At 42.4% G+C, this 117,586-nt stretch overlaps 15 protein-coding genes across 30 annotated transcripts; 9 read left to right on the forward strand and 6 right to left on the reverse strand.

The window, feature by feature from the left end:
- The first annotated feature begins 1,304 nt into the window (after positions 1-1,304).
- On the forward strand, positions 1,305-8,877 carry LOC143151829 (uncharacterized). The gene is made up of 15 exons (XM_076321271.1): positions 1,305-1,448; positions 1,490-1,743; positions 2,235-2,345; positions 2,607-2,807; positions 2,928-3,106; positions 3,210-3,273; positions 3,542-3,777; positions 4,545-4,646; positions 4,714-5,026; positions 5,140-5,272; positions 5,841-6,123; positions 7,106-7,159; positions 7,391-7,559; positions 7,635-7,741; positions 8,376-8,877. Exons 1-15 carry the CDS (start codon positions 1,305-1,307, stop codon positions 8,621-8,623), a joined length of 2,598 nt encoding a protein of 865 aa, XP_076177386.1. The 3' UTR covers positions 8,624-8,877.
- Positions 8,878-13,142: 4,265 nt separating this feature from the next.
- LOC143151830 (pickpocket protein 28-like) lies at positions 13,143-19,688 on the forward strand. Its single transcript, XM_076321272.1, is given in 11 exon segments — positions 13,143-13,179; positions 13,532-13,827; positions 14,381-14,523; positions 14,907-14,970; positions 15,545-15,716; positions 15,833-16,165; positions 17,350-17,612; positions 18,004-18,057; positions 18,101-18,334; positions 18,431-18,537; positions 19,420-19,688. Coding segments are annotated over 10 exon segments (1,827 nt in total). The 5' UTR covers positions 13,143-13,179; positions 13,532-13,612; the 3' UTR covers positions 19,662-19,688.
- A 2,080-nt stretch (positions 19,689-21,768) lies between these two features.
- LOC143152400 (cdc42 homolog) lies at positions 21,769-23,870 on the forward strand. Of its 5 annotated transcripts, none has more exons than XM_076322468.1 (5): positions 21,769-21,876; positions 22,438-22,640; positions 22,803-22,912; positions 22,998-23,195; positions 23,281-23,870. In XM_076322468.1, exons 2-5 carry the CDS (start codon positions 22,463-22,465, stop codon positions 23,368-23,370), a joined length of 576 nt encoding a protein of 191 aa, XP_076178583.1. In that variant the 5' UTR covers positions 21,769-21,876; positions 22,438-22,462; the 3' UTR covers positions 23,371-23,870. The 5 variants fall into 5 exon arrangements, with proteins under 5 accessions (XP_076178583.1, XP_076178582.1, XP_076178584.1 ...); XM_076322467.1 differs by lacking the exon at positions 21,769-21,876 and adding an exon at positions 21,891-22,368; XM_076322469.1 differs by lacking the exon at positions 21,769-21,876 and adding an exon at positions 21,891-22,358.
- Positions 23,871-24,241: 371 nt separating this feature from the next.
- LOC143152397 (uncharacterized) lies at positions 24,242-33,806 on the reverse strand. Of its 2 annotated transcripts, none has more exons than XM_076322456.1 (3): positions 31,166-33,806; positions 30,214-30,324; positions 24,242-29,970 (listed from the first exon to the last, which is right to left on the reverse strand). In XM_076322456.1, exons 1-3 carry the CDS (start codon positions 32,379-32,381, stop codon positions 25,877-25,879), a joined length of 5,421 nt encoding a protein of 1,806 aa, XP_076178571.1. In that variant the 5' UTR covers positions 32,382-33,806; the 3' UTR covers positions 24,242-25,876. The 2 variants fall into 2 exon arrangements, with proteins under 2 accessions (XP_076178571.1, XP_076178572.1); XM_076322457.1 differs by having other exon boundaries at positions 31,238-33,805.
- A 452-nt stretch (positions 33,807-34,258) lies between these two features.
- Positions 34,259-36,416, forward strand: Bwa (alkaline ceramidase). 3 transcript variants are annotated; one of them, XM_076322465.1, is made up of 5 exons: positions 34,259-34,403; positions 34,671-34,833; positions 35,053-35,209; positions 35,285-35,522; positions 35,602-36,416. In XM_076322465.1, exons 2-5 carry the CDS (start codon positions 34,741-34,743, stop codon positions 35,921-35,923), a joined length of 810 nt encoding a protein of 269 aa, XP_076178580.1. In that variant the 5' UTR covers positions 34,259-34,403; positions 34,671-34,740; the 3' UTR covers positions 35,924-36,416. The 3 variants fall into 3 exon arrangements, with proteins under 3 accessions (XP_076178580.1, XP_076178577.1, XP_076178578.1); XM_076322462.1 differs by having other exon boundaries at positions 34,262-34,403; positions 34,663-34,833; XM_076322463.1 differs by having other exon boundaries at positions 34,349-34,545; positions 34,663-34,833.
- Positions 36,417-36,770: 354 nt separating this feature from the next.
- On the reverse strand, positions 36,771-40,352 carry Purple (6-pyruvoyl tetrahydrobiopterin synthase purple). Its single transcript, XM_076322471.1, has 4 exons — positions 40,139-40,352; positions 37,427-37,574; positions 37,257-37,336; positions 36,771-37,198 (listed from the first exon to the last, which is right to left on the reverse strand). Exons 2-4 carry the CDS (start codon positions 37,489-37,491, stop codon positions 36,912-36,914), a joined length of 432 nt encoding a protein of 143 aa, XP_076178586.1. The 5' UTR covers positions 37,492-37,574; positions 40,139-40,352; the 3' UTR covers positions 36,771-36,911.
- On the forward strand, positions 37,465-41,601 carry Arp2 (Actin-related protein 2). 4 transcript variants are annotated; one of them, XM_076322459.1, is made up of 9 exons: positions 37,467-37,924; positions 38,002-38,233; positions 38,401-38,511; positions 38,736-38,753; positions 39,717-39,796; positions 39,864-39,999; positions 40,080-40,439; positions 40,512-40,790; positions 40,862-41,600. In XM_076322459.1, exons 2-9 carry the CDS (start codon positions 38,186-38,188, stop codon positions 41,039-41,041), a joined length of 1,212 nt encoding a protein of 403 aa, XP_076178574.1. In that variant the 5' UTR covers positions 37,467-37,924; positions 38,002-38,185; the 3' UTR covers positions 41,042-41,600. The 4 variants fall into 4 exon arrangements, with proteins under 4 accessions (XP_076178573.1, XP_076178574.1, XP_076178575.1 ...); XM_076322460.1 differs by having other exon boundaries at positions 37,467-37,899; XM_076322458.1 differs by lacking the exon at positions 38,736-38,753 and adding an exon at positions 39,227-39,244 and having other exon boundaries at positions 37,465-38,233; positions 40,862-41,601.
- A 1,449-nt stretch (positions 41,602-43,050) lies between these two features.
- Cert (ceramide transfer protein) lies at positions 43,051-47,110 on the reverse strand. Its single transcript, XM_076321724.1, has 8 exons — positions 46,309-47,110; positions 46,093-46,212; positions 45,745-45,982; positions 45,313-45,596; positions 44,481-44,648; positions 43,988-44,416; positions 43,785-43,917; positions 43,051-43,680 (listed from the first exon to the last, which is right to left on the reverse strand). Exons 1-8 carry the CDS (start codon positions 46,579-46,581, stop codon positions 43,553-43,555), a joined length of 1,773 nt encoding a protein of 590 aa, XP_076177839.1. The 5' UTR covers positions 46,582-47,110; the 3' UTR covers positions 43,051-43,552.
- A 2-nt stretch (positions 47,111-47,112) lies between these two features.
- On the forward strand, positions 47,113-54,791 carry Gp210 (nucleoporin 210). Its single transcript, XM_076321723.1, has 14 exons — positions 47,113-47,415; positions 47,714-47,985; positions 48,079-48,296; positions 48,371-48,511; positions 48,591-49,180; positions 49,258-52,015; positions 52,102-52,437; positions 52,524-52,742; positions 52,842-53,097; positions 53,176-53,417; positions 53,497-53,646; positions 53,727-53,853; positions 53,938-53,994; positions 54,081-54,791. Exons 1-14 carry the CDS (start codon positions 47,267-47,269, stop codon positions 54,266-54,268), a joined length of 5,703 nt encoding a protein of 1,900 aa, XP_076177838.1. The 5' UTR covers positions 47,113-47,266; the 3' UTR covers positions 54,269-54,791.
- Positions 54,792-55,364: 573 nt separating this feature from the next.
- Ssrbeta (signal sequence receptor beta) lies at positions 55,365-56,828 on the reverse strand. The gene is made up of 4 exons (XM_076322421.1): positions 56,572-56,828; positions 56,059-56,203; positions 55,674-55,988; positions 55,365-55,597 (listed from the first exon to the last, which is right to left on the reverse strand). The coding sequence occupies exons 1-4, from the start codon at positions 56,811-56,813 to the stop codon at positions 55,481-55,483; spliced, it is 819 nt and encodes a 272-aa protein (XP_076178536.1). The 5' UTR covers positions 56,814-56,828; the 3' UTR covers positions 55,365-55,480.
- LOC143152382 (BLOC-1-related complex subunit 8 homolog) lies at positions 56,714-57,812 on the forward strand. Its single transcript, XM_076322422.1, has 2 exons — positions 56,714-57,075; positions 57,207-57,812. The coding sequence occupies exons 1-2, from the start codon at positions 57,021-57,023 to the stop codon at positions 57,662-57,664; spliced, it is 513 nt and encodes a 170-aa protein (XP_076178537.1). The 5' UTR covers positions 56,714-57,020; the 3' UTR covers positions 57,665-57,812.
- A 349-nt stretch (positions 57,813-58,161) lies between these two features.
- Hmgcr (HMG coenzyme A reductase) lies at positions 58,162-74,064 on the forward strand. Of its 3 annotated transcripts, XM_076322416.1 has the most exons (10): positions 58,162-58,299; positions 58,512-58,665; positions 68,108-68,323; positions 68,440-68,551; positions 69,593-69,680; positions 69,766-70,063; positions 70,167-70,318; positions 71,435-71,999; positions 72,090-73,330; positions 73,412-74,064. In XM_076322416.1, the coding sequence occupies exons 3-10, from the start codon at positions 68,141-68,143 to the stop codon at positions 73,533-73,535; spliced, it is 2,763 nt and encodes a 920-aa protein (XP_076178531.1). In that variant the 5' UTR covers positions 58,162-58,299; positions 58,512-58,665; positions 68,108-68,140; the 3' UTR covers positions 73,536-74,064. The 3 variants fall into 3 exon arrangements, with proteins under 3 accessions (XP_076178531.1, XP_076178533.1, XP_076178532.1); XM_076322418.1 differs by lacking the exon at positions 58,512-58,665 and having other exon boundaries at positions 58,234-58,299; XM_076322417.1 differs by lacking the exons at positions 58,162-58,299; positions 58,512-58,665 and adding an exon at positions 62,898-64,493.
- Positions 74,065-74,245: 181 nt separating this feature from the next.
- On the reverse strand, positions 74,246-75,894 carry Xpac (DNA repair protein complementing XP-A cells homolog Xpac). The gene is made up of 5 exons (XM_076322420.1): positions 75,561-75,894; positions 75,204-75,315; positions 74,980-75,104; positions 74,631-74,907; positions 74,246-74,545 (listed from the first exon to the last, which is right to left on the reverse strand). Exons 1-5 carry the CDS (start codon positions 75,710-75,712, stop codon positions 74,384-74,386), a joined length of 828 nt encoding a protein of 275 aa, XP_076178535.1. The 5' UTR covers positions 75,713-75,894; the 3' UTR covers positions 74,246-74,383.
- An 814-nt stretch (positions 75,895-76,708) lies between these two features.
- Positions 76,709-84,542, reverse strand: LOC143152376 (NBAS subunit of NRZ tethering complex). Of its 4 annotated transcripts, none has more exons than XM_076322415.1 (19): positions 84,161-84,542; positions 83,829-84,063; positions 83,318-83,736; positions 82,857-83,240; positions 82,565-82,775; positions 82,274-82,494; positions 81,822-82,151; positions 81,513-81,718; positions 81,131-81,427; positions 80,700-81,036; positions 80,210-80,622; positions 79,804-80,103; positions 79,449-79,737; positions 79,034-79,351; positions 78,552-78,963; positions 78,083-78,478; positions 77,604-78,001; positions 77,390-77,512; positions 76,709-77,309 (listed from the first exon to the last, which is right to left on the reverse strand). In XM_076322415.1, exons 1-19 carry the CDS (start codon positions 84,245-84,247, stop codon positions 77,034-77,036), a joined length of 5,652 nt encoding a protein of 1,883 aa, XP_076178530.1. In that variant the 5' UTR covers positions 84,248-84,542; the 3' UTR covers positions 76,709-77,033. The 4 variants fall into 4 exon arrangements, with proteins under 4 accessions (XP_076178530.1, XP_076178527.1, XP_076178528.1 ...); XM_076322413.1 differs by having other exon boundaries at positions 76,712-77,309; positions 77,604-78,478; positions 80,700-80,884; positions 80,963-81,036; positions 84,161-84,541; XM_076322412.1 differs by having other exon boundaries at positions 76,711-77,309; positions 77,604-78,478; positions 82,274-82,491; positions 84,161-84,541.
- On the forward strand, positions 84,344-87,630 carry Alien (COP9 signalosome complex subunit 2 alien). Its single transcript, XM_076322419.1, has 10 exons — positions 84,344-84,412; positions 84,506-84,707; positions 85,074-85,268; positions 85,334-85,459; positions 85,541-85,708; positions 85,816-85,990; positions 86,086-86,224; positions 86,330-86,546; positions 87,154-87,294; positions 87,373-87,630. Exons 2-10 carry the CDS (start codon positions 84,654-84,656, stop codon positions 87,490-87,492), a joined length of 1,335 nt encoding a protein of 444 aa, XP_076178534.1. The 5' UTR covers positions 84,344-84,412; positions 84,506-84,653; the 3' UTR covers positions 87,493-87,630.
- The last annotated feature ends 29,956 nt before the right edge of the window (positions 87,631-117,586 follow it).

A 117,586-nucleotide genomic window follows, 5' to 3' on the forward strand; every position in this document is an offset into this window, starting at 1 on the left:
GCCGAGGCCGCCCGAGACCGCCGAAGCCAGGCACCCTTCCTTCTCGTGATACGTGGCCCGAGGTGGTAAAATCCAACCTCCGCGATGCGACACCGGGATCGTAATTGCGAGCGTTTAACGTTTTGGTAGCGAAATTATCGCGATGATCTTTCGCCGGGAGAAATATAGTACGATTCGGCCGTAAAGAGGAATACGCAAATCAAGCGGCTCGCAAATTACGAATGCCGAGAAAAGTGGTCGAAAAAAATGCCATAATGTTCCAGAAAATACGGCGCCCGCACAGAGATGCACCGTACCGTGTTACGATTTAATGCAACGTCGCGCGACAACGATACGAGGCTGCCGCGGTGATACGCGAATTCCGAAACGAACGAGCTACACCGTACCTGCGTATCTCGACGGAAGAAAAGTGGCAAACCCTTTCGCAAACTTTTCAACAATTTTTATCGACGCTGCGCGTTTAGCCGATCTGGCTCGATCCCGCACCGGTGATTCCCGAACATTTCGATCGATGTGTATTATTCAAGGGTTAGTTCGCTCGGTCGACTTTCTACCGATCGATCACCGTTCCGAGTTCGGGCTCGTTCTACGACAACCCGATCCGATTGTCGCGATAATTGTCGTTAATCACGCCGATACGCGCGTAAACGTAACGAAGGTCCATTCGCGCGGTCTAATTAACGACGGTGATACAGTTCCGGTCGCGGCTCGTTCAATAAAGCCCGAGTATTCGGAAATCTATCCGTTCGATCGTCAACCGGACCGAACTTTCTACTCTCGCGAAAGATAAATGCGTTAACGAAACTTGCTTCGCTCCGTTTCATTTCCTTTTTTTTCGTTCGATGATCGCTCGTCGATCGTCCCTCCCATTTTCATTTACGATCGAAAGCGCAACGAGACCTCGAAAACAATTCGAACAGGTTTTCAGTCTCCATCCGTCCATCTATTCGTCCATCTTCTTTCCGCGAGGCCCGCGAGGCCCGCGAGGCCCGCGAGGCACGCGAGGCACGCGATGCGATGGAAATGGAAATGAAAATGGGAATCAAATGTCCTTCAAAGTTGCGATAAATGTTTTACATCGTAGCTTCTGAATACTGTATTATTGTATTGTAATACCGACGAGAAAGACCCAGAACGGAGCCGTACACGGTGGCTCGTGTCGTTTATTCGAATTACGATCGAGCGTAAAGATAGGCATTCTAAATTCCCGATTTCGCGTCAACGATACGTTTGCCCCGAGAACCTACGCAAAAGAAAACTCGGCGAGAGAGAACGCGACTCGTCGCGACTAGAGATACGTATTTATGCACGTGGACGCTCTTGAGCTGTCGAAAGTTCTTACGCGGAAATGGCGAACGGGTCAAAACCGGATCAAATTTAATCGCATCGGAACCGTACTTCCGTACTTTGCGTTTACGCGCAGACGACGCGAGCACAAGCGACGAAACGTTCGAATAAATGCAATCTTCGGTCGGAACTTTATTCACAGACGGAGGAACAAGAGGGGAAACGGCGTCTGGTTGATCGCGGTGGATCCAAGTCGGTTCGAGCGTCGGCGTGTCGCACGGCAACCTCCCGCGGTATTTATTCGCAAACGGAGGCAAGAAAGTTGGGCCAAAGGGTTGAAATAAATTTCGCGAGCGCGCGTCTACACGGTATTTCCAGTTGGACGTGCGTGAAACGAGCGATGGCCATCGGTAACCGAACGATCCCGGAGATAGGCGTCGTCGCTTGCGAATCCCTGTACGTATCGCGAAAACGACACGTGCAACGGAGGAGAGGTATACGACGCGACGGGCATTTTACGAGGCCGAATGGAAAATTCGCAGACCGAATGCCGCTAGTCGCTAGTCGAGCGCGCAACCCTGCCGAGTCGAACAACGCAATCGGACCGCTCGAGTTTCCATTTTCTAGCTCTCGATTCTCCGTTCCGATAGCTTTTTCCAACGTTCCTCCATCGTTCGTTTCGCGTACACGTTCCTCGTGTCGGCGGAAAGAATACTTCCGAAGAAGCGTGCCTTCGAAGATCTATTCTCCGTAACCGAATTTCTAATCTCGTCTCTCCGCGATTCGATCGTAGTTTCGGGCAACTCGATAAAACTCGACGCCTCTTTCTCGAGATCGAGAATCGACGAAATGCGAACCTACGATCGAAACGAGGCCGCGAAACGCGAAACGAAGCTATCCCGCGTTCCCCGCCGTTGGCTCCCTCGCGATCATCGTAAACGTTCCAGCGAATCGTGGTTCGCTAAAACCTTGACGAAACACTTGAAACTTTACTGCAAGTACAGCAAGCTGGCCGGTTTCAAGTATTTCGTGGAGCCCGAAGCGTCGTGGTTCGACAGGTAAGTTGATTCCCGTGTGAACGGGAAATTCTCTACGAGCAAATTCTGTTCCGTTTGGAAGAAGGTAACGGATTTTAATTAGACGATTTACCGGTAAAACAACCTCGGACCTTTGCATCGTAGCTCCGCGTTTCACCGAGTTGGGTCTTCGAATTTACAATCGGGAAAACTCGTTGATTAAAACCTCTTCCACGCCGTTACCGATGCTTTCTTCCCTCGATCGGAAGCGTTCGTTCCAGCGAAATTTTTCGACATTTTTAGAGTTTTCTGGACATTGCTGTACGCGATCATCGTGCCCACGATGGTTTACACGATCTACCACGGGTATCTGGACTTTGTCGAGAATCCCTGCTCCGTGAACGTGGATACGGAATACTTTCCCACGCAGAACTTGACTTTTCCAGGTAAACAAGACTCGCTCTGTTCGACGACGAAGCTTTCGTTCAAAACTTTACAATCTTCGTAATTTTGGAACAGTGGTACAATTTTTAATCGCGAGGCGAACGCGAGCACGTTTCAAAACTCGCTAATCGCTAAAGCGGCTCCTTGATTCTTCGCGACTCGTATCCACGTACCGCGTAGGTACGTATACGGGTTCATCGAAAGGGCCGAGCGATTCGATCGAGCAACACGAGTAAACCCGACTTTGCTCGTTCTTTTGGTTCGATGGGAACGCTTGCGCGCGTGCGCGATGGATCGTGTGTCCGATATATATAGTAGTACGCGAGAAAAACAATGGAAACACAGATCGTTCGCAGGTGGTAGACGTTCCTAACGCAAAATCGATTCGCGTTAAGAATTAAGGTGCCGAAGGTTCGCGGCAACGTTAAGCCGCTTTACCATATTCGAAGGGTTCGTTTTCAGGCGTGGCTGTCTGCAGCATTAACCGAATCAGTCGGGAGGCCGTCCTGGAAATGGCGAACGAAGTGTGAGGAACTTCCGGTATTAAACGAGCACGTGGGTGGTATCGTGCACTCGTGCCATTCGCGAAGAGCGTATCGCGAGCACCGGTTCGTCGGTCGCTACCAAATTATAGTACACCGCACGGATAATTTCGATCGCGGTTGACGTTGCATCGCGTGCTAACCGCACCGATACTTCGCGTTAGACTCGAACGTTAGACACCGTTGAAAATTCCATTCGAAGAACGACATCGTGAAAAATCGAGAATAAACAGTTTTCTTCCGCTATCGCAGCCACGAACGAAAGAAAAAGGAGAAACAACTCCCGCACCGAAAGGTTCCGTTTTCCTCGAGCGACTTCGAAAAGAGCGAAAGAAGCGTTCGTTACCGTTCGATACGTAAAAGCTGCACGATCGACTCAACGATTTTCTACGAGAGCCGTACCCGTATCCGTCACTGTCCAGAAGCTTGCGGCGTGTGCGTGGCTGAGATCTCGAACGATCATTTTACCCTACAGCGAAGAGAAAATTGTTACTCGAAATACTTTTCTCGCGTGCATTCCGCTTAATCGTTGGAGGCGTACAACGCTGTCACCTAACGAGTATTATTCTCTCGAATGGTCGCGACAACGCGAACATGTTCCTCCGCATCGATAAAGAAAGGTGTTCGTTAAACGCGGCCCTAATTAGCTCAGCATCGGCGAGAACTTTCATTAATATTCGGTCCGCAAGACCTACTTTGAGTTCGCTTCGAAAAAATACTCCATTAACGTACAGTGTACACTCTCGCGGGTCTAAATAATTCCGGGCCGTTGATCGATATCGTCCATTGATATCGAAACCGTGAATCCGCGGTGAATCGCGATTCGTAACCGAGGGTGAGAATAAATATAGTATCTCGTTCGTTTCTGTAATTCTATCCGCGACGGACTCTCTCGGCGATATTGCGCTCGTCGCCGCAATCTCGTCAATTTTCGTTCTACGAAAAATCGAATCTTTAATCTCGTTTCTGGTCGAAACGTTTCGAAACTTGTATCGCGTCCCTCTGTCCGCGACTGCGTTTCATTCAACGTCCTTTATCGTTTACCCGGTTCGCTCGCTGTCCGAACCGATCGTTCGCGACAGAGGTTTTTTACCGGCTGGAAAAATACGGCAATACCAGCTTTCGTTTTCAAAAATTATCCTTCAATTTCCCACGCAATTCCGCTACACCGTCAAACTATTAGAAAGACGCGAAAACGCGCGTATCGCTCGCACAAAGGATCGAACGTTTTACGATCCAACGTCTTTCCGATCAGTTTCGAGCGAAACATCACTCGTCTCTCCGTCGAAGAAATTGTCGAAACCTTTTTGCAACTGGGCGAGCTTTACGAATCCCAGATTCGGATACCGAAACGGACGTATGGAATCGATCAGCTTCTGCTACAGTTTTATAACGGCTATTACGACATCACCGAATTGTTGAAGCGCGTGAGTATCGTTCTTCTCAAGACCGCTCGTCGTCCACTCGTTGGACGGTAATTAGCGTACCGACTGAAAAATTGATCTCGAAAGCATCGCAGTGCCTCGGCGATGGTCGGACGCTTAAAAGAAAAAGGAAAAAACGTCGATTAACGGGATCGAAGGGATTTCAGGTAACGCCGCGATGCTCGGCCATACTCTCGAGATGCCGGTTCCACGACGAGGAAAAGAACTGCTCGAAAGAGTTCGAGTTCCGCAAGACGCAGGACGGATTCTGCTGTACTTTCAATTACGCCGTCAAAATGAACGACGAGGTTTCGTGAGTTTCAAAAGCATTCTCAATTTACGTACTCGAGCTGTTTCGCGTCCGTTCCGGCTACGATTACTTTTACTCGTTTCTTTCCTGTTTGCACGGTGCGTTCTCTTTCGTAGGAACGATGGCGCCGATCGAAAACTAGACCCGATGAAAGTGGAAAACTTTGGCGAAGAGAACGGCTTACTGATGTTGCTGGAACCGCTTCTAAACGATTACTTTTATTCTAAATTTCCCATCACCGGTTGGAAGGTACGCGAATACGCAAGTGCGAGTGCAAGTGCGAGTGCGAACGAGATTACAGGGCGACGAGAAGCTTTTAACAGAAATTGCGAACCGATTCCAGCGACCGCGGAGCACCGCGAATCATCGTCTACCGTCGAGTCGAGCTTAGCCTATCTCCAACGGACTCCCCGAACTTTGTAAACACCCTTTGTATTACGGATAGTCACGGTATTGTCTCCGCTCGACGACTCGTCCGTGCAGCGAACTTTATCGCGTTCGATCGAAAATCGAACAAAGCACGCCGACGAGTTAATTACCCGTTAATTGTGCCTTCGTTGCGAATCGAACGGGCCGGTGATCTCCGGCGCGAATTAATATCGAATCGCGTCGACGGCTTTCAATATTACACCCGTAAAACCGTGGAAACGTGGAAACGTGGAAACGTATCCGGAGCATGTTCGACATTGAACGGGCTAGAGATTCGGAAGCGAGGATCGCGATCGCGATCGAGATCGATCGGATACGTTCGATAATTGGCCACTGGTTGTTATTCGCGCTTACCGAGATTCCGTTTCCCAAGGAGTTTTCTCGACAGGTAACGATTTTCAATCCGCACGATTATCCGGATATGACCAGCGGCGGAGTCATCGAGATTTTCGTGCCCACGGAAACGCAGATGAACATCGAGCTACAGGGGATCGTGTCTTACGGCACCAAGAACATTCTACGGTACTCGTTGAAGCATCGGCACTGCGTGTTTCCCGAGGAGATGATCTTGGCGCACGCCACTTACACGTACAGCGACTGCATCGTCGATTGCAGGATCCAGAATATATGGGAGATCTGCAGATGCATACCGTTCTACATGCCCAATCGAGGTGAGATCCACCACCGGGCGAAAATCCCACGTCCGTCCAACTCGTACAATTCCTTCTTAGGTTCCGAATTCGAATACCGATATCTCTTTCAACCGATTCGATTTCACCGCGCGACGAAATTGCACGCGCGAACCGTATACGTCCTAAATTACACGCGAGTGTGCTACAGTAGCGCGACGCGATATCAACCAGTGCGTACACCTTTTTCGACCTTTGACTAATTTCACGCGAGAGTCATTTACCGAATAAACGCCTTTGCCCTTTGCCCTTTGCCCTTTGCCCTTTGCCCTTTGCCCTTTGCCCTTTGCCCTTTGGCCTTTGGCCTTTGCCCGTTATATTTAATAAAATTCGAGAAGATCGTGGCGCGAGGCAACGTTCACCTACACCGGAAAACATCGAATACGGTTTTAGAGCTCTCCGCGTACGCGTACGTACTTGTGTGCATAGCTATGGTATATTTATAGACGAAACGCACGTCTCGCGAGCGGTCTCGTTGCTCGATCGTTGGACGCCTCGAACGGTAGAATGCCTCGCAAGCGATAGCGCAAGGCCAAGGTCGAGCCAAAACAGATTCTCAAAGCGTTTCCCGTTCTGTGTTTTTACTTTTACACGGACCGAGCCGCGCGCAGACGAGACGCGGAAGAAGCGAGCTTCGAGAAAATCCCCCGTCCCTCTTCTTCCTAGGATTAGGAGATACGGGATCCGGCAATCTTGGCAGGAATCGTACCGCGACGTGCCGTCGCGAGCTTTCCGACGAGAGTTGCCCGTTACAAAGGATCGCACCGGGCACGCGCGGAATTAGACCGAGGAAGAGGGACGCGGTAGATCGTTGCGCGAAACCGTTCTTTACGGGGAAACTCGGATAATTTCGAGTATCCTTCGAGCCATTGTATTTTCCCCTCTTCGAATAAATCCGTTCCATCGGTGATCGCTACAGCGATTCGAACGATTCAACGAATCCTCTTTGCTCGCTGCTTTTCAGATCGCAAGAGGGTCTGCAACTTGGAAGACGGGCCCTGCTTGGCGCTGCACGAATGTAAGCAATCCTTCCGGCGTATATTACGAAACACGCGAGCCACGCCCTACCAATTGACCCATCCGAGTCCGATTCTACGATAGTCGCGGGAATCGAATCTAAATCCGTTTAAATGAAAACGTAATAAAAATACGCGAACGAACCAACGTACCAAGTATCGTATGTCTATTTACGTACAACGAGTTGCTCGCGCTTTTTCCTCCGATTTTTCGACTCTTTTTTAAATTCCAGCCAAATGGTACTCGCCCACACCTTACGCGAATCTGCGCAGCGTCGATGTCGCGAACGTCACGGAAACGTTGGTTTGCAACGATTGCTATCCCGAGTGCAACGACGTGACCTACAATGCAAAGATATCCGAATCGCATCTGAGTCCTGGTCGCCACGAAACCAAGCTACTGTGAGTATCGCGCCAGAGAATTTAACATCCACGCTTCGTAAGTCGGCTAATTGGTCGTGTTCGAACGATTCCAAGGGACGGCGTCCCGCTTGCGAATCAAAGCACCGTGCACGTGTACTTCAGCCGTCCCGTTACGATAAAGTTGAAGCAAGACGTGGTCAATCATTGGTACGAACTTCTGAGTAAGTAAAGTGTAACATTTTCTCGGGTCCGTTCGACGAGATTCGAATTTTTTCGGCACTCGGTGAAAAACAACGATCGGGATGCAAAGGATTCCGTTGCGTAACGTAGGATTCGTAGCGTAAAGTTTCCGCGCGAATGTAATCTGTTGCCTCGAGCCAGAAGAAATAAAAGCGCAACGAAACTCCTCGCTACGAGTTGATCCATTATATTACGGACACACACGGCCCGGGTACGCGTTACAAGTGGTGTAATGCACTCGGGATAAAGGACTTACCATCTTTTGTTACGAGAATCCGTCTACACCGTGGAACGCACCAAAGCGGAACGTTTTTCCGACGCGACGCGACGCGACGCGACGCGACGATGTGCATAATTTTGCGTCTGCGTAACAGAAAAATACGAGCACTCTTCTTACGTGGTTAACAGCATTTTAGATACGCAAATTCGATGTAAATTGTAACGTTGAATAAAAAACGGGAGATTTCGCCTCCTCCTCCTTCGCGTCCGAGGGATTATAATTGTAAAAATGTTCGTCCAGGCGAGCGGTTCTCAGCTGCCCCGGACAACGCGAGTGGGAAAACGTTTTCCAAGTGCGGGAAGGTAAAAGTAAAATGTTCGTCTAATATTTTCCAGGCGAGGCTAGCGGCATCGGCGGCATCTTTATCGGTTTCAGCCTCATGGCCATCGTGGAGTTTGGTTATTTCGTCGGGCTTTTCGTCTTGGAGTTTTTAAAGGGACCAACTTCTTCCCCCGACGGCATCGGAGATCGAAACGAACGTAAACGGCCAACGCTGCGAACAATTTATTGGAACGAGTTGTATCCGAAGACGGAACCCGCCACGATGACGAACCAGCCCGATCGAATTCGCGGCAAATATTAACGTTATCCTAAACGTTTATTCGTGGAACGAAGATCGAAGAAACCCGTTCGTGTATTATTTTTCATTCACGACTCGTAACACGATCGAACACACCGTAGATGTACGATACGTACTATATACGCGTGCACGTACGCGTACGCGCGAAACGAGTACGTTTTCCCCTTGCGTAAAGAGCGCGTACCTATATTTTACTCGCCGACTCGGTCACCCTGTACACGGAAACGGATAATAACGATAATAATAATAATAATAATAATAATAATAATAATAATAATAATAATAATAATAATAATAATAATAATAATAACAACGTTGCGCGAAAATCGCGAATACGTGTAGAGATAGTTGGAAAAATCTATGTACGATATTGTAAAAAAAATTCGAGATCGATAATCGTATGGCCATTTGAATCGTTTGTCGGTTTACGTTGTAAATTTGGAGAAAAAGAACGAATACGCGACAAAGACACGAATACGTTGAAGGCGTATCTTCCAGAAATATGTATTAGCCGTCCTCGTCGTTTCTTTCCCTCGGGATACCGTAGAAGGAGATCCCGCAATCTGCGTGGAATGGTCGCGCACCGTGTTGCACCGTAAGCTCGCGAGCTTTCTAACGAGACTTTGCCACGGGTTAGCTTAAACCGTTAAAGCGGATCGCGCCAGGCGTGGCGCGGAAAAGCGAGAGAAAAGGACGCGGTCGACTGGAAACAATTTCTAATAAAAAATTTCTGTCTCGAACACGCGCGCGATCCACTCCGATGCAAAATGTTCGACGGTCGTTAAAATTTGCCACAATTTCTTAAAGATTCGACGAACCTTCTTAAGATTTAATGAAATCTCACGTATCTTAAAAATTTAATAAAGCACGTTAGTTAATATCGATGAAACTGGCCGACATGGCACCAGTTATGAAAGGAAAACTTTAATAAAACCCGTCGAGAAGAACGAGTTTAATCAAATTTCTTGGCACAAGGTGAAATATTAACGCGCGTTTCCCGAAGATGCGTTTACGAAAGAATCGTATCTACGAATTTCCACATTAATTTGTACGTACATAACCGTACATACATACGTGATCTATATTTTAGATTCGTCCCGGAAAGCGACGTCGCGCGCCCAAACTCCGATCTTTCAGGCAGCGTCCCTATCAACATCGTGTAGTCGTATCGATTAACGAAAAAAAAAATCGATATCGCGCATCAACGTTGATCGTAGCACGTGGGTGTAACGCGACTTGGAAACGTCTATCGCGTCGTAAAACTTAAAGGGACTGGAATTCTTAACAACGAACGAAATTGGAACAACTCGACGCGATTTCTTCCGTTTTATTTGTACACGTTGGCTGACGTTTCTTTACTCGATAAAGGACGTCTTATCAAAGGATCTCTAATTAATCCTGCACTCGTGCAACAAATCGAGGTAAATACTGCACAATTTATTAGCGCTTTGTTCACCCACGTTCTCGTGGGATCCACGACGAGTAATATATAATATAATCGGACGTTGAGTTATAGTTTTACGAACGCGTACATAAGTTTCGAAATCTCATCGCGCGAAGCTGTACGTTTCGTTTTGTCAAATTTGCATCCAACGCTCTCCGCTGTCGACGAAATAAAGTTTCCGCCTTCTCGAATCCATCGATTCGAATCGGTAACGCAGCTCTCGTTTAACGGTAGAGTTTCCAAGAACGTGTCGTCGAGCGAATACAATTGGGAAGATCAAAGTCGACACTCTTTCGAGTCTTGAATTTGTACCCTGAAAGTGGCGACAGGAAGAGAATGTATAACGTTTCCGTAGGATTCGCTGACGGTATTGTTATGAAACTCGATCGTTTCAACGCGGTCTCGAGGTTTCGAGAGGATCGGCTTGCAAGCCGAGAAGCGGACCAAGAGGAAATTCATCGCAAACGGGCGACCTACCGACGTGAATTATTGCCGCCTTCGAAACCCCGTGGAGAGTTTCGTGGAAATTGATATCGATATCTTCTAATTGTTGCTCGAGCATCAGGACGCGTCGTTCTCTTTCTCTCTCTCTCTCTCTCTCTCTCTCTCTCTCTCTCTCTCTCTCTCTCTCTCCCTTTATCCTTCCCTTTCTCTTTGAACGATATTCAATTTATCGAGGAAAAATTCGCGACGAACGCAACGTATCCTTCTTTCGCTACCGAGCAACGATTTCAATGTTCTCTCGGCCGAGTGGGACAATTTCGAGACTCTTTCGGTCGTTAATCGAGCACACGTCCTCTCGTTCCGCGTTACTCTCGTGTACGATAAACTATATAATTTTCAACCAGTCGTTATCGATTACGGTTGCGTTGTTCGATGTTCCCGTTTGGATACGGTCGGTTCACTGTCGACGGCTGACCAGTGACCGATCCGTTCTACCGAAGTTAACGCGACGCGACGCGTGCCTGCGTTTCGAAAAAAAAAAACAAACGAACGACACCTGCGGAACGCGCCGAAATGCTATAGCTTGTAACAGATTTATCGAGCAAGGTAGGCAGTTGGGTCGCTATTATTTCGAAACAGAACCGACAACGACTTCCCGGAATTTTTGTTCGGAAGGTTCCAGGTTGCGTTACCGCGTCGACGGACCGATCAAATCGATCCGTTTCCGTGACGTTAGTTCCATTCGATTCCCGACGATCCGCCGAATACCGCGGCCCGATATCCTTAAACGCGTGCTCGCGGCAAAAATAAAAGCGGCGCGTTCGCACGGACGAATTTGAAAAGAAAAAAGAAAACCGAAATTGTCGAAGCGCGTACACCCGGGACTCGTGGCGGTCCAATTTTCACCGTTGGCCTTCCGCGCGAATTAACGGGTTTCCGTTCGCGTTTCTCGTAACGATCGAAACGATTTCTCGGAAGAACGGTAGGTACGCGCAACACACGTGACTCGTTTCGAACCCTCGTACATCGAACGTGCCGTTCTTTCCTACGAATTTTGTAAATGCGTGTAAATGCGCCGAACAGTCCGCGTCGGATCGCTCCGCCGGCGCGGAAGGAAAACGAACGGTGGAGCGATACACGCGCGCAGTTACATCGATTTCCACAAAGCTGCACGGAACAACAAAGGGTTACGTGGAAACGTGCAGTTCCCGTTCCACGAATTATCGCTCGGTCCGATCTAATACCCAACCGACGTGGTTTCAGGAAACAAAGCCTTGACGGACCGTTGCTAATTATCGATTCGAGCTGGGCTTCGATTCGCCCAACGGCAAGTAGCACGAACACGGCTCGGTCGGACGATTCCGTTCTTCGATCTTTCGCACGAGTATCTTTCGAAGCGATACCGAGCGCGTCGGTGATCGTCGGTGATCGTCGGTGATCGTCGGCGATTGTTATTGTTCGCCACTCGCGACGATATTCGTTAATATTTAAATCGCGAAGGCGGCACGAGCCAGTCGGAGACGTTCGCGTATCGACGATAGAAGGGTCGAGTCTTCGATAGGAGGGAAAACGCTCGAGTCTCGAAGATTCGATTAACCTCGTGTAAACTTGATCCAATTTACGTGCACTCGGTCGTCCGTCCCTCTCGGCCGGCCAACCCCTGTCCGTGTTGCGAGGTTGCAGCCGACGCCCACTCCGCTCGTAACGGATTCCCTGGACGTCACGGACGACGAACAACGTATTTTCATAACGAGACGGACACGTGTACGCAACACGATGTGCGTCGTAGCGCGTTTCGAACGACCTACCGTGCGATACCGTCGGATTAGCGAGTAAAGAGATCATTCCAGTCACGAAGCTGCCACCTGACGAAGTTCTCAACATTTTACGAGCTCGATAACTGGCTACAGGGGAAGTTCAAGGCCAGTCGGTCGGCCCGATAATCCGCCTCGTCTACCGCTCGACTCGCTCCTTGAACAAACGTTCTCGTTTATCCCTATTTATTTCTTCCAATTGTGTTCCCTTTGCGACGAAACTGGACGAGGATAATTTAATTCTCGATCCGTTAACGGAGTAGGACGAGTTCACTCGGTCGTGTGAAAATGCAGCGACCGAAGAAACTTAACTCGTCGCGAAACTTTCGTAATTACATCGGTACAGGTAAGAGTCAACGCGTCGACGAAGATTAATGTTTTAAAACGAAGACGTCGCACTTGACAGGAGAATATATTCGATTGTTTCTCCGCGTACCTATGGAATAACGATAATTGGAAGAAGAAGAAGAAGAAGAAGAAGAAGAAGAGGAGGAGGAAGAAGCAGTAGCAACAACAGCAACAGCAACGACTCTATTCGTTTTCGTTTCGTTTCGTTTCGTTTCGTTTCTACAGTTTCGTGAAAATTCGCTATCGTTTTCGATACGAAAGTTTCGAAAGACGGGGTATACGTTTTGCATACGTATCCGCGATCGAAAGAAACCGTAACCTTCCAACGGTAGCGCAAATAGCCGACCGTGCGTGAGATAAACGAGTTTCAACGGTAATTGAACGATGCAAGATACGCGACCTTCTCGAAGTCGAATCGCGCATGCGACTCGTGCACCGAGAAACCTCGCTGCGCACAGTCGTCGAATTAATCCTGCCGGTGCATCGTCGCGTAACCGTAATCATCGAAGGTCCGTAATTCGTTCGTAGTGCGTTCGAAAGGGGGAGGGGACCGAGTCGAAAATATAATATCGAACCGAATCGTACGGGTTTCCGATTTCGAGAAGAAAGTCTTCGACGAAAAAAGTTGCGAGTCTCGAGCCCTTCTTTTCCGTTTCTCCCTTCCCGTTGTATATTTGTCGCGATTACGAGGAAAGTAATTTACCGAACGACATTGTGCACGATAAGTTGGAATTTCTAATTTTCTCGCATCGTTACCGTTGGAGCAACGCTTCGTTCGTTCCACGTTGCGCGAACCCATTGTACCTATTCCGAGTTGTTTCCGCGAACGATCGCGGCTAATTGAATTTGCGATTTTCCTAGGATTCGAAGCGTGTACGCAGTTATGCGAATACCTCCACGGAAATTTGACCTTTCGTTCCTCGCGATCTCGTTACACGGACGATGACTACAAGGAACGGAGAAACGTCGACCGTAAACCCGCAACAAAGAGGAAAACTCGCCGTTTCGTACGGATGGGTTTCACCGATTCAACGTAAACGTTCCGCGCGATCGAGCTGCCTCGGAACATTAATAAAATACTTCAAGCTGTATTGCAAACATTCCAGTTTGGTAGGCCTCAAGTGTTTCGCGGAAGATCGAGCAACGTGGTTCGACAGGTAAATTGAAATTCGCGGAGAGAAATTCACACGAACGACGTACGCGTTACGACCGATGGTTCTTCGATGCGCTATTCGCCGCGACGAATATTAGAAACGAGCCGAGGGAAAAGCCGACGAAACGCGATCGAGCGACTCTCGCAACGCGATTTCGGTAACGAACGGGTTTCTCGTTTCTCGTTTCTCGTTTCTCGTTTCTCGTTTCTCGTTTCTCGTTTCTCGTTTCTCGTTTCTCGTTTCTCGTTTCTCGTTTCTCGTTTCTCGTTTCCCGTTTCTCGTTTCCCGTTGAGGAAAGTAGTCGACTCATTTTACGACAACTTTTACCCATTACTTTTTAGAGGAGTTCGAACGCGTTCAACGACGCAAACGACCTAACGCGTTTTACGCTCTACGGATAAAGTCTCGCAAAGTTCGCCATTTCCACCCTCGAGCGAGATTCCTTTACGCGGTGCTAGACAGATTTGAAACGTTAACGTTCGATACCGTCGTAGACGAAACAGCCGCCAATCCGGCCGTCCAACCGTCGATCTACAATTTCGAGGAATATTTTCAGACTTTTGTGGACCATCGCGTACACGTGTACCATATTCCTGGTGGGACTTTTTTCTTTGATGAGTTACGTAGAGTACATCGATACGCCCGTAACGACCACAGCCGAGGCGGATCTTTACCCCACCGAACACTTGGAGTTCCCAGGTACGTGTTCGAATACGACGATTCAACTCCGCGAACGGCGGAACCTTCGTTAAACGAAATTACACGTATCGCGTACAACTTCTCTCGAAGTGAAAAATCCGAGGCCAGGGAAAAGATTTCGAGCTCACCGACGATAGGCCGGTTGATTTTCGAACGAAAAGAAATATTCTTCCATCGTACGATTCGAGCCGTATTCGACAACGACCGAACGTTGCGTCGCGTGGTCCGAACCCGACGAGAAGTCCAAATTTCGTTGCGACCTCGAAAAAACGGTCGTTTTATTTCGATTCGGAGATTCGTTTACGTCCAATCCGGTCAATTTAACGATTCGACCGCCGTTGAAGTCGAACCGTTCCGCGAGCTCTAATTTTCTGCACTTCCAGGCGTCGCTATCTGCAGCATTAACAGAATGAGTCTTCGAAAGGCGACGGAACTGGCGACAGAAATGTGAGGAACAGCCGGGAATTGAATAAACACGAGTTCGCGAACAGTGAGAAAGCACCACAGCTTTCAGGATTGCGGGAGATCGCAATTGAACGAGGCCGGTTTAACCCGTCGTTTTCACCGGCGATGCAGAAAATTGCACTACACGGATTATTTCGATAATTGCGCTTGAAAAGTGTGACCTCACCGTAGCCCAATCGCTTCGACGATCACCGCGAACGCGTTCGTTATCGGTTCACCGTGAACCCGTGTTCGTCGTTTGAGAATCGCGACGCGATAGTTAACGCGTACTTGTCGATTCGCGTGCACTATCAACGAACACCAACTTGTACAATTGGTTTCGAGCAATTCGATGGAGCATCGATCATCCATTCGCAAGGATTCGTTGATACGGCCGACTTAAAATTTCCTACGATCGAATACGTTTTTGCAGTTTCTTTTCGTCGAATTACGTACCTCGAATTCAAGCACACTTTTACGTCACGCTTGCTAAGATTATTTCGAAGAACTAGCTTTCTAAGAATCGATCGCAATCGAATCGAAAGCAATTCAGCGATTTTCTTTCGTTCGGAATCAGATACGACGCCAAGATTTCCAACTCGTCTCTCGACGAAACCCTCGGAACGCTTTGGATGCTCGGTGATTTTTACCAATCACCGTACGCAAAGACCGACGATTACACCGAAATAACTAAACTTCTCTCGAAGCTCTACGGTTACGATTACGATATCGTGAACGTTATGAAGCGCGTGAGTAGCGTTAAGCGTATATCGAGTAGTCGCATTCCTCGACTACCGAACGTTCCACGTTCTCGGATTGTTCGCGTTCGAGGTAAACCGAGTTAACGACGCGAACGAATTTTCAGTTGACGCCAGAATGCTCGGATATGCTTGTGTTCTGTTACTTTCTAAACGAGAAGCAAAACTGCTCGGACATATTTACGGTGAGCCAAACGGAGGATGGATTCTGTTGCACTTTCAATTACATCCCGGAAAGGAACGACGCGCTCGAGTAAGTTGCCGGTAAATCTCCACGAGACCGAACGATATTTAACTACTATTTTTAGTTACTCGTTTACCAATATTTCAACAGGGCGCGTCGTATACAAAATGTGGGCGAAACGAACGGGTTGAGATTGGTGATGGATCCAATTTTGGACGATTACTTTTACCCTATTCTGCCCACCATTGGCTGGAAGGTAATTCTCCCGACAATACGAGATATTGTTCGCGAAAATGATCCCCGATCGTTGTTCCTCGAACGTTCACCGATACCGTGTTCACCGTGTTCACCGTGTTCGCTTCCGTCGTTCGGGCAGAGCGATCGATTAAAATCGGTACCATCTCCGCAAATTCGTCGCTTCGCGAAACAACCGCGGAACGACCAATTTTCTTCTTCCCCAACGTATCGCTCGGAACCGCGCAATTCCGTGCCCCTAATCGCGTTCTTTTTTCGCCCTTGGTTATCAACGATTATCGCATTTTGTGGCGCGAACGTCTGCCGATAAAAAGCCAGCAAAAGTCATTAGCGGCACGGTACAACATTTCCCTGTGTATTGTAAAAACCGTGACCCAGCGTTGCAACCCGGTTAGACCGATGCTGCGTTTTTCTCGATTCTTTTTTCCTTTCTCCTTCTCTTTCTCTTTCTCTTTCTCTTTCTCGCGAATCAACTTTTGTCGAAAGATTCGGGAGATATACGAATACATAGTAGAAATACTATACGAGTATAGTAGAATAGAACGACGTACCGTTAAACGAATTCTCCTTCTCGGGGCTTCGTTTCGATAAACTCTTGCCGAGGATATTTGGAAACGGCAAGGAAAAAAGCAGCGGGATGCTTTATGCACCGTGTTCCCTTTCAAACACGGTACGCGAAAGATCCGTTACGTCTGACGAAATAAACGGTAATTGCGTTCTTCGTCAAAGGTTTTCGTTGCTCGCGCACACATTCCGTACGCGTAAATGCATTCGAAAAATCTTCGCGCGGCCCTCGAAACACGATTCGTTTCACCGTGCGTTCGTTGCCTTTCGAAACGGAGGAAAGCTGGCTACGCTCGTGTCTTTTCGTAGAAATATTTCACCCACCGATAGATTTTCTATACCGAATCTACCATTTTAATCCCCGTTAATTTCGTTGTTCGTTGTAATTTTTCAAACGAAAGAATCTATTTATTTTTTCTTTCTTTTCCTCGGGCGAGAAATATTGCCTGCATCGATGCGATCAGCGCCGCAATTGGGTCCGAATCGATATCGATCGGTACGAACGGAGTGTAAATCTGGTAACTCGACGAACTTGGCAAAGAGGAAAGAACACGACGCGTAGCGCGATACACCGCGTGCCACCAATGGTTGAAAATTTACTCGTTCGTACGTATTCGGCAGGTAATGATATTCGATCCCTACGATTTCCCTGAAACGAGCAGCGGCGGCGTGGTACAGTTTCTACTCTCCCCGTTGGTCGAAAAGTACGTGGAACTGGACACAGTTGGGCTGCGCAGTAGCGATAAAATTCGATCGTATCCCGTTGGAAAACGCGGATGCTATTTTCCAGACGAGAGACCATCGATTTACGCGACTTACACCATCAGCGATTGCATACTCGCCTGCAAGATGGACGATATATGGGAGAGCTGCAATTGCAGACCGTTTTTCTACCCCCGTTCACGGTCCACGCAACGTTAGTAAACAAACCGTGGCTCGAATTAGCGGTAGCTCGAAACCGAGCTTTCTTACCTCGAGACTACCAACAGAGACTACGCGGTAGTTGTTGCTAGTTTCGCGTTACACCAATGTCGGAACAATCCAAGAAACGAAACATTAGAGAAAGTCATTTTATAGAGATCAACGTTGGAAAAGGAACAAACGAACCGAGACAACGACCAACTTCGATGAAAATCTTTCGACGCGTTTTCGCTTACGCGAGTTTAACAATTTTACACGAAAAACAATTTAACGCTTCGCGGCACACCTTTCGCGTTACACTTTCGAGAGACCAAAGAATTCTACGATACAGTTTTCCTTTTCTTCGTTGTTTAGGCTCCAACAAGACTTGCACCACCGAGGACATACCATGTTTGACAAAATACACGCGTAAGCAACCGTTACCTTAATAATTACACTATCGATCATCGAGAAACGACAACCCGTTATCCCAATCTCGATACTCCGATGCTACAATATTCAACAACGGTATTCCAGATAAAAGACGTTACATCGTACCCTACCCGGAAAAAGCATTACACTCTTTGATAAATAATAGCCGAACGCTCTATTGTCGCAACTGTTATCCTTCGTGCGAGGACAACACTTATATAGCCAAAAGTTCAGTATCTCATCTGGAACCGGGTTATTTCGGAACGACCTTACTGTAAGCGAAACGTTTAATGATTTTGGAAGTCGAATTAAACCGTTAACCGAATTCTCTTCCTTCCGCCCCCCCCCCCCCCCCCCCCATAATCTCTAGCCACCACGTGAACGTAACGAACCACAGTATACTTCATATCTATTTCGGAAAAATTGGAACCGTTTATCTGAAGCAAGACGAAAGCTACCGATGGTACGAGTATTTGAGTGAGTATAGTTCGTTTCGTGGTAAAAAAAAAAAGCAATCTTGGTTTCTCTTATTCCCGTCTACGCGATTACGTTGATCCATAATAAAACGCAAAATATTTTCCCTTACTTGTTCGTGGTTCCGGACGCCATGTGCAATGATGGTCGATCCTCTCGATCGCATTTTCGATGAACAAACACTTCGAATGCTTCGAAAACTAAACACGGTTCGAGTATTCTTCGTCTCGTTGTTGCTTGCACAAAAATCACAAAAATCACAAAAATCACAAAAAGGCACGATATCGTGTACGCGTTTTCAATGTAACAGAAACGACGAAAAGAGATCGAGTGTTTTTTCCCGCGATTATCCTATTTATAGTGGTTAGGGACGAGATCGAGACAATACGAACGCCGAGACGAAAGACGGGTCTCGATTGGCGGGGAGCCGGAATCTTCCGACGGTCGTTCGTTCCTTCGAAGCTGGTACGATTGATGCTCGCAGGTTACACCCGATCGCGTTACTCGTCCGTTCCCGTACCGATCTAGACTCGCCTTTCTTTTTCATCGACGACCCAATCGGTGACTCGAAACGAAAATTAAGCGTCGCGAATCGCACGATACATCGACTTTCGATATCGATCGATACCAGTATCGCGCAATACCAACCGTATAAACGCGTGTATCTAGCTAATCGATTGTCGATACTTTCGCGTCGATCTCGAAACTATTTTATATAAAATGATATTTCTTTTTTATCTGGTAAATTATCCGGTATCGATAATATCGATACGTTATTAGTTTCGTTATTATCTTTGGCCAATACGTTCCTTTTCGTTCAATTTGATACGATTTCTAAGGAATCGTTGTACCGACTCGATTTTTTGAAAGAACGTTGCTTTACAGGCGACATCGGCGGCATATGCGGATTCTTTGTAGGCTTCAGCCTGATCAGCGTCATGGAAGTCGTTTATTTTAGTATGCTCTTTCTATCGGAGCTTTTGGAGCCTGAACGTGATCCCGTAACTATAAGGGAAGATGAAAGTCCCCGTGAGCAACCTTCGATACGAGCCGTCTACTGGAACGAATTATTTCCACGTTCGAGAATCGGTGCGGAAGAACTTAAACGAAACGATGATCTATTCTAAATGTTTCGCACTTACCCATAATTTTGCTTTTACATATATACCTATCTTGCCGATTACAATAAAAATTTTACGATTACAATTTTGATTTCTTCGCTACCGTCCAAATGTTCCCTACATTTTCCCAACAGAACTACTTCGTTCGCTCGAATATTATCTACGAATATCTCACAACTGACTTCTTTTATCAACGAACACACTTACGAAATTAACAAACTGACAAAATTTCTAACATTTTTCGCGTACGAACCGCAACTGCATCGTTTCACTTCGAAACCCAAAGATCTAACCTCATTTCCGTTGATAGAACTCTTGGTAATAAAAATCGCTGGACACGACGGAGTTTCCGATATTCGACAAATTTCAATTTCGCGGGAACAATTTGCCAAACTTGGACTCGAGCGTCCGATGGAAGATCGATATAACTTCGAACCGCAAGAAGAATGTAGTCCCAAAGTGTTTCCGTAACTTTTCCATCCGAAGGCGGGAAAGAAAGAAGACAATGCTTACGATGTCTTACGATCACGTCGAGAGGATAGAGGGTGTTATTATCGACCAAGTATAAGACGGCTCTTGCATCGAATGGAAGACGATGCCACCACGAACGAGATATAGGATAGACGGCACATTCAACGAAACTTTCTATTCTACGATTTTCTACGTTTTGCAGCTCACCGATCAATTTAGCGTCACATCCAACTTCTTCTTCGTTTCGAAACGTTGACTCCGCGAACTATTTTCGATCGAACCACCAAAGTCGGTACGAGTAGCGAACGTAGAGAACTCGTCCCGTGACCCATCGTTCGTAATCCTATTGTATTCTAACAAGTGCCTCCACCTGTCGGGACCCCCTCGAACCAACGAAGCGTAAAATACGACAGAAGTTAACCTCCACTTTATGAAAAATCGTCGATTCACGTTTGAAAACGTTTAATATTGGACCTAATAAAGAATGAAAAAATTACAAATTTTTCGAAATTTTTTAAAACTTTTCCAAACTTTTCGACCGCAAATGGTCTTAACGAGTGGCGATCGTACTACGAAACAATAATACTATAGACGAGTTTTCTACGTTTACTACCCTTACCGTTATCGGTGATTCGATTGAAAATAGTTCCTAGAATCACCATTCGTAAACGAAGAGGTCGCTTCGAAACCACTGATATTTTACGTGGTCGGTATTCCAGATCGTACGGCTGACAACATCTCTTGTAACACGAAACACGTCTATTCTGTATCTCGTTCTCTGATTAAAGTATTATTCGTTAAATATGTGCTTCGTTGCTTTATAAGAATAATTTTCGATTCGTCTGATCTACGTACGACGAATCGCACGATTAAACGTAAAATGTGAACATTTGGGCAATCACTTGGCGTTACTTAAAGTTTCAATATTTATTAAATATGTATCATAGTATTTTAAAAATAAATTTCGCTACGTGTATTCGAAAGTAATTTTATTATACTCTTATATAAGAAAAAATATTGCCAGCTTTACCACATTTTACCTTAATACGGAGAAATTTGTGTTATCGATTCAACGAATAAATTTTTATGAAATATACTTTAGTGATCGTAAAGAATATCATCTTTCTCGATCGCGTTTGAAAAGGCTAGGGAGAAAGATGTCGCTGCCTTGTTCTAATATCCCGCGTTAACGATAAGTTCAGTGCTGCCACACGTCTCGCTAACTCGATGCGCTCTCTAGCTTGGAAATTTTTGAACACACCACCACGTACGACCTCCCGTCCCGAATCTCAATGCATCTGTTACAAACGCGACCAATTCTTTGGTCCAAATACTAAATATTCAATATACCATTGTGTACTTTTTATAATTTCTTAATTTTTTAACGAATCTATACAAATATATCTAGTCAGTTGCGACAATACCAGAATCGATAATCAGTTTCGTTTCAGCTCGATCCGTTGAGCCCAATTTCTTGCGAAAAACGAACGAAACGATGTCGAAGACACAGTTTTGGTTTCGATAACAATCGTCATTATTTCAACTAGATTGAGTCGTCAGCGTATCGCTGGCAACGAATCGCGCAGGTAATGCGTTAATGATTGGACGCATCGATATTAGAAAACATAAAGAAAGGCACTGTTATAGGTGGCGGTTATATACAGCATCCTCGAATTGCCGAGCCGTCGGCTTTCTATAACAGTTCGAAAAATTTGTGACAGTAAAGTGTGTTGTCGACGCCCAGTTACTCGTGAGTGTTTCGGTTAAATTACATATATTACATTCTTCGATACGATACGCCTTTCACTGCGTCAAATCGTGAAAAATCCGATTGGATCTAACTGGCCATATATTTGGATGATATCGTTTCGGAAGAAAAACTGATATATTTGACGAAATATCTAAAATGGCGATCTGAAAAAACAATTATTTCATAGCAGACCTATGTGTGTAATCGACCTGACTCCCGTTGAAATTTGACAGACGCGTATTTGGTTTCTTGTGCAAAACAATTATTTTTTCGCGAACCTTGGGGAAACGCTGATGCTTTCGATTAACGTTTAGCAATTGTGACTCTTTACTCGGAAAGTATACGACAGAACGTTGCGGGACGTAATTGGACGTGACTGGATGTAATGGGACGTAACGAGACCTGACGGAACTCGGTGGGACTAGACAAGACCAAACGCGATGGAACGGAACGAGACAAAAATTCACCTGTGTCGCTGACAAGTAATCTCTTGTAAGAAAGCTTCCCGCGTATTAAATTAAGAATCGTCTATAGTAACATACTACTCACTTTTTTGCACAGAAAAATTAAAAGCTGAACAAGAAAAATGCAGACAATTAAGTGCGTCGTAGTGGGAGACGGTGCAGTAGGTAAAACTTGTCTGTTGATTTCGTATACTACCAACAAATTTCCATCCGAATATGTTCCAACAGTATTCGACAATTATGCGGTAACCGTTATGATCGGTGGGGAACCGTACACCTTAGGATTATTCGATACAGCTGGTAATTGTCAATTACATCGAACTTACAGCAATTCCGATTACTTTGTTCTATCTTCGAACGAGTTTGCGGATAACTGTGCCGCGATAGAATAATTTTTAATACGTTTAAACATCTTTTACCGTGCTTAAGTCGCCTGGATTACATAAAATTGTTTCTTCAAAGGTCAGGAGGATTACGATCGCCTACGTCCTTTAAGCTATCCTCAGACCGACGTGTTTCTTGTCTGCTTTTCCGTCGTATCGCCGTCGTCTTTCGAAAATGTCAAAGAGAAGGTACGTCTCTAAAATTTGGCACGCAGCCCGTCGATAGTTCTTTCGGCAAAACGTCCCAACGAATCAATTAGATATCTTTTGCCAGTGGGTTCCAGAAATAACGCATCATTGTCAAAAGACTCCGTTCTTATTGGTCGGTACTCAGATCGATTTACGAGACGATGCTGCAACTATTGAGAAACTTGCAAAAAATAAACAAAAACCTATATCGGCGGAACAAGGGGAAAAGCTCGCGAAAGAGTTGAAAGCGGTTAAATATGTCGAGTGCAGTGCTCTTACACAGGTATAATTGCGTTTTTACGGCAAACCTTGCTTAGAATAGCGAAGCACTTTCGAATAATTCGTGTATCGTTTCTTTCGCATTTCAGAAAGGTTTGAAAAATGTGTTCGACGAAGCGATCCTAGCAGCTTTAGAGCCTCCGGAGCCAGTTAGAAGAAGACGATGTATCGTCTTGTAGAGCACAACCGACATCCTTTTTAAGCTGTTAGCGCTATTCAGCCGAAGACTGTGAGTTCCATCGTACGGTGCATGCAAGAACATTTTCGACGATCGGTAGCTCCGATATCCGAGTATCGGTACGATTCATCTCTCGTTTCCGACGCATTCGACACGTGCTCGACTTAAACGAAAAATTCACACAAAAGGATGAAAACCTACATTTAATATGTAACGGAGATGCATATAAATGCACATGCATATGTATCTCCAGCTTTCATCGCCCTGTTCGTTAAAGACATATATTCAATGATCGGTTTTGCTTGAACCGACTCACGGCAGCGAGCATCGATACTTTCAGACGATCGCACGAAAGAAACGGCATAATCACCGAGACCTACAAACATCCATACGAGTTTCGTAAAAAAAAATTTGCAAAACATTCAACTATTTAATGTGTAAGACGTTTTTATTGATAAATTGGTAGTGTGAATTTTTTAATAAATCAGTTTTAAAAAACGATTCGAACCTGTGAATACATTTTTCACGATATCTACTTCGATAGTTTTGTTTCTTTTTCGTTTCGTGATGCAACACGACGCGATGGTAATTTCGCATACTAATTTTGATTTATTTCGCAAACAATGGCGAAATTTTCGAAACTTATCGTTAAATTTGTTTTCGATGGATTCAGATTCCATTGTACGTTTGCCCGTTTATCCCGAGTACGTACTCCGACCTTGTTAATTTACCTAGATCGCCGGAGAAGATGTTTTTGCGGATATTTGCGAAAAAGATTAACACAGTGGTGTGTGCTTAAAGCTTTATTTACATTCGCTTTTTTTCACGGTAATATCGTTGAATGATTAAGTAAACTATCGTACATGTAAAACTTGTTCTTAAATTTGGCCGTTTATTACCATGAATGTTTGGTACCTAACTTTGGATTGAAATTGATCGCATTCGAATATCGTTTACGATATCGAATTTGATCTTACATTCTACTCTAACACGTTGATACTTGACTTTAATATTTAAGTCGCTACAGTACCGATTGCGATACACTGTCGTTACACACGTATCCGGATAATGCACACGCCCAGATCGACTCTTTTGGCGAAACAATGCGTGTACGAGTACGGTTTCGCTTTCCACGAAAGACGAAGCGATACCACGAAACGTGTATCTCGATGTAAATATGCTTTGCGTACGCGTACACTATCCATACGTTCCTCGTCCAGGAAGGGCAAAGTAATACTAACTACGCGACGCGAAAAGTTCCTTTCGATCGTTTCTCGGATTTATCGTCTCGCGTTTGAACACTTGTATTATTTTCGTAATAGAAAAAATACGGAATACTGTTTTAACCGTGATCGATCGTCTATCTTTCGGATTATCTCTTGGTTTCGTTATCGCCATTCCGAGGCGGTTGCACCGTCGTTTACAACGATAGGTTTTTGAACATTAGTCTTTCTCTCGTAAGCACGAAACGAGGGGAGTGGGGTATGCAGCGCGATTAAAGAAAACGGAAGGAAGAGGTGACGGTAGAATATCGTTGCACGAAAAACGAAGCGAAAAATACGGTCCCCTTTTCCGAATACTCGGTCGTTTCGATCGTTTCTTTTTTACGAAGCAACAATATTATGGTAATCTATTTTGTACGAAACGTCGCGCAAATTGAAATAAAATATCTCTGGTTCGCGATAGATCGCACCTCTTCTTTTACGCCATGATATTCCTAATGATCGAATCGCGTATCAATTCCACCGCAAACATTGAATTCAATTGAAATTGTAAATAATCATCGTCGGCTATACTTACACGCATACATAAACATCGTTTGAACCTACTTTGGTTTATACTTCTGGTTAATAGCGTACGTATTTTACCGTGACTAGAATCGATGACAACGTACCTACGATGCACACGTTGTCGTTATGAGGTACGACGTACGACAAAACGTAGTTCACTTTGACTCTTTTTTTGGGCCCAATTTTTAAATGCGATAACGGGCGGTTCGTTGAGTCGCGTCATAATCGGTGGAGGAAAATCCAGGGAAGAGGGAAATTTTGATCGGTAATTTCGCGCATCTTATCTGTAACGAGTTTGTTCGATTCGTTTTTTCCGGGGAAAAATGTAGCCCGACGCGGATCCCTGGCGATATTGCGTAAATCGGCGCTGTCCGAGGTAAACTACGGAGCTTGGGGAGCTTCCCCCGTTCTCTGTCTCCGTTAGCACGGTACACAGAGTAACGCGTTACGTATGCGTCGCGCCTCATCGAACACATTACCGGCACGTAGAGGGGAATAAAGTCGCGCAAGAGTCGACTCCTCCGGTCGTGGACAGCGCAGACGTATGCGGACAGTTGTAAATTTACCGTAGGCTGCGTTTACCCGAGCGAAATGAACGGCCATACTTCGATATACGAACACGCGCTTAAGCTGTAGCCATTCATCCGCGTTTCGGGAAATACTTTGGTATACGAGAAATGTACGAAAACGTGGCTAGCTGCGTTCTAACGTAGATACTTAAACGTTCATCGCGTAATATACCGAATTTTGGGCATGAGTTGGCAAAGGCACGCCACTCGGATTGCGCGCAACGTAAGAGTTGGGCGCAAGTAGAATTGTTCCAGGTTGCGGAACATCGTGAGAAGTGGCGCTGGCCGCACCTTCCGGAACGCCGCGCTCTATCACCGCGTACGGGCCGAGAACTTGTTGTTGTTGTTGTTGTTGTTGTTGTTGCTGCAGTTTCGAAGGTGAACAAGGAATTTGCAACGAAGACGAGGACGAACAAGAGGAGGAGGACGAAGAGGAGAACGAGCAGGAGGAGGAAGACGAGGAGGAGGAGGAGGAGGAGTAGGAGGCGGACAAGGACAAGGAGGCAACGGAGGTGCAAGGCGCGGTGGGAACAGATTGGAGAGATCCGCGCGTAGATTCGGAAAAATGATTCGGAAGCACGAGGGTGGAGGTCTGTTGGGGCGGTACCGTGGCAGTGGATAAGGAAGAGGGAGAGTACGCGGTGGCGCAAGAAGCGACCGAGGTAGAGGAAGAAGAGAGAAACGTTTGAGCCGATTGTAATTCGGACGAAGGTGTGACCACCGTGCGTCCCAAATGCACTTGATAAAATCGATAAGAACTTTCGGTGGTCGCGACTCCGGTGCCGGTGTACGTAGCGCATCTCGAAGGTGCGATCACGGTGTACGAGGACGAAGAGGAGGGTGCTGGTGCGGTGATCGTCGACGGTAATCGATAGAAGGTGGGTTGATGATGGTGTCGATGATGTTGATGTTGGTGTTGGTGTTGGTGTTGGTGTTGATGCTGATGTTGATGCTGATGCTGATGATGGTGTACTTGCAACGAGTGATTCGCGGTTTGGGGAACCGGAGGAAAAGCAACCCCAGAAATTCGAAAATCGTCCGGCTGTTGTTGATGATGATGATGCAGATGGAGATGCAAAGTTTGTTGCGCGGGTTGCAACGCGATAGGATTAGGAGAGGCGGCGGTGGTCACCGAATGACCGATCGAACCAGAGGGAACGGGTGAAGCGAGATTGGTTTGCGCAAAACCCGATACCGGCGACAGCGAACGATTCCCCAAATGATAGTATCTCAATTGTTGTTGCGAGACGGGCAGTGATTGCGAGTGCGTTTGCGGTCGATGATCGTTCTTGTTCGAGCACGGGTAGGGATACCGTTCGATGCGACTCGCGTAACTAGGAGACGGATGAGCCGGTAGTATCCGCTGAATGTTCTGATAAGTTGGATCGGAGAGACCGTTGTACGGTACGAAATACATGGTGCGATAACACTTGCCGTTACCGGGTAACGCGGTACTCGCGGTGGGCATTACGTTGCAACGATAATTGGAGAGCGTGGTTGCAACGGGTTCTGCTCGACCGCGGCGGGCAGTGTTCGCGGCGTAATCTCGAGCAACGGTGATACCGTCGATGTCTTCGGCTCCCGCCGCGACGCCCCGCTGAGCTCGCGTGCTCCCACCGTTCGGCTGTTCTTGAAAATATTGTTGCCCGTTCCTTTGTTCTTGATAAAAACGGAACGCGGCATCGTTCGCCGATTGTTGCGCGTGCTGTTGCGCGTGCTGTTGCGCGTGCTGTTGCGCGTGCTGTCGCGCGAACACGTCCTCCGTACACGGGCCGTGTTCCAGGGAACTCTGACCGGCAACGTTCGTGTTCTCCACGATCGTTTGATAAATATCGTCGATTTGTTTCTGCATCGTGTTTATTCGATTGATCGTGTTCGCGTCTCGCTCGTCGGTAACCAATGTACCGATTATCGAACGCGGGACAGAATCGTCGATCGTTTCGTCGTACAAGGCGAATCGACCGTCGATTTTCAGACAGTTACTTTCTCGATAGTTCGGCAACGAAGACTGAAAGTTCGATCCGGGAACACTCGCGTCATCGTTTTCTAGAACCATTCGATGAAAAGTTTCCTCGGAAATATTGTTCGACGGTCGCTGTTTAATACCGGTTACCGATGGTCTTCGATTAAATCCATAATCGTTCAATTCGTCGTCGTCGTCGTGGTCCTCGTCGTCGTCGTTGTCCTCGTCGTCGTCGTCGTTCTCTTTGTCGTTGTCGTTGACGTTTTCGTTTTCATTGTCGTTGTTGTCGTTGCCATCGTCGCGGTCGTTGTCGTCGTCGTGGTCGTTGAGGTCGTTGAGGACGTTTCCCTCCTTCTTCCTTTCCGCGTCGTTGTTCTCGGTACCATCGTTTCGATCGTTTCGATCGTCTCTACCGTTATCGTATCGATGCTGGCCAACATTGCATCGTACCTCGCCGCGATTCTTCTTCTCGTTGTTAACGCGATTGCTGTTGACGTCGTCGCGGTGTACAATACCAAACTGCTGTCGAGCATCGTCGCCGTCGCTTTTTCCATCGACGATTCGATCGAGTCTGTTGTCACCGACGTAGCTGTTTATATTGTTCATCTTGGGCAAGTAATGATCTTCGACCTCGTTGTAACGACGCTTGATTCTCTCGGTTCTAAATTTGTCCTGTTCGACGAACGCGAGTAATTCGTCGGACATATTGTCCCCTATGTCGGGTCTGTTGCCGATCGTCGGTGTACCCTTGGTAACATCCGGCGGGCCAACGTAACTTTGATCGTCTTCGCGCAAAGCCGCTTCGATGTCTTCCAAACTGTACGGCGAAATCGTATTGTAACTAGCCGCTGAATCACGGTTCTCGCTGGCGACCATCGTTCTGGAATCGTGACGATAATAGTCTTCCTGCGTATCCGTACTGTTAACGGTTACGCACGACAACGGCGCCAAACTGGCCAAGAACTGTCTACGCGCGTCCGAGTTATTCGTTTTTATCACGGAATTTCTCGCTTGTTGACACTCTTTGCCAAAGTTGTTACTCTTCCCGTTATTGCCGAGACCAAGATCCGGCATGTTTGAATTTTTCTTGTGCACAAACAGATCCGTTAGCTTTCTGTAAGTCGATTGATTCTGCGGGTGCTCGTTAACGATGCACGAACCACCGGGACCACCGGGACCACCGGCACCACCGTTTTGCTTATGATAATTCGAGGCCGTGATCGTTGTCGCTACCGCGAACGACGCATTCGACGTAATCAAAGTGGTTGCAGTCGATGTTATCGTCGCCATAGTTGTACCGGATAACGCACCGAATCCTGTAGCCGGTGGTGCCATTGTCTGTAACGTCGAAGGCTTCGTCGGGATTTCGAGAATTTCGGAAAAAGGTTTCGTCGATGGTTTAAACGCGACCTCTTCTTGTCCCGACGGGGCACCGCGTGTCAATAATTCGACATCCGTTTCGGCAACCGTTACCGGAGCGCCGCCGATCTCCGTAGAATTCGTACACGGATCGTCCTCCTCCTGATCCACGCAGGTCAGCTGACGTATTCGTTCTTCCAGGGACAAGTTTTTCAACGGTGGATTCTTTTTTCGAGAACTCGACCGGTACTTATCGAGAAGACTTCTGCGAAGCGTGTTCCTCTCGATCGTTCTTCGAATTAAAGTCGAGTCCTCGTCGAAGGAATCGGCGCTACGACTCTCGGAAATTTTTGATCTTTTCACCGGGTCGAATAAACGCAAACTCTCCAAAGCGGCACGGTGTCCCGGACAGTTTTGCGCATCGTCGATGGAATTCGTCAGAGAGATCAGCTTGCTGGACGGTGCCGGAGGCGGCGAAACGAATTTCGGATTCGGGAACAATTGACTGACGGCGGAATTCGGCTTCGAACTGTTGCTCGGCAAGGAAGAGTTGCCGAGTTTAAATACAAGGGAGAGTTCCTTCGCCTCCGAGGGTGTTTCGTTTTGCGCGAGCCGATAGTCTTCGCCGGAGTCTTCTCCCGGAGCGGTGCTCGATTTGGTGGGCAAGGTTCGTTGCGAGTCACGGTTATCGGTGACGCAAACGCGTCGCCGAGGTTCCTCGTTCGCGTGGTTGATCGTGCCGTGGGTCGCGACGATCCTTTCGCCGGGACCGTTCCTCCTGTCGCCTCTCCTTTCGTTCGCCGAATCGATGTCTTCTCGTCGGACGAACCGTTCTTCTTCCTCGCTGATTTCGCGAACGATACGTCGCTCCGTGACCGTTGTCATAGTTATCGTCTCGACGAGATATCGATGACGTGCCTCTGCAAACAAAAAATAACAACGTGTGTGCGCGTACGTACGATATTCAACGATTCCCTTACTTTGCGTTTCGTTTCTCTATACTAGACGGTTCCACTTATTCGTCGTGGATCGATTCCGCGTTAATTATCGGCAAACGCACCGGACGGCTAAGGAGAAGAATGCCGATCGAACCGAAGCTACCGCGACGAACTACGAACAAAAGGATATCAACGAATAGACGAAAGAAAGAAGAGGAAATGTACCGGTAGATGTTGTCGGTCGTTGCAATTGTTCGCTCGATCTTTTCTTCCCACTTTCATCGTCGTTCTCCGTTACCTCCTGGTCGTACGGCGATTCTCCTTCGATCTTTGCATCTGTAAAATCGTACGAAAACGTCTTAATCTCACGCACGCGTGCATACAGACGCGTGGAAAAACACGGTACGTATACGGATCACGTTGGAAAGAAAATGAAAATATTTACAGACTTGGGACGCAAACGGTGAAAAATGCGTACGTGGTCGATTAAAATGCACGAATACGTCTGTACAAGTCTGTAAACGTTCGTTCCTCGGTACCCTGTATACGCGCATTTACGCGCATTTACGCGCATTTACGCGCATTTACGCGCATTTACGCGCATTTACACGCGCGAGAAGTACATCGAGCGAGAAGCAACAAGCTTATTCCACAAGACGGTGATCACTTTTTGTCAGGAATGCGCGCATTCGTCCTTGCTGCGTACCGTGAAAACACCGGAGTCACGCTACGTTGTACATACTTCCGATGAGCGTAGGCGCCGCGCGCGCGTTGCCGTTTCAACGTTCACGAACCTCGATGATCGTGCCGGATCAATGTTTACGTATACTATATACGCGTTACGTGAACACTGACCAAATTCCGCGGCGTACTTCTCTATTGCGAAATGCGAATAACGAAAACATCGTTAAAGTAGGATCGTCGTCGTACCGTCTCGTCTCGGTCGTTCAACAACTGGAAACACACGTGTCGTGGGAAAAATTACGTCGACTCTTTCGAGAAGCATCCATTATTAACCACCGCGCGTTCCATAGAAATCGGAGTCTATGGGAACGCGCGCTAGTTCTCTCGAGTTGCCACGTTGGAACTCGTCGCCGCGTTGGAAAGTGAACATTTTCTCGTTCGTATTTCTCGAATCGATCGTCGTAATTCTACGTAAACGATACGCGCGACTCACCTAATGTTCCTTGACAACGAAGATAATCTAACGACGATCGCGAGCAACACTTTGCTACGTCGGAGAGCTCACCGTTGGAGTAAACGTCTTTGTAACCCTCCGGTGGGCTGAGCGTCTCTTGCTGATGCTCTTGCCGCGAAAACGTCTCTAGCAGTTGCGACGATGGTGGTGTCGGTGGTGGTGGCGGCGGTGGCGGAGGTGGCGGAGGTGGCGGTGGTGGTGGTGGTGGTGGCGGTGGCGTAGGAGCTGGTGTTAGTGCCGATGATGGGGGTGCTGGTGGTGGTGGTGGTGGTGGTGGTGGTGGTGGTGGTGGTGGCGGTGGTGGTGGCGGCGGTGGCGGTGGCGGTGGCGGTGGCGACGGCGGCGGTGGCGTTGTCGAGGATATCGCGCTCGAGGGTGTTAGAAGAGCGGACACGCTCGTTTCGCGTCTATCGGATTCGACGGTTCGCTTTCGATTCCCATTCTCCGGCGCTCCATCGATTCTCTCTCGTCTCTTTTTCCCCCGTATTTCCGGCTTTCTCGTTCTCTCCGATTCCTCCGCTACCAATTGTTGCTCGTTCGTTTTTACTCTCTGCGATTCTTCGTTCCGGAGGGGCTTTTCCTCGACGTTCGGATCCAGGTCCAGATCCAGGTCCAGGTCCAGTTCCAGGTCCACGTCCGCGTCCACGTCCTCCGGTTCCTCGTCCTCCTCGTCGTCCTCCTCTTCCTCCTCTTCCTCCTCCTCCGGTTCCTCCCCCGCGTCGTCCAACTCCTCCTCTTCCTCTTCGTCCTCTTCTTCGTTGCTGTCAGTCGCTATCTCGTATTCTTTTTCCTCCTCGTCTTCCACGTGCAATTCCACGCAATCGAATCGTTGGCTGTCACAACCCCGTTCCCTCGCCGCTTTTCCGTGTATCTCTTCTTCTCTTTCCCCGTCGTGATATCGTCCGTTATCCGAAACACCGAAACGGAGGTTCCATTCGGCTCGACATTCTTTGCAATTACCCAGCCGTATCAGATCGTGTTCCTGGCAGCAACAATCGCAGTCTTCCTCGTAATCGGCGCAACATTCTTCTTTGATCAATATTATATAATCCGCCGCAAAGAACTCGTTCAGTTTCTCGTTTATCACGACTCGATTCTTCTGCGACCTGGCCTTGGATTGACCAGGCTTTTTCAACAGAGACTTGAGAATCTTCGCAGGCTGCTCCGCCGGAAGTTTGCTTCCGTGCTCCTTCATTATCGGGGCTTCTTTGCTCTCTCCTTTTCTCTCCGTGTATATCCCTCTGCGTCTAATATGGTACTCCTTTCTCCCTGTGGTTGCGTTATCCGTCCTTCTCCGCGTGCCGTTACCGCTCGGCCGTCTCGACGGACGGCCCGCTTGTGCCGAACAATTTCATTTTCGATGGAAAAAAAACAGAACACCGCGAGCACCGGTGCACACGCGCTCAGCGCCACTCTTAATCGATTACTTACGATCGATTAGGCGATCGCGTTAAACGATCGTATCGTGGAATTGGCGCACCATACTTTTCCGACGAGCGTTCGATCGACATCAATTCGAAACGATACAGCACGCGATACGTGCGTACAACTCGAATCTTATCGTCGAACGTGAACCAACGTGTTCAAAGAAACGAGTTACCGCGTCGTGAGAACCACCGTCGATCGGAATTATTCGTACGCTCGGGAGAAAAATCGACCCGCCGTTATCTCTTTTAACGGGGTAAACGAAGACGGGAGCACGTTCGGAAAACCCATCGTATACGAATCGATGGGTGCCGTGTCTTTTTCGCGGGGTTAACCTTATCAGCGGGGAATGCCGATGTTTCTACGAACGGACCGAAAACTCGAACAAGACCGCGATGCTTGCAAACGGAACACTGGAAGAGCGAAATTTTCCGCGGACACGCACACCGAGCTTTCGTACATTCGATGCACTGCAAATATCCGTGATAAACGACGCTTGAAAATATTATCACCGTTATCGCTGTCACCAACACCGGTACCGACACTCTTTACCGTCATCGACCGTACCACCGTCGCCACCGCCACCGTTCTCGACGCTATCGTTAACGTTGCGCCGTTGCTTCCATCACGGCCATTGTTTTCTTTTTCTAAAGAGATACAGTAGTTCGTTCCCGGTGCGCAAGCGAATGCTCGTTTCTAGTAACACTCTACCGTTTATCGATCTTGGACGGCGAACGTGGGCGCACTTCTAAACGACACGACGCGCCGTCATGGTTCTCGTTGCGATTCGTACTTTCACCGTAAATACACACATACGTGTGTACATTCCTCGCACGATCGAGGCAATACCTATAGCTTAACACTCGTGAATGTTAATTAAACGTTACCAGAGTTCCAAACGTTTCGATACTTTCTTCGATGGTCAAATCCAAAAGCGGAAACGATATTCGATTCTGTCGGGGGTGGCAGTGTCGGAACGCAAAATGTCACGTACGCGTACGGTTCGTTGATCAGGAGACCGGTAACGATCGTGCTATTCGCGGCGCGTTAACTGCGACTACCGTTGCGATGCAATGGTCAGAACCCGTGTCTGCACCGACGGCTTTCAATTCGAAACGAACATCGAACGAACTAGCTGTCGTCCAACCGTCTCAGCCTCGAGAGGACTCCACCGGGCAACCGTTCTATGGAAATGGAACGGTCTTCTATCGGTTTACCGTCGGTGGACTGCGGTCTTCGATCTGTACCACCACGGACGATACATAAATTCGACACCTTGCGCGATGTCGTTCGGCACAAGGGCCGAACACGCTTAAATCCACTCGTTTTATCGCGCACTTCGCGTTTCAACCGAGAGATCCCTACAACGCGAACCAGATATAAACGAACCGTTTCCTCTTACGGAAGTTGCTTTCCCACGATCTGAAATACCGACCTGGTGAAATATCAATGATCTCGAGGTGACCTCTTCGTTCCGGAACGGTGATTCTGCGAACTGTATTCGACCGAACTATCAAAGTCGGTAAGTATAGATTAGACCGTGGTATAGACTTTACCGAGTCGGTATTTCAGATCGTGCGAAACCAACTCTCCCAAGATGAAACGATTCGTCTATATTTCGTTTGCATCATGGATAAGGGTCGTACGAGGGGAAAATAATAAAGTCCAACTTCCCCTTCCTCTGTACGATATGTTTCTATTCTAAACTAATTTACACACATACGTGTATGTTTGTGTTGTGTTTTCTAGCTGTCATTATTCATCCTGCGATTCTAATAACACAAACAAGACGGTAACGTGCCATGCGAATAATATCTTTTCTTTGTTCTTTGTATAATACATTGTAATAGCTACCAGATACACTTTGTGTATGCAATAGTAATTCGTTAATGCCTGTAAAGCTATATTTAAACGACCGGATTCATTGTTGATTAGTAAGAAATGTCTCGAGTTTATACGACAAACGTTTCTTTGTTGTTCCAACATTGTTTGTTTTAAAACAAACAACACCGATCAATTTCACCTAATTGAATTTATTAAATTTCTTGAAGAATTCCAGGTTAAGGATTTTTACATTTCTACAATTTCGTACTCATAAAAATTAAGTGACATATTACGCACACTTTGACATGTGGAAACCATTTGAAGCTGGTAGTTCGCCAATCGATTGGTGCGAACGTAATTACAGCATTTCTTCTAATATCGCAGAGTTTATGAACACGGTTTGTATTTATTACAACGTTCGCAAGACGTACCAAAACTATTTATCTTAAGATCGAAGATCCAAGTAACGAATATTGTCTTTTTCAAAATGTTATCGCTACGGAGAGAACACGATCCTTAAGTACATAGCTTGTTCGAATCGTAATACCTGTTATTTATCGTTTCGGTGTGAAAGCGATGGTACACCGATAATGAAATAATCGAAATTTTGTTTGTAGCTGAGCAATCTGGTATTTTTGTTACTTCCCCCTGTCCTTATGCACCTCTTCAGAGATTATGGGCGATTTGTAAATCCTGGAATTCACGTCATTTGGTTCCTGTTAATGATAGTAGGTCTTAGCAGTGCATACTTTCATGCTACCTTGTCCCTTATAGGTAAGTGATCGATCGTCAAAGATTTCGAGGATACGAATACGTCTAAATATTATGTATTTTACTATATCGTAACAGGACAATTATTAGACGAATTAGCAATTTTATGGGTATATATGGCTGGTTTCTGTATGTTTTTTCCAAGAAGGTATTTTCCAAATATTTTACAAAATGACAGAAAACTTCTTTCCGTATGCGCAATGTTACCAACCCTTATTGCAACTGGCTTGTCGATTATACATCCGGCGATAAACGCATTTGCATTAATGAGCCTTTGCATACCGGCATTTGGATTTATGATAATTGAATTGAAAAGGTAAAATTCTCATGTAACATTCTCGATCTAGCTCTGTAATGTAGCGTCGAATTATAATCTAGAACGTGCTTTTCTTAAGGACAAGGTCCATGAAAGTTTATAGATTGGGTTTACGGTGCGGTGCTGTTTGGTTACTAGCTGTTGTTTGCTGGTTAAACGATCGTTTATTTTGCGATACCTGGTTGAATTTGAATTTCCCTTATCTACACGCACTTTGGCATTTGTTTATTTTCATTGCAAGTTACACAGCAGCTGTACTCTTTGCATATTTCTCTGTAAAAGATGAAAAACCGCAACAATCACCGGTATTAAAATATTGGCCAAAGGATGACTTTGAACTTGGTATACCGTACGTAACTATTAGAAGTTACATTAAACTCGATACAAATACCAATATATAATTATCGGTGCGCGCGCGCGCGCGCGCGCGCGTGTGTGTGCGTGGGCGTGGGCGTGGGCGTGTGCGTGTGCGCGCGCCCGTGCGTGTGTATACATACATGCATACACATTATATAAATATCAACAAGTCTGCTTTGCGTTTAGCAAAGACCTTAATTTTGAAAATAAGAAAGTGGAAACATAGTAGACACTGAAATGTGCTATTTAAATTTCTTATTTTAAAAACTTAACTTTCTATGTGTTTTTACAAAGAGAAATATATATCTTACGTTTGTCTGTCTTATATAGGAGGTAGATTTCTCTCTTTAAATTTGTGATATTACTCTAGTTATTACTTTTTGTACAAATATACGTAATTAAGAAATGAATTAATCTTTAGAGGTGTAACATTAAAATAGAATATGAAAGTATTTATTCTCTTAACAAATGTGAAGCGATATTGTTGTAATATATTTGTGTACCGGAAGACAAGATTAAATGTAATACCGAATGGAAGTAATTTTGTTGCAATCTTATATTGTTTAATACGATAAAATTAAAAATTTATTAAATTTGTTACCGCACTTGGATTTTTCTAATTTTTTTCAACCGATAAAAGGATAGTCTTTTTTATGTATTATTTTAGCGGGTAAATCTCTTCTTTCGGAAAAACGTAGTTGTTGCATTCTTCTGTTTTTCCTACATTAAATTCGTAATAAAATCCATACCTTAATTGGACAATTTACACAATATATTTACATCCTTTAGAGATCAATACCTCGAGTATGGTTATTACAAATATAAAGCGATACGTTTATGTACTTTTATCTGTGAAGAATATATTTTATTTGACAATTAAAAAATTGTAGGTTAAAAGAAAAAATTTTTAATTCAATCGTTAAAACAGTACAATCCCTATAACGATACATCTTTTCTATATACTTGGATTAATTAGATACTTATTTATAAAAACAACCAGCAATATTCTTTCTTGCTTTAAGATTCTGCAAATTAAGTTTCTTTTTCTCCTCTGTAAACAACAATATTCTTATCAGTTTCGTGGATTTTAACCTCGTACAATATATCCGAGTTAGTCATAATTTTCTTCAGTTCGTTAAAAATGTAGATGGCTACGTTTTCGGTAGTTGAAATAACATTCTTGAAATAAGGTACATCCTTGTCCAAGTTCTTGTGGTCTAATTGATACATCAATACTTCTTTCATGTACAATTTTAAATCCGTTAAGTTCATAACCATACCTGTTACACTGTCCACAGGTCCACGTACGGTAACTTCGACTAAAATGGGATAAATGCGATTAAAATTTATAAATATTAACAAATCGATAATAATTACCTGTGTAATTATGACCATGGCCCCAATAGTTGTTACATTTACCATATATATTTTTATTTTCTTCCTCGGTTAAATTGTTACTAAAGAAATGATATCAACATTATAAACACTGAATATTTCCATGTACATTGTTAAAAAATTCTCGTTTATTCGATAAACTGATTTCGTACCTGTGTAAACGATGACAGCTAGATATTGTTTCTTTCCTGCTCAAATATGCAATTGGTCGTGCCATTGCCTGTTGCTGACCGAAATTATTAGATTCCGATATCTTTTATACCGTTACGAACACGTAAAACGATTGCTTCTGTTAGAAGACTAGAATCAAGCAGGATAACAAGTAAAAATTATTCAAGCACCAAAATGATCGCGAATGTTTCTTTGAAAAAATCTATATTTTTTCATAAACATTTTCATTGTTTATTTTGAAGCTTTATTTTGCGAAATAGGCATACATTTAACGAGAATGTGAATAAAAGAGGAATATGCGAACGGAAACGTTTTATCTGTCAAAGTAAATGACAAAAACAGATAACAACAAACTGTTCGGGCAGATACCATTGAACCAATTGAATTGCAACGATTGCGTGTCAGACTTAAAGGAACAAATCTGGAATACGACAGAAACTGATGGTGAAGATCAGTGAGTTTGTGCCATCACTCGTTCGGTGTGTGGTATAAGTGACTTTGCGTTGAATAAGAATATTTCCAATTTATACATTTTAATTCTACCCTTTATAAACAGACCGTATCTGCCGTTTTAATGTGAATGCAAATACTTTACAACGATCGTTGTTGCCTTTGAAAACGTCATGCCGGTGACGCCCTAGAACTCGCTAGAATTAGTCATTTCGTGTAATGTGTAATGTATAATACGATCTAGCATATCGAACAAAACGATCAGCTTAAATAATAACACTGAATAAAAAATGGATAGCGAAGGCAGGAAGATCATTGTTTGCGATAATGGAACTGGGGTAAGGTTATATGGTTTTGCCCCTATTACTTGTTTCTATTCGTATCTCTTATTTACTTGAATTTCTCTATTAACGTTAGTGTTTACTAAAATAACAATATGTGATGCGACTGAAGAAGTATGTATTCTATACATATCATTTTCTTTTGTTTTGTTTTCTGTTTTCAGTTTGTAAAGTGTGGATACGCAGGAGCTAATTTTCCAGCACACATATTTCCATCCGTAGTTGGACGTCCTATTATTAGAGCAGTCAATAAGATAGGCGACATTGACGTGAAGGTAGATTCCTTAATTTCCCAGATTCAATCCGTCAATTAGATTATTTGTCTCAATTTCAGTCAATTATTTATGTGGAAGTCGATCGTTAATATGGTTTGTGGACAAAATTTGTTGCTTTGTATTTAGTATATGTTCTAAGATTAAGAGTACTTCGTACTACATTAGGTAAATACTTATAGTCAATAATATTGAAACAGTGTATTAATTATTTACTTAATTTTCAGCAAGAATATTGTATTCGTGTAAGTCAATTCATATTACACTGTCTGCCTAAGTGTTTAAATTTGATTGAAAATAATCCGTGCGTTTGTCTATCGATGTAAATAAAGTTTGACTTATTAACCTCTTTTACTAACAAATATCAAAATGGAGTATACATGTCAAAAGTAAGATGGATATTATTTTTCAAATTCTTAGAATACATAATAATTCATTTACCAAAATTTAATCGATAATCAAGGGAGTCGAAATTAATCAATAAAGAAGTCATTGTTTCAATTACTTGCAGTAAAATCATCCATCGCGTTAAAAATGATCATTGTTCTATTTACTTTTGAATATACAAGGAACATAAAATATTTAAAAATAAAGATATTTACAGAGTTGACATTTATATTTATGTGCGTGCGTATGGGTGGGCGGGTGTACACGCATATGTACAATTGCGTTTCTATAATTATCTAATATATTTGTATGCTTACAATTGCTCTCGTAGGATGTGCTTAACGTGCCTGTAAGTTTATCGCATTTCTTGATGATAATACGTACATTTATTTATATTGCACCAGTGCTTGAAAGACCCTACAAAAATTTTATTCACCTATCCATGGAATCATCATCTTTGTCGTCGTACCTTCTTTTTTTTTTTTTTTTTTTTTTTTTTGCTTGCGTACTTATATATGTAGCAACAATTTAAGTAATTGGTGTTATATTATCTAAGTGATTATGTGAATATTAAAAAAATAGAAGGTAATGTACTTGAGAGTAATAAAGTTTTGCTAATAGGAAAATAGAAATAAAAATTAGTTTTATTAGAATAGGTATATTTACTGTTCATTTTCACAGTCACCTTTATTCCAAATTATTTAATTTGTAAGAAGTTAGAGCAATGTGTTAAACGATTGGAACACTAATAATTTATATTAATTTAATGTATACGGATAACACATAGTTATGTGTTAAATCACTGTATGTTATTACCGCAGGATTTAATGGTTGGAGACGAAGCAAGTAAACTTCGATCTATGTTAGAGATTAGTTATCCAATGCAAAATGGAATTGTTAGGTGTGTACATGAATCTATGTATATCTACATGTATTCTGAATTATTAAATTATTAAAATATCTAATAGGAATTGGGAGGATATGTGTCATATTTGGGATTACACGTTTGGGAAGGAAAAAATGAATATTAATCCAAGGGAGTGTAAAATTTTGTTAACGGAACCACCAATGAATCCTATTACAAATCGAGAGAAAATGATTGAGGTAAAACACGATTTTTTATATAAACTTTTCCTATGAAAATCTGCCACGATTTAATTTTGAATATTATGAAATGATTTTAGGTAATGTTTGAAAAATATGGTTTCGCTGGAACGTACATTGCGATTCAAGCTGTACTTACGTTATATGCTCAAGGATTGATTAGTGGTGTTGTGGTCGATTCTGGAGACGGAGTCACTCATATTTGTCCCGTGTTCGAAGAATATGCTTTACATCATCTTACTCGGCGGTTAGATGTAGCTGGTCGAGATATCACAATGTATTTAATAAAACTTCTTTTGTTACGTGGTTATGCATTTAACCATACAGCTGATTTTGAGACTGTTAGGATGTTAAAAGAAAAATTATGTTACATTGGATATAATATCGAAACTGAAAATAAATTAGCACTCGAAACAACAGTCTTAGTTGAGTCATACACTGTAAGTAAAACTTTCTACTTATATAGAAAATACAGGTATGCATTTTAGTAAGTAATTTCTCAATTCTTATAGCTTCCTGATGGAAGGGTAATAAAAGTAGGCGGTGAAAGGTTTGGAGCACCAGAAGCTTTATTTCAGCCTCGTTTAATAAACGTCGAAGCTCAAGGAATTGCTGAATTAGTATTTTGTACTATTCAAGCAGCTGATATCGATATAAGGAGTGAATTATATAAACATATTGTTCTAAGCGGTGGTAGTACAATGTATCCAGGTCTTCCGTCTAGACTCGAAAGAGAAATTAAACAACTTTATTTACAAAGAGTATTAAGAAACGATACTTCAAAATTAAATGTAATTATGAAAATGTAATTTTAATTGATAAAAACACATGTGTTTGTATACTCACTCATATGTGTTTTCAGAAATTTAAGATAAAAATTGAGGATTCTCCCAGACGTAAACATATGGTATTTATGGGTGGTGCTGTATTAGCAGAAATAACAAAGGATCGGGATTCAGTATGGATAACAAGGGAAGAATACGAAGAAAAAGGTCTTAGTGTACTAAAAAAATTAGGTTCCTATGAATCGCAAAGAAAATAGTCATTGAAATATAGAAAAGAAATACACATTTTTTACATCTGAAGTCATTTGAGAGTTAAATGCAAGTTTTCATATTTTGCTTTCACAACTGATTTATACTAAATTATACGTTTAATTCACGTGCAAGCAACAAACAATCGAAAAGGTATGTAATGTAGTACTATAAGTTTTAAAACTATTAAAACTCATAATGGAAATTAATTTCATTTTAAGTATATTAATATTCAATTGTATTAAATTAAAAATTAATATAAATTGATTTAAATTTGCAACAAATGATTGTAACAATGTTTACGTTTATATGTTTGCCATGATGCATAGCACATCTGTAGATGATATACATTGTAAATATAGCTGTCACAAATACTTCCTTTTCATCAAATTAAAATGCAGCACTTGTCTGCTGTTCAATAGATATATATTGTGAATTACAAACAAAAGTATGTCTACTTCTAGCTTATACTGATTTAACGAAGTTCAATTTAAATGTCGTATGTATGATTACATGAAAAAACAATTTGTTAATATAATGGCTAAAATTAAGTAATGAAATTTGTAAATATCACATGATAATAAAAGCATAAAATTTTACTACCTTTTATATGTAAAATATGAAGGTTGATTGTGCTATTTTATGATTTGACTAGATAAAAGCATTTACTTAATTGCACTTTTGTATAACATTGTTCTAAATTAAAAAGTATTCTTTGCAATAAAATTTTTGAAAATATTTTCAAAAGTCCTTACTTTTGAATAAGTAACAGATTCTCAATTTTGGCCATTATTGTAATTCATAGTAATTAATTTGTAAGAAAACAGAAAAGCATTTATACGCCTCTATATCTTCCTTTAATCACTGAAAGAAAAAAGAGAAAAACTACTATTTTAATTAATACTTAAATGTTAAAGCACATGTCATATTTAAAAGACATATTTGAAAACATAGAGCACATTTAAAACGTCTAAAATTGACAGAATAAAATGCAAGTTTCAATCAATCTACACAATACAGAAGGTATGAGGTTAGGGTATTTTATACGATGTACATTAGGGTGGTTCTTAATTATAGATTGTTGACATTCTCTCTCTCTCTCTCTCTCTCTCTCGTTAACCCCCCCAAAATGGTTTCAATATATAAAAAAAAATAACGAAATACGTTGCTGCAAATATATACTGATGTTTAACATGTAAGTAAAACCATATAAGAACAAATCCGTTGCTCCTAAAGTTTTAAATGATAAAGTTCAAGACTGCACGGTACGTTTTTCCGTTATCCGATCAAGCTGATACTTTACAAGACTTATTCTTGTATATATTGGAAGCATTCTGAGGGTAAAACTGAAAAATTTCAACCATCTACAATTTTGGAGTACCCTAATACGCATGGCCGGGGACGGTTAAACAACTGCGAAAGAAACGGTTGCATTTTTATACAATTTGAAGTGGCGGCGGAGGGGTTCTCGTGTAGTTTTATATGTTAAATTTAACGCCATATGCGACACTATTATTCGTTATCGAATCAAACTAATATTTTACAGGATTTATTTTTTCTAAGTATTGAAATCATTCTGGGAGGTTGACGGGCAAAAATTCAGAGGTCAAAATATAAGGACCATCCTAATGTACATACACAGTATCGGATAGTTTCGTAATTTTAGTTAAATAATTTATAGAAATAAATTTATTTCATATGAAAACTCTTCCACTAATTTTTAAACCCTGTTGTACATATTTAATTATCAAGGTTGTGTAAAGATAAGTCTTTCACAATTAGTAAAACTAAATTAGAAGATTTCAGTTAAAACTATGTAAATATTATACGACAACAGAAGAAATATATATTCTCAATTATACATTGTGACAAAATAACAATGATAAAGAATTGGTTTAAAACAAAAGATACAATGTGATTACGACAAATCTACAACAGTCTTTATTATGTTTCTCCATTTGACCTTTATATTGTGTATCAATGTACACGTTATATATAAATAAAAATAACAATATAATTTGTATTATACAGTTCCGTATTTAATTGGATATATAATGTAACAATAGATAAATGTGTATGTATTCGATTTGTTAAGATCTGTACAAGTGGCTTGTGACAGCATTCTGTATAACAATAAAGTAACAAGCTGTTATTTAAAGAAATATAATTTTTAAACGGTGCTTTAGCGCGTATGTCCCATATTACAAAGTTTATATTGGAAGTGTATATAATATTTTAATAAATCACTTTCAATGTAATAGTTTGCATCCCTGCTCCACTGAGATGTTCGCGCGCGCGTGATTATTGATCATGTTAAGCAAATAAAAAAAGAAAAAAGGAAAAAAACCAGATATAAAAAACACTTTCGTTTACACTGGGAGAGTTTTTGCTTCCAAATTTTTATACTGTGTAAATTCCGATTTTTCTCTTTGTTGTATTAAATCGTTGGAAGCGCAAAGACGCTTCGATGTAGTAAACAAAGAATTGGATGGAAAATATGAAATTTTTATAAATTACACTTAATATGTAATTGGTTTATCCTTACACTGATCAATACAAAAGCTAGTGAACCGTTTAAGGAACTTCGGATACTCCCTTTTATAAATAGCACGTAAAACAGATGCTGGAGCCCATCCACCGGGATTAACTATAATCGACAGATAAGAGCGTTACATGCATATTAAATTAAAATATACATGGTTATGTACGATGAACTAAATTTAAAACGAAAGAATATAATGTAATACGAACCAACGGAACAGTAAGTTATTTTGCACGTAATATTTTCTCTTTTTATTTCTTCTTCATCTTTTGGAGGATCAATAAATGTTTGACATACGAGACACACGGTTAAATAAACCCTTACGCATTTTCCTGTATTTGGCTGTAAATAAACATTCTAATGTTAATCAATTTTTAATATCTAATAATGTTTAACTTGTAGTAAAACTTACAGGATAATCAGGATGTTCTGTACTATGGTTACAGACTATCCACAAATCGTGGGCGTCCGGATCTTGATCGTCAGATACTCTACGCATATGCGACCAGAATAGTGCATCTCTTTGACTTGCTGGCCAAATTCGCTTATGCGTTTGTAGAAATATTAAAGTATCTTTAGAAATATTTTCAACCACTGTCATGTCTTCGAGCGTTGCTTCCCATCCACTTCTGTATTCAGGGCTAAAGAATATATCACAAACTTCATGACCGGTAACTCCTTTCACAACATGGCAAGCTTTTAAAGGGTCTACTACTAAGCCATCCACTTCTTCTTCGCGTCTGTACATTCGCATGTCACCATCTTCGGCAAATAATTGCCATCCTCCAGCTCCTACTCCAAGTCGCGCATAATGCAATTGTTGCATCGTTATTCTTTCTATCTGTGAACATATTTAATATATGAATAAAAAGAAATGCATTAAATTATTGTAATATAATAATTACCTCTGGCCAAAGTCTGTGTTTAGATGCTGATGTAGTAGGAGTTATTAGAATAGAAACTGATTTTTGTTTCAAACGATCTCTTAGTTGATTTTCTTCATCAATTTTATCTAATCCAGTCTCTACTGCATCATAAAATTCTTCGTCACAGAGAGCACTGTGTGGACCTTCCTTGAAAATTAAAAATTTTATTTATTACACAATCTGAATTTCTCCAGTTTGGTACTGTAAATAGCAAGTTCTTTTGAATTAGTTACATTCATTTACTCACTCTGCTTAACATTATTTTCAAGATCATTTCAAATTAAACTATTGTATTAGATTTTTATAAAATCAACGATTTTAAGTACAAATTAAGTAAGCTGAATATCCTTTATATCCTTTCATAATTTAAAGACTAGTTAAGGTGCGACACTTTTTAATAGAGTGTTTCTATCCGTTGTGAAAGTACATACTAATGCAAATACGCTACATAAATTTCACAATCAATGTGTATGCATATATATGTACATAGACGGTATCGGATAGTATCGTAATTTTAATTAAACAATTTATAGAAATAAATTTATTTAACACAGGCACTTAACACAAATTAATTGAACTATTTTTAAACAGATAGATGATTTAATAGCATAGTTTTGAAAGCAGCAACTAATACGTTACGTAATCTAATTAATAAGCAAGTCAAGTATATCTTAGAACTCCTTTGTATGTAAATGAATATTAAAAGACACAAGTATATGTTATGTACAGAAATTGTTTTGGCATAATAACATAATACTTTTGTCAAATATTTTATGTATTTTGAACTATTATGTACTACTAATTTATGAACCTCATAGTCTGGACCTCCATGGATAAGAACCCTAGGTCTAGGAGAGTCACCTTGATGCATTGCAACTTGATCTTTTAAAGTTTTGTAGAGTTCTTGCACTTTTCGTTTCTTCTCAACTTCTTTTTCCCATCTACGACGCCATGCATCTTCTCGTTGTACCATCAACTCTACACAATGTTGTAACGTTGCAAGTACACCTTCACTTGTTGCTTTAAATGTTATTGCTTCCCCTTTAAAATCTACCGAGTGTTCGGCTGGATCAAACATTGTCTCAACTTTATTTTCTGAAATGAATATCTTTTGTTCAACATTATAATTCTTAGTCACTAAAAAGGATATTTGTTTGAAACGTTTGTAAATGCATGAGAATTACAAAACAAATGAGTATAAAACAAATGAATGTAGATAAACAGAAACTACTCCCTTACATACCTTTTATGGAAATATTTTTTGCATTTTCTGCACAATTATCAAAATACTTTTGTAGAGTATCGATTTGTTTAATCAGTATATCTCTGAAGGTTTCTAGCTCTGCTAATTTTTCTTTTAACCCTCTAACACCACGTTTAGTAAAACTACCTGCACTTGTAATAGATTGGGTATTCGATACAAGCGAAATGGCACTACCATGACGTTTCAGACTGTTTTCACTTCCATAACCAGACTCTGACTATTTAGAATAAATGTATATTTAATAAAATCAAAGAAACATCTGTTAATTTTGTATATATTCAAGTGTGTGAATATTCTTTTTGAATTTTCAAAGCAAGATTGCAATACCTTATAAGATTTTAAAACATCTACCCAACGTTGTTTCTCTTCTGGACAATTTGCTCTTAAATACCATACTAGGCAATCATTTACTGATACATCAAACCTACATTCATCAAATTCGTGTGCCTAACAAAACAGGTGGTAAAGAGTAATATCATGACTCTTTCTATAAAACCAGCGAATAAATGTATATAAAACTGATCACTTCATATCAGTTCGTACCTTAATATCAGCTTTATACAAACTTATTGAACCACGACATCCAAATCCACTGTCCTGCTCAGATTTGTAATAAGATAAAGTACCATCTTTGAGAACAATAAATCTAGTTTGCCAGCCATGTATATAATTTGTCCATTTGGATAGTGTACCCTGAAGTTCTGGAACTACAACCCCATCGGAACCTTCTTCGTCTACATCGTCACCGTCTACTTCTGCTTCCATACACTCGATATCTTCGTTGGCAAGTCGAACTGTTTCTGTTTCATCGGCCATTCTTACAAGCGAATCTCACGGCTTCGATGTTGATTGCTTTCAAGATAAACTCAACATACCCGAGGGGGTATATTTAAAGTTACCCTGATACGGGCTAGTCTATCCGTAACTGATTGATTAGCAGTTTAAAATTTGCGAAGTAATGGATCAGTAATCGTGCACAGGCTACGTTTTAGAACATGTTGATCATTGATTATCATACACATAACCTTGTGCAAAATCCCTCATCGAATAAATGAGACATTAAGAACACGTATTTTTTTTTAGCAAATAATAAGAATTAGTGGCAGATAGAAAATCAACAGTTTCACTCAAGCACAATTTCCATGAGTGTTGCGTACGTGTATAATCTTTTTTGATTGATCATGTTTCTTTAAGTTGGGTAGTTTATACTTTCTATAAACGTTTACCATCACTTTCATATTCGAAGTACTATTAAATATGTAATATTATATATTATACAAATTAACAATAGGTAAACTATAACAATAGAAATGCCGCGTAAAACTGTTTTTTTCTTTACAGTAGAATCGGATAGGCGCAATTTAAGTATCGACTAGAAGTATCGATAATCATATCGAAAAGTACATTGCGATTGAAAGCTATTTAGAGACCGCCAAGTTAGCAAATTATCACAAATACACGTGAGGAGTTTACTGTTGGATCGGCAATATCTATTAAAATAATGATACTCAGGGTATTTTTGCTTCTATTTTGTGTGGTGTCAGATGCTACTGTGCATAGATTAAACGTGCCTAGAGTTTTGTTGCCAGTATTTAATGACTTTGCTGTCAATTTTACACTCGAAGTTACCGACGGTGCTTGTTATCAATGGTAATCATTGTGTTTCTCTCGTTACGTTAATTTTATTTTATTAATCCCTTATGTGAAAATTCTGTTTGCTTAAGAATATTCTTATTACTAAAACCTTAACGTTCAGTTATTCTTGAATCAGTTATAACATTTTATATGACACTATTAATTTTATATGTGCAATATTTATTTTCTAAATTGTTAAGAGAAAATGAGGTTTAATACATAATATGAAGTTTGTATGTGCTAAATCGTATACCGCTGAAATAAATAATTCTGTTACTTAAACAATACAGTGGAATATTGATATTAATTGTAGGTCAACATCACGTTTAGATATAATTCAGTTAATTCCTATAAATGAAAATGTCGAAAGGACTTGTTCCTCTGCTATTTTGATTCAAACGATAACAAGGGAATCTACTAGAAATACAGCGATAGTATTAGCAGAAGATGTCAATAACGGACAATTTTTAAGATGCGATGTTATTGTTGATGCAATTTTTTCCTTAAATCTTGTCACAACCACAAGGGAATTATATATAGAAGAAGCACCAGAAGCATTTGAAGTACGAGCATATGATGAACAAGGTATAAAATATCATTCAAATTTATGTATTATATTGTTTTAGGTTCGAAACCTTTGAACTTAATAAAATTTTGTATTCTATTGTATTTTAATAGGAAATGAATTTACAACTCTTGCGGGAGTTGAATTTTTTTGGAGTATAGATAATGCTGATAAACGTACATCAGATGGTAAAATACCAAGTGATGTTCTAAGATTTATGACTTATCAAGAATCACAATACGAAACTCCTTCAACTGTTGCTGCTTTAGACGCAGTCAGTAAGACGGGCCATATTGTACTATTAGAAGGAATAAAAACTGGTACAGCAAAGGTATAATCATATTGTATATAGATATGTTATTTTATCTTCTACATGGGATAATAATAAAAATTTTTTTCATTTAGGTTTCTGTAAGATTACCTTATCCGGAGTATAAGCATGTACCACAGATAGAAGTAGAATTGATTGTAATAGCCAATTTAATTATCATTCCATCGGACATAACAGTAATGGCATACGATAGTTTTAAATATAAAATAATGCAAGTGAGTATGTAATACACATATAACGTATCTAATTAATAATATCTTATTTATTGAATAAATGTATTCAAATTTTGCATAGGCTCGTCAAGGTCGTTTAGAAGAAATAAATTTACCATCCAGCCAGTACTATTTAGAAGCTGAAAATCCAGACATACTAGAAATTGATAATGACCATGACTGTGCGTATACTCGAATTTTAGGACGCACTAAAGTATTCTTACACGATAAAAATGTCCGCGACGAATACCCTGTTATTCTGCCATCTGCTATGGTTAATGTGAACGATGTTGCTTATATTACTCTTGCTGTTTTACCTAATAGAAATTTGGGTTTAATACTTGGTCGAACTCATGAAATTGTAGTTGAATTATACGACAGTAAAGGTCATAAATTCTATATTGGAGAAGGTGTAGAAGTATCGATAAAGTTAGACGAGCATTATTTTGAACAAAAATTAGTAACACAAAATGGTACTTATGTTGTTGGTGTGCCTGTAACATGTGGAACAATGACTATCGAAGCTACTCTTTATGGCATAATTGATAAGCACGGCAAAAAGATTCCTGTCACATCGCGGCCTAACACAAGAGCTGAGCTTTTGATTCACACTCCAGTCACTATTCAGCCTACTGTACTGGCTATTCCGTGGGACTTTAAGGCTAAATCACGGTTAATAATTATTTGTAGTATATTGTTGTGTTGTAATGCTAACAATTATAATATTATAAAATCCTATTTCATTATAGATATGACATAGTCTTGAAAGCAAGTGGAGGAGACGGATCATATGTATGGTCAAGTAAACATCCATCCATAGTAACAGTTTCTCAAAATGGAGGAATAAAAATTGTAGCAGCAGGTACGACAGAAATAAGTGTCGCGATGACAAGAAATCAATATAATAAAGATACAACAAGAGTATATGTGTTACCACCTTCAAAGTTAAAAGTGGTTGAATACAGTATGGAAGTAGCTGTGGGAGAACCAATTTATCTCCATATTGCATTGTATGGAAAATTAATTAATGGAACAGAATCTAAAGAGATACCTTTCAACGACTGCAGAGATATCAGTTTTGAAACATACATTCCAGATGGTAATTTTATACAAAATGGTAGCAAGGTCGTAGAACCTGTAGGAATCGCGTGTGCTGTTATGGCAATCACTAGTATGGATATTGGAACATCTGAAGTAACAGTAGTATACAACACTAATGGACAATATTTAACTGACAATATCACTGTGTCAGCTTACGAACCTTTAGTAGCGGTACATCCAGGTGATAAAGAAAGTTTATTAGCAGTAGGATCTTCAAGAAAAATAGTTTTTAAAGGTGGACCTCATCCATGGTCCAGCAAACCTCAGAGTTACTTACGAAAAGTTCAAGTATCTGAAAAAAAAATTGCTGAGGTGATAGAACATGGAGATTCACCTAATGAATTATACAAATTATCAGTTTTTGAAGTAATGTGTAAAGCCCTCGGAGAGGTAGTTGTAACGTATACAATTTCAAACGTTCCTTTACTGCCAAATTGCAAAAGTATGTACGCAACCGAAACAGTACGAATTATTTGTGGTAAACCCAGACATATTTATCTACAACCTGAATATAAGGACAGCAAGAACTGTCCTATTAATTTTAATACGGAAAGGGTAATGGCACATAGCGATAAAAACTTAAAACTTATCACTATAGTAAAAGATGAAGAAGGTAGAACTTTCGACAACATTACGAGTTTACACATCGAATGGAATTTAAAACCCTCGTCTATAGGTTTTGTAGAAATGTCTCCAGGTTGTATAGAAGAAACGCTTACAGACATGAACGTAATTTTACCAAAGAATTACTATCAAAATGTTATCTTTAAAAAACATTCCGGTGTTCTTACGTTAACAGCTACCGTTACGGGTTATCAGAAATACATTCTGAGTAAATTAAAAATTATACCCGAATGGCCACCTTTTGCCATTGAAACTGAAAGAAGAATCTATGAAACTCCACTTATAGAGGCTTCCATACAAATAGTTTTAGTTAACGATACCAGTATTAGTCCTAGCAAATTAATGGTATTAAACGATCCTACTGCAAAATATTACTTACAAGTTAGCCAAGGTTCTGGTTACTATGAATTTGTACTAAATACGGATGACGTTGCAGATGTTCGATACATGGAGTTGACAAAAACAATTAGCATTACACCAAAAACATCTGGAGTACTTAACTTAGCCTTAGTAGATCTTTGTTTATCTTCAAAATCAGCTGAAGCTGTGATTGAGATACAACAGCTTGCCGTTATAGAAATAGAAACAGTAAATAAAATTGAAAAAGGAAAATGTATAGTGGCTGCATTAAAGCTTTACGACACAAATGGTCATATCATAAAATTGCCATCTTTGAATGTATTAGAATTTAAAGCAGAAGTTGATAATGAATGCATTGAAGTTAAACAATTGCCCTCTAGCGAACATGGCAATCCTCCTTATAATCAATTGTTGTATATGATATATGGCCTGGCAGAAGGAGAATCCCAGTTAACATTTGTAAGTAAAGGAGGTGATAGAGAAATACAGAGTGAATCAGCAACTATTCAAGTTTTCCTTCCTTTAAGAGTTTTTCCAAGGAATTTAACGATATTAGTAGGTACAGTTTATCAACTGCAAACAACAGGAGGACCATCAAATGCAGAAATTGAATTCTCTACGAAAAGTAATGATATTCTAAATGTTGATCACAATGGTATATTTGAAGGAAAATCAGTTGGACAAACAAAAATACTTATTAGAGCCATTGGTCTCAATGCCAGAGGCAACAAAGTTATTTATTCTGAAGACTATACTGACATATATGTGTTGCATCTTGAAGGCATTAAAATTGTCGTTCCAACAAGTAGAGTAAAAGTGGGTGCAACATTTCCGCTTTGGGCGTTTGGTATCCCAGAATATTTGACTCCACTTATCATATCTATGCAATTGCCATTAATTTTTATGTGGTCATCCAGTGATTCTAATTTAATTACTTTACATAACATGTATGAAGGTACCGGTATTAATATCAGATATCAAAATGAAGTTTCTTTGAGAGCCAAAGCTATTGGTTCTGGATTGGCAACCATTTATTTAAATGTTACAATGCCGTGTAACATGTTAGCTGGCTTTAAGAGTGATGTAACATACACTACTTTTGTAAAAGTTGAAATTTTTGAAGAATTGCATTTGACCTATCCTGGATTATCTTCCAATGTACCAGTAATATTAATGTCTCCAAATTCTATTTTGAAATTGCAAACAAATCGTGACAAACATGGTTCCACTACTTACAAAGTATTGTCGACCATGCATGGAAATGATTCGGAGGATACACATGCTTTAACTCCAACGTCTAAAACTGTGACTATTGATAAAAATGGCATCATAAAAGCTGGTGAAAATTTTGGAAAAATAGTTATTTCTATTACAAATATGGAAACATATAACTTGAAGCAGTCGATAACTATTATTGTTGAAGTAAGGTTTTTATTGTATATTTTTTAAGCACAAATTAATTCAGAAAGTTTGAGTTAATATTTTTATTGCAACTATTTTGTTCATAGGTTAAACCCATTCATTATATGATGCTATCTTTAAAATCGATTTTGCGAATTCGTAATGGAGAAGAATTGAACATGTTACCTAAGGGTATGGAATTAGACTATGCTCTTGAATATTATGATAATGTTGGAACAAAATTCCATGCTGCTGACGTTAATGCTAAAATTATGTTGAATCGTGCTGACCTAGCATCATTTATTATAAGTGCTGAAAATGCTGTCACTGTAAAATTCATTGAAAATGGAGATCTTGTTGTAAAGGCTTATAATGAAAGGTATCCCAATGGAATGTTTGATTATGTACATATGATGATCGGCGACATAGTTTTTCCAACAAAGGTATTTTGTACAATTGATGAATACTTTTATTTGACATGAACAGCAATATTATTATACATATTTGTTGAATTTACATTATTTTGTAGACAACGTTGACAGTGGGCGATATAGTATGTTTCTCAATGCCGCTACTGGCTTCTGACGGTGATCCAGGTTACTGGCAATCTTCAGCTCCTGAGGTATTGACAGTAGATCCAATTAAAGGAATAGGACGAGCAAAAAATGTAGGATATGCAGTTGTAAAACACAGTCTTGCAACTCACATGCAAGGTGAAATAGAAGTCAATATACAACCTATTGCAAAGGTATTATTTATTTATTAGTTCATCAGTTCAACTTTTATAGAAGACATTTCTTTATTTGTATTTCATTCCATTACGAACAATTTTGCTTTGTGAGTACAGGTATCAATTGTTCCGTTAAGGGGTCGAAATATCACTGGGACTGAAACATTTAGTGTTCCTCTTGTATTGAAGAGTAAAGATGAGCAAATTAAAGAAAACAATGTATTATCTAGAGGTCTAGGTGGTTGTAGAACGTTCACAACATTCACTTTAAATTCATTTCCCTACACCTGTAATATACAATTTGTTTCATCAACTGCATCAGTCGGAGTAAAAGATTTATTTCTTGTTAAGCCACGATTTGATATCACAACAGGTAAGTAATAATTTGATCTCAAAGAACATAAAGACGTTTACCATTCATTAATCAATTATTTGCAATTATTTGTTACAGGTTTCTATTATTGTGATGTGATACCTATGGGTTCTCCGAATATAGTTTCCAGTACTTTAGAGAGCCGTATCCAGATAAATGCACAAAACAGGGACATTGAAGCTGTACCTTTAGAAGTAACATATCTTCCACCTGTCTATGTTGATGCTAAAGAAATTGTTTTTATCAATACTCATTCTCAAATCATACCAACCGCAACACTTGAAATATATGGTCTGCAATCTGTATTAGATCATCTTACAGTGAGTTCAATTCTCGTCGATAAACGTTTTAATTGGAATCAGATTTGAAACTATATTTATTCGTAACGTTCCTTTTTAGATCGATGTACCAGATGGAATGACAGTAAGTGCCCGGCAGTATATTTCAAAATCTACAATGCAGTACAAATTACGTTTAATACATAATCAAGATGACATACAAGGTCAGAAAGTTATCGTTGCAAACGACATCACTAAACAAAATATATCTGTAAGTAAATAAAAGAGTGAAAAGTAAATACGTATTAAAATTACTGGTTCAGTTTATAGTAATAATTTATGCTCCTTTAGCTTTTTGTACGTGTAACAAAATATGAAAATTTCATACCATTGTCTGGTATTCATTGGGTGGATTATATGTATTTCCATCGTTACACGTTTGGAACGCTTGCTGTTCTTGTGATTACATGCTTCTATGGTAAACATTTTCTTATTTTTAATTACATGTCTTTAACTTTCCACAGAAACATTTTATTAATATTTTATTTACTTTTTAATACAGTATGGAAAAATAAGATGGCAAATATTGATTTAAATGTAAAGAATAGAACAGTTTTCGGTATGTATGCTATTACTGTAGCAATACAAGTAATGTGCTTTTACTTTTATTGGTAGTCATTTGATAACATTAATCTTTTTTTGTAGCTGACAAATGTCCACCACAATTGAAAAAGACTAGTACTCCGTGTTCAACTACACTGAACAGTACAAGTATGTCTACACCACGGAGTCCAGTTACACCAATAAGACCATTCTCGGCATTTGACCCAGTTTATGGCGATCCTCGTGGTTTTTTCTCGGTAAGCAAGCGAATCAGATCACTGAATACTTAATAGATACAATAGTAACAAAAAGTGACATTTACAATATAGAGATACATTGTACTTATAACGGTGCTGCGACGTTTTAACTAGAATTGTTTGTAAACAAATATTCGATTGTCAGAAACTGGTGCCTTACTGCCACAAACTCATTTCTATTAGGAGATTAACTACTCTTAGAAGCTAAGGATTTATATGTTGTTTTTATAATGATAATATCAATCAATATTAATTTACGCGCGTATAAGATTATGTATATTCTGTAATATAGAACTTTAAGTTATATAATTTTATAATAGATAGGAGAAACCTTACAAGAGTTTGATGCAGATCTGTTTCAAAGATACGTTAGTTATGTTTACTTTATATATTTGAGGTATATGGTTCCTAGTCATATAGCTGATAATTTACATAATTACAATATTAAAGTATTTAATTATTTGGTACACATCGTCTTATGTGAGAATGTAAAGATACCCACAATAATTTTCTATGTTTTCTTATTAATTACTTGATGTGATTGAAATGATTTGAAGTGCAGAGTGTGATAATAATAATAATAATAATAATAATAATAATTATTATTATTATTATTATTATTATTATTATTATTAAAACGATATTGTTTTGTCAATAATAATGTATGTAATATTTCTACATATCGCACTATTTTATAATTTTTATATTCTTAGACAGAAACATAATTTGTTTTGATAGTTATTAATAATTTTTCACATATTTTGAACAAGCATTGATGTCATATAACGTATAATTTTCATTTACTTACTGCGGCAGAAATAGGTAATATTATTTAATTATAAGATTATATAGACAACAACATGTATTATATACTGTAAAAAATGAAGCGATTTTTAGTATGTTTCTGTAATTTATACATTTATGTTTCTCCCTAATATCGTATGATGTCGAATAATCTATCCTTGTTACTTGTGGTCCATAGTTGACCTTGCATTTAGTCATTAAACTCTTAACAATCACTTGCATATATTTCGAATATAAAAGTTACAATTTTACTTCTGTTAAGCGACAAAAATTGAAGTTCTACCATAGGATGTTTTGAAATTGTTAAAGAAACAACGAATTAAAATTCTTTATAAATAATGTTTATTATAAAATTAGATGTACATAATGGAACAGTCAGGTTTTTTACAATTGTATAGAAAAAGTCGCTTCTCTTGAACGATTTAGGACGAATTTGTATGTTTAATGTTTCTTCGAAGTTTTAAGTAATTTCTCGTATTTGCTTTTACTCGAATACCATAATGCAAAAGGAATAGCTAACGAAGGTAATGTCATCACAGCAAATGCAGTCCAATCGACCTAAATTAAAAATATTTAACGCTTTAATTTTATTCGTGGTAATATTTTTATTCATATAATTTCTATAATTGCTCACCACATGAGAAGAAAATTGTTTATCATAATCTCTGAACGATACAATGAATGCTTCACCGGGTTCACTGCTTACGGCGAATTGTAGTCTAGAAGCATCTTCCTTACGCCTATATAAAACTTCTGCAGATGTGAAATTGAAATATCCAAATATGCGCGGTTTTACAACAACCGTGTGACTGACATTCGTGTAAGGAGGAACACGATCAATCCTTGCATTTATTTCTCCACTGACATGAGTAAAGTGATCTGGATGGAAAGAATTGTCTGTGATTTCAACTTCCAATGCAGCTGCGTTGCCTACATTGTGAACCGTATACTATAAACAGATTACATATTAATACAAAAATGTTAAGCATAGATTACCAAGAAAACATTTTTATATTTACTTTAATTACAATGTCCATGTTCTCTACAAGGTATTTGTTAAGAAGCTGCTTAGATACTAGTAATCTTGCAGCTTCTTCCTCTTCCTCTGCGCGTACAATAAGAATTAAAGCAGCAAAAGCTGCAAATATTATATGCCACTTCATGCTAAAGCGTCAAAATAATTATTCGTTAAGAAAATATTCTTCAAAAAACTTAAATTATTTATAAAAATGTCGATTGCATATTACTTTCAATTTATGCTACGACAATATCGATGAAACTTATGGATTTCTACAAAACCAATTAATGTAACTAAAAGAAAAAACGTTTGAATTAATAGACACTTTATTCACAAAAAGCTGTTAATCGATGTAATTTAAAAAAAGTCAAACGCTATGTTTATCCATTACTGAAACGGTTCAAATAGAACCTGAACCTTCCTCGATAAGTATTTTATACTATGTCAAATATGGTTTTGCAATTAAAGTCCGAGTTTCGGTTAAAGTTTCATTGAATAATTTGGTGAATTTTACCTTTTCGTACAACAGAACTGTGTTACTCGCGGCAATAAGACGATTACTCCATAGGAAGAGTTGGAGGATACATTTGAGAGAAGTGCCAACAGCACATACTTTGCTGCCACGTTTCGATGAGAGAAAATACCGTCGTGTAAACGATTGACTTCCGGTAACGGGTATTTTAATAAAATGGCGGTGAAAACAAATCGATCTTTCGTTATGTATTTGCACAATTTCATTGATACGGATGGAAGCATTTAAGAAATTTGTGCACGATACCACGCATTGTAAATGTTAACGGAAAAATACAATTTGCACGAGGTGTATCAAGTATGTCGTAACAATAACAAGAAGTATTTCTTATTCATTGAGAGTTACATTGAACTATTTCGAATTTTTATGTATTATTCATACTGCACAAACTCGATAATATTATTATTATTGTTAATATAACACTTTAAACAATGGCTGCAAAAATATATCAGTCGGATCAGGAATTGGAAACAAAAGTCAAAAAAGGTTAGGATGTTGTTATTTAATATAGAGATGTTAATGTATTTGATGCTTTCTAGAAAGTCTGGAAAATTTAATACATAAGGTTTCTCCGATCAATGACTCGAAGATTGACAAATTTTTCAATTAATTTTTAGCAACCGAACGCATATCCGAGAATATGCATATAGTTGCAAACGAGCCGTCTCTTGCATTTTATAGGCTCCAAGAACACGTAAGAAAAGCATTGCCCCCTATGGTAGAGAAACGGGTGGAAGTACTGGTGCTTCAGCAGCAGCTTTTGGGTAGATGTTACGACGTAGAGTATGCTGTTAGCGCTATTAAAACAATGCACGGTGCTGGAAAAAGTTTTGAGAATACTTTGGAATTTATCAAGAATGCAATATTCTTTAAACAACAATTAAAATACGAGGAACAGCGCAGACATAAAAAAGATGGGAACAGAGATTCTGTGTACAAAAGATTATCAGCACACATTCCCACGTTAGATCACTTGCCGGATGAAATATCTGACGTCGTAAGAGAAACAGCTAATAGAGTAGAATCTATGATGAATCATGCCAGACATTCTGCTGAAATACAAAAGACAAACTGAAATTGAAAAAAGGAATAAGAATAGTACTACGGTATAGTTACAAGTAATTTATCCACGATCGAGGAATTATGTAAATAAATACATTATACGAAATACTAGTTAAGAAATAAAGTTGTTACTTTTATTTTCCGAATATTGACAAACTTCGTATACTATTTGAACATCTTGTAGTTTTTTTTATATTCAAAGTACTTCCTTTCATTTTATGTTCGAAACATGATAAGTGTTATGCGAATGATTTATAATTGAGAATTTAGAATTAGTTGAATCATATTCGTGTTATGCGAATGAACTAACTAAATTTGTGTTCAGTTTTATGACATTTCGTACGAATATTTTAACTTGTTTCGAGTACCGTTAAAATGAAAAACATACAATCGTAGAAAGTATGAAACGAGCGATTCGATTCATCGTAAAAGTTCTTTTAAATGACGAGTGGTTTAGATAAGAAACTTCAGATGTCGCTGAATTCGTATTAAAGAGTGCAGTACACTGTCGGAAGAGCGGTGTATAAGATGTTGATCAATTTGTGATGTTGTGATAGAAAAAAGAAGACGCGAATGGCTGACGTGCCGATTTTTAAAAAATAATGGCAACCTAGAGCGTGTTCCAATTATCTTTGGACAAGTTTTACGGTACGTTAAACTCGATTATTCGAGATTTTTACATTTTATAGGTTATCCCCGTCCGGTGTTTGTATAATTTTACTCAATTTTGAAAATATAATTTTACTGTTTGCCGATTACTTTATTCTGGAGTCAATTTTTACACGTTAGTTTATATTTAACTTTTAAATATCGAGTGGTTTAGATAAGAAACTTCAGATGTCGTTGAATTCGTATTAAAGAGTGCAGTACGCTGTCGGAAGAGTGGTGCGTAAGATGTTGATCAATTTGTGATGTTGTGATGGGAAAAAGAGGGCACGAATGGCTGACGTGCCGATTTTTAAAAAATAATGGCAACCTAAAGCGTATTCCAATTATCTTCGGACAAATTTTACGGTACGTTAAACTCGATCATTCGAGATTTTTACATTTTATAGGTTATGCCCGTCCGATGTTTGTATAATTTTACTCAATTTTGAAACGATAATTTTACTGTTTACCGATTACTTTACGATGCAGTCAATTTTTACACGTCAGTTTATATTCAACAATAGCATTTAATTACATAAGTAAATGTTTGAAATTTTTATTTAACATTTGTTCAATTTAATAGAACGTAGGACGATTTATGTAGTCTGTAGATTTTAATTATCGAGCAAGCGTCGTTGGTAATTTTGGACAATTTTAATGATAATAATCCGAAGGTTTCGCATTAACAAAGAAACGAAAGTTCAAGACTAATAACATAATAAAATATTCTTATATAACGGTTCGTTAATTAAATCCTAGATGTAACACATAGTAACCTGCATAATTGAAAATGGAGAGTTATTTATAGAAAGTACGAAGTAAATACTTGGCTGAGCAAAATATTTAATACATTATCGGCATACGTTAAATCGTTATTAAAAGGTTAACAATTACATATTGCAGCGTTGACAAGTATATAACACATCGTTGCATGTTTTTTAACATGCGCGTGCGATCGATAAATAACACTTTTGTACATTGATCGTGTTGTTCGAAATCGTATACCTAGATTTATCTTAAATCATTTAACTCGACACAGATGTCTCGGTCTACCAACTCGGAATTTCCAGGTAGATTGTACGGACGCGGCGAATGAGTATGCCACGCGCGTTTCTTGAGAGAAACCGCGCAAATACTTTGCGTTTATAAAGTCATGCGTGCCGCTGTGTCTTGTACGAACTTAAAATTATTCTCAGCAAAGAGACAAGAAACCTGCGACGAACACCGATTCTCGAGCGAGTAACGAGGAACTCTGACTTCCATTTCCAAACGGCCTCTAAGTCTTGTTGTTCGATGTACGAAAGATTGTAAAATTCGCGGAGGGTAGGTATACAAACCTGATCCGAGAAACGTTGCCGAGCAAAATTTCAAGAAGCCAATTTCGAAACGAAATCTTTGTTTCGCGTATGTAACGTGTATTCAGTATTGATATTCGCTGACGCGTTCGAGGAAATAGACGGTAAAAAATTTGCCCGTTGCTCGCGGTATCATCGGTCAAATTGCGATTACGATCACGTAATGCAGTCCGACGAATTCGTCCGCAAGATGCGTTGCGCGATTATGACGAGGACGATAACTTCCCCGAAAAGGGGTTGCCCTCTTTTATTGTATTTAAAATAGTTCCGGGAAGGGTAGTACGCGTTTAAACCTCGATTGTGAAGCAATTACAATCAAAGTGCTATTTATCGCGTAGCACTCACGTGGGCGGTGTTTTTCGCAATCGATTATACGTTCGCGAAATGCGAACGGTTCGCCCGTGCAAATTAAATCTTCCGCGAACCTCGAACATCCGTTGTTCTTAATCGAATACCCGAATCGAATCTGTATCTGTACACGTACATACGTAGATATTCGTATAGTTTACTTTTCGCGTTGTAGCGAAAGTAGTTCCTTCGGAAGACTGTTACACTTGGGAGGAAAGCAATCGGATTCGGGAGTTTTCGCATTGAATTTCGTCAATTTTCCGTCAAACATAATTCACTCGAAGCAATAGAAGTACGTAGATGTAGAGAGTCGTTGCATATTGTGCGCGCAACCGACTTTCGAATTTGTCAGAAAGTGTTCGTTGTGCTAGATTGCGCCAGTTTTTCTCTTTGCGAAGATTCTCCGTAGTACTTGACTCGAATGTTTTTCTTCCTTCCTTCCTTCCTTCCTTCCTTCCTCCCTTTCCAGTACTCGACCCACGGAATGAATTAACCCTTTGCACTCGAGGGCTCCGGAGCGGAGCCATTTAAAATTTGTCTTCAAACTCGAGGGCTCCGCTACGGAGACAATGGAAATAATTTTCAGTTTTTAACATGAGAACAAAAACAAATCGTAAAAATTAGTTATAGGATATTTCGCTGTTGGTGACAAATGACGGTCGCGGCTCGCAGATTGTTATGCTCTCGATAACAGCACACAATCGCGGTTTGAGCAACATTCCGCATTCCGCACTTGGATGCAAGTGAGTTAAGTCGTGTTATTCAGCAGTAGAGTGTATATCAGATTCTAGTTTATCTGTTGTTTTTATATTTTGAATTCATATTTATATCCCTGATATGGCAAATAAAAGAAAAATTTGTGAAAATTATAGTGATATTGAAAGTAGTAGCGACGAATTAGAATTTGAAGTTCATGGTGAACATTACAGAAATAACATAGACGCTCTTGGCCGTGATGAAGCAGACAATATTGAACTAAGCCATGAATCCGATTCTAATGATAGTGATATATTTCCTGCAGTACGACGACACATACCGAGAATTGAAAGTGATATTGAGGGATTTGAAAGTGATACAGAAGGAAATGTAGAAGACACAATAGATTCAACTGGAAATGACGAATGGATGGATGTTTCGGAAGTGGATAATATTCCATCTCCTATGGATTTCGATATTTCACCTCGAATTGCCGGACCACAAATTTCCAACGATATAAAAGAACCGTTAGATTTTTTTCAATTATATTTTACGGATACATTGATTGATTCCATAATAAAAGAGACAAATGATTACGCAAATTCAAGACTGCGTGGAAGGCAATTGTCAAGGAGATCAATATGGAATACATGGAGTGATGTTAATCGGAAAGAATTTCTGGCCTTCATCGGAGTGATCTTGAATATGGGAACCATGCCAGTTGCAAATCTCCAGGAATATTGGTGTACCAAGTTCACCAGTAAAATTCCATTCTTTTCAGACGTATTTACCCGAGATAGATTCCAGCAAATATTTTGGATGCTTCATTTACACAAAAATGCACCAGTAGGCAGAAATACGTGCTTAAGGACTCGCATTCAAAAAGCTAATAACTTTTTACAATATATCAACTCAAAATTTTCCGAACATTTTATACCGTATCAGTCGATTTGCGTTGATGAATCCGTTATAAAATTTAAGGGGAAAATATGTTTTATGACATATAATCCAGCTAAACCCACTAAATGGGGAATTAGAATTTACGTTCTGGCCGACTCAACTACCGGTTATGTTTATTCGGTTTTGCCTTATTACGGCAGTATTACTTCTGAAAATCTCATAAGACCTGATCTGCCTGTCAGTTCCAGAATTCCTTTAGACCTGTACAGAAAACTATTGGACAATGTTCCTAATGCTAAAGGTTATCGTATGTATACCGACAGGTATTATACAAGCATACCCCTTGCTGAAGAACTGCTAAAAATGAATTGTTTCCTCACCGGCACAATCAAAACAAATAGGAAATATTTACCAACGACAATAAAAAAACCGCAATTTGTAAGAGACAGGAAAACAGTGGCTTACAGAAAAGGCAAAACCCTAGTTCTCGCATGGAAGGACAAAAGGATTGTCACTTTGTTAAGTACTCGTAATGAAGCGGGTTTGACATCGGTTGATAGAAGAGTACGTGGTGGTGAATTGGTCAGAATACAAAAACCTAAAATTGTTATCGATTACACAAAAAATATGCGTGGAGTAGATCGGGCCGACCAATATGCTGCAACATATTGTTTTCTGAGAAAATCCCTGAAATGGTGGAGAAAACTATTTTTTTGGGGGATGGAAATGTGTACAGTAAATGCATATATATTGTACACTTCTGTTAAAAAAATAAATAATGAAAAACCAATGACACACTTGAAGTTTGTAAAATTGTTGGTGGACCAATTGATTGGGAATTTCCGACAAAACAGCACATCTCGAGAATACAGTTACACACCAAATACGGAGGCCAGACTCAACAACCACCTACATATTATACGTTCTGGAACCAAGAAAGATTGTGTAGTGTGTTCGAATAGAAAAATTCCAGGCGAAAGACGGCAGACCCATTATTTTTGTGATACCTGTCTAGAGAAGACAAGATTACATATTGGCAATTGCTTCGAGAGGTATCACACTTTGGAAGATTACAAAATGTAATAATTTTATAATTTTTTTTATATATCCTAACATTTGTATCCATAAACAATTAAAAAAATAATAACATACAACGATGACTTTTCTTTCAATGCGTATATCATGAACTTACATGTGAATATGATCTTTTCACTCAAATGGCTTCGAGTTGCTGGTAATATGACTCAAAAAAAACTTCGAGTGCAAAGGGTTAAAAAGCATCGTCCACCGATGCACCGTTTAACCGTATTCCTGTTTTACCAATGCTCGTACAAATTGCGAAAGCTGTGTTGCATCGGCCACGAGTATAACGGTTTATCGTGTAACGAATTTTTCTGGTGCACGAAAACCGTGCTTTCCTCTCGATGTATCGTTCGTCGTTTAAAAGGTGCAAATTTTTCCATTAAATTCGCAGACGTACTTAGACGTGGACGTAGAGGATCCACGACCATTCACCCAATGCAATATCGAATCCTCGATTCGTAGGATCTCTGTTGGTTGCCGTTTAGATCCAACCTCTTTTTATTTATCGAATAAATGTCGGTGAATTTGCCCGTAGAACCGGCACACAAGTCGGTCGCAAAAGTCTACGTACGACAACCTGTAGTCAAAAGTTGCGATTTTACTTGGAAAACGAGAGTTTCGATAACGGTGTGAAATCGTTAGTCAGTTAAAGTTAGAAATATTTCGCAAGGTAACAACATTTAATTAACTCGTTTGCACGATAGTATCGATGAGTTCCAAATATAATATCACGATAATGTCTGTTACGATAAACAACCTCCCGAGACAAACAATGTAAGCGTCGATAACAGCTACAGAAAAGTTCGACGAGTTGAAAACTCGATAATCGGTGCGTTAAAAAAGAAAACGTTCCTACGTACCTGGTTCGACATTGTTGCATCTTATCGGGTATCGCAATGCAGATACTTGTTAAAAGATTCTTTGTCGGCTGATTCGATCACCGGTCTTCGAGTACGTAATTGAAAGACACGTGGCCGAAAGTGGCGAACGCAATAGAAACGGTGATAAAAGCGCTTACCGATACAAGTATCGGGCTCACGTGTTTGTTTACTGATAATCAAAATTCGCGATTTCGTGCAAATGTACGCGCGTCGCGTTACCGGTAACGTTTCGCGTTGCCATTTATCGTAAACGTTGTTTCAGTTTTTTCATCTCGCGCGATTTTAAACCGCGAATACCGAATAGTCGTCTCTCTCGATTAATTTTTCTCGCTCGATCAGGAATTTGTCGATCGAACGTGTACGAGTTTGATACTGTTATGTAAATAGAAGGTCGCGTCACTTTTTACCTATCGTTCTTTACGCATTCGTTTTTACGTCGAACAAGAAACGAGCAACGAAAAAGAAAAAGAAAAAGTAAAACCGGACAAGATATATAATTTGTTTGTCGAGAGCCAGTGGCTCGGGACCGGCGCGTGCTTTATATCGTAGAGGGGATATCTTCACCGAACGGTCGTGTCTCGGTTGTTTGTTGCCGAGTCGGAAGGACTCGAAAGAAAAAAGAAACGGTACGTAACGGGCGTAGCATCATTGGACGCAAAGGATCGAGCGAGACAAAGAACGACGATGGTTCGTCCGCTTGGTACCGTTCCCCGCTCGTTTACGGTCTCCCGGGACAGCAGCGAACCAGAAATACGGTAGGGTGGAGAGCGGTCAGCTCTCAGCGCGTAGGCCAAATCGGCGAGCCTGTAGCTCTCAACGAAGAGACAAATACTCCACCTGCTTCCGATACGTCTCCACGTCTCCACGTGTCCACGTCTCCACGTGTCCACGTGCTCATTTTGGTGATTTCTCCGGGTACTCGAATCAAGAGGTACGCTCGGCCGAATTTCTTACTAACATCTGTATCATTATCCGATTACCGATCGAGTCGAGGGATTAAATCGTTCTATCGTTCGAATTCGTTCCTTCGACTTTCACATTCTACGTTAACAGGAGCGACACGCTCCCGTCGTCTGCTCGACCGACTTTCGACCCGTTTCGACCCGTTTCGACCCGTTTCGACGGGTCGAAAATCACTTATCACGGAAATTGTCTGTACCGTTCGTATTACTCGTAGACGAACCGCGGCCGGTATATACACGTTGCTGCGGAAGCCAACGCACTTTACGCGCGTATTTATTCTCAAATGGGAAACGTTGGTTGGAAACTCGAGACATTCGATATTGGAATAAAATATTGCTTCGGCTGACGAGAAACGCCTGGACCGAAATTTTGTCTTTCGCGTTTAAGGAAGCGATTGGCTCGCGAGTGCGGTATCAAGGTCACCGCTCGTCCACTTCCAACAACGAATTCCTTCGAAGGAACGTTAATCTCGACCGTAGAAGAAGAGAGCAGACTTCGGCTTGAAAAATTTCCCCCATTCTTCTCATTTTCACCGTTTGCGAAGCAACAACTCGAATTTCGGTTTCAATTTCAAATATTTTATGCCCGGTCGAGAGAGACCCGGTGCGTTGGTTATTCTCGGTAGACTGTGATCTGGGAAAGCCGAGGAATATTTGCATAACAAATATACAACGTGCCGATACTTTATTTTCGATCGTGACCAGGTTTCGAGATTGAGCGTGTAACGAACCATCGCGCGAACGTCAGCCGGCTGACGTTCAGAGTACATATGTACTTACATACTCCGACGAGTTACGAATCTTAGATTTACGATTCGGACTTTGACAATACTTTGACGACATTCGCAACATTAACGATACCGATCATTATTCAGACTTGAAATTCACATTTAACCGTGGGCTTAATGAGTTATCTAATTCAATATTAAAGATAACTCGAAATGTCTTATTGAAATGATAATTGGCACAAGATATGCTTGCACCTTTCGTTCGAATAATTTATACAAAAATGGTGCGATTTTTTTCATTGTTTCGTGTATGCAGCGATCGAGCGCTAAGTATTTCCTACGGTCTCGTTGCATTTATCGCTCTCAAGATTTATCGCTGAAAGGAAATCGTCGGATTCTGCGACATTTCCGGAAACGTTTGACGCGAATTTATTTGAATGACAATACGCCGTCGAAATAACAAAGTAGGCGCTTTCAATCGCAGTTCCATTGAAAGTGAGAAGAGGTCAGTGGTCAGTCGAGTATAGAAATGTTCCCAGAGGCTCTTGGAAAGTTACCGACCTTGACAGACATTTCGTCCTTCCAAGTTATATACGCGCCGTTCGATTAGCTTATTTTTTACACACCCGTACCGATAAAAAACGCTTTTGTCCTCGGAATCCTGACGCGTTTCCCCAACTTGGGCTTCTTTCGAACGCGCGCGCCCCCCCCCCCCCCCCCCTCGTCCGTTCGTTAACCATAGAATTCTCGAGTCTCTTGCCGTCACGTGGAAGCCACCCCGTGCCTTCCGGTGGCGACTCCTTGCTACGGAGGTACCGATGTTACCGGTGATTTCAATGATTTTCGCTTCGCGAAAGCGAACGTTTCTTTTTCTTTCGTTTCGAGACTTTGTTTCTATTCGTTGAACCAGTAGTTGAATGGACCATCGCGGTACCATTACGCTTGGGATCAAGTACCGTACCATCGGCTGGGTCGAAGATTGTATCGATCGTCCAGTAACGTTCACCGGACATTTTACGTAAAAAATTGTTTTACAAAAGTATTCGCGAATATAACTACCTACAACTTTCTTCGCGTTTCTAATAAGTTGTATTTTCACTTTGGACCGTAACCGACGATACATCGTTCGTTCCCCAATTAAGAAATTAGGAATTTTCCAGGATCGTTCGTTACTCTTTGTAGATGCGAGTAGGCGCAAAGTAGAGACGCTTGTCGCGACGCGATTTATTCTTTTCTTGCGCAACGATGTTTTCAACGTGTAGCAACGGCTTTTAGAAAATCTTTGACTCGAGGAAAATAAATCCAATTTACAGTTTTCCGATCGGCGAGTTCGAGGAACCGGTCCGTTCCAGTCACAGGTTAAACACTCGGGTCGATGTTTATTTCGAAACGATAAAGATTGGGCCTATTTTTAACGGTAGAATCGAAACGATTCTTCGCTACTCTCTGTTCGTCTTGCGTTATCCCAGCGTTGAAATCGGCAAATTGTCCGGCAGGAGTGAAATTTCGATCTCGTCGAAGGAATCCTGACCGTCGTCGTACACGTGTCCAGCCGTATTGCGCAACCGAAGGTATTATGACTATATGGAGCATTATTGACAGACGGTAGAATCGTCGTGTCGCAATAACCGGTCCGACACGCTCGCTTTCCCCAAACTCGCGTGGTGCATCTTCGTCCTCTCTGTTCGTACGGCACCCTCTTCTCTCAACCTCGAAAAGTAAGAGGGGCCATCCGGCAAGTTTTCCCTACCGATTTCACCGAATATCTTCGACGAACGGAAAGCACTTTCTTCGACTTCGTCGCGCACTATCGTTTTCTTTGCGACGGCTATCGACCGACTCCGTGGAGGACAGTCGCGAACTTTTCGCGCAAGCTGTGAAAGTGTTCCGAATTGACTCACGCGGGAAATGTTTATTCGTCGTTACGGGAACACGTGCCATTGATGGATTAAAAGAAAAATGCGATACACGGGAAGGTATGGTGTAACGTGGTAACCAGAAATAAGTTCAGGTACGATAGAGTTAACAGCGACGAGACCATTCTCGCCGGTTCCATCGAGAAATACGTATCGTACATTGTACGTACTATATATCGCGGGTTAGCGATCGTTTCAGGTTCCCTCTCGAAGGAACCGCTCGATCCGTGCCCTTCCGATTCGAACCTACTTTGCAGGATCGTAGTAGATCACGGATCCTTGTTGCTACGCGTTAAATATTAGCTGTAACGACTCGATCGTTTTTTAGATAGAAATGATCGATGACATATCCCGCGATATATACTACGAACATCGATCTCTGTCATTTAAGCGATTGTGACGCAGATGTTAGCCATAATCGAGCTTTGCGTTCCTCGATCCCGTTTACCGAAATATTTTCCTTTCTTTTTCCATTGCATTCATTTACAATTGCATTATCGGTGCAGATGATCGTAAAGATACGCTCGATTGTGTACCATCGGCTCGACGATCGCTTCGATGACAAAGATCGATATTCGTAATATATATTGGCGAAGTATGTAATCGCTTATATCTCTAAAATTATCGAGTTATTACATCTAATATTTAACACGTAGCAACAGAGGCCCGTAATCTGCCGTACTGTGCAAAAGTAAAGGGGAGGGGGGAGGGATGGGGGGCAGGTTAAGTGCTTCTCTTGTCCGAGTTAAAATTTTAGTCCGTTCAAAGTGCCATCGCATCGGTGTGACACTCTGATCGTGCGAAAGTTAGTTCTACAAGAGACAGCGTCCTCCGAAGAACCCTATCCATCTATGTGTATATCGGAGAAGTGTTCCAAGTTGGAGTTCGAAAATCAACATTTGCGTCGTATCGAACATCGAAACGGACGGAATGTTCCAGGTTGTAAATAGTAAATTGTTGAAAACGAGAAACATGCTGACACGCCTGTTCGAGATCCACGGCCGGTTTTGCGCCGGTCATCCTCTGGAAGTGATCGTGACGACATTTACTCTCACGGCATGCATCCTGAACATGGAGACCGGAAGCGGACAGCCACGAGACGGAGCCCTTCCCGTGTCTTCGCACTGTCGAGGAGCCGGTCGATGTAATTCGGACGTAAGCAGACATTGAATAACTTTGAACTCTTATGCTTGTACGCGGTGAGACTTTTTCGACGCACTCTACGATCAAATATCCTACGAATCATTTTTAAGTCTCGATTATTTTGTTAGGACCTAAACGCAGCTGATATTATAGTCATGACTGTAATACGATGTCTAGCAATACTGTTTACCTATCATCAGTTTCGCAATCTACAAAAATTGGGTTCCAAGTATATTTTAGGTAAGCAACCATTTGCTTCCACGTTGTACAACTGTTGCGCGTTAGTTCCGAATAAAACCCACGGTTACGTTCAGTTCCGTTCGAAGAGCGAAAGTGGTGCAAATCTATTTATCTTTCTTGCAAATTGTAAAAGGTGTGCTGGATTTCGATCGATCGAAAAATGAACGCAAAGCGTTAATTGGTTTCGTTCCAGGTTTTCGACGATCGCCCGATAATAAAATTTATCGGGTGGTTTTTTTTTTTTATTTTTTTTTTTTTTTTTTTTTTATTTATCGAATTTCGAAAGTGTCGATTTCGACTCGTCGTCGACTCGTACACGGAGGATACGAGTGGCGATCGAACATCAATTCGAACAACCAGGGGTTGTGCGAAAGAATAAGAGTGAAAAATGGAAAATGAACGCAACGGTTGCCAAACCGGACACTTTGGAACACTTATTTGTTTCGAATCTCAGAGTATCCAGACCAGATTTCGATTCGAATCTAAAGTATCTACGATAAATAAGTAAATTCATCGTCTCCTTGCATCGTATTGTATTTTACCGATGGCGGTGATACAAGAATCGAATAAGAACGTTCGTGTTCACGGGCTTGCAACGTTTTCGGATCGAACGTTTTAGGAAATTATTACGGAAACTTTCGTTTTAACGAAAAACGAACCACTTGCACCACTTTCGTAACGAATGGCTCGTACTGGAACGATTACGCGTAAGACGATTATTCGTATAACCGAACCGTGTTGTGTAGCACACGCACGAAAGCTTTCAACGTCGGTGAAAGCGCTGTGGAAAGTGATAGCGTTCGATTCTGCGCGACACGCGATGACGTTTAATCGCCGAATTTGCATAAAATTTAATTGCGAAAAGTCCTGCGCGTTTTTCAACGAGTACCGTGATCGATGCGTGCGTTCCTCCTCTTCTCCAAAGCCGGATCAACCGTTCGTTGGAAACACTTTTTCTCGTTAGAAACGATGGTCCGATGTTCGGACAACAAACCGATCAATTAATAGAGACGTATCGCTTTAACCGTAACGTTTTCATAGGTATCGCTGGCCTATTTACCGTGTTCTCGAGCGTTGTGTTCACGTCTAGCGTGGTGAACTTCGGGCGCAGCGACATTTCCGATTTAAAGTAAGTGTTTACTCGAATGCCAAGAGACGAACTCGTAAACGCGTTTTAAATTAAATTCCTCTCGCCTAAAGTGTTTCCTTTCCAGAGATGCGTTGTTCTTCTTCTTGCTGATCATCGATCTCTCGAAAGCCGCGGTATTAGCGCAGTTGGCCTTGAGTTCCCGCAACCAAGAGGAGGTGCGAGCGAATATCGCTCGTGGCATGTCGCTCCTAGGGCCAACCATTACGTTGGACACTTTGGTGGAGACCTTGCTTATCAGTATAGGGTCGTTATCCGGCGTTCGAAGATTAGAGATCCTGTGCAGCTTCGCTTGTCTCGGAGTTGTTGTCAACTATATCGTTTTCATGACATTCTATCCTGCGTGTTTGTCACTGATTCTCGAGGTAATTAAGATCGTTACGATGTATATATACATATCCTCTTGGACGTAAATTCTCGTATACGGCCAATATTACGAGTCTCGCGTCGTTTTCGCTTTTATTCCAGCTATCGCGCGGCACGAATGGCATGAAACCATTGAGCGCCGACAAGATCTTCACGATGCATCCGTTGAACGAGGAAGATCAAAAACCGAATCCGGTAGTGGAGCGCGTCAAGTTGATCATGATCGCTGGGCTATTTGTGGTCCATGCTAACAGGTACTGTATTTCCATAACATTCTTTTTTCTTTTCCGCGCAATGTACTATATACGCGTCGGGTTTTCATTCGAGGCAGACCCTATCTTTTATGACATCGGATAACGCGCTCACGTGGAAAGAAAACTGCCGGAAAGTTATCACCTATCTGCCCCTACCGTGTGCACTTTTTTTTTTTACCAGAGTGTATTGACGTTTCTACTTTTTGTTTGTCAGTTTTCTTATTCTCAACTTCCACGGGTCAGGTTCAACTTATTACACAGTAATATAAGTATACGTTTAATTCATATTCAACGAATTCCGCGAAAAAAGATGGTATCGCGGAGGGGTTTGGACTCCTTTAACCCTTTCACTGTTAAGTTGAGAAGCAGTACGCGACTCGCCTGTGTCCGGTTACGAATAACAGTAATTATCGATTCTTTTGCGTCGAATTCGAGATTTCGTCGAGACAGCTCGTAGAAAGAGCGCTGGATCATACGAGATCTAGTGCCGTTCCGTTCACAAGGTTCGGGAATTCTTTTCTTAGTGACGCGATGGTGAAACTCGAAGGTTGTCGAATCACAATCTATGCAAATCGCGCGTTATAGCATATAAAACGTATTGTGTGCAATCACTGAGATTACAAATGTTCACGCAGATGCATATTTCGATGGGATATACGTATACATAAAGAAGCGATATATCGTCGTTCGAGGATCTTAAAAATGTAAAAATGTCTTTTATTTTGCATATTTAGCGCGATTCGTTGCATCGTTCGTTCTCTTTAAAAGATATATACTTTAAGAGTATAGAGGACTAATGATACTCAAAGTGCTCCAAACAACGAAGGTTTCCACGATACTTGTAGCATATTTTCTACATTTATAACACGGCCACTTTATTCGTGAATATATGTCTTTCATTTCCGTATTTTTGCGCCTGCCCGTGTCTCCGTCTGTACCGTTTTTTTTTTTTTTTTCTTCTCTTCTGCTGCATAAATATCTATAATTTAACGATTACATGAAATTAAAATTAATTTCCATGCAATAAACGCAAAAATGAGATTCAAATTCGATGCTTATTATTAGACCGCATTTCAGATAAGTGTTAACGCACGTTAACTGACATACGTGTTTCAGTCGCTGGCCTTTCAAGAACGATGAAAATGGCCACACGGTGGAGAGTAAGATGTCACCTGCGAACTCGCATATTGTAACGGACACTTACAACAAAACAGAGAACTCGACGGAAGTCAAAGAGTATTTGATGAATTGGCTGTCAGTGAGCGCAGACAATATCGTGATTCTGATACTTCTTCTTGCACTAGCGATCAAGTTTATTTTCTTCGAAGACAAGGGCGATATCGCCAAACAATTACGATTCAAAGAGGAAGACGATACAGAGGAGAAGCTTGAAACCGAGCATACCGTTCCCGAAAATATGAACACAACTACCATGAACATGTCGTTGCGTCAACGATTTGGAGAACCACACTCGACGATGCGATCTGCCATCTTTCCCTTGTCCGGGGTAGGCGGTAACTGGATCGAAGATGAAAATGAATCTCAAACGGAGTTTATCGACAAAGAGGTGCAAACCGACGGAAAACAATTCAACGTGGACACACCGAGCAGCGAAAGTTCGCCTCCTCGATCGAAAGATCCTAGATCGATAGAAGAATGTCTTGAGTTATACAAGTCCGAAGTAAGTATATTTGTTTTGAAATTTCACCGGTAAACCGATGCAACTGCATTTTTCCTTTCAAAGACACTTTAAACCTCCTTGTGTTTACAGCTAGGAGCGACTGCATTAACGGACGAAGAAGTTATTCAATTGGTCAAATCCAAGCATATAGCCGCTTATCAGTTGGAAAAGGCTGTCGGAGACATGGAGCGCGGGGTCCGGATTAGACGCCTTATAATTGGAGAGGTTGGAAAATTTGCCGAAGATATGATCGATTTGCCGTATAAACATTACGATTATAGCAAAGTATTGGGATCGTGCTGCGAAAACGTCGTAGGATATGTGCCGGTACCGCTTGGAATTGCTGGCCCGTTGTTAATCGACGGTGAATTATACCATGTACCGATGGCAACGACCGAGGGATGTTTAGTGGCATCCACTAATCGCGGGAGTAGAGCGCTGATGAAATGCGGCGTGACGAGTCGCGTAGTGGCCGATGGAATGACCAGAGGCCCCGTTGTAAGATTTCCAAATATCGTCAGAGCCAGCGAGGCTATGGCATGGATGCAAGACACCGAGAACTTTAAAGAAATGGAGGACAGCTTTAATTTAACCAGCAGATTCGCAAGATTGACAAAGATTCATATACGTATCGCTGGTAGGCATTTATTTATTCGATTCGTAGCAACGACCGGTGATGCCATGGGAATGAACATGTTGTCCAAAGGAACGGAGAAATCGTTAAATACAGTGAAGGAACATTTTCCTGATATGGAAATATTATCGTTGAGTGGCAATTTTTGCACGGATAAAAAACCAGCGGCGGTAAATTGGGTTCAGGGTAGAGGTAAAAGTGTCGTTTGCGAAGCAGTGGTACCAGCAGACATTGTTACCAATCTGTTGAAAACCTCGGTCCATGCTTTGGTCGACGTGAATATCAGTAAAAATATGATCGGATCTGCTGTCGCTGGCAGTATGGGCGGTTTCAATGCGCATGCCGCGAATATTGTGACGGCGATCTTTATAGCTACTGGCCAAGATCCTGCACAGAATGTTGGCAGCAGTAACTGTATGACTTTGATGGAACCCTGGGGAGCGGATGGTACAGATTTGTACGTGTCCTGTACAATGCCCAGCATAGAGATAGGTACAATTGGTGGTGGAACCGGTCTTCCTGCGCAAGGAGCGTGTTTAGGTATGTTGGGCGTCAAAGGCGCCAACGTTGATCTACCCGGTGAAAATGCTAGCAGACTAGCTAGAATTGTCTGCGCTACAGTACTTGCCGGTGAGTTGTCACTGATGGCTGCTCTCACAGCCGGTCATTTAGTAAAAAGTCACCTTAGGCACAACAGGTACGTTGGTAATAAACAGTGTACATTTATACTTTTCTGTCTCAAAAATGTCAAGTTCAATAATATACGATTGCATTTCAGATCGTCTACAACAGTAACGAACGCAATGATTGTTCCCCAAAGAAATATGGGTAATACACTGACTGTGCCAAATGTCTTACGGCCTGTACAAAGTATTTGTAAAGAGTTTATAGAGAAATCTTAGCGTTAATCGAACGTAAACTGATCCCGGTTTGACGTTTCGGTAGAATTTTGTGTACGTGCTGTCGAACGACGACTTCAACATAATATTCCAAAGAAATATTTCGTTCATCTACGTGAAAAAGTATATACATATATACCAAAAAGTGAAATTAAATTAAAATGTAAAAGTGATTTGAATATGCTATCCAAATGACTTATGTTGCGAGTAAAGCATAGTATTTTCGATATAATGGATTTCTATACATAATTTGCAAAGAACTATGCAATTAACGATGGTTGTATAAAATTAACATTGCGCAAAGATTGTTTTTCTGCGTACACGATTATATTTTTACATAGTGCAATATTAATTTTTAGCTGTAGTAATTTAATCGATCAGGATTGATACAATATAGCAGTAAAAGGTAATATAATCAAAGACTGTACATTATGTGGTATACAGAATACAATCAAACTAACGAATGTCCTTCGTAATTAGAAATATGCATATAATTATGGTATTACAATGCAAATAAAAATTGTAAATTGTACACCTTGTTTTTGTATGTTTAATATAAGGGAAACTCGTTTAAGATCTAAATACGTTGTTTGTCAAATTTTTGTTGCTTTAGTGGTACAAACGTATCTTATTTCGATTGAAAAGATTGAAAAGAAAAAAAAAAAAAAAACGAAGAGAAAAACAAATAAGAACGAATTAACGATACAATTGGAAATTTTCGATTTTCTTTTAATGTTATATACACATTCTGTAAGTACTGAAAATTTTCTATTCGTATGAAAAAAAGCAGATACCACGCTGAAACACAGGCTAATAAAATATTTCTACAAAATCTATCGCAATTCTAGAATTCACATTTTTTCGTATGTTTCTTCGTAACCACAAGTTGTGCATGTGTGTATATATGTATCATCCTCCTCGTTATACGTTTCTTCTCCAAATTCGTGCGTATGAGATGCCTTTGTCGTTTTATCGTACAATGAACTTCGAACTTGCATTCGCAACTGTTTAATCTGTACAGTAATAAGTAGTTACTTATTTAATAATACATATCTATAAGGTTAAATGTTACAATTCTGATCGTGTTTGTTTGTTTACCTTTTTATTAAATCTTTTAACTTTAGTTCCTTCCCGTTTAGTATCGCGTAATTCCTTCTCCTCTAATAGTTTTTCTTCCGAACCCCAAACTTCCAAAGCTCTTTGTTCTACTTGTAGTTGTAAATACAATTTCATTTCACCCCAATTTGCATTGTGAGGATTCTTCTTTGTAATATATTTTAATGGTGGTTCTCTTTTATCAAAATCGCAATCCTTTAATAAATACTCTTGTTTTGCTTCCGTTTTTGTAATTAAAGAATGCTTTCCCTTGGGATCTCTGCGATAAAATGAACAACGGTAGTATCATTACTGGGTTAAAGCTATTACTATGTTCAAGTAAGCGGTGTACCTGCAATTATCGCACACGGTTAACTCAAAGATTTGCAGAAGATTGGAGTCCTTAAACTCAGTTTTACATTCGTCGCAACGAGGCAAATCGACAATAATGGGAGCAGGTTCTGATGTTATTTTTAACTGGAAAGAAAAAATATAGAATATTCATGTGCTTCAGATTCGTAAAATTTCTAACATTTATTTACAGATCGTTTCATTTTTCCTTCATTTTTCATATACCATTTGTTCTTCTAAATCATCGTTTTCTTCTATGAGAAAACCACCCCCACTGTCTATGACACGTTGCCCTTGAACTTTTATCGATCTACCATTTATCGAATCTCCGTTCTCTCTACAAAAATTATGTATGGAAAAATTTTAATCTTCATTAAATTTATAACATTTTAATACTCGTTTATTTTAATCATTGTCCGATCTCAAGATCCACTTGCAGCTAACTGTGCAAGCTTTAATTACGGGAGCAGGAAATCTTATCGATAAGAAGAGCATAAAAAGTAGATAATTCGTTTTAAAGTACTACATCTACAGCTCCCGGCTTTTGTTAATAATCTGAAATTTATAACACGTACAACATACCCTTTTGTATAAGGATGAGAAACAATCTTAGATTTCTTTAGGAGCAATGCTTTTTGACGATTTCGTTCTGCGCGTTCTTTAAAGTGTCGAGTATTTTCTATCGACTCTTTATTCTCTGAAGGATCCTGTAACTCTTTCGCAGTCTCTGACATCTTTTATATAGTATTAATTTTACATTTACTTGAATATACCCAAAAATAGTTGCTTACTGGAACTTTGTATGTTTTGCTTCTTCGACATGTGAATAATAATAATAAATATGTAAAACTTTCCAAGTTGACCGTATAAATTTTAGAATTATGATGCGACTTGATGTGCTGAATTTTTTATTTAAATACGGTATTCTTTACATTCACAATATAATAAAATATATAAATTTTCCATTAAATATCAATACATACTAAACACATAACATGCACAAATAATTGTGAAGAAATAACGTTAAAAATGTATAAGAATTAATTATTCTATACTAAATTTATTTGTTTGTAAACACATTCTTGATACACAAATGTATCTATACTTCAGTCGTTCTAATTTTTGCTACTAGGGGGCTTCAAGTCAGATTTCTCCCAGATTTATATTCAACCAATCGGCAATGAGCTGCTTTCTTCAAAAGCAAGTCTCTTGAAAAATCGACGCGCCGCTGAATTTTTCAAACGGACGAATCGTTTCCGGCAGCCGTTAAAATTGAAATAGAAAGTAGAAACAGTGTATTTCAGTAAACAAAAATTTGTCGAATTGTTAGGACGTAATGTTCACCTCCTCGATCGAAATGATTACAAGTTCCGAGGGAACAGGTATGAAAATCGTTATATAAATCTATCTTGCCGTTTTTAAAAGTTTTCTTTAAAAACGCTTCAAGATTGTACATTTTTGTAATTAAAACGTTATTACATAGCCAATGTTTTCATTTCTAGGAAGCTGGATCGTCAAAAATGATGCGACACAACATCGAGAAGATAACGGTCATCTAAAATTTGAATTTCTGAAAGTCGAATGGTTGCGGAACAAGAAGGCGGTAAATTGTAAGTTGCAAATATTTTTATCTTTGAACAAATGGATTGTTAGAGAGTTGAGATTCCAAACAATTCTAATACTTTTCTTGGTACGTAACTATCTCTACCAGCCAAACGATTTCCAAGATTTTTATGTGAAATTTGTTATCATGTACAGTGATTTATTTTCTTATTTTTGCTACGACAATGTAATTTTTATGTAACATATTCTTATTTACAAATAACACGCCATACAAGTAAGTAACCATAATATATACAAATCAGTTTCCTACGATAATACAAGAGTATATAAGTAACCTATGATATAAACGCGAATTAGAAGCTTTGCGCCAATTACATCGCGTACATCGAAGCACAATTATTTTCTTTCATCTGAAACGATGTATTTTTCTTTATTTCTTTTAAATTCTTATTTAATTTGCATCACAGCTTTCATATAAAAAGGAACGAGTGATTATTTTTTCATTAAAAGTTCGTAACAAGTATCGAACGTGCACAAAGATGGCGGAATATCCTCCATTAATTTAATTATGCATAAAGCGTGAGCTATATGTTTTTGTTTCTTTAATTCCTGCACAAGGATTTCTGCATTTCTTTTTGTGTTCGTTAGAGATCGATTCATAAAAACATGTTCGATGATTCGACCGTACACTTCGTGATTCGGATCGAAAAATGATGTCAAATTTTTTAGAAATAACATCTCCAATATCGGTGCCGATATCATCAATTCCTGGAAAGGAAAATGATGGGCGTATTAAAAAATACATTTTGAGTAAAATAATATTACTTCTAATTAAAAGGTAAACGTACTTTATGGCTTTCTTTGAGAATATTTACAGCTTCTTTATGAAGTATTGGATCATCAATATCTAATCTAATATAAATAGCATGCTCGAGAGGAATCTGTTGGGTGTTCAAAAATTCCTTAAGCATCTGTTGAATACAATTTAAAAAATTAATAATATGTACTGAATTCAATTTTACCATTATTGTTCGATGTAATTAATTGTCCTCGTAAACTTACATCTAGCGAAGATAATGTTTTTATTAACATTTTATATTCCTGAAAAATTTGTTTGTTGTGTTTGTTAGAATCTTTTTCCGTTATATATACATTAACTAATTTCATTATTTTTATAATCGGATGTTTATCAATAGTCGTGTACGCAGGATTGTTGAATTTTGGCCACTGTAATATCATTTCCTTTATTTCATGAAAATGGTCAGCATTTCGTATTCTATTGAACATTTTCTCAAAAGCTTCGAAGCGATCTTTTTCTGTTGTACATTCACCAATATCTTTTGTCAAAGGAATATTATTGTCGATATTCAATTCGTGTTCAGAAACGTTTTTCTCGCTTTCAACGTCTTCATCAGAAAAGTTGCCATTGGTCCATTCTATTTCGTCTCTAGCATAAAGTTCTGAAAAGTTTTCATCGATTTCATTCTTGTCAACTGTTTGTAAAGTTAACTTTTCAATTGAGTCTGTCTTAAGTTCCTTACTTTCTTCATAATTCTCTGTTTTCTCATTCTCTTCGACTACTTTATTTGTATCAAAAAATGTTGTGTTTTCTACTTCTTGACCAGCAAGTAAACGTGCTTGCCAATATTTAAAGTTTTCATAAATATCACTATCTTTACTGTTACAAGTTACATTTATGATTTTCCATATTAAATTTAGCGGAGTAAATAAATATAAATTTTCAAAATCTCTATATAATCGTTTATGTAACTCTAAACAGTAGTAATAAATTGCAGTTTGAGTATATAATTCTGTTTGTGGTAGTTCTACTAAAACATTTTGTGTTTCCATTGTACAATTTTTCTGTATACTAAATAAATACGACATTCCCAGCAACCAATCTTCTGGCATAGTATATTTTGCACATTCTAAAAATACTAAAATAAAAGAATTATTACTTTCAGGAGATGCAACTTATGTCATATAACGAAAGTATTAAGTAACGCTTACAATAATTAATGCCGCTCACTTCTAATCCGTAGCAAGATGTTTCACTCAACATAGCTATTCTTAAAAATGTCTGGTAGCATTTCAATTTTGCATTCTGTATATCCGGTATCGAGTAATTTATATATTTAGTATCGAGATTACTCAGTTTACATCTTTCGTGTAAACATTCATAAAAACATGGAAAACTTTGAACCATATCAACATCCTTCTGGCTTTCTTTATCATCATACTCTGTACAATTATCTTGGTTATTTGTGAAGTTAAGTTTCAATCTAGACTTCCAAAAATTCGTATCACTTATATTTTTGATTAAACTGAATGTTGATTCTTTCATAATATTTGCAGAAGTTTTTACTATTTCTGTAGAAGCCTCTAACACTTTTGGAACAAATTCTTTCGTTTCCACTTGTGGCTGTAAATTGAAAATATTATAGTATAATCGATAGTTTATAGCATTAATGTATTTTTCATATATTTCTTACAGTCGTCATTGCATCTATAAATTCTTCTTCACTGTCTGCGTCATCAGCGTCATTAGGATCATCAAGATCATTGGAAGGTAGCCACTGTTCTAAAGTTTTATGCAAAATGTGTATTTCTATCAGATGTATCTGATCTAGTGCTCTACTTAATATATCACCAGGTCCATTGTTTATGGCAAACCATAAACATTTTTGCCTAATTCTTAAGTCTTCATAATCTTCGCAGTAACCTAAATCTAAAGCAACCGTCCACGCAGGAATGTAATTATTTTGCAGTAATTGTTGACAGGTAGCAGCACAGACATTAAAGTTCTTCACCTATAAAATTACATTGTAAAACAAATAATTTTTACCAAATTTTTTCGAAAGAAATTCGAAAAAAAAAAGAAAAAAAAAAAAAAAAAAAAAACTCTACCTCAAGTGCCTTCTTTGCTATCAATTTCAAAACTTTCCCTTCACGCGCCTTACTATTATTTTTTTCGATTCGCAAATAAGTTGCTAAAGTCAACAATCTTTGCCGACTTTTATAGGCATCTGCACGCTTATTTAAACAATCCGCTATCAATTTTATTCTATCTTGCATTAATCTAACTTGTAGCGGTAGTATATTAATATTGAATTCGTTCAAAATTTGGAGCGAGTTGATGAGATCATATTCTTCTTTGATTTGTGCATTATCATCTACAATTAGATGAAGACAAGCTCTGGAATAATAGTATTTATAAAAAGTTAAAATAAAAGGAAAATGCACGTTGAGTATAAGTACTTACCTAGCCAATTCCATATTAGAATCGGTGAGGCACTTTGAACTATTAAAATATTCTTTACTAGCTTCTAAGATCAGACTCACCGCCTTTTCATACGACACTTTTAATAGAGACTGTTCACTTTTCTTTGTTTCGATTAAACCAGCGCAATTTTGAATGTTGCATTTAACTCCCGACATTAAGCGCGCCGATACACAGATTTCGAAACATATTTCTATATCGACGCAAGTAAAAATCAAACAGTGAATTTCTAACATTTCATTTAATAACTGAGCCCATTGTTTTTCATCCGGAGGCGGAATTCTTAAAACAAATTCGTATACATTCATGTAGAAAATATTAAATATAAAACACCTTTATACATAACAATTGTAACTCTTAAATATTTTCAAATTTCATATTTACTTACATTTTATTCAAACCTCTTGCCATTTGAATTAATAATTGTTTCGCAGCTTCGGGATCGATTTTATTTTTCCGTAACGCATTTAATGTGGTTTCAACTCCGTACTTGTTTAAAATTTTGGTACACTCGAGTTCTCTATCAAGTTCTTCAAGTAAAGTGCATATCCCACTGGTTCTGTTTCTACCACGATCTTTTGCAATAGAATCCACAATGCATGTTGCTTTCTCGTACATATTAGGATTATTGCAAGCATATATACAATCTATCGCCAACATGACAATGTCCTCTATCATTTGAAGAATTTCACTATCTTGCGACTGTTTTATATATTCAAAAAGTTTGACCAATAATTTTAGATCTTCTTTACTGATGCATATTAAATAATCATTGAACAAATGCCTTTGTAATTCTCCACCCTAAGAAATGAAATAAATTAAAGGTGTAATAATTTGTAATAAGTGCCTAAAATCTTTTACAAAATATTCGTACATACCAAATATTGATGCCTCCTTTTTACAAATGGCAATACAAAATTTTTGATGTCATCGACAAAACTTTTCTCAGTAGTTATGCTCATTAGCAACTTAATTTTTTCTAAATTAGTTAACTTTTGTAACTGGTCCAAAGACAAATCTTCTAGGTAAACTTTATAAATGAGATCGTCTAAAGTTTCCAAGTCTAACAACAGATTTTCCAAACCATTAATATTGTGCGAATTGGCAATTTTTATCAATTGCAGAGCATTGTCAACCATACCACTGTTTCTTTCAATTTGATAAGCTCGAGATTCGTACCATTTTTGCAATAATTCCGGGGTGAGCGAGGTATCCCTAAAATAAAAAGAAAATTTTTTTTTAAATAAAGTATATGTGGAAAAATAACAAATATTGTAAAATAAGTAATAGAAAATGCATTTTAATTTACTTATATATGGATAGCGATGGGTCAGATTCATAAAGTAGCTGCGAATTATCATCATTGTCCAAATGAATTAATTCATTGAACTCAGTTTTTTCAGACCAATCCTTTTGCCGTAATTCCCGTTGATCAAGCAAAAATAATTGGCCGTCGGTGTCACATTCTGGTAGAAGTTTTTTATATTTTAATGGATTTAATGTTTCTGGAAAAAAGCTAATGACTGCCAGCCAATGAGGTAGTAAACTTTCACCATAATATGTGAACATAATTTCAACTCCTTGGCAATCGCTATTTTTGGCGAATCTGCGCTTAATGAAGTAACCATAATAGAATAAGCGTATGAATTTTTACATTATATTATGAATAATTTATCTCATTTTATTTGTACCTAATTGCATTTTCAACTGCTGAAAGTTGTCGAAATTCCTCATAAAAGTTTTTATCATATTTTAACGAGGATCCCAAAATAATTTCATATGTGAGTAGTTTATCTAAATGATCTAGAAGCTTTCTTCTGTATTTAATCAAGTTGCGTTGAGCTTCTGATAAATGTTTGATGTCAATTTTATCGAGCATCTGATTTACTTTTCGCACCTGTGTTTTTATGAATGCCCAGTATATTCAGTGAAGTAGTTTAATATATTTTCTCGCGTATTTTATATCTTACACATTGCTAGATAAAGATAGATAAACTCACCTGTCTCAAACTAATACTTCCTTCATCCATTTCATTCCAATCTTCGTCAGTATTGTCTCCTACAAATTTTCCATTATCGCATTGCCCAATTGCTACTAAAGTTTCCAAATTGGCACCTTTTAATCCAAAATTCAATAACTCTCTTGCTGCTTCAATAGTATCTGGTACACGGGTAACGCATTCGTGTAGAACCCAAGACCTTTTTGTAACTTTACTTAAATGTTCTTGAATAGCATTCAAAGATAATTCAGATTTCCGCCACTGTGTTTGATAAACAAGATCTGTATCTAAATTGTATGTATTGGCTAAGGCCAAAGCTTCTTCATATGCCTATAAAACATTTCTTTTATTTTTATATCATTCAATCCAATCATTTTTTATATTTTTATGTTGTACACTATCCCCTATACACACACTCACACACACACTCTCTCTCTTTCTCTCATTTATACCTCCATGTCAATTTTTCTTGAATATAGTTCTTCAGGTGTTGTACTTTTAAGACCAAGGATTCTATATGTTCTAAACAATACTCTTGATTTTTTTCTTTTAGGTTGAAATCTTTCAATGTCGGTAATAGAATATAAAGTGCTTTGTACTAGATTTGTGGTGTAATTTAATATACTAATTGGTTCCAATTCGTCATGCTCCTCTTCACTCTCCGATGAAGCTTCTTGAAAATCAAACAAGCATATATTTTATTATGTATATAGAAATTATATAACATATACTTTAGTACAAACCTGATATTTGACCTTCAGCATTGGATTCTCTATTGCGTTTTTTACTTGTTATAAATGTTTCACAATCTAAGCACAAAAAGCCTCGATCTGGACCGAGTTCACATATTTGTGGTTGTCCAGCTAGAAATTCAGGACTGGCGCCCAAAAGATTTTTCAAGTTTTTGGTAGAACATACGGAAGTAGATCCAGTATATCTTGCAATTATTATTGCCTTTGAAAATACCAATTAATATCAATCGTTTGAATATATTTAAAGTATAAATTTATATTTGAACTAAAAAATAAATATTACCTGATGAGACCACCAACCAATATCCAATGGATGAAATTCAGTAACACCTAGTGGAAATTTCTTTGATTTTACGTGTCCCAGAGGATTAGGTATATTAAAATCTGGTTGCTCGAGCAATTTCCATTTCTTTTGTAACAATAAATTTGGTAGTGCCCACAATGATATTGAACCATCAGAGTGCAAACACGTTAAAAATTGACTATTTGGAGAGATTTTTAATTTGAATATGATCGATTCTGACTGTAAGCTTAACGATGGGATAATGTTCCATATGGAAAATCTAGATGTAGTTTTTGACTTTTCATCAAAGGCAAATGATAATTTGCAATAAGGATAGTCATTTAAAGGTCGCCACGATGTTAAACCACTTTCTGAAGCTGTTGACTGTAAAAAAATATATAGTATCAAGTGTTTTTTTTTTTTTTTTTAATCGACACATATTATGGTGTCAGATTAATTACCGTTAATTTTTGGGTTATTGTATTTCCAGCAACATAAAATAGGCAATGCTTTTCGTCATAAGTGACAGCGTTAACACCATTTTTATAAAAATTGCCAAAAGAAAATTCGAAATTCGCTTTGAATCCATTGTTTAACGAAACATGATAAGATCTGAGCAGACCACTATATGTGATTAACAGAAATTCATAAGACCATTTCTCAGATTTTATTCTTGGCTTAAGAAATATCATGGATGCTATTGCATCTCCAGCTTCTAAAATGTGAGGGTTTTGGGAAACAGTCTTCGGACCGATGTTAAAAATATTGTTTCCGAGTGCATTATAGAAAGAGGTATAACCGTTGCTGGACGCCAATACTAAAAGAGTTCCATCCGGACTCCAAGAAAGTTTGCGCCAATGTGGGAAAGCATCTTTTGGAACTGAAATTACCAAAAATGTGCAAGGAATATTAGAACGTCCTATATCTTCTATAAGGTTATAGACAAAAAAACTTTATACAAATTTGACTTACCAGAAGCTTTTCCAACGATCGACGAATACTCATCTTTTGCTTTTCGAATCTCTATGACATTTTCTTGTAAAACAGCTAGTAAATGTCCGCAATCCCCAATTGCAAATTTCCATGGTAATGTAAGGCTAATTTGTTGCGATATGCTCTCTGGTAAAGAATACCTGTTATTAAGATACCTAAGTGCATTTTTGATTGTTCCAGTTGTTGGTAATATTATAGCGTCATTTTTACATTTCTAAAAAAAATATTATTCTATGAACACTAGACGCGATCCCGGACACAAATCTTGCGCGATTCAACATTTCGTTTAGTACATGTAGACGTAGGCTTACTATTAATTCCGGTTCCTGCTTTCGAACAAAATATTCTAGCAATTCATAAAGTATCGGTTCATTTGATAATTCATTGCAATTAACCATTTTGAGGCCATAAACATAACCTACTACACTGACAAAAACGTACACTAGAGAGTGAAATCAGTCAGAATTTTACAACTCGCTATTACAACGTCATGACTATTTTTGTTTACTTTTTACCAAAAATAAATGAATTTAAGTAAAAATTATTTAACCGCTTTCGTACATGTAAGTCTCAGGCACTAATTATTCGTCAATTATATGTACATTTCATGAAAAATAATCTAAGATAAAAGAACCATATTGAAATGGTATTTGCAGCGATGCAAGCTGCACAGTGTACTGCACATGTGTAGGCATAGTGTACGCATGTGAATTTGAAAATACAAACTGGCCTGTGCTTGCGGTTCTCCATAGAGTAGCGTGAATTTGTTATTTCCAAGATTCGGAGTCTTTGAGTATTCGCAAAATGTCAGACGGTGAGGATGATTTTATGTGCGAAGAAGAAGAAGACTATGGTCTTGTGAGTATTAGGTTTTTTAGGCGAGAAACGTTGTCGCGCTCATAATCTTTTGGTTTAAGAAATAGGTTAGAATTCTTATTTTGACATATACGATATTAAAAGATAGTTTCGAAGATGTTCTGTAATGTTCAAATAATAATAATAATAGCAATAACGATAATAAAAGAATATATATACGTATACATTATTGAGATTTTTTTTAAGAGCGTGTACAATGCTGAAATTAAACGACATTTTAAGTTTGCTTAGGTTATATTGATGTCTTTGGGATGAAGTTTCCCACTTTCCTTACCACAGTGTTGTTGTAAGACGTTATTTTAGGATTGGATTCGTTTCGCAATGACGTTATTTTTACGTTAATTTTAGGAATATTCAGAAGACTCAAATTCGGAACCAGACGTTGATTTAGAAAATCAATATTATAATAGCAAAGCATTGAAGGAAGATGATCCTAAAGCGGCATTGCAAAGTTTTCAGAAAGTTCTGGATTTGGAGGGAGGCGAAAAGGGTGAATGGGGCTTCAAAGCTTTGAAGCAAATGATAAAAATTAATTTTAAATTGGTGGGTTACGTAGATTACCGCTACATAAGTACATACTTATGAATGATAATATTTGGTTTTCTTAGGCTAATCATAAGGAAATGATGGCTAGGTACAAACAGTTGTTAACATATATTAAAAGCGCAGTCACAAGAAACCATTCGGAAAAATCTATAAATTCCATATTGGATTATATTAGCACATCGAAGAATGTGAGTAATTGGGTTAGCGGAGGAAGATCAGTTTGGTTTAATTTTTAAAAGCATCTTTTCTTTTCGTTCGATATTTTCCAGATGGAACTGTTACAAGACTTTTACGAAACTACTTTAGACGCGTTAAAAGATGCTAAAAACGATAGGTTATGGTTTAAAACTAATACAAAGTTGGGAAAGTTATACTTTGATCGATCGGATTTTAATAAGTTAACAAAAATATTGAAGCAACTTCATCAGAGTTGTCAAGTGGGTTTCATTTAATTTAATCCATAGCGTATTACGTCGGTTAGTGTTCGCTCGTCCGTAGAATATTCTATCTTATTTTCTACATCGATACGTATATGTTTCGTTAGACCGACGATGGAGAGGACGATTTGAAAAAGGGAACTCAGCTTTTAGAGATTTATGCTTTAGAAATACAAATGTATACTGCGCAAAAGAACAATAAGAAATTAAAGACTTTGTACGAACAGAGCTTACACATTAAAAGTGCTATACCACATCCGTTGATAATGGGTGTCATTAGAGGTACAGTAGCGTATTTCGTATTATTAGAATTAGAATATTCGGTAAAGGTATTTGAATAAATGTTACAGTAAAATTATGTTTTTTATTTTAACAAGAATGTGGTGGAAAAATGCACTTAAGGGAAGGTGAATTCGAGAGAGCGCACACAGATTTTTTCGAAGCCTTTAAAAATTACGATGAGTCTGGATCGCCAAGACGTACTACGTGTTTGAAATATTTAGTTTTAGCGAATATGTAAGTAAAACTTGAATAAAAAAGAAAGTTAGCGCATGTCGCAATATTAGTGGGATCGATTGTTAATACTCAAATATTTTGAATATTTTATAATTATAAAAATAGGCTAATGAAATCTGGTATCAATCCGTTTGACTCTCAAGAGGCAAAGCCGTATAAAAATGATCCAGAGATCTTGGCAATGACGAATTTAGTGGTCAGTTATCAAAATAACGATATTAACCAATTTGAATTAATTCTAAAACAAAATAGGAATAATATAATGGATGATCCTTTTATAAGAGAGCACATCGAAGACTTACTACGTAATATACGCACTCAGGTACGTTTAGTGTATACGGGATGTTTGTTTTATCGCAATAGAATGGAGTATCTTTCAAGGAAAGGAAAAATATTACGAAAAAATTGTTCGAATAAAAGTTGTTTGGCGAGAAGGTTGTGCGGTCGTGTATATTTTCATATAAATGGTACGACAGCGTATGTTAAAAGGAATTGAACGTGGTACGATTCGACGTCCGATTTTTCATAATTTCATGTCCTTCCACGAACGGAAACGATTTCTTTCGGCAGCTCGTTGAATTCCTTTTAACATGCGCTATCTCACTACGTATAAAACGATATAGCATTGTATAAGAAAAAATTAAATCGATTGTAAAATTTCGTTCACTATACCAAATGTAAAAGAATATTCACGGCATCGAGCGGACGCAAGCGCGCGCGCGCGTTTGCGCGCGTTTGCGCGCGTTCGCGCTCGCACCGGAAGGAAAAGAAAAGAAAAAGAAAAACGAAACAACTTTTGTCGAAACAACTTTTTCATTTAACATCATTTTTTTAAAAGACATTTCACCGTATCGAGATAAAACAGACTTCGCTTCTTCGAAAGAGCAACCAAACGTTCATATAAAGTATCGATTTATTTGACTTTATAGGTTTTGATTAAATTAATAAAACCGTACACTAGAATTTATATCCCTTTCATAAGCAAAGAATTAAATATCGATGTTTCGGAGGTTGAGAGCCTTTTAGTGTCTTGTATTTTGGATAGTACCATTCGTGGGCGTATCGATCAGGTAATACGATCAAATTAATCTCGTCTAAGGAATTTTGTGCGTTCTATGGTTTCACACTGGATTGCGTACAATTCACAGGTAAATCAAGTTCTCGAGTTGGATAAAAAATCAGTATGCGCAGCGCGTTACAATGCTCTCGATAAATGGACGAGTCAGTTGCATTTTTTGCATTTAGCCATAGTACACAAAATGTCATAAGAAACGTGGCGCGCGTGATCCCAGAACAAAATCGAGCTCTAGATATTACTCTGTATAGTATATCATAAATGCCTGTCTCCGACTATATGAAGAATAAAATCTATTGTGATATAATAAAGTTAGAATTTTAATACGATCCATTTACTGTACCTTTTCGTTGCGACATTCCCATTTATCGAATTAACGAATCACTCATCGATCGGGGCACGTTCACCGCGGGGCCTTATTTCACGGAGTCGTAGATATTCCGTATCGAAGTTTCTTAGACGGTAAACTTTTCAATTACACTTTCGAAATTTGGAGGAATACGGTGAATCCTCCTCGATCAATCGATGGACCGCCGTGGCGGACGAAAAAAGTCCCAACGCGCAACGAAAGTCGAACGAAATACCAGTGATTCGTTAATCGACTATTTATCGTTCCGACGGTTTTCGAATCGTTTTATTTCAATTGGAAGGATTTTGCCATTTTGTACACTTTATATGGATAGTAATCGTCGCTCAACGGGAGCGGGTAGAAAGTTCAATTTGGAAATATTTAATGGGTCGAACGATTCGAACGTTACGTATCGACGAATAGGAAGTTCGTTTTCGAATCTTGAGTTCCGTCGCTCTCAACTAACAAAGTTCTATTCATCTAGGCTAATTTCCATGCAAGTTCGATACACGGGGCAATTGAACAGCCCGTAGAAGGATGACGAACGTGCCGTCTCGGTGGAACGGCCCGGCTGGTTTTAGCTCCGTTTCAAGCATTGTTATTCAGTCTACGCTCGCGCCTATGTAAATGTTGGTTAACCCCAGCCCGGGTGGGCGTTAGGGTCCCTAGGCTCGTCCTACATCCTCGCCGCTACGGGACGGTTGTAATCCTCCCGTCCTCGAACAGGTTCATCCTCACCCTCGCCACGTTCAAGGTGGCAGCTTGCAAAGCTACGGCAACTCGCTTCCCTGGAAAATCAATTTCGAAAGTAAAACCGCCGGCAGAGCCGACGGTTCGTTCTTTCCCGGTTTTGATTTTTCATTTAAATGTCCGCGGCTCGAGAATCGCGTTCCCATCTTTGTAAGTGGAAACAATGCTCGTTTCGCAATGCGGCAGAAATTGTAAGAAGTTCACTTTCGCAGTGTCGTCGTCGAGTCACGTGATGCGCTTGTTTCGAGGTATTCCGCTCGAGTTTGTTCGAATCGAATAAATTTTCTTGTCAGTTTCGAACGCGAAAGTCGTACAATGGGCGATACAAGTACTTACTTTCCAACGTTTCCGTGTATTCTACCATTAAGACTCGGCGAATCGTAGTTTCGGCTGCAGCTGGCGTGATTAGCGGGCACGCGAATATAGTATACACGTGCGAAACGACGTTGACGATGACGAGTACGAGTACGAGTACGAGTACGAGAACGACGACGACGACGACGGCGCAACCTCGAACGTTAATTTGGCACTCGCAATCAAAGCAGAGCTCGAAATACCTAGCCGTATTCGCACGGCACCTCCGCAATCTTTGGAATGAAATTTCCCTCGGAAAATTCATCCCCGGTGCGAAGAGACCGAGGAAAACGAGAAAACGATCGTCTGTCGTCGTTGTTCCTACGAAAAGGAAACCCGCGGTTGTTATTGGCTCTTTAAAGCCCGAGGTTAACGCGATTAAAACCTTACGAAACAAAGAACCTGTTTCGTTCTCGAGGGGCTCGATGATTCGAAAGAAATACTCAGAAAGGACGAATCTGTTTCGTTACTCGATAAAACGATGGAGATAGCGTGGAGTAATTAACGAGCTCGGTCTCGGTCTCGGTCTCGGTCTCTACCAAGTCCCATGGCTGGAAGAAGATGGCTCGTTTAAACGAAAACAAGAAGTCAAAGATCCAACTAAACATTAACGAACCACAATCCGTGTCTCTCTTCTTCTCTTCCATTTTTCTCACTAATTCGAGCATCACGTCCGTTGCAGGTGCATGTTTCAGCGTGCACGAGGGACGTAGCCGGTGCAGTTGCGAGTTGATTCCACCCTTTGAGGAGAGTTAATTTAAGTGAAAACTCCATTTTCAGTGTCTCTCCCGTTGGAGGACGCACAGGTCTCCGCTGCACGACGAGAAAAAAGATATCTCCGAGTTTTATGTCTCTTTGCTCCGCGTATCGTTACCGTGTACAGAGAGGGAAGGACGAGGGTTTTTCGGGGGGTTTTTCGGCATTTAGGGCGCGAGGCGCGCCCGCAGGAATTACCGAGTCGGTCTCCGGTTCCTTTCCTTCGCAAAACTCTATCTTTTCGTCGACCTGGATCAATTCGATCGATCAATCGTCCAAGGAACGAGAAAATAGCATCCATTTCCGACTAATCCGGTGTTGGTCGACCGACCGCGGAGGACTGTTCTTCTTAACCAAAAGGATAAGAAACTCGATCGTGGATGATCATTCGTTTCGATAGATCCCCTTCGAGCGGACAGCTTTAAATTGAAACCAAAATACATACGATCCGGGTGTGCGAATCGTTCGGAGCGACCGTTTACTCCGTTTTAGGTGGTTATTTTTCACCCGGTGGTGGTTAAGACCACGCATTAAGGACGCGCTCGAGGAAAACGTGAAACGATTCTTTTTCCCTCTCTTGTTCTCCGAGGTAAAACGGCGCTTCGACAGCGCGCGTTACAGCGAGCGCATCTCTCTTTCTCTTTCTCTCTCTCTCTCTCTCTCTCTCTCTCTCTCTCTCTCTCTCTCTCTCTCTCTCTCTCTCTCTCTCTCTCTCTCTCTCTCTCTCTCTCTCTCGCTATCCGTGGGGGTGTTTTTCGTGAAAATTATCGCGTCGTTGAAACGTTAAGGTTCCCGGAAAATGATTTTCGGTAAAAGTAATTTTTTGCCTTCGAAGAAAGAAGAAGCAACGCGAGCGACAACTGGTAAAGTTTGAGGATAGATGACGAGAGAAAGGAATACAGAGTTTTCCGGGCTCCGGGCGTGGCACCACGCCGCTAGACGTCGGCCGAGCGTATAGTATAATCTCTCAAGTATTGTTCGCATCTCGCGTCGATTTATCCAGCTGCTAAGATGGGAAAGGTGGTCGCCAGGTCGACAATTTCTGGGAAACGATGCCGGGTTTAGAGAAGGTGGGCCGGGGAACGGACGGACAGGGGTGAAACACGTTCGTCAGTTTTTAGCAGCGTCATCATATATCATAAGTGCGAGTGAAACGTTCGGGGCGAGAGAGGTCCACCGGTTGGACCATTTATCTTGTACGGCTTAACTCGCGCGGATGTATCCGATGTATAAGCGCGCGGTAGTGCACGTGCGCGTGAACGTTTACACGAGAAGAGCCGTGTCTTTTCTACCCTTAGGTACGTAGACACCGAGCGAAAGGAGGGGGTTGCCGGGTGGGTGCGTCGTTGCGAGTTTCGACGGTAAGACAGCCGTAACGCGATAGTCGAGGGTGTCGCGAGAACGGTTTTTCTCGGTTATCTCGACAAAGTCGTTTCCCAGCATCGTTGCCCGCCGGCGACGACCAACTTTCAACACCGGCTGGAATCGAACAAGACGAATTGGAAAATTGAATCGATCACTCGGAGAAACTTTCCCCTGGACACGGAGTTAACGGAGAGTTAACGTTGGTAGCCGTTTCGCTCGCCGGACGAAACTGTTCTTCCTCGTTCTAAGATATCGTCGCGTCGCTCCACCGGGCTATCGAGTCGAACCGCTGGATACGTACGTAGGTGTTCTTCACAATGTACCCTAGCTGTAACGGATCGATCGAGGAAGTCGATCCGATGCGTCGAGACGGCCGAGTTGAACGTATTCCGTATCCGAGGTACGTGAAAATCTACCAGCATCGGGAACAGAAATTTTAATCCCGAGAAAACTGACGCGAAGACGGCCGACGAACGAACGCGCGGTATTAATCCAGCCGTGAACGCGTAAGTCGGATAAAAGGGCTTCGACGTATTGGTAAATTGAGAAGTTCTCCCCAGGATCAACCGGCGAATCCGCGACATTTACATTTTACGATATTTGTCGAGTCCTTCGACCCTTGCTGCCGCGAGGGTAGACGTTCCTTAATCCAAGCCATTCCTTCGTTCCCACACAAATATCCTGCCAAGAACGTTTCCCCTTTTCCACCTCTTTTTAACCGCATCGTTGTGTATTATTCGCCACGATATATGCCACGTGAAATACGAACAAGGAAAGAAAACCACCACTCATTACCGAGATAAAGCGAGGGAACGGGTTTCGAAATCCGCTTTCGAGACGTTTTACTTTTCCTCATGTTTCTTCGTTTTCTGCTAGCGATGTCCGACCGCGGACAAATTCTATTTATCGCTTCACGGTTAGGGATCGTTTTATTTTTCGGAACGAGGAGGGCCACGCACGCGAGTCAGTCTTCTCTTCGTTTCCCGAACGAAAAGAAAAAAAAGGAACCGTCTCCTTCCATCCGTATCGATCTTCTTTTTTCTCGATTCCCGTGTAACGGTGTTTCAGCGGCCGAGCTCGCATCCCCATTAATTCCAAAATAATTACGCGCACGCGTTTGCATACGATACCGTGGCGGTCGTTATTGTTCCACTGATATCTGGATCGCATAAATACCGGTATCCGTTGCATTCATTCGGCCCGTTATCGTTGTAACAGCGAGCATTTATTACGCAGCTGACCGAAAGGACCGGCCGTTCGCGTTGTTAATTCCATAATTGAACGGGAACGCGATACGGCCGCGATAAAGGTAGCAGTTTTCCGTGAAAAATCCCGCGCGGGGCCCTTTCTTGAGACTGTTTCCGATGGGAGCGGATAACCGGATTTCATCGACGCGATAACGCGCTGTTACGTCGTCCCCTGTGAACGAGAATCAAGGTAGTCGCCCTCGCGTTCGCAAACTCTTATAATCTCGGTGCCGATACCGATACCTTAATGAAATTTCCGATCAGGCCGGCCAATCTGCGCCGCGTGCTCGATAAAACTAGAACCCAGTTTTAACGCGGTTCTTCGATCGATTCCACGGCAAAGGAGCTTTCGTAAAGCGTTATCGAGTCTGCGAACCGGGGGATGGGAGGGACGATCGTTTTTCGTTCACCGTTACCGGTGATTTCAAATTTTTCCCGCCGAATCGCGCGACAGCTACGTTTCACTCGAATCGGACGCTTCGCGCGACGCACCGTACGTCGTCGACAGGATCGAAACAAGGGTTCTCAGAGACGCGTAATCTTACGGAACGAGAAGGTCGAAGCGATCGCGTAAACTCGACGCCACGCCGGTTCGTTACACGATCGCGTAATATAGTAAGCGGGGAACGTTAAGCCAGCCGTGATCCAATTATCATCTCCGCGGAATTATCCGTTCGGATTAACGTCCGCGATCCTCCCGGACGTTTCGCGAATCAAGGTTAAACCGCAGTCCGCGCGGCAACTGAAAATCGCAGAAAACCGAGTGCACGTGTACCCGAAGGGCTACTAAAACCAGCCCGTTTAACAGTATCGCGGTACAGTTATCGCCGTCTAATTAACGCGGTTAATTGTGCCTCAGCGTTATAAGATGGCCGCGATGGTCGATGGCCGCGATGGTCGATGGTCGATGGTCGATGGTCGATGGCCGCGCGTCTAAAACCGCGAACGAAACGGGCCGCAATGGCGCGTCGCTCGCCACGTGTAATTAACACGAGCGTTGCGGGAACAGGATTATCAAAACTTCGTTAAACGTTGTAACGTTTCCCGTCGAACGGGAATTGGGATCACGATGCGCCGTCGCTTTTCGCCGACTATCCTTTTCGAACGACAAACACGATCGAATCGTTCCTTCGCGCAACAATTTTCTATTCGTTTCCTTGTCTCGCGACCCGAATCGCGAACTTGGAAATCAGTATTCCGAGCTGGATGCACTCGCACTCGCGAGACATTTTTTTCAAATTCCTCTCGTGGCTAATCAACATAATTGATTAGCAGCTAGCTGCTCGTATCTCCCTGCCAACGTTCTCGCTATCGTCAACGTCGAACGCGGTAGAATCTTTGCATAGCCTAATTAACACCTACCGAGCACGAAACTGTAACTAATCTGACAGCGTTGCGTTCGGGTTCTTGTTTTCGTCGGGTGGGTGGGGCTCGGGGGATGTAATGCATAGGTACGGATGTTGGGAGTTGCAGGAGCGTTGTAGATTCCGGAAGTCACGATGCGGCGTTTCGAGAGAAACAGGAAGAGAATAATATCGAGTCGGGACGGAGCTCCGACGCAACAACGTTTCCGTCCTAATTTCGCGGTAGCGTTAACCGTCGAAGATAAACCGAAACTTTTGTCAAAATTCGTAAAGTCGAATCGCCGGTTTTCCTTTTTCCCGGAGGGGAAAGAAAATGTTCTATTCGAAAATTCGATCGAAAAAAACATTGCCCGTTCGCCGGACGGAATCGAGAAAGACATTCCCTGCCAAGATTCGTATTTTTCGATCGAATTAACGATCGCGGCCGAGCGGAACTCGTTCCAACGACGATTCCTCCGATTATTATTACGGCGAGAAATAACGAAACGGTTTTCGAACTCGTCGCACGCGGTGAACGGCACGTAGGGGTTTCGCCGATCCTCTATAATTTCGTAATAATCCCCTGGTGTACGTTTCAAGCCGGGCAGAGAGAACCTCGTGGAAATCACGTATCCGCTGATCCCTGGCTAAGTTTATCTTAAACGATGGTCCATCGGATAGGTATCGCGCGACTCGGTCGATCTCGGATCAATCGAACGGAAAACTCGCTCGCGCCTCGATATCGTCGATATATCGTCGATATATCGTCACCGAGCACGACGAGACAGGCAGTACCAACCGAATCGGTTCGTACGAACGATAACGTTGTAATTTCTACGTACACTCTCGCTTCTCTCACGGATATAGCTACGCGTAACCAGATCCGCTAATTTGTCTGCAGCTGGCAGACCGAATTCACTTTAACCGCTTCGGAACGCAGCGAACGCAACCCGCGGCGACCGCCATTCCCCGCCTTTAAGCAGAATCAAATTATCACCGTACACGTGACAAAACACGGCCCGATGCCGCCCCCTCGGTTCGCTGGCAAAACACCGTCTTTCCACGCTGGCCACTTTCCCGACTAAATTAACCAACCCACTTAATTAAACCAACGCCGGTTGATTATGTAATTAGCCTTTCCGTAATTTATGCCGATGCGCATCGTCTATCTGTAATTTTGCACTCGGCTGCTCGTCACCTTCCCTCGCGTTCGCTCGCAGTTTCCGGTTTGGATATTTCCTATTCTCGGAGGACAGGGCGGAACTCGTTTTCCGTCTTCGTTCGAGAATCGTTCGAAAGCGGGATCTTCGCGCCGCGAGCGTTAAAACCTTTCGCCGAACGTCGACGGGTTTTATTTTATTTATCGAGCAAGATGCCCGCCCGCGTATCGTTGTCACGTGTCAGATTCGGCGCACAATCGAACGAACGGACCGTGTGCGTTCATCTCGAAGGGTGGCTGCCACGCGCACGTGTAACGGATATACATACCCGTAAGTCGTGCGGGTCGCACATGTCTGGCATACACGTTGCCTCGGTAGCTTCTCCTCGTCTCCGGTCCCACGAGTCTATCCGCCCCGTATCTTCGTGTATCTGTTCGTCCACGATGTAGAATCTACGTGCGAGCGAGCGACGCCTAATCGGTACACCGTTCGCGATACACGGACGAAATATTTGGCCGGTGCGAAAAACGTTGTAAACGGTTTTGAAACGGTTGCTCGGTTAACGCGAGAACGAACGGTAGAGATACCGGACGGTGTCGGAAACAAAACAACTAGATTCGGTCGCGCGATTCGCACCGCAAAAAATCCACCGTCGGCGTCGGCGTCGGCGTCGGCTCTACGTTTCGAACTTTACGTCCTTCGAAGGTGTTACGTCTACGATCCACGCGGGAAGGGATACTCGACCGTAACAGATATAAGTCGTGCGGGTCGCACATGTCTGGCATACGCGTTGCCTTCGTGCGGTCTTGGCTCTCCTCTTTCACCTTCGTCTATCCTTCCTTTTCCTTTTCCTTTTCCTTTTCCTTTTCCTTTTCCTTTTCCTTTTCCTTTTCCGGATACAGTTCCAGCGGGAGTTCTACTTAATATTGCAACGTATCGCTTCTCGGTCTGCGCGGGGCTCTGTCTACCGACTGAAATCGTACACCGGGTGTCAAGTTTTCGGTGAAAATCTGCGGCGCACGGGACGCTCGAGTCGATTAGGGACGACGCGACGCCGGAAATATTCCCTCCCTTAAATCCGAGGAAGAGAAAGAGTCGGGAACGCGATAATATTCCCGCGATTCGATATACGGCTTTTAGTTACATATTTCCAACGAAACGGTGTTGCGAGTCTCGAAATAAGGAACGATTCGGATCCAATATTCCGTTCCCTTTGGCCGTTTTCCAGCTAGAAAATTCCGCGGGAAAACGGACCCCCGATTAGGCTACTTCGTTTTCTGGGTATGGCTCTCGTCTAAAGTAACGGACTAAATCCTCCGGAGACTTTCATCGATCGGTCGAAAGCTACGCGAACGAACGAACGAACGAACGAACGAACGAACCAACCAACGGACGAAAGGACGGACGGCGTTCGGTGTCTGTCCGTTCGACGAGTATTTCCCCGGATAAAAATGATTACGAGCGACTCGTTCCACGTTCGGGTTAAACGTTCAGGGTACAATATTGCGACGTATACGTATATAGTACGTATACAACGTCGCTCCGACGATGAAATATCGTCGAGCATGCAATATCTCGTGTCGCGGTGCTCTTCGATTATCGGTGACCGAATTTCTTCGCGTTTCGGCAAATTTTCCACCGTAATTCGGTACCTATTTGTTCCTATCTCGTTGCTGTTGCGTTAGAGGCACTTGGACGCATTGATAAATCGCGTCGCGTCGCGTCGCGTCGCGTCGCGTCGATAAGGTTGTTCCGTGCTCCGAACTCGACGTCGTCGAGATTCGTCCGACTCGGTTCTCGCGATCTTGATCGTTCGTCGGCCGATTTCGTGGTCGTTGTTCGATCGAACCTTCGTAAATCAATGCGCGATCAAAATTCCCACTGGAAGGAAATTGCGGGACGCGGACGCGTTCGAAATTCAAATTTCTTCCGTATCGCGTGCGATCGTTATCGAAACTTTCGGGTAGAAGGTGTATCCGAAGTGACGTATTTTCCCGCAAGAGCGATAGATGGCAAGTTTCTCGAGACGCGATATTGGACCGTTTTGCCGAACGAGAGTGGGCCGCGGTATTTGGCAAGATCCGACCGTTTCCTTTTGCGGATATGACGTAAGTCCGTACTCTCTGCACTCGTCCGTGGACCACGTACCGTGTACCAGGGATCGCGATAGCGGTGAATCGCTACGTAAATAACGTAAATAATTTAGAACGTTCGATCGTTCCAACGAAAGTAACAACCGTCGTTCTTACGTTTACCGTTCAATTTTATTCGTTTACGATAATCGTTTGCCCAATGGGTAATTAAACGATGATTCTTTTCCATTCTCGATACAGGTATCTCTCGACGTAGCGAAAGAAAAAAAGAAAAAGAAAATACCGATATTTGGGAACGAAACCCGTTAAATTCGCGATCGTACCGCGTATTGGAATATTTAAACCACGAGTCACGAGTCGGACTAAAAACAAATTGGGTCCTCGTCGGCGATATTATCGAGCGTACGACTCTTCGAACGACTCTTCGATTTACTCGTGTCCTACTCTTCTTCCGTCTCTTGGTATTCCCGATCGTCGACTACCACTGGGATCGCTCGACTCGGTATCGATGCGGGGGATCGTAAAAACAGCTTTTTACGATCTCGTACATAGAATCGGGGAACAAGACCGAGGCGAAAATAATTATCGAATATTAGGTTCGCGAGGCAAAAGTGCAGACGCATAAACGGGAAATATTCCCTTTCCTGTTTCGCGGATCCGTCGAGCAGTGATTCGATCGTCGAGAACTACTTCCGGTGGGGAACGAACGGATACTCTTTTGGCTACTATTTCGCGTTGAACCGTAAACGAGCCAGGGAAAACGTGTCGGATAGGATTCGAACGATGCTTTCGGAGAGCGAGAGGGTAGTCTCCGTACAGTTTACGGAAGTGTAGGCGAGCCGTGAACCGCGTGTTTGTCTTGGCCCGGTGTCGCGCCGCGAAATACAGCGTCGAGTTATTACTCCATAACCCGTTGCTTTTACAGGCTCGACGAGATAGCTGGTACGCGTCGCGTAAGCAACAACAAACGACACCTACGTGTCGCATAATAAACGTCGATCGTCGTATTAAATCGCGATCGCGAACAGATCCGAGGGACGATATCGTTTCCGCGTTTCCGCGTTTCCGCGTTTCCGCATTTCCGCGTTTCCGCGAGGTCGCGTTCGATCGGAAAAACTTACGGACTCGTCGATCCGTCCTTACGTTTTGCGACTCGTTCGTTCGAAGAACGAACAGACGTTAACGTCGTAAACGTAACACAAACGGAGATAGGATTCTGGCATGTTCGACTCGCTGGACGCGAACCGATCGAATTCGCGATGTCTCTCGGCGACGACTGAAGCCGTGGCCAGATACGTAATTAAGAAAAGTGACAAAGGATCCGCAAAAGACGAGGGTCGGTCTCGAAGATATCGAGTCGCGATGAAAATCGTAGACGGTGAACCGAGCTGTGCGCGAGCGGCGAAATAAAAAGGGGACGTCGACGATGTTCGTTCGCGAATCGAAATATCTTCGAGCGTCGGTATCATCGGCGTATATTTCGGGTGCTCCTTTCGCTCTCTCCGCACGAGCACCCTCGTTAAGCGCCTACGTGTTCCCGATTCCCAATCGACCGATCCTGGCATACCAAAGTCGCTCGCGATCGCACGATCGGTCACGGTTTCTTCCGTTTAATCTATCCGTTCTCGTATCCATTTGAAATTAAGGGCCGCGAACGTCGCGATCGAAGATGTTCGATCGTATCCAAGGGTCCTTCGAGACGGTAATCCTTCGTAGGTAGGTTCGATAACGTGTTCTGTACGATCCGTGTAAAATATCGTTCGGTCGAAACACGAACAACGATATTTCCTCCGCGTAAAACTGGTCGTATAAAAAGTGGTCGTTCGTACAACGCGTCGGCGCGTCGACGCGTATTCGCGGCAAGAGTCGAGAGACGACTTGGCGAGAGAGAGAGAGAGAGAACGATCGAACGAAAGGCGAGTCGGTTCTAGGCAGCTATGTACGTCACGTCTGGCTTCTGGATTACATTTATACCCCCGCTACGATCTAGGGACGGGGTGGAGGTGAGCCCAGGGGGCCGATGCGCCAATACGTGCCTATAATCTTCTATCCCGTCCTCTTTCTCTCGGTCGCGCGTTCTTCGTCGATCGTAGATTTCTCCGTCCGCGGACTCCTGCCGTTTTGCCGCACAGACGAGCATTCACGTCCGTTTACATACATTTCCCTTCCACTTCCGGAACACGATGGATCTCGGTGTACCCTTGTTTTTCAGTTTTCTCGGGTCGCGGTTCTTATTTTCGTTCCAGCAGCGAACACGCGTTCGCGCAACACGCTAACCGTGTTCACGAATCGGTACAGTTTGGGTATCGAATTCTCTTCGTTCCTCTCGTTCCGAGTTGCTCGTGAAAAATGAAGCAGCGAGAGAAAGGAATCTCGATTTTGGTTGTCGTCGCCTCTCGAAAAGTCTGTCCTGTAAATTTCCGAGCAAGACCTCCTCTCGGCTCCACCCTCCCGTGCGGGGTTCCGACGTCCCAGCGTCCCGGCGCCCCGGCGCCCCGGCCTCCCATCCTCTCGTAAAGGGTGTGATTTACGAGGAAGGCTTAACGTGGACCCTCTGGTTTGTTTTTATCAATAGTTAATTCGCAATTTACATCCATTTAAATATTCATACCGGCACCGCTGCCGCGGAAACCCTAGGCTTTCGGTCCTCCGCATACTTATTCCAGACTCTCCTCCAGGTTTCTCCGTTCTCTCGGTTTCCAGGGCGGTCGCGCGCGCCTCTCTCGTTCGCCGAGAACACTGCAAGAGCAACGACGAAACTCACCGGGATACGTTCGAATACCCTCGCACCCGAAACCTCTCGCGCATTAAATTCTAAAGCCGCTTTCTAGTTTCAGGGTGCATCGTGTACCCTCGGCCTACTCTTTGCCGTTTCGCTCTTCGATGGTTGGAATCGGAGAGAAAGAGAGACGGAGAGAGCTCGTGGCGCCAAACTTTGTTCCGGAAAACGGTGACTGCTGGTTACCGGAGGATGTAACGCGCGTTTTCCTCGTGTTTACGACCGGATCGAATCGTGCATCGAGGATCACGGTTTTCGTTGCGCGAATCGGTCGAGGTATTAATTACCGATCGATCGATAAGCGAAAGGGAAAACGAAAGCGAAACCGAAAGCGAAAACGAAAGCGAAAGCGAAAGCGAAAGCGAAAGCGAAAGCGAAAGCGAAAGCGAAAGCGAAAGCGAAAGTGAAAGCGAAAGCGAAAGCGAAAGCGAAAGCGAACGTATCGTTATTGATACGAATATCGATATTGTTATGGATATCGATACCGATATCGATACCGATATCGATATCGATATCGATATCGTTATCGTTATTATTATTGTTGTTGTTCCGGCACCGCGCGAGTCGAAATCGTACCTTTTAAACGCGACATCGTTTAGGTAGGAAACATAAATTAATTAATCGAGAGCGGTCGCGACGCAACGATGTGCCGGCAGAAAAGTGCGTTTATCGAGCAATTTTCCGTTTGCTCTGTCGTTGGCCGGAACAGCAGGACGTGACCACAATTAATTAAATTTAATGACCGAGTGACAATGGCTTTATTAATTAGTAAAATTAACCGCGTAACGGTGCGATGCGCGCGGGGGAACGGCGATTGCGCCTCGCGGGACACTCGACTTCGTTAATGCAATTTCCTGTTAATACGATTTTCCTTGTTTACCACGATTCATTTTCTAATTGCGTCCCGGCACTTTCAACGGGACGCGAACCGTCGTTTGTAACGCCACGCTGATTCCAATTAATTAACTAAACGTATCGGCGTTTGCTCGTTGCGTCGAGCGAACCAACCGACCACTTACGCGCAGCGCGCGAACCTTTCTTCGACCAATCGAGTAAATTCGAGAAACCGCGTACGCGTAAAAATCGAATTTTCTCGTAAAAACGAGCTACGAGGAAATTTGCGAGTTTACTCGAGCGTGAGATTTGGATCGTTACGGTTATCGGGTACGTCGCGATGCCATCCCGGTGACTTTGCGCGACACGCGACGAGCGACGAGCGACGAGCGACGAGCGAGGTGCTAGGCACGACACGCGCATTGTAAACACCGGTTGGCCGCAAAGTTAAACGCGCGTGGTTCCGTTTGGCCTTTGATTCACGGAATTTGCGCTCCGATATCGAGGTTTCCCGGGAACCGTTCGGGATCGGGTCCAGTTCGGTCGGCAATCGGTATCGATTTGCCCGCAATTGCGAGAAAGATCCGAGCACGCGTACCTCGTATTTTATACGGGCAACGACGCGGCGCAAATATGCACCGAACGTCTCTTCGGATCGTCCGCTCGCCAATTCCCAATGGGAAGGAACCTATCGGTACCGCCTATCGTTCGTGGGAAATAAACGAGCGCGAGTCCGTTTAGCGCGGAACTTTTCTAGCGTCGATCGTATCGGTAAATGTTTCTCGTCGCGCGGCTCGAATAACCGTCTCGACGCGGCACCTTATTATCGGCGAAGCGACACCGAAATCTGCCCGCGATCGAGCATTTATCGCGACAAGTTCACCGGTACGCGTCGTTATTGCGTCTCAGGATCGACCGTAAACCAACTTTTACTACTTCCACGGGACGTTCACGGTTTCTTTCCACGGCCCCTGGGAGAACTCGAGAATCTTACCGAGAAGGAAATAACCTTCGAAGCGCGCGAACCGGCCCAAGTGGCAATTAAACCTTCGTAATTTTCCTTTACGATTATTAAATCGCGCCGAGACGAAAATTAGTCGTTTGAAAGCAACGGATTCGTATCGCTCGGAGTCGTCGCACCGATCGACGATCTTGCGAGCTACAGCCGCGGATTCGATCTCGGTCCACGGTCGGAAAAACCTTCGGCGAAAATAAGGCCGGCCAGCTGGAGCGGATTAAAGCCGCGGTCTCTATAAAACGGAGTCCTGTCGAGCGTATCCCGGAGGCTGATATATCTCCAGTTTGTAGTCCGGCTAATAAAAATCCTTTATTTCTAGCCTGGAAACGGAGGGCGTCGAAGGAGGGCAAGGGAGGGTGGTTGCGCGCCATCTGTGCCCTTCTCACGCTTTTAGCCAGTAGTGCCAGCTAGACCGACAATAAGCTGATAATTGAGCTTTTGAATAATTCCTGCTATTTAATCCTGGCTTAATAAAGCTTCCCGTTTCAAAACGCTCGTGAATTTCATTAGAGGGCCTCTTGACTGGAGAATCGTGCGCGCGCGTTTGATGGTGGTGGTGGTGGTGGTGGCGGTGGCGGCGGCGGCGGCGGCGGCGGCGGCGGCGGCGGCGGTAGCGGCGGCGGCGGCGGTGGGCGACATTAATGCGCGCAATTTGGTCTTTCTTTCCCTCTTTTCTCTCCTCCCCGTACCACCTCTTCCCGACGTTCTCGTTTTCTCTTCTGTTTTTTCGGTCACCACCGTGGAAAAGCGGGCGTAATTTTAACAAGAAACAAAAAAGAATTCGAGAGACGCGAAGCACAATGGGACCCGTTATGCCGTAAAAATTTGGAGGTCGTTTCGCTTTTATTATCCCGTGAATCGTGCCACTCGTTTAATGCGGTTGTCGTAAACCAAAGGGTCTCTTGCGCTTTCGTTTCTTCCTTTTCTCTTTCTTTTTTGCTTTTTTTTAACCGAATAAATATTACGTCGAAATTCGTTGAAAATTTCTTTCCGTTCCATCGACGTCGAAGAATTCGCTCTCGCAAATTGTCCGCGAAACGACGAAAATTATTCGAACGAGGAAAGATATTTCTGAATCGAGTCCACTTTACGAGTAATTACTTCGCCCGATGCCGTTGTACTCGATTTCGAACGAATCGCCTCTTTCGAAGCGTTTTAAATTCCGTTCGGCGCTCAACGAACGTCGTGCCGCGCCACGGCCCCGACCTTGCTGCAATCAAATTTCCATCGATGCACCCGGCTGCATTTTCCACGGAACGTGCTCCGGGATATGGGGTATCGAAAGCCGTGTTCCTCGAACGATACGAGTTTACGCGCTGGAGCGTTTAGCGCCGTGGGTTCTTTCATCGGTAGATTAGTTAATTTCGGTGCGGCTATACCCCCGGTCCCTGGATCCCCGATGTAATTAGCTGCACAATAGGAAACAGCTGGCCCCAGCTATCGCATGGCCGATGTAACGTCTAAACCAATCTCCGGCAACAGACAATTATTACACCTGTATTTCATACGTCCACCGGTTTACCCCCGAGATTCGAGACAACGAAAGTATTCCCCGTTTCGATGTTGGTCTCTTGTCCCAGCCAGCAACGGGGTGGGTCGATCCACCTCGTGCTCGAACATTTCGTCGCTCACTTTGGTAATTGCGACCGATATCGTCGTCCCGCAAGACGTTTCATCTTTTTCGATGCGAGTAGATCTCGCAGGGTGGTCGTTTCCCGTTCGAATCGATCGGTAGTCGGTGCTAAACGGATAATCGGTAATTGGTCCGTGCGACGAGTCGATTCGAGCGCGCGCGAAATTAAGCGCGCCACTCGCGTCGCGATACGATACTAATTAATCGACCCGATCGCGTTTACCCGTGTTGCGCTTCTGCGAGGCATCGCGCGATGGAGTCTGCCTACCTTAATGAAAACGATCGATCCGCCGGCCGACAACGACCGATCGTACTCTTTCGTGAAAGTTTCGAGGGTTTCTTCCGTTTGAAATTTTTACTCGTACCGTTTAAACGTATTTCGAGAAATAGAATTTTCGTAGCTCGATACCGCGCCTCTCTCCTCCTCGTTAACGACAGTTGGCCCGCGCCGGTATCAATTTCCGCAACGTTGCTCCGTGCTCGAGCGTTACTCGAGTGGACACCCCTAAGCATTGTTCGCGAGCAATTCAAACTACTCGCGGAGTAGTTAGCGGTCAGTTTATGCGGAGTTCATGATCACCCGTAGAAGAGGGAACGAGCACGCGCCCGTGTATACCTATCGCGCACTCTCGGTCTCTCTCGCGCGGCCGTATAAATAGGATGGGAACAACGATCGCGTCTAGCTGGCCCGGGCCTGTATCGGTGGTCGCGATCGGTCGACAGGACCGACCTACCACCCGTCAAAGAGAACGCTCGTCGAGCTCGCGACACGTTCGATGCTCGCCGCGCAATCTACACCACCGTTCCTTCCCACCTTCCTTTAAATCTCCTTCCATTCTCCTCGGCTCGGTTGCATTCTCCTTGTTTGCTCGCTTCTCATCGTCTTTCGTCCGCGAGCGGTAACGCCTTTGTAATTGGATGTCGCGCGAAAAAGAGTCGATCGAAAACTCTTTCGCCTCCCGGTTTCCGTTCGGAGATGCTGGACTTTCGGCTCGATCCCCTCCGGGATTCGCGTTTAATCTCGTCGAACCGAGTAAATTGTTCCACGTTCGACGTCACCGATAACGTACTTACCGAGTAAACGTACCGAAACGCCCCTGTTCCGAGAACGCTCGTTCGAACGTTCGAACGTTCGCGGTCCGTGGTTCGTGGTCCGCGGTCTCAAATTTCTCCGAAGCTCCGAAAATAGGGAACAACTTGGATCGTGTTCGAGATTCGAGCGCGGCCGAGGTTTCCCTAACCGCCAAAGCGAGCTTTTCTCCCCTCGAATCCCTTTCCCGGTCGAGTTGTTTTTTTTTCTTCTCCTCTTTCCCCTTTTTCCTTTTTCCCCTTTCTCCTCTTTTTTCTTTCGGTCGATACGGAAAGGAATTTCTGGCAACAGTGTGCCACTTGGTAGATTTCACCGGGAGCCATCTTGTCGGAATGGAACATTCATGAGAGGTTCCGCTCGGGAATGCAACTTTTATGGGGCAAGACTCGGAGCGGGTCATTGCATTTATACCGACATTCTCTATTTCGAACTCGCGTATCCCGTAATCGTGTGTTCCGTAGCAAATAATTGATGCGCGTGGGTGGCTCCTGGGACGAGGAGCGCGCGATGTATCGCTCGATCCAAGATCGAACTTTCCTTCGAGCATCGAATTTTCCCCGTGATTCGTTGCGATCTCGCGCCAATTCAATTATTTTATCCTCGACCATCGACCATCGACCATCGACCATCGACCATCGACCATCGACCATCGACCATCGACCATCGACCATCGACCATCGACCATCGACCATCGACCATCGACCATCGACCATCGACCATCGACCATCGACCATCGACCATCGACCATCGACCATCGACCATCGACCATCGACCATCGACCATCGAAGCGAATCGATCGGATCCTTTTCAAGCTTCGAATAACGGCTCTAGGCGCACCGAAAAAGCACACAAATAAATAAACGAGTACCTACTCGAGGTCGAACGAACCAAGCTATTATCCGTCCACGAAAAGAAGGCACAACGTGTTTACATCCTCCCTCCGCCCGTACCTGGGTTTTCTCACGATCCATTATACATTATTATTATTATCTCTCGTTATTCCAAATGTAGGCCATTGTTCTTCCGCGTTTCGGATAATTTCAATGTATATTTACTTAAATTGTCGCTAATATGGTACCTGGTCAAATCGTTACACTCTACGGAGCGATCGACTATGACGGGTCGCGTAAATATATATCGTGTATATATTATCGATTTGCGATTCCGACGGACGAGGACATTGTTGTCAGTTCGGTCCTGTTTCGTACAAACGATCAAAGAACGACGAACACGAAACGAGCGGTTACACTTCGACACGATTTTTGCCTTCCAAAAACCAGTGGATGATCCTCGTAGAACCATCCTCGGAGCCAAGCGCCGAGAAATCGATGAAAATACGGCGCGGACGATCATCAATTTCGTAAAATATTAGCGACATTGTTCGTCGGCGTGCTCTCGACGCGGCTCTTCCGGGAATTAGAGTCGATTACTCGGGAATTCGCGACGCGATGCCGCTCGATAATGGTAAATCGAGGGTATCGCGAGTGTTGATCTTGGCTCGCTGTAACATCGCGGAGAGTAGAAAGTTGTACCGATAATCGGCGATAACCAAGATCTGTACACGGCTCGTCGAGACATCGAGACTCGATAAAAAAGCTTCTACGGAAAGAAAATATCTACGGACGCTTCCGGTTCAGGATCGTTCTCGTTGATGGTGACTCTCGTGCCCGTGGTTGACGCGCGATCCAATTTCATCGGAGAGACGTTAATTTTGTAAAAAAGCGATCTTGCATTCCTACGGAGATCACGCAACCGGTTGTTCGCGCATACGTACAACGTATAACGATACACGTATAATCTCCGCGCGCAACGGATCGGTTTACGAGTACGCGTATCGAGGAATTATTTGCCGTTGTTTCCTCGGGCGATTCAAAGACCGAAGAGAAATCGAAACGAGTCCAACTTTTTCCCTTCCGGGTGTATCATCGGGCAACGGGTGAATAAATATTTTCCCGCAATATCTTCCGTTCGTTCTTTTTCACCGAGTCGAGGCAAGTTCAATTAGAAATGAAATCGTTGTCGATCGTTGTCGATCGTTGTCGAGGTGAAAATTGAATTCGGCATCGAACGTAACTTTTTCACCGTCACCGAGTTAAGCGCGAGACGCGATTACGCGTGGGATACTTTTAAACGTTGTTTACCGCAACGAAGAAGAAACCGAGCACGTATTCGCGGTACGAACAGCACCGAGGCGGCACAATTTCCTTCGGTGTCGTTTATAAACACCCACGTTTTACCGATGCGAACCGACCGCAGCTCAGACACACAGATGTACGTATCGGTTGTACGAAAGTACCGCGAGCTGCGGTCGTGGCAACGTGTTTAGAGGTGGAAAATCCAAACCGTTGCATTTGACATCGCTCTCGTTTTCGGATTCGAGACTTTTGCGCTACTCGCCTCGAACAACGCAAAGAACGCGGCTTCTTCGAGCCGGTATCCTTCATTTTTCCGAGACTCGTCTCGAGTCGTGCGCGTTCAGTTTCCACGGTTTTATTTTTCAACGATTTATCGCGTACGCGTACACGTTATTCGTACACCGTAACGATTTCGCATTTCCCGTAAGCCTGTCTTTTCACCATTGTCCTTGCAGAAGTTCGGAACCGGTCGATAGGAATTCGTTCGCGTTGCACGCGTTGTCGGTTTGGAAAATAGCGTCGGGTTACAGGGGTTCGGTCGGTGCCGCGAGTCAAACGCATTCGCACGGTGGCGGAAAATGCGGTCCGACGAGCGGTACGTTCAGCGGCGGTAAAACTAGAGCCGTGCAGTTGACACGCACGGGTTGCGATTTCGGGATTTTCTTTTCCGAGCTTTGATTTCGGGGTAGAGAGGGAGAGGGAGAGGGAGAGGGAGAGGGAGAGGGAGAGAGAGAGAGAGCGAGCGAGAGGAGAACGGGGGTGCCTCTCTGGAAAATTACCTACGGCCAGCTTGCGTCGAGGTTTTGCGGTACAGCGATACACGCGCGGACACGAATACCGTCGAGCAAGCGTGTGCGCCCGTTCGGCCCAATTTTACATGCAATTTCGCGGTGGAAGGTGCTCCCCGCAGGATGGCGAGGTTTTTAATTATATCTAGCTGCTCTCTGCCGGTCCGGTAGAATATTAACCGGAAATAATTCCGGCCACGAAGCTCTGCTATCGACATTGCGTTCGTTGCTGGAAGGCGGCGGTGGTGGCCAATGTGTCGACCGGGACGAAACGAAAATGGAACTCTCCGACTCACCCTCCCTTATCGGTGCATCGAATGCAGTTCGACGGCAACGCGGGGAAAATAATGGTCTCCGCGAAATCGGTTTCACCACCGTAAGATCGTCGTCGCGTCGGCTCGGTTTTATTAGCTCGTCCGGGCGCGGGCGCGGGCGCGGGCGCGGGCGCGGACATTTAAAAGGTCCTAGCAAACTTTCGCTCGGAAATTCTATTAATAACGCTCGACCGGTAGGACGAAGCCAATTCGATTCCAATGAAGAAAGTAAGAGCGCAGAGTGTTTTCGAACGTTTTCGTTCAATTTTACGAGCGTATCGTACCGATACCGATCGTAACGTCGAAAAAATGTCACAGCGAAACATAGTTTCGCGAATACGGCGTGCAACCATCGAGCGGTTCTTTTTCGCCAACTATGCGAGCTTTCTAGCCCGGTATGGACGTTATCGTCATCGTTATCGTCATCGCTACTGTTATCGTTATCATCGTTATCGGTATCCGATATTCAGCCAAGATCGTTTACGTCGTAGCATCGAGGGTAGCGCGCGTTCGTCGAACGAGAAATTTTTGACGCCGTAACCGGCCGATAAAGCATATCCAGGAGTGTGTTCGCTAACGGTGCGCGGAAAAGGCGTTCACACTCGCGATCGGTACGGTACGAAAGGTATTCGCGAGATTTTCCGCGCCGCGCGTAACGAACGTTAGAAAAATAACGCGAATCTGGTTTACCTCGGGCCGTCGTTCGAGGGTTAATTCGAACGATTACGGGGTCGTTTCGGAAATAAATTTTCCCCCCGTCGAGAGACCAAGAGCCACGTAGTTTTTCGTTTCGAGAGAGGAGCAACTCTGCGAAAACACGGAAAAGTTTCGAACGCTCGATGCAATATTTTCGTAGTCGCGCATTTTTCTCTCCGAGTGCGTCGAGTCGTGGAATTTGCGCGGACGACTGTTTCTCCGGCTGTACCACACTCGCAACTCGATCTCGCGTACCGATGCTTTTGCGCAAAATATCGAAAGTTTACTCGGTTTTCGACCTTTACTTTTCACCGGATATTTATCCTCTCTGCCGATAGGGAAGACCTTTCGACCGAACCGCATCGCGTCCATTCGAGTTCGGAGTCGTTCGGTGGATAATTCCACGCGAAGCGAATTAAACTAATAATCCGTCGGCGAATTCAACTAACAAACCGGTAAATCCCGCATTACCCAAATAGTCGGCGATAGCTCGAGCCGCGGTGCGCTCGGCTCGCGAAAGCTTATCCGATACAACGAAATAATTAATCTATTCCATGAATCGCGGTATCGATTCAGCCTGGTTTTTGTCCACCAATTAGAGAAGCGTCCTTCGAAAGACGATTATCCCGTTCCATCCTTCTTCCCGGATATTTCGAGTATCGTTCGAGTTTCGTTGAATCATCCTACTTAATAGATATTAGGGATATTACAGTTTTTACAGAGGGCGAACCACCGCGTGGACGTAGGTCGACGAAAAATGTAAAAATTACTTTTCCATAGTTTCCAGTCGTCCGATTCCGAGGAGATCGTAGACGCGGAGCGACGCGAACGTTCGCCGAACGATACGAGGGACGTTTCGCTTCGAATTACGAGCATTTAAATTTTTCATCGAGCTTGTAACGAAAATTAACGAGCCTCGCGCGATCGGCGCGTCGAACGCGCGCGTCGAAATTCGCGGGGCAACGTATAAAAATTGAAGATTTAAAAATTCAAAGAGCTCCGCTCCCGGAGAGAAGCATTTTCAGCGTATAACGATAGCCGCATCGGATACAGAGGACCGTTTCGCGGGAATACGTTCCTCGGTGTTGATTTATCGTCGCATCCGTTGAGCGCGTTTACTTCCACGGTAGGTCATTACGCGGACGATATCGAGAACGGCCCGCCCGCTCGCCCGCCCGCTCGCCCGCTCCTTTTTCCTCGACGAAACGTTTCCATTGGACGCGACGCCGCCCGATGGACTTTCGTCCAGAAATATCTCCGCGATCGTAACGAATTTCACTTTGTTCTCTTAATCCGCTCGCTGGATGTCTCGAGACGAAAAATCCTCGACGGAACGCGATCGATCGGTGCCAAATATTCGAGGGTGAGCTCAAGTTTCGAAGAATCAAAGGGAACGTTTAAACTTTCCACCGTTCCGTAGATATCGGTACGGTATTTCGGTATTTGTGCGGTTATCGATCGATTAACGAAAATCTGCGCGTGTAACGGATAAATGACGGGTGTATCGAAAGAAACGCGAAACGGGGATCTCTGGTGCGTATCCGTTTAGGTTCGGCTTTACGGTGAAGCGAGTCCGGTCGGCACAATGGACGAATGGACGAATAGTAAACGTAATACGTATTATCGCGACGCGACGCGACGTTACGCGACGTTTCTTTTAAGCTTCCCATTATCGTCGTCACGGCTGCCTCGTTATTCCCGTCGCTCGGAGAAGTATGCAAATACGCGCCACAGAGTGAAACCGAGCACTCGAGCTGTCACGGCTCGATTTACCCGGCTTCGTAGATCCCGACAGCGTCGCGGAGTACGGCTCGCTTCTTGAAACCCTCCTCGAATATGGCTGTTATCGACAGACCGTGCGCGAAGAAAAAATATTTTCTCGCTCTTCCCCCGGTTCGGCGTTAGCTCGTGTTCCTCCGGCGCACGAGAACCGTATACGTTTACGCGGCGCGGTGGTCGACACATCAAACGCAGACTCTCCTCCCTGCTCGGGAACGAGTGTACTTCTGAATGTGATTTGTTGTCGCATTCCGCGTCGCGCCGCACCGCGCCACGAGGCGCATTTCCCGAGCGACGAAGGTAACCGATCGCCCTACCGCGCTCCAACCCGCGCCAAAGTCGAGTGTGTCGTTTCGCTGCCGCGAAAACCTATCTCCGTTGATGCGTCATTTTTCGCGGATCAATTTACGCGCACGGTCGATGAAAAATGGGTTCGAGGTGATCTTTGCGAATCGATTCAACAAACGGCGAATTTCGCGTTTCGACGTCGAACCGGGGACAACCGACCGAAACTCTAGCGATCGAAACTCGTTGAGAAAAAAAAAAAGAAACACGTTGTCAACTTTCGAAGAGACTCTCTCTCTTTCTCTCTCGTTCTCTTTCTTTTTCCGTTTCTCTTTCTCTTTCTTTTTCTTTGGCTGGGTTCTCGCAAGTTTAAAAGCATCGTTAGGAGAGCTTCGGCGTATCGTGCGGAAAGTTACAGTACGGGGTCGAGAAAATACTGTTCGTTTCAATTACGGAGGAGCGGCGTAATTGTTTCGTGCCGCGGAACACGGACGAACGGTGCCTCGCTGGTCGAGAATACACCCTCGATGCGATACGTCCAACGAACGGTACGGTCTACATTTTGAATCATTACGTTCGTAGGTACCCACGGCCGTGGAACCTCGAGGAAAGTACTATTCGTTTCCATTAAATCCGGCGTGGTACGATCGCCCCCCGAGAATCGTCCGGCCGGATTCCCGCGGATACCTACCGAATTAAGTCGTTGTATCGCCGGTATCGTTGCACGGTCCGCCGAAATTTAGCCAAATTACGAAGTTTGGTTACCAGCACCGAGAACGGGACAGAGGAGACGGAACGAGATCCCGGAGGATACCTCCGCGTATACCGACAATAACGAATGGCTTCGACGCGGGGATCGTTGGCGTTCTTCTCCGTCGTTACCGCGCGGTAGCTGCCCAGTCTTTTTCAATCCCGGACGAACGGAGAAGTTTTCGGTGTTTCGCGACGTCCTCGATAAAGTTCGAATTTCAAATTCGAACCGGGTTCGACGAGAAAGGATAGTCGATCGCCCGGCCTGTTTTCCCTTCGCAAAGGAAACGAAGAAAGAAGGTCAAAGGGAACACGGGCTGGTCGACGATATCGGAGTTATCGGACCCGGCACCCGAGACTCGGGACCCGGGACCCGGGACCCGGGACCCGGGACCCGAACTTGGACGGAGTATATTTTTAAATGTATTTTTCATGCGACCAATTTTGGCCCCCGTCGAAATTTGTAATTCCTTTGAGCTCGACCTCTCGCGGGTAGGAAACGGAAGGAGCTGCCGAGAGCATTATCATTTATATGAAATCCTTTGCGCGTCCTTATGCATAGTCATTATTCGGTCGCTTTTTCCTAGCGGCGGAGAAGGTAACGAGTCTAGTTCGATACAAGCTTCCGTCTGGACGAAGGTGACAATCTTAATTAAGGAGATCTCCCTTTTCGTTCCCTGGTTTGCTTTGCACTTTGCGAAGCGCAACTATTCGGAATGAAAAATTTCGCGGAGCGTCGGGGCGCTCGATTCCCTCGCGATCCTTTTTCAGTCGACGAGCGTCATCGATGCTCGCGAACCACCGTTCACCGCGTACGAGCGAGATTCACGGCATCGTCTCTCGAGCATCGAACGCTCCAACCGAGTCCGACCGAGTCCGACCGAGTCCGACCGAGTCCGACCGAGTCTCCGTACAGGCTGAGCCGCTTAACCGGTACCGAGAGCATTTCGACACACGAAACCCGGCGTATCCTATTTTCCGAAAACTATCCTACGCGACATTTTCCTCGAACAAATGATTCTTTTTACTTTGCTCGACGCGAACTCGAACGCGGTCCAATTCCTCTCGGTATTCTTTCCGAGGAGTGTTTACTTTTGAACGAACCGATAGACCGACGGGACGGCGATGATTATCGCGACGACGAGTTCGGTGTCGTCGAGTTCTTTCATCTTAGCACGGCGTCGTTAGATTTTTCTGGAACGAGGGACAAAGTGCCGCGGTGAAATCCGAATATCTCGGGCCACGGAGCGTAACGGGCCGAACTCGTATGCGCGTACCTTGTGCATATACGAGGAATGTGCAGCGCGCTTCGTCGTTCTCGATTTCGCGTGCAAAACCGCGCGTATCGTCTGCGCGCCGAATATCACCGAAATGGTTCGGTAACACCGAAACGTTTGGACATCGTTCGGATATTTTTCAATTTCGTTTCCAAGTTTTCTCGAAAGAGCCTTTCCTCGAGCTCGCGCGAATTTCCAACATTTCGAGTCGTTTTCGCAATTAGCGGTCGAATTCCTTTTTGCCGGTGCGCCGTGACGGATCGACGTGCCGGAGAAAACGTTACTCCGGTAAAAGTGCTACGATCGGAGAATGGAGAGCGGGCCAACGACACACGACACACGACACACGACACACGACACACGACACACGACACGGTCCGCGTTATCGAACGAGCATTCGAATTAGCTTTCCTAAATCTTCTCGGGCAATACCGTACACGGTTCTGCGGCCCATACGTCGTCCCCTATAATTAATTTCCTACGTCGATTTACGTTCGAGTTGATCGTTTATCGCGACCGTTGGTTGCCATCGGATTCGAAAGCTGCGGGATTTTCTCGTCGCGCGAGGATCGATCGTGTTTCGAAAACCTCTTTCCGCGCGAGAGACTCGCCGGTCCCCGTATCGCGGTCCTCGATCGCGAGGTTCGCGTTCGACCGTTTCCACGCGATTCGTAATAAATTCGTGTAGGCGCGATCCAACGCGAACGACACGAAAAATACGTTTTCGACGTATTTCATCCACGCGATAGCCGTTGTTCGAATCTTTCCTCGATGGAATTTTTACACTTTTAACGCGTGCGGTTTCCTCGAAGGAAAAAAGATCCGAACGGTCCGTTGCAGGGATCTGCGAGCCGCGACTACGGGCGCAAAAGTAATTTGTCTCTCGGCGTTTTCAAAGCGAAAATATCGTTTTCCCGGCACCTCTCCGGATCGCTCGAGATAATCGGGTTCGGAGGAAATCGATCGGCAGGGTGGTGGGATATCTTTGAGAGAAGACGCGAGAAACCGAAGCGCAGCCAGCAACGCCGAGAGAAAAGAAACGCGTGGCGAGAGAGCGAGAGAGAATTATTCAAATCCTCGACGGAAGAGTCCTTCGGGGATACCGCGTGCCACTTTGAAGTCGACGGTTCCTTTAAGGCTTTCTCGCCTCTTGTCTTACCCAGGATTCTTGCAAAGTCAAAGGAGTCCGGAACGAAAGTGGAAGGAGAATCGAGAAAATAGATAGACCGACCGACGCGCGACTTTTTCGGCCCCGATAACGATATCCCGGGGTAATATTAATTCGAGGCTGGATCAAAGGGGTACCGTTGCCGTTCTTCGTACTCCCGTTCCGTTTCGATCTCGTTCGTCTCTCGCGGACCGGGGAACGTTTCCCGAATAAAAATGAAGAAAATCAAGCCCATCCAGCCCGTTTGTATCGCGCCGCGAACTAAACAAAGTCGTCGTTGATCGCATTCCTGGAAGGCTCTTTGGAAGAGCGGGGACGGGATCGGTCGTCGTCGATCGAATCAACGAGCGCGGAGGCTTTACGAGGGAGGACATCGGCTTCTTCCGCGGATACGAGCCGGAATCTTCGAATCCGCGAGAGCCGAGGAACGGTGGAACGGTGGAACGGTGGAACGGTGGAAAGGTGGAAAGGTGGAACGGTGGAACTGAGCTGTTCTGCGATACATCAGCCCGGAGTCGGTACGACTCGATACGGTTACTCGCTCGCGAACCTCCGGCGCGAAACGAGCTTAAGGATAAAATAATACTTGCGATACTTTGGAAAGGTCGATGGATACGCGCCACCGTGTCAGGGACACGTTGCATCCCTGGAGGATACTTCGTATCCACTTTTCTCCGATGTCCTCGTCGCGTTCTTCCTTTTCTCTCGCTTTTCGCTTTTCGCTTTTCGTTTTTCGTTTTTCGCTTCTCGACGCGATTCAATTCGTCGGGAACATTGGCCGTCTTTCGCTTTCGATGGAAGAGAAGGTTGTCGCCGATCGCGTCGATCGTCTTTCGCGGTATTTCTTCTCTTCTCTCTTACTTCGACTAGGTACGCGCGTCGTTTCATTTTTCGCCGAGTTTTCGGAAACAAATACCAGCTTCGCCGACAAACCGAACGACCACGAAACTCCGTTTCGAGAGTATCCTCTCTATTTTCGGAAAGACTGTTTGTTTCGCGCCGCTCGGTTCGGTGCTTTATATTTTTAGCCAGCATTAAATTGTCGACCAATTTGCATAGTATATCGATAGTAATCGCATTGAACGCAATCCGTGCAACGTAAATTTCCAGAATTCAATGAAGTACAGTTTGCGCGCTATTCCCCGGCTACGCGTACATACGATATACACAAGCTCGATAACTTTCGGCCGGCTTTTAAACGCGCGAATCCAATTCCCTTGTGCGAGTTTACACGATCTGTATGCGAAGCATAACGCTGCGTTATGTATCGACGGATCGAATATTTACCGTTCTCTTTACGAACGAACGAAATTCTTTGTTCGTTGGTCGGTTCGTTGGATGGTTCGTTGTTTCGTTGGTCGGTTGGTTGATAAGTGGTTGGCGTCCCGAAGATACCGAAAGCCGCCGTTCGCGACGTTCTTATTCGGGAGGAAATAAATGGTACTTACCCAAGGAAAACGCGAAACTTTGAGAAATTCCTGTCGGCGCGTTCCCAGCTACACGCTCCGCGTGTACGTGGAGATCTCGAACGGATAATGAAAACAACGAGTGGTTTGGCTTCTGGTTTTATTCGTACAGTCCTAAATAATTTATCACAACAAGGGAATCATGAAAAATTTACAATATCGCGGACAGAAAACACATTCCCGGAAACCGAAAGAAAGGACCAGCCGTCTATAACAATTCCTCGCCGGACATTTATTCTTTAATTGACAATTGTCCTCTCCGATGCGACGAAACGAACGATCGCCGAGATCCGCCGATCTCCATTTTTTACAAGTTAAAACACAATCTATACTTACATATTAAATTGTAGCAACATTTAGAGTAACACTACGCAGCGAGTTTACGATGCACATTAAAAGCGATTTCCGGTTTCTCGTTTTATTATTTCTCTCTGTCGCGGCGTTCCGAGCGGTGTATCTTCCTTCTTCGAAATTTACGCCGGATCGTGGAACCGTCTTCTCGTTCGAGTCCGTTTCGTTCTATCGTCGACGAAATTGTTTCGATACCGCTCGCGTAAACATTTTTACTCGCGTCGCGACAATTTGAAATTTCGACGCGACGACGGTAAACGGATTCGACGGCGAAGAGCGAAGAGCGAAGAGCGAAGGAACGACGAGCGATGACCGACGAGCGTACCGTACGCGTTCCCGACGAATCGATTAATAAAATACTTTCTCGCCCGGACACCGCAGTGTCCCGTATAAAACTGGAGGCTCGTACGAAATTTGAAAAGCAGCCGCTCGAATATTTTCGCGCGTTCCGTGTCGCGAGAAGGAAGACGAAGAAAGCGAAGAGGAAGTAGCTCGTGATCGCGTACGCGTGGAATCCGTAAATTGCTACGCTCGTTTATAATTACGTACGCCGTGGTCGATCTAAGCGGGTTACACTTTCGTTTATGTATATTTATTTACAGTGACACGGTGAAGATTCCGATCGCGCCGGGATCGCGCCGGGATCGCGCCGGGATCGCGGGGAGAAGAATTCCTTTTTCGCGAGGGAATCGGTTTTGCGGCGAACGAACGACGGGATTGCCTAGGAGATAAGAGATTCGCGATAAGTAGTCTTCTCCTAGTTGGGATCGGACTTGTTTCCCTCCTCGTACGACGTTTGTCGTTGGTCCGTGTTCGTTTCCCTTTGCGAATCGAATCGAATTTCGTTGTTGCCTCGCGAGGCGATGTTCGTTTCGCGATTTCTTTCGCGGAACAAGTTGCGCAATCGAAACCGAGTCGAAAGCAAACAAAGCGCTCGAGGTTCGACCGATCGGGAATCTCACAAAGGCGGCGCGGTAAACGCGGTTCCGCTCGGCAAATACTCGAATATTCGCGGCGTTGTTCCATCCTGCCCCTTCGTCCGTCGCCAAACATTCCGCATCGATCGGGAGTTTCTCTCCGTTTTATTCGTTATCGCGAGAAACGAGCGCGAATCTTGATTCGCGCCCGTCGTACCTAAATACCTAGGTACACGGCTAGATTTACGCGTAGGCTTATATTTGTACGCGTGTACGCGCACGAGTCGCGTATTTGGCACTTGTTATGCGATCGATTATTTACACAGACTCGCAGCCAGATCGTATCGAAACGCTTCGAGGGAACGGAACGTAATTCGAAGCGATCGACGCCAGTCGCGTCGCGACGCTTCGATACGAACGATCGGCGCGGATTCTCGTTTTCTCGTTTTCTCGTTTTCTCGTTTTCTCGTTTTCTCTTTTTCTCTCGTGCAGTTATAATGTTTATACAATGAACCCGGAACTGAAATTTATACACCGAGCTATTTACAATTCCCTGACAGTTTGCGAACGAACGAAACGAGTATTCGAAGCTCCCTCTTTCTCGGTGTGTGTGTACGTCGCGTCGTTTCGGGCTTCGCTCGTTTTGCTCGTCGAACGCCGTTTATCGCGGGACTTTCGATCGATTAACGCTAAAATTTATAAATCTCGTTTCGCATCCGTCGAGCACCAAAAGTGTTACTCGCTCGGTGCGTTTCTTACGCAAAAACGTTCGATACGATACAACGATAGATTAACGTGTAAGCGATAATACTTTCAACTTGTTTCGCGATTCGCTCGTCGGTGGATCGGTGCGAGTGCCGATCGCGAACGGTTCCGTCGCGCGTACCTTTGCGAGGAGAGCCGCATTCCACGCTGCGCGAGGAAACGATATTGCTTAAAAAGAATTGGTAGTCGAGCGGTGAACTCGCGTCGCGGTAACGTACAAGTTTGCCGTTTTCCCCGGATAACCGGTCCCAACTGGTCGCTCGCTCCCGATGCGCGCCGGAAATCTCAATTTTCCAAAGTTACCGTTCATCTTAAGAGGAAATTTAACCCCGAGGTATCCCCGAATCGACGATACACCTGCGCCGAGAGTGTCGGTTCGATCGCCGCGCGCTTCGCTCTTCGCGGTTCGGAAACATCGACCCGAATAATTTCGGAGAGAACTCGAAGCGCGAAATTTCTGTAAATCGGCCGGATGCGACGAAGGAGAAGCGCGACGCACCGGGACCGATGAAGCTGGTTTCCCGGAATCGATGAAGCGCGTTTTCGCGGGATTCTCGTAACTCGACAGCGAAACGCGAACGACGGTTGAGGGATTTCGACGCCTCAACGACCGAACGATCGATCTCGTTTCTCCGTTCGGTGCCTGGCCGTATTCATCGGACGGAAGTTTCTCCGGCCCGAGAACGCCGGAAGCTCGAAACTCGAAACTCGAGAGCTCGAGAGCTCGAGAGCTCGGTGCTCGAGAGGATCACCGCGGTCCGATACGGCCGTGAAATAAATTTGCCAAGTTCGTGGAAAAGTTGGCCCGTGCCGATCAAGTTCGAC

This window comes from Ptiloglossa arizonensis, chromosome 10, assembly GCF_051014685.1.
Source record: "Ptiloglossa arizonensis isolate GNS036 chromosome 10, iyPtiAriz1_principal, whole genome shotgun sequence".
NCBI lineage: Eukaryota > Metazoa > Arthropoda > Insecta > Hymenoptera > Colletidae > Ptiloglossa > Ptiloglossa arizonensis.

What these genes read in the sequence shown, in the direction of transcription:
- LOC143151829 (XM_076321271.1), top strand. Translation starts at nt 1,305, where the DNA reads ATGCACGTGGACGCTCTTGAGCTGTCGAAAGTTCTTACGCGGAAATGG. An exon ending in GAAGCGTCGTGGTTCGACAG is followed by an intron (nt 2,346 to 2,606) that starts GTAAGTTGATTC and finishes CGACATTTTTAG; the next exon opens with AGTTTTCTGGACATTGCTGT. An exon ending in CTGGAAATGGCGAACGAAGT is followed by an intron (nt 3,274 to 3,541) that starts GTGAGGAACTTC and finishes CCGCTATCGCAG; the next exon opens with CCACGAACGAAAGAAAAAGG.
- LOC143152400 (XM_076322468.1), top strand. Translation starts at nt 22,463, where the DNA reads ATGCAGACAATTAAGTGCGTCGTAGTGGGAGACGGTGCAGTAGGTAAA. An exon ending in TCGAAAATGTCAAAGAGAAG is followed by an intron (nt 22,913 to 22,997) that starts GTACGTCTCTAA and finishes ATCTTTTGCCAG; the next exon opens with TGGGTTCCAGAAATAACGCA. An exon ending in AGTGCAGTGCTCTTACACAG is followed by an intron (nt 23,196 to 23,280) that starts GTATAATTGCGT and finishes TTCGCATTTCAG; the next exon opens with AAAGGTTTGAAAAATGTGTT.
- LOC143152397 (XM_076322456.1), bottom strand. Translation starts at nt 32,381, where the DNA reads ATGAAGGAGCACGGAAGCAAACTTCCGGCGGAGCAGCCTGCGAAGATT. An exon ending in TCGTTGTCAAGGAACATTAG is followed by an intron (nt 30,325 to 31,165) that starts GTGAGTCGCGCG and finishes ACGATTTTACAG; the next exon opens with ATGCAAAGATCGAAGGAGAA. An exon ending in ACGACCGACAACATCTACCG is followed by an intron (nt 29,971 to 30,213) that starts GTACATTTCCTC and finishes TTTTGTTTGCAG; the next exon opens with AGGCACGTCATCGATATCTC.
- Bwa (XM_076322465.1), top strand. Translation starts at nt 34,741, where the DNA reads ATGTGGAAACCATTTGAAGCTGGTAGTTCGCCAATCGATTGGTGCGAA. An exon ending in TGCTACCTTGTCCCTTATAG is followed by an intron (nt 35,210 to 35,284) that starts GTAAGTGATCGA and finishes ATATCGTAACAG; the next exon opens with GACAATTATTAGACGAATTA. An exon ending in ATGATAATTGAATTGAAAAG is followed by an intron (nt 35,523 to 35,601) that starts GTAAAATTCTCA and finishes GCTTTTCTTAAG; the next exon opens with GACAAGGTCCATGAAAGTTT.
- Purple (XM_076322471.1), bottom strand. Translation starts at nt 37,491, where the DNA reads ATGGCACGACCAATTGCATATTTGAGCAGGAAAGAAACAATATCTAGC. An exon ending in AGCTGTCATCGTTTACACAG is followed by an intron (nt 37,337 to 37,426) that starts GTACGAAATCAG and finishes TCATTTCTTTAG; the next exon opens with TAACAATTTAACCGAGGAAG. An exon ending in CCATGGTCATAATTACACAG is followed by an intron (nt 37,199 to 37,256) that starts GTAATTATTATC and finishes ATCCCATTTTAG; the next exon opens with TCGAAGTTACCGTACGTGGA.
- Arp2 (XM_076322458.1), top strand. Translation starts at nt 38,186, where the DNA reads ATGGATAGCGAAGGCAGGAAGATCATTGTTTGCGATAATGGAACTGGG. An exon ending in ATGCAAAATGGAATTGTTAG is followed by an intron (nt 39,797 to 39,863) that starts GTGTGTACATGA and finishes AATATCTAATAG; the next exon opens with GAATTGGGAGGATATGTGTC. An exon ending in ACGATACTTCAAAATTAAAT is followed by an intron (nt 40,791 to 40,861) that starts GTAATTATGAAA and finishes ATGTGTTTTCAG; the next exon opens with AAATTTAAGATAAAAATTGA.
- Cert (XM_076321724.1), bottom strand. Translation starts at nt 46,581, where the DNA reads ATGGCCGATGAAACAGAAACAGTTCGACTTGCCAACGAAGATATCGAG. An exon ending in AACACAGACTTTGGCCAGAG is followed by an intron (nt 44,417 to 44,480) that starts GTAATTATTATA and finishes ATATGTTCACAG; the next exon opens with ATAGAAAGAATAACGATGCA. An exon ending in AATAACTTACTGTTCCGTTG is followed by an intron (nt 43,681 to 43,784) that starts GTTCGTATTACA and finishes TGTCGATTATAG; the next exon opens with TTAATCCCGGTGGATGGGCT.
- Gp210 (XM_076321723.1), top strand. Translation starts at nt 47,267, where the DNA reads ATGATACTCAGGGTATTTTTGCTTCTATTTTGTGTGGTGTCAGATGCT. An exon ending in CGATAACTATTATTGTTGAA is followed by an intron (nt 52,016 to 52,101) that starts GTAAGGTTTTTA and finishes TTTTGTTCATAG; the next exon opens with GTTAAACCCATTCATTATAT. An exon ending in ATATACAACCTATTGCAAAG is followed by an intron (nt 52,743 to 52,841) that starts GTATTATTTATT and finishes TTGTGAGTACAG; the next exon opens with GTATCAATTGTTCCGTTAAG.
- Ssrbeta (XM_076322421.1), bottom strand. Translation starts at nt 56,813, where the DNA reads ATGCTTCCATCCGTATCAATGAAATTGTGCAAATACATAACGAAAGAT. An exon ending in CAGTTCTGTTGTACGAAAAG is followed by an intron (nt 56,204 to 56,571) that starts GTAAAATTCACC and finishes TTGACGCTTTAG; the next exon opens with CATGAAGTGGCATATAATAT. An exon ending in AACAATTTTCTTCTCATGTG is followed by an intron (nt 55,598 to 55,673) that starts GTGAGCAATTAT and finishes TTTTTAATTTAG; the next exon opens with GTCGATTGGACTGCATTTGC.
- LOC143152382 (XM_076322422.1), top strand. Translation starts at nt 57,021, where the DNA reads ATGGCTGCAAAAATATATCAGTCGGATCAGGAATTGGAAACAAAAGTC. An exon ending in GGAAACAAAAGTCAAAAAAG is followed by an intron (nt 57,076 to 57,206) that starts GTTAGGATGTTG and finishes ATTAATTTTTAG; the next exon opens with CAACCGAACGCATATCCGAG.
- Hmgcr (XM_076322416.1), top strand. Translation starts at nt 68,141, where the DNA reads ATGCTGACACGCCTGTTCGAGATCCACGGCCGGTTTTGCGCCGGTCAT. An exon ending in TTTGTGGTCCATGCTAACAG is followed by an intron (nt 70,319 to 71,434) that starts GTACTGTATTTC and finishes TACGTGTTTCAG; the next exon opens with TCGCTGGCCTTTCAAGAACG. An exon ending in AGTCACCTTAGGCACAACAG is followed by an intron (nt 73,331 to 73,411) that starts GTACGTTGGTAA and finishes ATTGCATTTCAG; the next exon opens with ATCGTCTACAACAGTAACGA.
- Xpac (XM_076322420.1), bottom strand. Translation starts at nt 75,712, where the DNA reads ATGTCAGAGACTGCGAAAGAGTTACAGGATCCTTCAGAGAATAAAGAG. An exon ending in TCTCATCCTTATACAAAAGG is followed by an intron (nt 75,316 to 75,560) that starts GTATGTTGTACG and finishes TAATTTTTGTAG; the next exon opens with AGAGAACGGAGATTCGATAA. An exon ending in TTAAAAGATTTAATAAAAAG is followed by an intron (nt 74,546 to 74,630) that starts GTAAACAAACAA and finishes ATTACTGTACAG; the next exon opens with ATTAAACAGTTGCGAATGCA.
- LOC143152376 (XM_076322411.1), bottom strand. Translation starts at nt 84,247, where the DNA reads ATGGTTAATTGCAATGAATTATCAAATGAACCGATACTTTATGAATTG. An exon ending in TTGGTTGGTGGTCTCATCAG is followed by an intron (nt 82,776 to 82,856) that starts GTAATATTTATT and finishes GTATTTTCAAAG; the next exon opens with GCAATAATAATTGCAAGATA. An exon ending in TGCTGAAGGTCAAATATCAG is followed by an intron (nt 82,495 to 82,564) that starts GTTTGTACTAAA and finishes TTGATTTTCAAG; the next exon opens with AAGCTTCATCGGAGAGTGAA.
- Alien (XM_076322419.1), top strand. Translation starts at nt 84,654, where the DNA reads ATGTCAGACGGTGAGGATGATTTTATGTGCGAAGAAGAAGAAGACTAT. An exon ending in ATATTAGCACATCGAAGAAT is followed by an intron (nt 85,460 to 85,540) that starts GTGAGTAATTGG and finishes GATATTTTCCAG; the next exon opens with ATGGAACTGTTACAAGACTT. An exon ending in TACGTAATATACGCACTCAG is followed by an intron (nt 86,547 to 87,153) that starts GTACGTTTAGTG and finishes TTGACTTTATAG; the next exon opens with GTTTTGATTAAATTAATAAA.